This window comes from Bos mutus, chromosome 17, assembly GCF_027580195.1.
Source record: "Bos mutus isolate GX-2022 chromosome 17, NWIPB_WYAK_1.1, whole genome shotgun sequence".
NCBI lineage: Eukaryota > Metazoa > Chordata > Mammalia > Artiodactyla > Bovidae > Bos > Bos mutus.
The window spans coordinates 43255258-43386811 of record NC_091633.1 but is presented as its reverse complement, the minus strand read 5'-3'; the positions used below and the strand labels follow the sequence as shown (position 1 = coordinate 43386811).

Here is a 131554-nt window from a genome sequence, read left to right as displayed (position 1 = left end):
GCAAGAGAGCTGATGGGAATATACAATGAATCTGTGTGTGTCAGTTAAGTCTGCAATACCAAAAATACCAGAGAGTGAGTGGCTTAAACCACAAACATTTATTTCTCCCAGTTCTGAAGGCTGGGAAGTCCAAGAACAAGGTACCAGCAAATTCAGAGTCTGGTAAGGGTCTGCCTTCTCGCTTATAGATATTTGTCTTCTCATTGTATCTTCACACAGCTGAGAGAAAGAGGTCATCTCATGTCTCTTCTTCAGTTCAGTTGCTCAGTCGTGTCCGACTCTTTGTGACCCCATGAATTGCAACACAGCAGGCCTCCCTGTCCATCACCAACTCCCGGAGTTTACCCAAACTCATGTCCATCAAGTCGGTGATGCCTTCCAGCCATCTCATCCTCTGTTGGCCCCTTCTCGTCCTGCCCTCTCCCTCCCAGCATCAGAGTCTTTTCCAATGAGTCAACTTTTTGCATGAGGTGGCCAAAGTACTGGAGTTTCAGCTTTAGCATCATTCCTTCCAAAGAACACCCAGGACTGATCTCTTTTAGGACGGACTGGTTGGATCTCCTTGCAGTCCAAGGGACTGTCAAGAGTCTTCTCCAACACCACAGTTCAAAAGCATCAATTCTTTGGTGCTCAGCTTTCTTCACAGTCCAACTCTCACATCCATACATGACTACTGGAAAAACCATAGCCTTGACTAGACGGACCTTTGTTGGCAAAGTAATGTCTCTGCTTTTGAATATGCTATCTAGGTTGGTCATAGCTTTCCTTCCAAGGAGTAAGTGCCTTTTAATTTCATGGCTGCAATCACCATCTGCAGTGATTTTGGAGACCCAAAAAATAAAGTCTGACACTGTTTCCACTGTTTCCGCATCTATTTCCCATGAAGTGATGGGACCAGATGCCATGATCTTCGTTTTCTGAATGTTGAGCTTTAAGCCAACTTTTACACTTTCTTCTTTCACTTTCATCAAAAGGCTTTTTAGTTCCTCTTCACTTTCTGCCATAAGGGTGGTGTCAGCTGCATATCTGGGGTTATTGATATTTCTCCCGGCAATCTTGATTCCAGCTTGTGCTTCTTTCAACCCAGCGTTTCTCATTATGTACTCTGCATATAAGTTAAATAAGCAGGGTGACAATATACAGCCTTGACGTACTTCTTTTCCTATCTGGAACCAGTCTGTTGTTCCATGTCCAGTTCTAACTGTTGCTTCCTGATCTGCATACAGATTTCTCAAGAGGCAGGTCAGGTGGTCTGGTATTCCCATCTCTTTCAGAATTTTCCACAGTTTATTGTGATCCACACAGTCAAAGGCTTTGGCATAGTCGATAAAGCAGAAATAGATGTTTTTCTGGAACTCTCTTGCTTTTTCTATGATCCAGTGGATGTTGGCAATTTGATCTCTGGTTCCTCTGCCTTTTTTAAAACCAGGTTGAACATGTGGAAGTTCATGGTTCACGTATTGCTGAAGCCTGGCTTGGAGAATTTTGAGCATTACTTTACTAGTGTGTGAGATGAGTGTAATTGTGCGGTAGTTTGAGCATTCTTTGGCATTGCCTTTCTTTGGGATTGGAATGAAAACTGACCTTTTCCAGTCGTGTGGCCTCTGCTGAGTTTTCCAAATGTGCTGGCATATTGAGTGCAGCACTTTCACAGCATCATCTTTTAGGATTTGAAATAGCTCAACTGAAATTCCATTACCTCCACTAGCTTTGTTCGTAGTGATGCTTTCTAAGGCTCACTTGACTTCAGATTCCAGGATGTCTGGCTCTAGGTGAGTGATCACACCATCGTGTCTCTTCTTACAAAGGCACTAATACTATTCATGAAGCATCCACCCTCACAACCTAATCACTTTCTAAAACTATCACACTGGGCGTTAGGGCTTCAATGTATGAATTTTGGGGGAGGAGAAAAAATGTCTGGTTCACGGTAGCTTTAGAGCTTTCCCTTGAATGGGGCATAGTCAAGGTTGCCCACAATCCATTGGCCAGAGTACTCAAGTCCAAGCCTGACATCAAAAGTGCAGAAACTGTGTACTGTCCCTCAGGAGGCACTGCAAGTTGTGTAATCCTGTTAGAAGGAGTGTGAGATGCTGGGAATGATAACACAATCCACCACACCAGATTCCCTTTGGCAGTCCCCACCCAATTCTCCAGCTGCTTCCTTCAGCCCCCTCCCCTTGCTGCCAGCCCAAGGAGGGTACTGTGCTGAGTCCAGTGGAGAAAGACCACACAAGCAGTGAGGCTGCAGCAGCTGTTGTTTCTACTTTTGACTTTTTGTTCTCATCCGTCTCTGAGCACAGACCCCAGGATGGGTTGGGCATGAAACTGCAGATGAGGTAGGAGACAAATGAGAGAACAAGACCTTTCTCATTAACTGAACGGGCCACTCGGGTAGTGCCTGGGGCAAGAGACAGAGTGACCTTTGTGTGCATCTAGAGGGCTGCGGCTGAGAGAATATAATTAAGACCACTCCTCAAAGCCATCATCTTCAATTAATATTTACTGAGCACCCACTGAGACACTGGCCTTGGACTCAAAACTACAAACTCTCTCAGGCTGGGAAAGGCTCTGACTAATTTGCACATTAAAAAGCAAGCAGACAGAGGGAAACCCACCTTTTTCCCCTTCCTAGTCACCCTGGGAGAGAGAACCTCTTCTCTTCTCCATTCATGTGTGGAATCCCAATTAAGCATAGTAAACAAAGGAAACTTCTTACATTGTAGTTTCCCTCCTTCTCCCCTTGCTTTATTTGCTGTCTGGATTTATAGCTCAAGAATTGCCTCCTCTAAGCACCATCCCCTATTAACCAGAGAGATAAAAGCCATAAAGGGAAGGGAACTCCTTCAGTTCTCTGCCAGTTGTGAGGCAGAGCAGCGCCTTTGCAAGGGAGTTGACATCTGTTGCCTGAGACTGCCTGTCCTGCACCAGAGCTGTGCTCTCGCTCCGAATGTAAACTGCAGCCATCAGAGGCAGAGCCGGGTTTGATAACTGCTTGAGCTCAGAGCAAATCTGCTTGGGCACTAGAAAAGAAACTGTGTAGTTTTAAAGCAGATGTATGTTCTTAATGTGCTTGGCTTATAAAGCAATAGAACATGGGAGTTTTTCCCCCTTAGCTTATCACAACTGATAAACAGTGTAACTTAAGACAGGCTGATTCGATCACAATTCCATGTAATATTTTGTCCCTATACCAGAATGAAACTTAGATTTGCATCATATATATATAAGGCATTTCATTTTCTCGTGCATGGTACGATATTAGCAAACAACATATGTCTCCATGGTTATAAACAAAGGTGGCATGTTTGCAAAACAGATCCTACATGTAGAACTTGTATAAGTGGGATAAAATACAGGGTTTTTGCTGGTTGGAATGGCATTAACTATTTCAATTAGCATGATCTTTGTAAGAAACATTTTTTTCCTTCTCTGTGAATGCTACCAATCACTGTCTTTGTATCACCTTTCTCATAACCTGAGTTTTTGGCTCGTCTCTTCCACTGTGACCTTGAAAAAAATCAACTATTCTGAGTCTCTATTTCTTTCCTTGTTAAATAAAGTTGAATCAGGATTTCTCTATTCTGGGGAACATTTGCTTCTGAGGAAATTAATGGGGGTCATGTGTTTTAAAAAGAGGTTCTGTGATCGAAGAAGTTTAGAAATTGTGACGTTAAGCAATATTAAACACACTTCCTTACTCAGAACTTTAGCATGCTAATAATATTCATTGTGATTCTCCAAGAGAGAGAGAGAGTAGTGCCTTGTTTCCCCAATTTATTTAGCCAGAAATTTTTTCTTCCAGATTGTTTCTCAGAATCAGTCTAAACATCAGACTTTAAAGATCCTTCAAATGATAACATTCTATGATTCTGTTTTCTATTAATTCTGCCTGGCTTTCCAATTTCTCTCACCTATTTCAGAAAAAGAGCTACCTGGGCTTTCTAACTTTTTCATAAAGTAAAAGTCAGTCTGTTTGTCATTTCTTTGCCCCCCTGCAATTTATTTGAAAATTTTCAAACTCACACAAAAGTTGAAAGAACATTGCAATCAATACATACTCTTCACTTTAGATTCAGCAACTGTTAACGTTTTGTACCAATTTCTTTCTCTTTCTCTCTTCTCTCTCTCACACACATACACACACTATAGTGTGTGTGCACTATATGTATAATTTTACTACTGAATCATTTGAAAATAAATCGCAGACATCATGACACTTTACCCTTAAATATTTTATGATGTATCTTGTAAGACAAGCATTCTTCTATACAACGTCAGAACCATTATTACATATAAGAAGTTTAATATTAATACCATGAAATGTATATGCTGTATATGAATTTTCCAAATTGTTATTCATAATTTTTTCCAAAATGTTCTTCCTAATATTTTTTTAATCTCTAGGATCTATTCAGTTTATACTCATTAGAATCAGTTATGTCTCTTTGGCTTCTTTAATCTAGAACTGGCTCCCTAATTTGTTCATCTTTCAAGAGATTAACTTTTTTGGGAAAAGTTCAGGTTGCTTATTTTGTAGGTCTAACATTTTAAATTTGTATGATAGTTTTCTCATAATTAGCTTTGGTTGAAATACTTTTGGGGAAAAAAGGGGGGGTGATACCATTGCATACTTCAAACTGCATACCAAGAGAGGCATAACATCACTTTGTCCCATTATTGGTAATGTTTTGAGTAACAGCATGGTTAAATTGGTGTTTGCTCTATTTCTCTGTTACAAAGATATCCTTACCCCTTGGTAATTAATAAGTGATCTGATAGTTGATGTTTTGAGACTTGTGAATAACTTATTGCCTAATAACCCTTCACCCAGCAGCTTTAGCATTTGTTGATGATCCTTGCCTGGACCAGATATTACACTGGGATTGAAAAACAGTGATTTTTTTTTTTTCTAATCTAATCCCTTTCTATAGATAAGAATTTTCTCTTCTTCTTTCTCCTATTTCTACCTCTCATCGAGTATAGTGATGTACCATAGATTCTGTTTTTATTCAATGTTTTATAATCATTGTAATTCATCCTTTTAACATGTATTCAGAGACTACTCTGTACCAAGTACTAAAGTGAGATTAACCTAACATTAATCTTAGTCTCCTTTACCTCCCCCTCTAAGTACTTAAGAAAACTATCAGTGCAACATTAACAACTAATCCAGATTCTTAAACTGGCCACCACTTAAGCCAACAAAGTTTTGGCAAAGATAAAGGGAATCCTTTATAGATAGAGAGAGCTGAAAATGAAGATGGGAGTGCAGAATGATCTCCAAATTGTAATTTTTATTCCCCTTTTGTAAATCCTAGCCAGGCAACTATGGTTACAGCAATCATCAAATCATCAAACAGAAAAGAAAAGAAAAAAAATCAATTATCATCTCTGTGGTGCGATACTGAATCTGCCTCAGAGGGAGAGAATTTCAAGAACTTGGTCTCAGTACATGGGCTCAGGGTCCACAGGGGGAGAATCATAATTCCTATTCAGAGCACAAAATAGGCATTTAATGATCACTCATGTCATTAGGAAGATGGGGGAAATATGTCCATGTCTTTTACAGGTTCTTAAGCCAATATCAAGGTATCAAAGGCCTTGGTCAAGACAGGAGTCCTAGAGCACTTCCCTGCCACAGGTCCTACATGGGCAGCATTCTCACCTCCCCAAAAGGATCTGAATGATGAATTCCAAATAACTAATCACCTAATGAAACAGAAAACAGCTTTCAGTGGAAGGAAAAAGGACCCTATGTTCCAGGGAAAGAATAGACTGACCCGTTCTGGTCCAACTGTTTAGTGGAAGGAGCGTTCAGAGCTTAATGCAGGAGGCAGTGCAAGAGCCTAGAGCTGTAGCTCCCTGCCGACTCTCAGGGGCCAGAAGACAACACATCCAAAGGACAGACTATCCTTTAGACTTGACATTTTTTCTTTTGTGGGAACTGCTACTGCTAAGTCACTTCAGTCGTGTCCGACTCTGTGCAACCCCATAGATGGCAGCCCACCAGGCTCCCGTCCCTGGGATTCTCCAGGCAAGAACACTGGAGTGGGTTGCCATTGCCTTCTCCAATGCATAAAAGTGAAACGTGAAAGTGAAGTCGCTCAGTCGTGTCCGACTCTTCGTGACCCCATGGAACGCAGCCTACCAGGCTCCTCTGTCCATGGGATTTTCCAGGCAAGAATACTGGAGGGGGGTGCCATTGCCTTCTCCGAGGGGTGGGGTATCCTGCTCCCCATGGAGCCTAAGAGTGTCTCCTCCAGGCCTAGAAGAATGCACAGTCTGTGCTCCCACAGGGTAGGGGCAGGCAGAACAGTCAGAAACTGGTGTCCTGCCAGAGAACCAGGAGCCGGGGGCAATTGCGATCCTTGGAATCTTTGTTACCTTAAGGTTTACAAAACTCCAGGGTCTTTCTGAGGTCATGGGAGAAGATGTCCCTAGCCGTCAGAGCACCTCCAAGGGAGTAAGAGCCCAGTGGGAAAAGATTAGGTTCAGAAGTCCACAAAACTTGAGTCCAGATGCCATCCTGGAAATTCATGAAGTATAAAGCCTAGGCAACTTTTGTTACTATCCTTATCAGTAAAACAGAGATAGAAAATACCTTATAGATCTGTTGTGAAAATCATGTTAAGTAAGGTACAGCACACACATCACTTTATTGGTTAGGATTCCTTACATTCCAGGTAATAGAAATCAACCTGAGCTGGTTTAAGGGGAAAAGTGAGAGAGAATGAGACAGAAAAAATTAATTATAAGGTTATAGTGATATCCTATTGTTCTTAAAGTCAAGAATTCAGCTAAGCCTTATAATGATGTTGTGACCAAGAAATAAAAAGTCATCAGGATCCACTGTAGCTTCTTTTTGTGTATTTGATTTTTTTTCTCTTTGTGTGAGAACTCACTTTATCTCCCCTAGACCCACAGAGCTGACTGACCCATAGCCTTTGAGCTTATATATCCTTTTCCAAGACACTTACACAGAGGTAGCAGGAATCCATAACTCCAATTCTTAAGTCTCACAAGAACATTTGATTCTTTACCTTATGGCAAGAGTTCCCTCCACTCTCAGTGGAGAGTAGCTAGGGCTGTAGGGTATAGACTGAGCATAAACAGGACTAAAGGGTCTCACCCCGTGGTGAGCAGCGTGGCTGAGTGGATCCTTGTGGACTGTGTAGACATTCCAAAATGTGTTTTCCACAGGTACCTAGCCAGTATCTGCCACATAGTAGGGTGTTATTTTTCTTTTTCCTTCATCTGAGATATAGCCAGTCTAAGAAAAGAGATGGGGAAAATTACTCAGATATCCTGGGGCATGTAAGGCCATGTGATAACTAAAATGGAAATCATTAGGATTAACACAGGATTTGGCAATAACATCACTAGGATAAATAAGGCAGGCTGTGTACTTTTTAGACCTTCCTTATCTTCCTAAATTTGACTTTTTGTTGTGTTCTCTGAAATGTTTCTGCCTACCCTTTGAAAATCCCTTGAGTCTGGTGATATGAATGCAGGGACAATCCTTCTACGGAGAAAAGAATTCTCTACAGAAGTGGGTGAGTTAGGAGGTAACTGTTGTTTAGTCACTAAGTCGTGTCCGACTTTTTTCTGACCCCACGGACTGTAGCCCTCCAGGCTCCTCTGTCCATGGAATTCTCCAGGCAAGAATAAGGGAGTGGGTTGCCATTTCCTTCTCCAGGGGATCTTCCCAATCCAACGATTGAAAACGCATCTCCTGAATTGGCAAGTGGATTCTTTATCACTGAACCACCAGGGAAACCCCTAGGAGGAGATAATGGTTGGGGCTAATGGTCAAAGAGAACATTAAAAACAGAATTGCTACGGACTTAGCTGGCTTTTTCCTACTACTGCAGACCACATTGCCAAGTGTAGCAACTGTGCAAAAGTGAAAGTCGATCACTCGTGTCTGACTCTGCAACCCCATGAACTACACAGTCCATGGAATGATCCAGGCAAGAATACTGGAGTGGGTAGCCTTTCCCTTCTCCAGGGGCTTTTCCCAACCCAGGGATAGAACCCAGATCTCCCACATTGCAGGTGGATTCTTTACCAACTGAGCTATCAGGGAAGCCTCTAACTGTGCAAAGAACCAACATTTATTCCTTCTGTCTTTCTTCCTTCCCTGTCCTTCTTTATTATTTTTTTCTTTTTTTCCTCTCTTTCATGCATTAAGTGTGTACTGAGCATTTTACTATCAACAGAGATACAAAGAAAAGTACTCGCATGTTTTACATGCTCACCTCTTTCTCCTGAGAAAGCAGATGCTCAGCCAGGAATTTCTGGAACTATAGCCAGGCATGAGAGTAAAGAATACTGTCCCTGATTATAGGAAGCTGATTAAAGTGCCACTTCAGCCCAGAAATTGAAGGTCAAAGTATCCAGATCAAAGCCCTTTATACATAGACAGTGTGAATCTGGACCAGCGAGTGGACAAGAGTGAGCCCACGTGGCAGAGCCAGCAGGTGAGGCAGGCCTGGCATGACCCCCAGAGGCTGTAAGCCGCCCACGGCAGGAACTTCTTGTGCAGAAAACGGCCCTTGGCCCTAAAGGGAGCTCTAAAGTCACTCAGACCTTTTAGTCCTTGGGAGAACAAAAAAAGAGTTCTGAAGGGAGAAATGTTCTCCACACCAAGTATTTTCCTAATAGTTTAGATGAGAGTATAAAAACCTTCTTCAGTAATTCTATTTCCTGCCCACTCCCCAACATAACTTGCAAAATTGTAATGAAAGAAACATTTCTCTAAAGTCACTATTGAGACTAAAGTGCTCAAAGGAGTTAGGCCAAACATAGGCTCTTTCCTTAAGAACGAACAATCTTCACGTGGCCACTTAAATACAAATTTCTTGACATTACACACTGAAAACAAATTATGTCCAGGTGGTAAAATATATGAAAGTGAAAGTCACTCAGTTGTGTCCGATGCTTTGCAACCCCGTAGACTGTACAGTCCATGGAATTCTCCAGGCCAGAATACTGGAGTGGAGAATTTCCCTTCTCCAGGGGATCTTCCCAATGCAGGGATTGAACCCAGGTCTTCCACATTGCAGGTGATTCTTTACCAGCGGAGCCACAAGGGAAGAACATATCAGTTTGGATTAATAGCTTAGATTTGAGGCAGCTTTTTATCTTCATACACTGGTGTTTGTCCCTACTATGTTTTCACACAACTGAAAACCCCTCAATCACTGGGAAATGTTCAATAGGTAATGAGACTCACTTGAATGACAAGTTCTATTTGACTCAGTAGCCCAGCCATGTCTTTACTATTGATATAAATGCTTCCTTATTATATTTGCATCATTTATATCCATTGTAAAAAAATTTATTTCAACAGTGTAAAAATAATGTAGCAAGAAGGCAACCCTGGGGTGTTATAAATATCAAATAAGTCATAACTACAATGATAATATTGGGATTTATCTTTAGAAGATAGAGGCTGAACTTAACAAGATGCCACCAGTAAGCAATAAAGACCTTTTTATTGAGTGCAGATAAATTTCAGACTTTTGATAATCCTGTTAACCACTCTACAGTTTCTTATTCTTAATGCTATCCTTTAGTTTTAAAACTGCTCACTGCTTTTTACAGTTACTGCTTTTTGTTGCTTTTCCATGTCTGATGGTCTCCAATAAAACACAAGTCTGGTCTCCAACAGTCTCATTCATTCTCTGATTTTACTTCTTCCATCCAAAATTCTTTTCCCATCTCCCTTCTCCCCACTATCTTCTAACTTCTACACCTAATAGTAGGAAAAAGACACAAACAAGGAAAATAAAATCCAAATAAGAACAGGAAAGACAGAAGTGTAGCACCTGCTGCTGCTGCTGTTAAGTAACTTCAGTCGTGTTCGACTCTGTGCGACCCCAGAGACGGCAGCCCACCAGGCTCCCCCGTCCCTGGGATTCTCCAGGCAAGAACACTGGAGTGGGTTGCCATTTCCTTCTCCAATGCATGAAAGTGAAAAGTGAAAGTGAAGTCGCTCAGTTGTGTCCGACTCTTAGCGACACTATGGACTGCAGCCCACCAGGCTCCTCCATCCATGGGATTTTCCAGGCAAGAGTATTGGAGTGGTGTGCCATTGCCTTCTCCTACTTGCCCTCTTTTCTCAACCTAAGCAAATCTTACTCATCCTTAAAGGCCACTGTATTAGTCTACACAGGCTCCCATAAATAAAGAAAGTACCCCAGACTGTGTGGCTCACGCAGTAAACTGATAAACTTATTTCCTTGCAATTCTGGATGCTAAAAGTCCAAGATCAAGGGGTCAGCAGAGCTGGTTTCTTCTGGGACCTCTCCTCGGGGCTTGCAGATGACTGTCTTCTCCTTGTGTCTTCATGTGACCTCTCCTCTATGTGTCTCTGCATCCTCAATCTTCTTTGAGAAGGATACTAGTCACATTGGATTAGGGCCCATGCTAATGGACTCATATTTCTTTAAAGACCCTATACCAAATACAGTCCCATTCTGAGGTATAAGGATTAGAATTTAACATATGAATTAGGGGGCACATAATTTAGCCCACAGCCACCCTCATCTACCTTTACTAAATTCCACTTCTCTGCCACACCAGCCTACTGCTGTTAACCATACACAGCCTTGTAGATCTCTGGCATTATACTAGCGGTTGATTAAATTTAATTGGAGACTTATGGACACTGTCTTGAGTACAATAGTTTTCAGATGAAAGTCATTTCACCCTCAACAAGATCCATTAGCACAGTGACAGCTTTTAATTCCTCTCAATGCCTAGAACACAGTCAGCACATTAGCAGATAGGCTTACAATAAAACAGAAAAGCAAAACAAATCTCAAATGAATTGAAAGTGTCATTCTTTCAGTTGCTGAGTTTGTACATTTTATCCCTTTGAGAAGAGAAGCCCCTTAGAGGCAACACTGTGCCCCTCTGAAGAGAAAACAGAAGAATTAATTCAGTTTGGCCAGTGAAAATGAAAGTTGGACATTTTTCAAAATCCTTTGTCTTTTCAATATGATTTTTAAGTATACTGATGTGAAAGCTTTATTTAAAAAAGGTCAATTCCAATATTTTCACATATTTGGCTGAGATTTTGTTTATAGGAACTTAATTAACTTTGGATGATGATCACTAACCATCTTCTTTGTAGAATAAATTTATAGAACACTGTAGCACAGAGACTGAAAGCCAATCTTGAAAATAGTCACTAGCAGAGGTACCACTCATACTTTATTTTACACAGTTTTATCTTTCCATTTATAGAGCCACCTCATATGCCCTTCTTAACTTCACAAACATGGTGGGTAAGGGTTTTAGCTGTGACCATGACTTTGAGGATGTTACCTGGCCTTCATCCCCTTATAACTGCATTAGGCTCTTTTAGAGCTCACTTTGTTCACGCTTGACAATGTGCCCTCCAATAATCTACTCAGTTATATTCTTTTATCTGTTTGAAAAAAAATCAGTCTCAAACAAGAAATGAAATCTATATCATTTTTCTGACTCTCTAGGGATGTAAGCAAATATCCACCTATTAGGGGGGAAAAACCATAATTCCTTTGCATAAGAAATAAAAGCCAGATTGAGGAAATTCCATGGCTGGAATCATGGTTTATGTTATCTTCCAAGGCAGCTCCAAAGAGAAATTAACCCCCATTGTGTTAGTTGCTCAGTCGTGTATCACTCTTAGAGACCTCATGGACTGTAGCCCACAAAGCTCCTCTGTACATGGGATTCTCCACGCAAGAATATTGGAGTGGGTAGCCATTCCCTTCTCCAGGGGATCCTCCTGACCCATGGATGGAACCCAGGTCTCCTACACTGCAAGCAGATTCTTTACTGTCTGAGCCACCAGGTAAGCCCTAACACCCATTATCAGTTAGATATTGATAAAGACGCAAATGCCAGGAACTTCTGATTGAATGCTGTCTGGACTGTTCATTCTTCAACAACCAGGAAAATAATAATGATGAGGGTGGTAGTTCTCAAAAGGAATTGGACATTTGAATAGTGTTCAGCCTATTAGATGATACCTATTTTGAGTGAGACTAGGATGTTATTAGGCAGGTGAGAGGCTATGTCCAGGAATGCTCACTGCATCCCATTTACTACCATGGGCCAAGAACATTGCATACATTACCTAATTTAATCCTCACAGTGAGGCAGATATTATTCTAACCATTTCATGGATGAGAAAACTGGAGAGTCAAAGAGTTTTTGGACCTTTCCCAAAGTCATACAAAAGTAGGGGAGAGAGGAGTGTCAAAATGTACACTTCCGGACTGTCACAGCCAATCTACCCAAGACTGTATCAAGTTATAGGCATGAAATTTGGGTAGGAGAAATGTTTGCTAAAGTGACAGGCTGAGGGGTTTTTTTTTAATCCTCTTTAATGTGTTTCCCTGGTCTGACTCCTTCAAGAGCTGTCCCTATTCTCAGTTTCTGACTTCTAAGAGGAAATTGACCTGTCAGAACAATCCAGGGCTTCACCTAAGACTTTCCACATTGTTACTGATATTAAAAAAGAGCATCTCCAAACTGCCTGAAAGACAACTATTTATGTAAGAAATAATTATATTGCATTTTGGTAAGAGAACATTTCTCTTCTCAGAATGTATAGGAACAAGCACCACTTATAGCTGAAAATAGAAGGGGTGTCTTTTGCTTTCAAATGACTGCAAACACATCACAGCATCTCATTTCAGGTAATTATGTCCTTATTTAAAGTTCTGTTGGGGCTCTCCCTGAGCCTGAGTCTTCTGTGTAAAGTACCTCTGATCTGCCTTTTGCAGTAGTTGACAGCAAGGACTGTGCTACTCTCTGAGGTCCCAAGCAGCCCAACCACAGGCGCCAGGGCGAGAAAGAACAAGAGCAGTAGCTCCCTCGGTGAAAAATTACTTATGAGGCACAAGCTTTCACGCACATGGTTTCCAGAGAGATTTTAGCCAGACCCAGCAGTCCCCCTAGTCATCAGAGCCTCTTGTTGATTCCCACCTTCAGCAAAAATCCTTTCGGGCAGAAAGCGCAGCAGGAAACCTGTCATTAACAACCACCATAGTGTCACATCAGCGATTCTCAGGAGTGTCGGCTCCACTATTTAACTCAGCTATTTACCTCATCGCAAGAGCTTTGTTTGATTGTCAGAAAATAGAACACGTACATTTGTCAGTCATAAACACACACGAGTTCTCCAGAGCACAAATAAACAAAATGATCATGTACGCTGGTAAATGTGTTTGCATTATTTAACCAAGCCAGAGGAAGGATGTGAATAACCCTGCATATCAAGTACCATCGAGTAACTTGCTTGTAATCTGTCTTGTACAATACAGTCATTGCCACTCATTCCACTCACCCAATTCAGACCCTGGAAATGTACTATTTTTAGAACAGCTTTGTACACCACTATTTACAAAGCGCGCTGTTAAATCCTTTGAATAGCAGCCAAGAAGTTGGGTGAGAACCTAGAAACCTGCCACACAGATCAGCATCCTAATCAACCCTGGGACAGCCAGCGCTAAAGATTTGCCTTTGTTTCCTTTCCATTCTTTCCCTTTGTCTCCACAGGAATATCAGTGTCAAAAGGCAAGGAGACAAAGAGGTGGGCCTTATCTGTTCCTGTCCTTCAAATGAGTTGCTTTACTCACTCTCCTAGATAACAGTGCGTTTGTCAACATCTTTGGTGATTTAAGCTGTTCTCTGTCAAAACCACTTTTGGAAAAGATTTGACCACTGACTTACTTGAGAGCCAATGTGACGGCAGCAGGTGCGTCATGGAAATTCAGACGTGGGTGCTGCGCAGAGGCTGGGACTTGGTCACGTGACGGCCTGCTGTTCTGGGCCAATCCGCTGCTGGCAGACTGGCCAAGTGGCCACACAGGAAGCAGAGACAGAGAAGAAAACAGTAGGCAAAGTGTTGGCGTGAGGCAGTTGGTGGATGAAGCAACTGTGAAGGATTGCGACACCAGGGAGGAGATGAAGGGCCTCATACTATTTGGCAGCCAGCAGGAAACCTGAAGGAACTAAGAACTAAGTTTGGCTCTCTTTTGACAGCTTGAGAAAAGCCGAGAAGGGAAGCAATGACTGGGCTAATTCTGGACAAAATGTTTTTAAAAATGATATTTGAGAGGATCCCACGTCTTTGCCTTCCTTCTTAGCTTCTGTATATATTGCAACATTTTCCAAATTATTTATTTATTTTTCAGCAGGTGACTCAAATTGATTTGCATTATGTGTAAGTGGATGGGATCCTCTGAGACATCCCTGGTGGCCTAAGATGTGAAGACTTCACTCCTTGTTTCCTTTTGTCCACCTTCCTCCTGATGCCGTTCTGTCCCTTCACTTAGCCTGGATTGGCTGGTAAAAGTGGTGCAGCCAGGCAGTGATATCCCGTCTCACCCCTGCTCCTGGATGTGCTCACAAGAGTATTCCTTTCACTTTACAAAACTAATCGGAGGAGAAATTAGAAGGGGAGGATTTTGAGTACTCTGGATCAAAAGTGTTCTCTAAATTTAAGGCATTTTATTATCTTACTTATGATTTCAGGTTCAATGGGGTCTTTATATTCATTATAATATTAGAGGCATTTGACAGAAAAGCAGTGTGTCAAAATGCATAATAATAGTAAAAACAAAAGCAACTTACTTTTGAGCCCATATGTTTACATTTGAGCCCATATGTGTCAGGCACCCTTCTAGACACTTTATAGAACAGCTACCCAATGAATAGCTATCCTTACCAACAGCTCTGCAGCTAAACTTCATTTTCTCTCATTGTGGAGAAGTACTGAGGATCAGAAGGTCACTTGGCCAAAGTCACCAGCCAATCAACCACAGATCCGAAATTCAAATCTAGGTATGTGGGGCTCTTTCTACTACATCAGGTAACACCATTTGTAAATGTGAACCCATTCTGAGCACCAAAGGGCACTGACTTTAACTTGATGACTTTCAATTCCCTATTAGACTCAAGTTATTTTACCAGACTCAACATGTTCATTTACCTAGAACTTTTACAGAAGAGTAATAAGATTGGTGCATGCATGCATGCTAAGTCGCTTCAGTTCAGTTCAGTTGCTCAGTTGTGTCCGACTCTTTGTGACCCTGCAGCACGCCAGGCCTCCCTGTCCATCACCAACTCCCGGAGTTCACTCAGACTCATGTCCATTGAGTTGGTAATGCCATCCAGCCATCTCACCCTCTGGTGTCCCCTTCTCCTCCTGCCCCCAATCCCTCCCAGCATCAAAATCTTTTCCAGTGAGTCAACTCTTCGCATGAGGTGGCCAAAGTACTGGAGTTTCAGCTTTAGCATCATTCCTTCCAAAGAAATCCCAGGACTGATCTCCTTTAGAATGGACTGGTTGGATCTCCTTGCAGTCCAAGGGACTCTCAAGAGTCTTCTCCAACACCACAGTTCAAAAGCATCAATTCTTTGGTGCTCAGCTTTCTTCACAGTCCAACTCTCACATCCATACATGACCACTGGAAAAACCATAGCCTTGACTAGATGGATCTTTGTTGGCAAAGTAATGTCTCTGCTTTTGAATATGCTATCTAGGTTGGTCATAGCTTTTCTTCCAAGGAGCAAGTGTCTTTTAATTTCATGGCTGCAGTCACCATCTGCAGTGATTTTGGAGCACAGAAAAATAAAGTCTGACACTGTTTCCCCATGTATTTCCCATGAAGTGATGGGACCAGATGCCATGATCTTTGTTTTCTGAATGTTGAGCTTTAAGCCAACTTTTTCACTCTCCTCTTTCACTTTCATCAAGAGGCTTTTGAGTTCTTCTTCACTTTCTGCCATAAGGGTGGTGTCAGCTGCATATCTGGGGTTATTGATATTTCTCCCGGCAATCTTGATTCCAGCTTGTGCTTCTTCCAGCCCAGTGTTTCTCATGATGTACTCTGCATAGAAGTTAAATAAGCAGGGTGACAATATACAGCCTTGACGTACTCCTTTTCCTATCTGGAACCAGTCTGTTGTTCCATGTCCAATCCTAACTGTTGATTCCTGACCTGCATATAGGTTTCTCAAGAGGCAGGTCAGGTGGTCTGGTATTCCCACCTCTTTCAGAATTTTCCACAGTTTATTGTGATCCACACAGTCAAAGGCTTTGGCAGAGTCAATAAAGCAGAAACAGATGTTTTTCTGGAACTCTCTTGCTTTTTCGATGATCCAGTGGATGTTGGCAATTTGATCTCTGGTTCCTCTGCCTTTTTTAAAACCAGGTTGAACATGTGGAAGTTCATGGTTCACGTATTGCTGAAGCCTGGCTTGGAGAATTTTGAGCATTACTTTACTAGTGTGTGAGATGAGTGTAATTGTGCGGTAGTTTGAGCATTCTTTGGCATTGCCTTTTTTGGGATTAGAATGAAAACTGACCTTTTCCAGTCCTGTGGGCACTGCTGAGTTTTCCAAATTTGCTGGCATATTGAGTGTAGCACTTTCACAGCATCGTCTTTCAGGATTTGAAATAGCTCAACTGGAATTCCATCACCTCCACTAGCTTTGTTCATAGTGATGCTTTCTAAGGCCCACTTGACTTCACATTCCAGGATGTCTGGCTCTAGGTCAGTGATCACATCATCGTGATTGCTTTAGTCACGTCCAACTCCATGCGACCCCATAGACGACAGCCCACCAGGCTCCTCTGTGCCTGGGATTCTCCAGGCAAGAATACTGGAGTGGGTTGCCATTTCCTTTTCCAATGCATGCATGCATGCATGCTAAGTCACTTCAGTCATGTCCGACTCTGTGCGACCTTATAAACAGCAGCCCACCAGGCTCCTCTGTCCACAGGATTCTCTAGGCAAGAATACTGGAGTGCATTGCCATTTAGTTACTTGTGTTTTATCTCATAGAATTAGACTTGCTTGCTGCTACTTTTGGAGAAGGCAATGGCACCCCACTCCAGTACTCTTGCCTGGAAAATCCCATGGACGGAGGAGCCTGGTAGGCTGCAGTCCATGGGGTTGCTAAGAGTCAGACACGACTGAGCAACTTCACTTTCACTTTTCCCTTTCATGCATTGGAGAAGGAAATGGCAACCCACTCCAGTGTTCTTGCCTGGAGAATCCCAGGGACGGGGGAGCCTGGTGGGCTGCCATCTATGGGGTTGCACAGAGTCGGACATGACTGAAGCAACTTAGCAGCAGCAGCAGCTGCTACTTTAAATTCTTTCATATCTTTTAAGTATTCCATTTGACCTGATCTTTTCCCTGGATGTGTTATGGAGAGTGTAGTCTCTAGTACTAGTGCATACAAATATCATGGCTTCTTTTTAGATGCATTAAAAAATGAAAGAATTTACCCCTAACACTAAGCATGTAGACACCACCACTATATAGCAGGCTTGTATGCACACGTATACTGGACTTAAACCAATCATTGGACAAAGCTTGGGCAAGGGTTGTTGCTAAATAGGAAAGGGGACAAAGCTCATGAAGAGGGGCAAAGAAAACAGGAAGCATGGTGAACTTTGCGTGTACAATAGTATTGCCATTATAGAGAATATCTGCTCAATAGATTATTCCCATGTCCCTCTTATATAGCCGTGTATTTAGTTGATCACTATCACCCAAAAAGGATAATGTGAGGAAATAAGGGAACTGTAGGTCTTAACATAATTTAAATGAAAATGAAAACTGCTTTTTATAGCTCTGAATCCAAAGCTTATGGTCTTAATGTAGATCAAAGATATGTCTACACTCTTTACCTGGATTTTTTCATTTGCTTGTATTTGATTTGCTTGTATCACCATGTTCCATTTCTGTTTTTTCTGAAAATAAAATGAAATAGAATTACCTCCTACACTCATACTGCTATTGACATTAAATTTCATCTTCTTTCATTATGATCAGCAAAGTTACTCATAACACTGGAATTTGTTTTCTGCTTTTAAAGTTATAGCTACTGTTGTTGGAAAAATTAGTATTGCTTTGGCACTGTGTTTCACCTAAACTCATGGCATTTCTGTACTATTTACCTTTCAGAAAGCTATTTTACAAAAAGAAAAAAGAAAATGGAGTACAGACTTCCAACAACACACATCTTTTCTGCTTTCTCCTTGGCTCTGAAAGAGGATGCATGAAACAGAATTTCAGGCTGTAATTAACGCAGCTCTTCATAAGATAAGAGGTTCTTTTATCTGTTAAAAAAAATTGCTGTACTAATTTTCAAGAATCAGAATGTTCCAGTTAATGCTTTTCCTACAAGAAGAATTCACCTTTTCTACTCTATTTGCAGTCAAATTTTCATATTTTTTAAAGGAAATTGGACATGGGTAAACATGCAATGATAGCAATATTATTTCATAGGACTGAGTCTAGAAAACTTAAATATTAACAATATGCTCAGATAAATCCTGAATAGGTGTTGCACAGAGAATTTCAAAATAATATCTACTCTACAGAAATGTACTTGTAGGCACAGACCTTTTGAATACAATTTACATCCAGCCCTTTCAATGGAGGTGGTAAACAAATTGAGAAATGTACCCTCGTTTGACATAGTAAGGGAATTCTTATGCCTTATAGTACTGTCCAAAGAAAGAAGAAACCTCTGCTGTTTCCATCCTGATTTAAATATCTCCTTGTATAATGCACATTGCAATTCAGAAACAATACTTTCTTTATGTATGTTTTGTGTGTGGGCTTGGAATAATTGGTAATGCATTGGCACCATGCTCCACCGAAACGCATGCCATGTGTATACTATTCAACTTTTTAAAAAATCCATTTCCCAAGAAGAAAATAGGAGTATAGCAAATAACTAGAAATTACAGACCACAAAATTCTTCCCTAAAGATCTGGTCGAAGAAGACCCCACTGAAAGCCAATATGGCTCACGTCACACTGCTGATTCACTGACCCCTTTGGATGGTCCTCCATTTCTGCATCCACAGATAACCAGATACCCATTCTTTCTCTTTCATCATGACAACCCTGTGAGATGGGTGTGAAAGGGAGTAAACTGTCATTGGGCACAAAGGCTAAGATGTTTGGTAAAAGCAGGAAATTAGGAGGTTTGACTTAAAAATCTAAGTAGATTTTCAATCTAGATTACTACAAGTAAAAATGAGTGGGAAGTTTTAGCAACAAGGTGACTGATATTTATGGTATACTAACAATTTATATTTAAGTGAAAATATATCCGTTACACTTCAAAAGTAGAAAATGATAATAAAGAGAATGGCAGTATAGCTTCTGGGTCTGTCCAGTGTTCACTTTTTCTTTGCACGTCTGCCTGTGCCTCTGTGCACACACATACACACATGTAGGATCCCTGGCCAGAGAAGAGTTCTTTCTTGTGTGTTCACAAAGAGATGAGAATTTTAAGCTCAGAACCTCTTGAAAATGAGAAACTTTTCTTGGCAGACAATCAACCGATTCTGAGTGAACAGAGCTGACAGAGCCCTTCTCCTTCTTTCTTTTTGTTCATATTGTTCACCCTCACACAAGGAGGGCTGCTAGGGAAGGTAAGAGGACCCTCAAATAAGATGAAGGTGAATTTTTCTGGACTAGCTGCCAAGCAGTGCTAAGCTTCAGTTAACCTGTTACCTGTCTTCCTTGCCTCTGGCCCTCAGTTTTCCTTTTGTATCCTGAAAATAGCATTGACATTAAATTGGGTCAGTGGAAAAAAAAATCAGTGACCAACTCCAGCTTATAATTTTGCTCCCCAAGAAAACATTTTGTAAATAGCCCTTATCTAGAGTGTGCACTATATAAGGCTCCTAGGGTGGTAATTGAATATTTCACCTTAGGAAAAGATGCTGATTATTTTAGACTTGAATTTCCACAGTCAGAAAATTCACCTAATGCCATTCTAATGTGTTATGTTTCACAAAGAGAGTTTTAAATGAATGTAAGTAGATATATACCCAATAGAAGTCCTTGCAATATACACTATGGGACAAGCACAAGAATGTTCATAGAAGCACTATTCAAAATAAACTATCTGGAAATAGGCTAAGTGGAAATTTTCCTATTTCTGGATATAGGAAAATAAAGTGAGGCATATGGTCATATATGAAATATTACAGAGCAGTAAAAATGAATGGACTACAGCTACATATGACAATATGGATGAATCTTTATTTTTTGGCTGTGCTGGGTCTTAGTTGGGGCATGTGGTATAAGTTCCCTGACCAGGGATCGAACCTGGACTCCTTCCATTGGGAGTTTGGAGTCTTAGCCACTGGACCACCAGGGAAGCCCCCATATGGATGAATCTTAAACATAATACTGTGTGAAAAAGTAAGTTCCAAAACCTCAGATATGCAGATGATGCATATCTAATGGCAGAAAGCAAAGAGAAACTAAAGAGCCTCTTGATAAAGGTGTAAAAGGAGAGGAAAAAAGCTGGCTTAAAACTTAGGATTCAAAAAGTTAAGATCATGGCATTTGGTGTTATCATTTCATGGCAAATAGAAGGAGAAAAAAAGGAAATAATGACAGACCTTATTTTCTTGGGCTCCAAAATCACTATGGAGGGTGACTGCAGCCATGAAATTATAAGACGCTTGCTCCTTGGAAGAAAAGCTATGACAAACCTAGACAGCATATTAAAAAGCAGAGACATCACTTGCCAAAAAAGGTCCATATAGTCAAAGCTATGGTTTTTCCTGAAGTCAAATAGGATGTGAGAGTTAAGAAGACTGAGCACCAAAGAACTGATGCTTTCAGACTGTGATGCTGGAGAAGACTCTTGAGAGTCCCTTGAACAGCAAGGAGATCAAACCAATCCATCCTAAAGGAAATCAGTGCTGAATATTCATTGAAAGGACTGATGCTGAAGCTGAAGCTCCAATCTTTTGGCCACCTGATACAAAGAGCCAACTCATTGGAAAAGACCATGATGCTGGGAAAGATTGAGAGCAGGAGGAGAAGAGGACAACAGAGGACTAGATGGTTGCATGGCATCATGGACTCAATGGACATGAGTTTTAGCAAACTCTGGGAGATAGGAAAAGACAGGGAAGCCTGGCGTACCACAGCCCATGGGGTTGCAGAGTTGGACATGACTTAACGACTGAACAACAACAACAATATCCCCTTTAAAGTAAAAAAGTAACTATGAAATTCATTTAGCAGGTGTATATATATATACACATATAGTGGTAAAACTATAAAAAATGCAAAAAAATAGTGCTTATATTTGTAGTGAGTCAGAGATGGGATGGAAGAGCAGGACATAGGTAGATTTTTGTCAATGTTTCAAATATGAAATGTTAGTTCATGTTTGCTTATTAAATATTAATAATCAAAGAAATAAAGGGACATACTTAGGAAGAAAATCAACAAGAAATAAAGTATTGACAGAATATGTCATGGTGTTTACATAAAAATGCAGTAGGATACTGAGTTTTATGCAAAATAAAATAAGTAACAAAAGACTGAATGTATCATAAGGGCAACACACTACAGGATCTGGATCTGGCCACTTCTGATTGTCCTCATATGTGATCCTTCCCGAACTCCTTTGGGAGCCATCTCCCTTCTAGTTTGAATTCCTAACAGTGGAGATTCCTTATGACTTTATCATTCATCATTTCTCTTCTCTTGTCTGTTGGTAATCTCTCTTTGGAGAGTATATCCATTTGCATGTCTCTGCCTTTCAGATGACTCCTCAGACCTATCCATCCAATGATGAATTCCCACCAGCAGCACAATCCCAACTGCTCAGAGTATCTCTTCATGGATTCTAGTCATTTTCTCAAAGCTAATCACTGAGATGACCATGAACTAATTACATAAACTTTCTGATGTTAGCTTCCTCATCTTTGAAAATAAGTGTCTGTGAGTATAACTTTTAAAGCCCTTGAAGTGAAGCGAAGTGAAAGTCTCTCAGTCATGTTTGACTCTTTGAGACCCCATGGACTATACAGTCCATGGAATTCTCCAGGCCAGAATACTGGAGTGGGTAGCATTTCCCTTCTCCAGGGGATCATCCCGACTCAGGGATCTAAGGTCCTTTCAGTTCAGTCACTCAGTCATGTCCAGCTCTTTGTGACCCCATGGACTGCAGCATGCCAGACTTCTCTGTCCATCACCAACTCCCAGAGCCTACTCAAACCCATGTCCATTGCATTGATGCTGCCATCCAACCATCTCATCTTCTGTCATCCCCTTTTCGTCCCGCCTTCAATCTTTCCCAGCATCAGGATGTTTTCTAATGAGTCTGTTCTTCACATCAAGTAGCTAAAGTACTGGAGCTTCAGCTTCAGCATCAGTCCTTCCAATGAATATTCAGGTCTGACTTCCTTTAGGATGGACTGGTTGGATCTCCTTGCAGTCCAAGGGACTATCAAGGTCTTCTCCAACACCACAGTTCAAAAGCATCAATTCTTCGGTGCTCAGCTTTCTTTATAGTACAACTCTCACAACCATACATGACTACTGGAAAAACCATAGCTTTGACTAGACGAATCTTTGTTGGTAAAGTAATGCCTCTGCTTTTTAATATGCTGTCTAGGTTTCTCATAGCTTTTCTTCCAAGGAGCAAGTAATTTCATGGCTGCAGATACCATCTACAGTGATTTTGGAGACCCCCAAAATAATGTCTCTCACTGTTTCCATTGTTTCCCTATCTATTTGCCATGAAGTGATGGGACCAGATGCCATGATGTTAGTTTTCTGAATGTTGAATTTTAAGCCAACTTTTTCACTCTCCTCTTTCACTTTCATCAAGAGGCTCTTTAGTTCTTCATCACTTTCTGCCATAAGGGTGGTGTCATTTGTGTATAGGGGGTTATTGATCTAAGGTCCTTATGATCTCTAAATTTGAATTTATAAATTATTGACTCTTCTTCACATTAGTCATTTGTCCAGGATACTACCATGATTCTAGGCTTAACTTTGACATATTTCTAGTTTTGTTTATACCCAATCAAACCAAACTTTGTCATTTTTAAATGCCTCTCAAATTTATCCCATTTTTTCCATTTCCCTGGTTTTACCTTAGCCCTGGACCTTATGAGTTTATACCTGAATTAATTTAAATATATTTTTAACAGATTTTCCTGCTTACCATTCTCTTCTTCTTCCAAGCCCTCTCATACATTACTTCCAGATTATTCATAGAAATAGCTTAAAATATTATGCCAGGCCAGCCATGATTCTTTATTACCTCATAAGCAATCCCAACAAGTCCATCCTAAAGGAGATCAGTCCTGAGTGTTCATTGGGAGGACTGATGCTGAAGCTGAAACTCCAATACTTTGGCCACCTGATGCAAAGAACTGACTCATTTAAAAAGACCCTGATGCTAGGAAAGATTGAAGGTGGGAGGAGGAGGTGACAACAGAAGATGAGATGGTTGGATGGCATCACCGACTCAACAGACATGAGTCTGAGTAAACTCCAGGAGTTGGTGATGGACAGGGAGGCCTGGCATGCTGCAGTCCACAGGGTCACAAAGAGTCAGACATGACTGAGCGGCTGAACTGAGCTGAAGCAATCCCAATACCCTTAACAACAAGTTTAAGATCCTATATAACTTCATAAAACCATCTATCCAGCTTTTTCTCTTACCACTCCTCAATACTTAAATCTCAGTGAAACTACCATCATCACTGTCACACAAATACACGCAATAATTTCTACTTCTGAATAATTTATGTTAATTCCTCAAACCAAAATGTTCTCTTCCCTCTTTTTTCAACCAAAGATGCCCATTTTTTTCAAGAACCAACTATAATTTCACCTATGTACAGCTTTCTCCAACACCTCACATCTCTGTTGAACTTTCTTTTCACCCAGATACCACGGCAATTTAGCTTTCATTATGGACAATTAATAATTGCTCTTTCTCAAGTTACTGGGTTAAAAAAAAAATCTTTCAACTGAATTACAATATTCCTAAAGGAATATCCAGAGGAAACAGAGATTAAATTGCCAACATCCATTGGATCATCGAAAAAGCAAGAGAGTTCCAGAAAAATATCTATTTCTGCTTTATTGACTATGCCAAAGCCTTTGACTTTCACAATAAACTGTGGGAAATTCTGAAAGAGATGGGAATACCAGACCACCTGACCTGCCTCTTGAGAAATCTGTATGCAGGTCAGGAAGCAACAGTTAGAACTGGACATGGAACAACAGACTGGTTCCAAATAGGAAAAGGAGTACGTCAAGGCTGTATATTGTCACCGTGCTTATTTAACTTCTATGCAGAGTACATCATGAGAAACGCTGGACTGGAAGAAACACAAGCTGGAATCAAGATTGCCGGGAGAAATATCAATAACCTCAGATATGCAGATGACACCACCCTTATGGCAGACAGTGAAGAGGAACTCAAAAGCCTCTTGATGAAGGTGAAAGAGGAGAGTGAAAAAGTTGGCTTAAAGCTCAACATTCAGAAAATGAAGATCATGGCATCTGGTTCCATCACTTCACGGGAAATAGATGGGGAAACAGTGGAAACAGTGTCAGACTTTATTTTTCTGGGCTCCAAAATCACTGCAGATGGTGATTGCAGCCATGAAATTAAAAGACGCTTACTCCTTGGAAGAAAAGCTATGACCAACCTAGATAGCATATTAAAGAGCAGAGACATTACTTTGCCAACAAAGGTCCATCTAGTCAAGGCTATGGTTTTTCCAGTAGTCATGTATGGATGTGAGAGTTGGTCTGTGAAGAAAGCTGAATGCCGAAGAATTGATGCTTTTGAACTGTGGTGTTGGAGAAGACTCTTGAGAGTCCCTTGGACTGCAAGGAGCTCCAACCAGTCCATTCTGAAGGGGATCAGCCCTGGGATTTCTTTGGAAGGAATGATGCTGAAGCTGAAACTCCAGTACTTTGGCCACCTCACGCGAAGAGTTGACTCATTGGAAAAGACTCTGATGCTGGGAGGGATTGGGGACAGGAGGAGAAGGGGACGCCAGAGGATGAGATGGCTGGATGGCATCACTGACTCGATGGACATGAGTCTGAGTGAACTCTGGGAGTTGGTGATGGACAGGGAGGCCTGGCGTGCTGCGATTCATGGGGTTGCAAAGAGTTGGACATGACCGAGCGACTGAACTGAACTGAGATCTAAAACTGTGCACAACCTAAAAAAATCATTATCTATTAGAATATAGTCGATTTAATCTTTATTGAGTACTTGTATATGACACTGTGGTAAGCACAAGGGCCTTACAAAGTTAAATATATAATTCTCCTCAAGAAGCTCAGAATCTATTGAACTTGGAGTAATACAGTCTTTTACTTTCAAATGTTTAGACTTAAAATCTAACCTCTCTCTAGAGATACAGACCAGTTATATCCGACTCCCTTCAAGATCTGTAATTAGAGGTTTCACAGGTACTCATTTCAAATATAACTTCCTCCTACACCTATCTCTCCCAATACAATTCTGTCAAATTTTGTTATATAATTTAAAGCTATGTTATTAGCCCTATTTAAATTAAAAATTGTTATATTGTCCTGGGAATTGTCCTTTCATTATTTAATCCCTTATGATACTTCATTCCTTAAAAAATATTTTGTTTGATATTAATTTAGAGAATACAGCTGTCAAATTTGTTGATTTTATTTTTAACCCTTATACTTCAAAATATGCTCTTAAATTTTAGGTATGTTACTTATAAAGATGGTAAGATTATCATTTTTTTCTCAATCCAATTGAGAATCTCAATCTTTAAGCTGGAATATTTAGTCCACTTGTATGTATTATAATTTTGATATATCTAGTTATTTCTCTTGTCTTCATTTACATCTTGTCCTTGCCTTTCTTTTTAGTGTTGTTCCTGTTTTTCTTTTTTAAAAAATTCTAGCCTTCTCTTGGATCAATCATTATTCCTACTTCCTTTCACTAATGTTTTGGACAGTATATATACCTTATAACTACCCTCTTAGTGTTTAAGTTTTAAAAACATCTATATTCAAATTAAAATTAATCAATTGCTCTAATTTTAAACAGATGAACCTTAGATCCCTTTAACATCCGTTTGATCATCTCTCCTTCATTTTACATGTAATTGTTGTCCAAATTTTAGTTCTTTTTATTAACATAAAATCAGACATTATAATTTTGTGATTTATTCAATTATGTATTTATTCAGCTACATGTTTAACAACTTGTCCATTCTTTCTTACACTTAAACTTTCTGCATAAAAATTTTCTCTTCCTGAAGTACATCCTTTATAAATTCTTTTATTAAGAAGAGTTGGTTGTAGGGAATTCCCTGGTGGTCCAGTGGTTAAGGCTCTGTGCTTCCGCTGGACGGGGCACAGGCTCAGCACCTGATCAGAGAACTAAGATCTTGCAAGCTGTATGGTGCGGTCACAAAAATGAATAAAATACAAATCTACATATGAGTGCTTATATGTCCAGAAATGTTTCTTATGCCCCTCATGTTCTTTAGTGATTATCAGTGTATGACTTTGTAGTTCAGTTATTTTATCTTAGCATTGTGAAAATATTATTTTGTTGTCTTTTGGCTTCTATTGTTGCTATCAGTCAGTTGCTAATATTTAAAGACTGTTTTATCTATACTCAGCATTTTATAATAACTTATAATGGAAAAGAATCTTAAATATATACACATATACACATATGTGTGTGTATATATATGGGAGTTGGTGATGGACAGGGAGGCCTGGCATGCTGCAGTTCATGGGGTTGCAAAGAGTCGGACACGACTGAGTGAGTGAACTGAATTGATATATATATATATACATTTCTGTATACCTGAAACTAACACAACATTGTAAATCAACTATATTTCAACAAAAGTTTAAAAACATAAAGACAATGTCTTTTTTCTTTTGATTACATTAAATTTCTTTAAATTACTTTTAATATCTCTCCTTTGATTATTTTTTCTTGTAGTTCCCCAACAATGTGTCTGCTGCTGCTGCTAAGTCGCGTCAGTCGTGTCCGACTCTGTGCGACCCTGTAGATGGCAGCCCACCAGGTTCCTCGTCCCTGGGATTCTCCAGGCAAGAACACTGGAGTGGGTTGCCATTTCCTTCTCCAATGCATGAAAGTGAAAAGTGAAAGTAAAGTCGCTCAGTCGTGTCTGACTCTTAGTGACCCCATGGATTATAGTCTACCAGGCTCCTCGTCCATGGGATTCTCAAGGCAAGAGTACTGGAGTGGGGTGCCATTGCCTTCTCCAAACAATGTGTCTAAGTGTATATTTATTTTCATTTGGGTCCCCTTGTGCCTTCAGAATCTGATGATTCATATCTTTCATCCATTCTGGAAAATTCTTAGCTCTTATTTCTTTGAATATTGTGTCTCTATGATGATCTCTACTCTATCTGGTATTCCAGATAATTCTTCTCATTCCTCCATATCTCTTACTCTTTTAAATATTTTTTTTCTATTTCCCAATTTACTAATTTTCCTTCTATTGTAGCCAATTTTCTATTTAACTGAATTTTTAAATCAAATAACTATATTTTGTATTTCTAGAAGTTCTATCTTATTCATGTTTTCAAAATTGTATTACCCTCCAAGCATCTTATTCTTTTCTTATGGTTTAATCCTTTTATGTCTTTAGCCATTTTTAAATGTTTATTTTATAATCTTAAGTCAGTAGTTCCATTATCTCAAATATCTGGGAATTTAAGTTTGCTCTTATTGTCTCTGTGGATTCTTACAGTGGAGTCCCTCTCCTCCACATGTGCTTTATAGTTTTTGATTGGATTCTTCTTCAGCAAGGCTTTATCTGTAGGAATCTTTGCATAGATCACATTGAACTTATGGTTCTCCAAAGAAGGTCATTTGCTTCTATTGGGCAAATCTGTGTTATCTCTGGCTTTTAATGTGGATTTCTAGGCTGAAAATTTTTTTAGACAATTCAAGCAGTATAAATTAAAATCCAAACCTACATGAGAAATTTTTTTCCCCTCTATCCAAAGCCCAGGCCAAGATAGGAAAGCTTCCTTATCACTTCACAGTGTCCATAGTTGTTTTGTTTTTATTTTTGTTTTCTTTTATGGCAGGTATAGCCCTCAATGACCTTTGCTTTATGCACTGACCCCTTTTCTATCCCTTGCTTCACTGGCACTCAAGGCTTAACTTCCTGCATCCACCAGAAATCTCCTTTGAAGTTTGCTAGAATTCAGTTCATGCCTAGATTTTTTATTTTTCTTCAATCTTAACTTTTATTTATTGGGGATTTACTTTTCATGCTATAAGCTCAACTATGCATTTAATGCTATTTTTTTTTCAGAAGGATCCTCACATTATGTGATCTGCTTTATGCTACAATCTAAAATTCTAGCCCACTGTTTTAGATCTTGGTCTTGTTTCTCCACCAACTCCCATGGACCTGGTGTTTCAGACTATTCTTTTCTTTCTGAAGCAGCCTAACCCAGGACTCAAACATTTTGATTTGCTTTCTCTCCATTCCTATGCCTGTGCCAACTTTCAGGGATACTGGCCAGGCTCTGACCCTGATCTCTGCCTACCAAGAAGGGAATACTGGCCAAAAAATTGTCTGTGTGTGTGTGTGTGTGTGTGTGTGTGTGTGTGTGCAGTCCACCAGGCTCCTCTGTCCATGGGATTTTCCAGGCAAGGATATTGGAGTGGGTTGCCATTTCCTTCTCCAGATGACCTTTCCGATCCAGGGATCAAAGCTGCATCTCTTGTGTCTCCTGCATTGGCAGGTAGATTCGTTACCACTAGTGCTACCTGTGCTGTGCTGTGCGTAGTTGCTCAGTAGTGTCCGACTCTTTGCGACCCCATGGACTGTAGCCCTCCAGGCTCCTCTGTCCATGGGGATTTCTCCAGGCAAGGATATTAGAGTGGGTAGCCATGCCCTCCTCCAGGGGATCTTCCCAACCCAGAGATCAAACCCAGGTCTCCCACTGCAAGCAGATTCTTTACTGTTGAGTCACCAGGGAAGTGCTACCTAGGAAGCCCTATTTCATTGCCATATTCATTGTCCTTTGCCTTCTGGTCCATCTTTAAGATTACCTCTTGAACAACATTTTCTAAAATTCAGATCTGATTATGTAACCCCCTATATAAACTCTCCAGCACCAAAAAAAGGATAGTTCTATTTTTTAAAAAGGCTATAATATTTAAAACTATTAATGCTATAAAAGTCAAAGAAAGGCTATAGAGTGTTCTAGATTAAAAGAGTAAAAGGACATAATAACTAAATGTGATTCTTTATCTTAGACTGGATCTTGTCCTGGAAGGTGCAAAATGCTATTAAAACATGTTATTGTTTCAGTAGACAAAACTGGCATATGAATCCCAAGTTAGATTAAAAAGTATTATATCAGTGTTCAATTTACTAAAGCTGGTAACTGTTGTGTGGTTATGAAGAGGGCATCCCTATTTCTATGAAAAACACACAAAGGTATTTAGGAGAAGAGGATCATGATTCCACTTACTCTTGAGTGGTACAGGAAAACGTATGTGTATGTATATGTGTACACACACTTATGTATGTATGTATTATGAGAGAGAGATCAAATAAAAAAGCAAATGGGACAAAATATTAACAATAAGTGAATCTGAGTAAAGGAGATATATATGTGTTCCTTATATTAATACTCACAATTTTTCTGTAAATCTGAAGTTATTTATAAATAATTAAGGGTAAGAATGTTAAAACCTTTTGGAGCTTCCCTGGTGGCTCAGTGGTAAAGAATCCACCTGCCAATGCAGGAGACCAGATTAAATTCCTGATCCGGGAAGATCCCACATGCCACGGAGCAACGAACCTGTGTACCACAACTATTGATCCTCCTCTAGAGCCCAGGAACCGCAGCTACTGAAGCCCAAGCACCCTAGAGCCTGTGTTCTGTAACAAGAGAAGCCACCACAGTGAGAAGCCGGCACATCACGACTAGAAAGTAGCTCCCACTCTCCACAATGGGGAAAAGCCTGCACAGCTATGAAGACCCAGCACAGCCATTAAATTACCAAAAAAAAAAACCACCTCTGCTGTTTCTCTGCTACCCAAGGATGTACATTAGATGCTTAATAGCCTGGCTTCAATGTTTTTCCTAGCTGCATCTGTTCCCATTTCCCTTCTCACACCCCAGTAAGCAGCCCAGTGTTTCCCAATTCCCAAATTCAGATCACAGCTTCCTGCCTTGCACAAGCAAGTCCCTATACCTGGAGTATTTTTGTGCTCCTTCCTGCTCAGAAAATTTTCATTTCTTCAAGCTCCAGTTCAAAATTTTCTTTCCTCCAAGAAAGTTCCCTGAAAAAGTTTATGGAATGCTTTAAAACAAAAGTAAGATGCTCAGAAAGCTAGGAAGAAATAAATATATTTTATTTAAAAAAAGAAACATGTGGAAAACAAAAGATTTTGAGAGAGTGGGCTAATTTCATTTTACACTTTAAAAAAATTTTCTGTATGGTTCAGCATGAAAAGGTGAAGTGAAAGTGTTAGTCACTCAGTTGTGTCCGACTCTTTGCAACCCCATGAACTGTAGCCCATCAGGCTCCTCTGTCCATGGAATTCTCCAGGCAAGAATACTGGAGTGGGTAGACATTCACTTCTCCAAGGGATCCTCCAGACCCAGAGATTGAATCCAGGTCTCCTGCATTGCAGGCGGATCCTTACATAGCTTCAAAGTCTTCCACTCAACCTGGAACTTGTATTTGAAATTTTCTCCTATGTCACAATATGCTATGTTATATTACAACAATATTTTTTACATCCTATAAGATAACATGTGTATTACTAGTTCTTTGAGCATTGGTTTCACCAGTCACAATGTGGAGCAGCAACTATCTTATTCATTTTTACATCCTAACATATGGCAAGATACCTAGGATGTAGAGGATTCTAAATAAACAGAATAAATCATTGTATAAAACAACCACCTAAGCACCAAATTTAATTTTAACATGCATATGCACATATCCTCCAACCTTAACACTGCTATCATCCTAGTAAATAAATAGCAAACACTTGGCAAAAATGTTTTCACTGGACCTACTCCTTCCCATGGGCAATCTAGTGAATACAATCCACTTTTCGCCAGTTCTCACTAGGTAGTATGATGTGTAATGGGTAAGTGAATAAATGGCTATAGGCCTATACATATTGAGGCCTTTAAGGAGCAAATTTACATAAAGCCAAACCTAGTTATGGTCAGAAATCAAAAATCCCACCAGACGCAAAGCAATTTGTAACAAAATTCCATTTTAAGTCTATTTGTCTTTGGTTTCTTAGACTGTTAAAAATACTTCTGACTCTAGGTACATCAGTTTTTGAACAAACATCAGCATCTGTGTAGCTAGATTTGCCAGATAAATGTATGTATTCATTTGCCCCTGTTTTTAGAAAATCTGTAATTTTGTACTTTGAATTCATGAAGACAATTATATTAGTAGATATTTAAAAAAGCACCATTCATGTACTAGGTTTTCTAGAGAATAAAGAGAAGAGAGCCTTCTAGGATTTAAATTTAAATTAAAAATCAAGTAAACTTATATTTTTATAGTCCACAAACCACTTGGAAATGGTACAACTTTCCCAAATCTAATTTAAATCGTAGCTAAGAATATCCTAGCATATCAGTTGTTTCCTGGAATTTTAACTAATACTGGAAGAGATGTGAAGAGACATTTTCTTTTAAGGATGGAGTTAAATAACTGTTAAGAATTTTATTTTTTATAACAAAGCTATAATATTGAGTAAAATTTTATTGCATTTTAGTGCAATATAAAGTCTATAGATTCTGATGTTAATCTAGGTGTCTCAGACCACAGTCTTTATAAGCAAAAGGTCTCACCTCTTATTTCACTGAATCTCCCACTCATGTTACAATTCATGGCATTTGATTTCTTTTAGTATGGCTAGTCTTTTCACAAGCTAAAAATTAAAGATGTGCTGCAACTAGAGTTCTTGAATTACAAAGCTCAATGATTATATTTGATATAAGCTCTTCTAATCTACAATTAGGGACTAATGAGGACATGCTGTTGACTCAAAAAGGTTGAGAAGCTTACATTTGATGACCCAGGATAAATTCCAACTCCTTGAGTTCTAATAATAAGCCACAGCACATTATTTTCTTTCTTTCACTTGACCTTTGTCCCACATATGACATATAACTCAGAACTAGAGATGTGTTTCCTGGAAAAAGAAGAAAATTAGAGCAAACATAATTGCTGTCAGCAAATACTTTGCAGACCTTGGCTCCAGAGGGCAGAGCCCATGGGTAGAAATTCATAGGGATAACAATACCAACTCAATGTAAAGAGTTTCCAATATGAAAAGCTACCACATAATAGAATGGGCTGCTTTCCAACTTCCTGTCAGGCTAACTATTTAAGTAGCAGCAGGTGACCACCTACAAGGCTGTTGTCAAGGCGATTCCAACACTGGACCAGGCACTGCTACAGTCATCTAAAGTCTAAAACTCTGTAATTCTGTAATATTAGAGATTTAATGCTTATAGTATTATTGTCATTCGGTCTAGTTTCTGTTACTATCAAAGTCTTGCTGACATTTTTATCTGTATAGGTTAAAGTCACTGAAAATGGTCAGTGCCCCTGACGTAAATGTCAGTTTCCTAATCTAGAGAGTGAGAGGGTTGATGAAATGATCTCCAGAATTACACCTACTTCTAGCCATATTCTGAAATCCATAGGAGGAGGGTATTTACCTCACGAACACTTTTGGAGTAACACATAAGAAATTTAATAAATGCATGCTGTTTTTCAACAACACTTATAATCTTTGGGAATTTATTCTTTGTAACTGATTTTAGTAATTTTGATTGCTTTTGTCAGTGGGAAAGACAATGTCACATAATTAAAATAATAATCTTAATAATTTGTGTTTGTTAATCTGTGACAAAACCTCCAGCTTTATTTTGTCAGAAGTAAATTACAAATAGCACATAACTTGCAGCTCCTACAATTTTTCACAATTTAAAAATTGAAGGTGTGTTGCAACCAGAGTTCTTGAATTTCAGGCTCAATGATTATATTTGATATAAGATCCTCTGATCTACAATTAGAGACTTATGAGGATATGCTGTTGACTTAAAAAGGTTGAGAATCTTGTATGTAATGACCCAGAGTAAATTCTAATTCCATGAGTTCTAATAATGTCACAGCACTATACACACACACATATATACACATATGCTGCTGCTGCTGCTGCTAAGTCGCTTCAGTCGTGTCCGACTCTGCGCGACCCCGTAGACGGCAGCCCACCAGGCTCCCCCGTCCCTGGGATTCTCCAAGCAAGAACACTGGAGTGGGTTGCCATTTCCTTCTCCAGTGCATGAAAGTGAAAAGTGAAAGTGAAGTCGCTCAGTCGTGTCCGACTCAGCGACCCCATGCACTGCAGCCTACCAGGCTCCTCTGTCCATGGGATTTTCCAGGCAAGAGTACTGGAGTGGGTCTCCATTGCCTTCTCCAATATACATATACGCATGTATACAAATACTCACATATATATACACACATATGTCTCCAGGAGATGTACATCTTTACCTGACCAGCAAGTGATATATGCCACATTATAGGATTGCCAATACTCCATTCACTGAGACTGCATTAACACCAAGTCACTGAGCTTCCTAATACCTCATGTGGACTCCTTCACCCTAATCTGTGGTATTCTTGACACCTAACCTCTGAGATAACCAACACTCCAGCAGGTATTGAAGTTAAATCCTCTCAGACCAATGCTACACATTAAATGTGGACTGTGAGATTGAGAAACTGAATTTTATTTTTAAAATTAATTAATTTTAATTGGAGGCTAATGACTTTACAATATTACAGTGGTTTTTGCCATACATTGGCATGAAATAGCCATGGGTGTACATGTGTCCCCCATCCTGAACCCTCCCCCCACCTCCCTCCCCATCCCATCCCTCAGGGTTGTCCCAGTACACCAGCTTTGAGTGCCCTGGAGAAACCAAATTTTAAAAGTGATTTAATTTTAACTCCTCTAAATAATCACACAGTTTGTGGCACATATTTACTGGCGTAGCTTTAGGTCTTACTCAAGCCCAACTTCCTTAGGGCAGACTTATCTAAGTCCCCATCTGGGTTCAGAGTCCTCTCCCTCATGACCCTCATCCCTGCCTATAGTACCTATCTTACTTTGTACATTCATTGCATGATTATTTTTCATTGTGGCTGCATTTGCTCACCAGTATATCTCGCCATCTAGCATAGTTCCTGGCACACCAAAAGTATTTCTCAATATATGAATGAATGAATGAACACTGTGACAGAAGAAGAGAGGGCGCAGATTAAAACTGCTGCCAATAATCTTCGATGGATAATCCTTTCCAAAGAAAGATGACTATGCTACTAGAGTTACGGGTGGCATGAACAAGAAAACTGGACAACCCATGTCCCATGTCTACTGGCCAGCACTGCTGCCAATGGATACAAGGACAGATAACACTGACGCTTGAAAGCAAGCTCCTTGCTCTCAGACTATAGGTGTCATCTCGTTACCCACCACCATCTACCAGGTTACCAACTGCCAAATTTCAACTGTCAAAACAATATCCTTTTCCAGGAGAGCTAAGAGCCTGATAATTTATTCTGATATACTTATACTCAGGCTGCTACTGACTTTTCATAATTTTAAAAATACTGGGGTAATGTATTCAAAAGTAAAGAACATTATTTCAACACCTGATTTACTCAATTTAACATATGGCTTATATCTAAATGTGTTTGAAAAAGATTATACATTCTCAAATGAATAGAATTATAATTTCCCCTATTTAAGGGTTACATAATTAAATGTAGGCATGTAATTTTTGTGGAAACAGACATAATATCATCTAGAACATCCTAAAATATTCCTGTTGCATCTCCTACTGATATTCTCCTCAGGAAAAAAATAGGAAAAATTAACCTCACGGAGAATCCTCCACGTCTAACACCCTAATTCTTCCTGTGAGAAGTTTGAAAATTCCTTTCTAAAGTCAAAAATTCTTGAGGACTCTCCATTTTATTGTAATTATATTTTCAGCGTTCAGTTGGATGAGAAAACATGTAACAAAAAAGGCTTCTGTAAACCCACTAATGTTCTGAAATGAATAATCACTACAGGGTTTATACTTCCTTCTTGGCTCAGACAGGTAAAGAATCCACCTGCCAATGCAAGAGTTGCGGGTTTGATCCCTGGGTTGAGAAGATCCCTGAAGAAGGAAATTGCAATCCACTCCAGTATTCCTGCCTGGGAAATCCCATGAGCAGAGGAGCCTGGTGGGTGACAGTCCACGAGGTCACAAATAATCAAATATGACTAAAACACACAAATATATGCATCGTATTACTTATTTACAATAAAAATAATGTTTGCAGTGAAAACACATGCTTGCTCATCTAACTCCATTATTTTCACCACAGCTCACAGCCCTTAGGTGGGGGGAACGTTAGGAAAGAGTTTTAAGCATATTTACTGTTATATATTCAGTGGTTCAATATCTCGAAAAATGGAAGGAAGAGGAAAATGGAGTAACTGAGCAGAGACAATCTTAGGCAAAACACACATGCAAAAAAATTTTTTCCCTCTTATATGTACTTTTCACAAGGGAATTATAGACTTGGAGACATTCCAAGAGTTTATCTGAGCTGTTTCCTACAATGCAATGGAACTGTATCTAAATCATTCATAATAGAAATAGCCAGATGATTTAGGGGCATTCAGCAATGAAACAATGCTACTATTTTACACTGGTTTTTAACATATTAAAAAAATAACAGTATTACCTCTCTAGTTATGACTATAGCCATTGAAACTTTTCTACTTCTACTACTTATAAGTGTGTTAAAGAGTACAAAAGTCTAGTCAATCAGAGTCTGTTCACAATAGACCAGCCTACCAGTCAGATCATTTCCTATATAGTAGCCTTTTGCTGATTCAAATTGTACTTCAGCCACAGGGCATTCACTCATGACATTTCTTCCACTCCTTTTATGATAATGGTTTATATCAATCTGGTTTTTGCATGTAAATGTCTTCATTCTTAGAAGAACTCCATCCCACCCTACCTAGTTATGACAAGCATAAGTACCCATTTTAAGAGCTCTTTAGGTTTTGCAAAATGTGGTACGTTGCATTTGTATTTCAATAGAAACATACCCAGATGAGGATGAAAAAGCAAACTTTCTTTGTACAGTACTCATAGGGCTAAGCTATTAAATATTGCTCCATTTGTAGTTAATTTTCCTACATCTTCAAGCTGTAGTTTCCTATATCTTCAAGTTCAAGTTATAGAGCTTCTGGTTTTGTAAGGCATCTTAAATGATTCATAGAGAAACAGCTGCTCCTCTCAGACCAGGTCTATTTGTATAGATTGTGCTGATTCCAGACTTCTGAATCATAAACTCACCTCCTTCTTGATCATGTAATCTGATGATGCTTAAGGTGAGTCTCTATCATGTGATCCTTCCTGACTCAAGTCCTTTACAAAAAAATCCCATTTTGCCTATATCTTTGAAGACTTACGTTTTACTGGTAGAATTTTGCGCTTATTCAACCTCTAAGGTTCAGCTCAGTTCAGTTCAGTCGCACAGTCGTGTCTGACTCTTTACGACTCCATGAAAAACAGCACGCCAGACCTCCCTGTCCATCACCAACTCCCAGAGTTCACTCAGACTCACGTCCATCGAGTCAGTGATGCCATCCAGCCATCTCATCCTCTGTTGTCCCCTTCTCCTCCTGCCCCCAATCCCTCCCAGCATCAGAGTCTTTTCCAATGAGTCAACTCTTCACATGAGGTGGCCACAGTACTGAAGTTTCAGCTTTTGCATCATTCCCTCCAAAGAAATCCCAGGGCTGATCTCCTTCAGAATGGACTGGTTGGATCTCCTTGCAGTCCAAGGGACTCTCAAGAGTCTTTTCCAACACCACAGTTCAAAAGCATCAATTCTTTGGCGCTCAGCCTTCTTCACAGTCCAACTCTCACATCCATACATGACCACAGGAAAAACCATAGCCTTGACTAGACGAACCTTTGTTGGCAAAGTAATGTCTCTGCTTTTGAATATGCTATCTAGGTTGGTCATAACTTTCCTTCCAAGGAGTAAGCATCTTTTAATTTCATGGCTGCAGTCATCATCTGCAGTGATTTTGGAGCCCCCAAAAATAAAGTCTGACACTGTTTCCACTGTTTCCCCATCTATTTCCCCTAAGTGATGGGACCAGATGCCATGATCTTCATTTTCTGAATGTTGAGCTTTAAGCCAACTTTTTCACTCTCCACTTTCACTTTCATCAAGAGGCTTTTGAGTTCCTCTTCACTTTCTGCCATAAGGGTGGTGTCATCTGCATATCTGAGGTTATTGATATTTCTCCCGGCAATTTTGATTCCAGCTTGTGCTTCTTCCAGTCCAGCATTTCTCATGATGTACTTTGCATATAAGTTAAATAAGTAGGGTGACAATATACAGCCTTGACATACTCCTTTTCCTATCTGGAACCAGTCTGTTGTTCCATGTCCAGTTCTAACTGTTGCTTCCTGACCTGCATACAAATTTCTCAAGAGGCAGGTCAGGTGGTCTGGTATTCCCATCTCTTTCAGAATTTTTCACAGTTTATTGTGATCCACACATTCAAAGGCTTTGGCATAGTCAATAAAGCAGAAATAGATATTTTTCTGGAACTCTCTTCCTTTTTCGATAATCCAGTTGATATTGGCAATTTGATCTCTAGTTCCTCTGCCTTTTCTAAAACCAGCTTGAACATCAAGAAGTTCACAGTTCACATATTGCTGAAGCCTGGCTTGGAGAATTTTGAGCATTACTTTACTAGCATGTGAGATGAGTGCAATTGTGCGGTAGTTTGAGCATTCTTTGGCACACAGCGGCAATTTGAGCAGTAGCAACTGTCCAGATAGCAAAATGCATGCCCAATTTCTATACAGCCAGGTTACACAGCATGCTGCAGGGAGAGCTCTGAACTACTCCTGACTCCTTTATGTTGATTGGCAATTCAGGTTCCTCTGTTAATTCCACAATTACTACTAACTGTTGCATATCACAACTCATAAAAGACTATTCCAGGGAGTTTCCTCATTGCCTAGTAGTTAGGACTTGGTGCTTTCACTGCTGTGGCCTAGGTTCCATCCTTGGTTGAGGAACTGAGATCCCACCAACTGCACAGTTCAGAAAAAAAAAAAAGGAACTATGTCCAAGACTCTTACAGAATTATGGGTACTCATTTGTCGAATAAATTAATGAATTAATTTACAGTCTTAGATGAGAAAACCAAAGGACTTGACCTCTTTTCTGTAACCACAGCATTTACAGGCTGCCTTCCACACAGTGTCACCTCGTTTCCTAGAATTTCAGCGTGAAGTCAACATGTCCCAGGAATGGGACACGTGTGTGCAAAACAATACTGTACTGTGAAATATAAGTTGTCAAGCTATTTGTGTGAAACGCTGTAAAATTTTCTTTAATATATAAACTAAAATCAAAGGCAACCTCTGAGTGTCATCCCATGAAGCCATCTGTGGCCACTATGCCCAGGGATGGCTTCCGCCACAGCCACCATCGTGCCACCCTTCACTCTCTCCCTCTGCCTCGTCTAACCAAAATCTGAGGTGACTCTGCACTTACCTAGCCCTTATTATTTTTTTGTATCTTGGTTTCAATAAAAACACGTGGAATACCTCAAGTAATTCCTTTCTCACTCTATGAATACCAATCCAAAGAATGATTTCTAAAGAATTATTAAAGCACATACAAGAATTTACATTATATCCAGTAGGTAGGAATCGATTGAAATTATCATCAGTGCTTTATAGTGTGGGGGGAAATTCTAGCTTTTTAACATTAAGACTATAAATAAAATCGTGGGCAGTGATGGATGCCCTTTTTATATAGCTGGTCAACATTTTTTCATTTCATTTTAATACACAAATTTATGATTTTAAGTTAAATTCTGCATTCAGTTGGCATAAAATATCAGCATAGCTGGAAAGCATTTTTGCATTTTACATGATAATATCTTTACCCTCACATAGTTTGTGGCTTTGAAAATAATTTTAATAATTTGGTATCTTGTGGTTAATACATCAGACTGAAAATATAGGTAACATATACATGTTTATATACATTTAATTATAATCCACCTGAAGCTATACTGAGAAAAAAACCTCTATATAACAAATATATGTACTAGCCCCAGTGATCCACTTCTAGGGAATCTTATATAAACCAAATTCTGGTTTGGCCACTGGACTTAGGCCCTCGGAGTTTTCTGCTACCTCAGGTGCAACTGAATGTAAAATTTTCTATCTGGAATTTCTGTGGCAATTAAAACCCTTAATTCTTTTTTCCCTTTGTACCTTTAGAGGCAATTAATGACTTGGCTTTTGACCAATTTAAAAACAAACACTTCTTTCTATTGTGATGACAGATGTCATTTTTTAGCTCTCAGGTGCCAATGGGAATTGACCCTGATAGTCATAAGCAATAAAGTTTTATATAGATACAATCTGATTTAGTGGAGGAGAATTTTCCATTCAGAAATTCCTTCTAATAAGAAATGACTAGAAAGAACTGATTTTTCATTTTACCAGTGAAACTGCCCTCATTCCAGGCCCTACCACAGTGACATCTCTATTGTACTACCAACTCACCGAAGTGGTGACAGGAGCCATGGGATTGAGCTGTGGTGGCGACTAAGTGAGCCCCATATGTCTGCAATTTTCCAAAGCCACCCCACAGTTGTATGGCAGCTTTACTCAGCCTCATGCGGCGGTCTGTCTGACCTCATCACCACAGAGCAAGACAGGATTTTGTAGAACATTCTTTTTCAGTCTCTTCAAAGAGTACAAGCAAGGACACACAAAAACTAGAAACTGGTTTCTAGGAAATTCAACCTCTCAAAATACAGGTGTTATCTAATGATATAGTCATTCACCAGCTGCTGCTGTATAAATCCAGTAAAAGATGAAGAAAACTAGGGACAAATTAGCACAGTACTTGGGACTAAGGATAAGATTATTAAAGTTACACATCAGCCTACACAAAGCAACAATTTTCTTAAAAAAAAAAAAAAAAAAAAAGAGTTGCTAAGTGTCATCGTCCAGTGAGGCTGCTGGCCACAACTCTTACAGAAACCAACATATACTTCTTCTGTGCCTCTGACAACCCACCCCAGTGATGAGTGCATAGGAGTCGTTGAATTGCATCTCACACTGTTTGCACTGAGATGGCACCAAGCTTTAGAACTAACCATGGCTCTGCGGAGAGGAGGTCAGACCTACTCTCCCTGGGTGGCTTGGTCTGCCCCTGCTGTCAGGACCTGCCCAGGGTTTCATCAGCATCACCTCTGACTCACACTCAGCGTTCAATAGCAAGATGGAGTCGCCAACAATGAAGACCTGGCAGAGGGCCAACCTATTGGTACTAAAGTAAAGCCTGCCACAGTGCAGCAAGCTGGGCCAGACATTTATGGGAAATGGCTGACAGCTGGATAAACAAGCAGCTCCATTTTTGGTGAGCTGCAGCGGAAGCAGAGATGACAGAATAAAGTCTTTAGGTATATGCTTCAGATGATTCTGTGTTATGAGTGGAGGATGAAAAAGCTGGCTTATAACTCAACATTAAAAAAAACTAAGATCATGGCATCTGGTCCCCATTACTTTATGGCAAATAGGTGGGGGAAAAGTGGAAAGAGTGGCAGATTTTATTTTCTTTATCTCCAAAATCACTGTGGATGGTGACTGCAGCCATGAAATTTTTTGGAAAAAAAGCTTTCTTCTTCTTGAAAGAAAAGCTATGACAAACCTAGACAGCATATTAAAAAGCAGAGACATCACTTTGCAACAAAGGTCCATAAAGTCAAAGCTATGTTTTTATTCAGCAGCTATGTATGGATGTGAGAGTTGGACCATAAAAAGGCTGAATGTCAAAGAATTGGTGCTTTTGAACTGTGGTGTTGGAGATGACTCTTGAGAGTCTCTTGGACAGCAAGGAGATCAAAATAAACAATCCTAAAGGAAAACAACTCTGAATATTCACCGAAAGGACTGATGCTGAAGCTCCAATGCTTTGGCTACCAGATGCTAAGAGCTGACTCATTGGAAAAGACCCTGATGCTGCGAAAGATGGAAGGCAAAAGGAGAAGAGGGTGGCAGAGGATGAGATGGTTGGATGGCATCACCAACTCAATGGACATGAGTTTGAACAAACTCCAGGAGATGGTGAAGGACAGGGAAGCCTGGAGCACTGCGGTCCATGGTGTCAAAAAGAGTCTGATACGGCTTATCAGCTGAACAACAAAAACAACAGGCTTCTAGAAAACAGCATCAGATGGGGACATCAACAGATGTCCAAGAAGGCACCAGGCACCAGAAGGGAGAAAGAGGTTGAATGGCAAATCGCATCAGCCCACAAAGCCAGTCATGGAAAAGAGTGAGAAAAGGCTGGTTAGGTGCAGTCCCATTCAGAAATAGTAGGAATTGCTGTGTGTGAGGAGCCACTCTCACCACCCAAGCCACTTAGCGCTGAATTCTGAACCCCACTGAGCAAGGAGAGATCCTTGTTCAGTGAGGAACCTAGAGACTCAAGATAGAGAGGAGCTGTGGGTTTAACTCTGTGGTAGAGTGAAGTAGACAAGACTTGTAAAATTAGGCAATCAGAATATGTGTGTTTTTCTCCCCAACTCCCCCTCTCCCCACCTTACTCTCTGCCTGCATGCCTAAGTGAGTCACTTATGGAACTTGGTTTAGGTTTTAAGGCAATTTGGGTTTTTGAGACATATTTAGCACAGATAAATTCAACGTAGCATCAGGAAGAATTCCCAATTTTTTCCTTTGTGTGGCTTTTCGGAACAACAGAATGAGCCAGGTATGGGCAAATAGCAGTCAGCTGAGATAAGCGGCTGTTCTGGGCACAGATGCCCTCATGCCAGGAAAACAAGAACAAGCATGAGCCAGAAGCAGGAAAACCAAACCCACAAACACAACTCTTGACTTACAGCTGGGAGACAATACTTCCTTTTCTTAGACACCAGGCTCTGCAAACTCCGACTCACAGGAGGGTGGGTGTGCAGTGACCTGGAGAAGGTGGTTGGTGACAGGAGTAAAATTACAGCCTACTCTGCTGGCCCCTTGGTGCCCCTGGGTCACTGCCAGGCCCATCCTGATCCCAAACCATGTGGAAAGTCAGCACATTTAGACTGAATAGCAGGAGACGAGACCTGAGGAGGTTACCAGTGAAACACTTTCTGAAAAAAGAAAAATAACTATTTTTTAAGCATGAGTGAAAAAGAAAAAGTTTCTTTGTTGCTAATTGGAAAGCTCTGCTAGTATTGGCTTACTGAGGAAAATGAGGACAGTCTGGTACACAGCTCTGACGACATGGTAGTGACTGTCGCTTTCCACGAAGGCCCATCACCATACATTGGCGGCCCAAGAGTAAGCTGTTAACCAAAGATCTTATGTATTGGGTTTTGTCCGAGTTGGACCCACATGGGATAGGGAAGGGCGAAAAATGTTGGTACAACCCCAACTGTCAGATTATGGTTCAAAATCATTTTCTTAGAGATAGTGTGTCTACAGGAAAACTTTGAGTAAAGGCAAACCTAGACAGCAAATTAAAAACCAGAGACATCACTTTGCAAAGTCAAAGCTATGGCTTTTTCCAGTAGTCATGTATGGATGGGAGAGTTGGATCATGAAGAAGGCTGAGCTCTGAAGAATTGATGCCTTCGAACTGTGGTGCTGGAGAAGACTCTTGCGAGTCCCTTGGACAGCAAGGAGATCAAAACAATCAATCCTAAAGGAAAACAACTCTGAATATTCTCCAGAAGGACTAATACTGAAGTTCCAATGCTTTGGCCACCTGATGCCAAGAGCCAACTCATTGGAAAAGACCTTGATGATGGGAAAGATTGAAGGCAAAAGGAGAAGAGGGTGGCAGAGGATGAGATGGTTGGATAGCATTACCGACTCAATGGGCTTGAGTTTGAACAAACTCCAGGAGATGGTGAAGGACAGGGAAGCCTGGGGTAAGCTGCAGTTCACGGAGTCCACAGAGTTGGACACAACTTAGCGACTGAACAACAACAAAAGCAAATGAAAGGCTTGAGTCTAAAAACAGGCTTCCAAGAGTAGAAATAGGATACAGGAAGTGGAGAGGTGAAAAAAAAGTATATCAGCCAGGATGGAAAGAGTAGAGAGAGAAGTAGAAAGACTCCAGGGCAGAGACTCTCTAAGGAAAAGCTTTGAGAGAACAGGATTGTGGCTTCCCAGCTTCATCTCAGTTATTGCCTCACACAGCTCACTTAGTGTATCGTGAGACAGGGCTCCCATGTGTTTTTTTCCACTCCCCCAAGCATGGAGAGGTGAGTGAACTATACACAGACTTCTTGCAGCTGTAACCTTAATAGCAGAAATATGTAAGATGGAGACAGAGGTGTTCGTATCTTTTTGTCGTGTTCTGATGTTTCACTTTACTTCTAGCCCAGACTTTCCAACTGTATACCAATCAGGTCCACATCCATGGTCAGCTCTCACTTCCTAGCACAGTGCACTGCATAGGTACGGGTACAAAAAATATTAGCTGAATGATGAATAAAATAGCCCAGTCCACCACAGAAAGCCCTATCTTATCTTTCCTCCCTGATTCTGGTTCCTGGCCCATCATTATCTTCTAAGGAGGACACAATTTACAAGGGGCTGTGTAATTACTGGGAACTCCAGTTGATGGAACAGACTGGCTGTGAGGGACTATGCAGTTGAATTGAATAATCTTCACTGACTGTGACAGACCCTGAACTAGGCAATGAGGGTGTTCAGATGAATAAGACATGGTTCCTGTGGTTGAGGAGCTCACCATCAAAGGAGGAGACAGACGAATAAGTTGAAAATAACAATTCAATTTATTGAATTGAATTGAATACATCATAAAAATATGATGTATTGGGATACAGGTAAGAACCAGGGCTGCAGGCCAAGGAAAAGGGGTACCTCACCCGAATGAGAAGGTGTTGGCCTCAGTCCCACAGAATAGAACTGCTCACAAGATAACTGTGCAGCTTGGGACTTGGGCTGATTTCAATGGCATCACCACCTCCAGCTGTCTCAGGTCTTATCTCCCTCTTTTCTCAGTGGCTCCTACTTTTGGTCTTTCCAACATGACACATGTTTTTCAACTCTATGTCCTCAAGCTGCTGGCTGAGCTTTTTTATCCTTTTACTGTCAAAGCACAGCCTATACTTTCCTGCATTTGTTTCCTACCCTGCCATTCTCCCCGACTCCAGTACTCTTGCCTGGAGAATCCCATGGACAGAGGAGCCTGGTAGGCTACAGTCCATGGGGTCACGAAGAGTCCGACACGACTGAGCGACTTCACTTTCACTCATTGGAAAAGGAAACGGCAACCCACTCCAGTGTTCTTGCCTGGAGAATCCCAGGGATGGAGGAGCCTGGTGGGCTGCCGTTTATGGGGTCGCACAGAGTCGGACACGACTGAGCGACTTAGCAGCAGCTGCTGCCATTCTCTACCTACCTTTGATGTGGCCTCCTTATCACCAAATTCAATAACCCTCACTCACTTTACACACAGTTGACTCTGTTAACTACCACCCTACAAGTTGAAACTTTCATCTCTTTCAATTCAGTTCAGTTGTTCAGTCATGTCAGACTCTTTGCAACCCCATGGACTGCAGCATGCCAGGCCTCCCTGTCTATCACCGACTCCTGGAGTTTACTCAAACTCATGTCCATTGAGTCAGTGGTGCCATCCAACCATCTCATCCTCTGTCATCACCATCTCCTCCCACCTTCAATCTTTCCCAGCATCAGGGTCTTTTCAAATAAGTCAGTTCTTCACATCAGGTGGCCAAAGTATTAGAGTTTCAGCTTCAGCATCAGTCCTTCCAATGAATATTCAGGACTGATTTCCTTTAGGATGGACTTGCTGGATCTCCTTGCAGTCCAAGGGACTCTCAAGAGTCTTCTCCAACACTACTGTTCAAAAGCATCAATTCTTCGGCGCTCAGCTTTCTTTATAGTCCAACTCTCCCATCCACACATGACTACTGGAAAAAACCATAGCTTTGACTAGACTGACATTTGTTGGCAAAGTATTGTCTCTGCTTTTTAATATGCTGTCTAGGTTGGTCATAACTTTTCTTCCAAGGAGCAAGTGTCTTTTAATATCATGGCTGCAATCACCATCTACAGTGATTTTGGAGCCCAAGACAATAAAGTCTCTCACTATTTCCTCATCTATTTGCCATGAAGTGATGGAATCAGATGCCATGAGTGTTAGTTTTCTGAATGTTGAGTTTTAAGCCAACTTTTTCACTCTCCTCTTTCACTTTCATCAAGAGGCTTTTTAGTTCTTCTTCACTTTCTACCATAAGGGTCGTGTCATCTGCATATCTGAGGTTACTAATATTTCTCTCAGTAATCTTGATTCCAGCTTGTGCTTCATCCAGCCAGTGTTTCTCATGATGTATTCTGCATATAAGTTAAATAAGCACAGTGACAATATATAGCCTTGACGTACTCCTTTCCTGATTTGGAACCAGTCTGTTGTTCCATGTCCAGTTCTAACTGTTGCTTTCTGACCTGCATACAGATTTCTCAAGAGGCAGGTCAAGTGGTCTGGTATTCCCATCTCTTTAAGAATTTTCTTCTCCTTCAGTCTCTTCCCTTTGCTTCAATTGGTACCAATTCCCTTTCCTATCCCCCTACTGGGAGTGTTCCCCAGTGAACAGCCACAGGGACCTCACCTATGTCTAGAGTTCAAACTCCTCTCCATGCTGATGACACACATATCTTTTTCTCTAGTTCCAATCCTTCACTTTACTTCTAGCCCAGAATTTCCAAGTGTATATCAATCAGGTCACATGCATGGTCATCTCTGTCTCAGAGCATCTCTAGCACAAAGCATTGCATAGGTATGAGCACAATAAATAGTATTAGCTGAACAATGAATGAATGAATGATAAAAGAAATAAAGAGCCATACCCCACTGAAGGCCCTACCTTGACTTCCTTCCTGACTTCCTAGCTTATGGTTGTCTTCCAGGAAGTAGGCAATTTGTAGTTACAGAGGAGTCTCATGTACAAAGCCTGGTCATGGATCTTTGTAATCACAGAGAAAGTGGTATAGTTGTCTTATGCCCCCACCAATGTCTTTTCAAGAACTCATTTTCTTTTTTGGTGAAATGGAACAAAAATTATCGGCCCTGTGGTAAGTATTATTACTCACAGTAACGCTGTTCTGTCTTGTAGTTGATTGGCACCAGGACTAACACTCAGCCTCAACATGTCCTTTCCCATGATTTTTAACCTCAAAACAACAGCAAACACAACAATAATAGCACTTGCTATGTGCCAGGCACAGTGCTGTGGTAAGTATTATGTATGCATTATCTTTCTAAATCTTCTCAAAAATCCTATAAGGCAGAAAACATTTTATAGCAGAGGAAACAGAGGCTTAGGGAGGTTGAAGCGACTCGCTGAAAGGTAACTGGCTCAGGGACATGGAAGTGAAAACATCTACTCTTAATCACTTCAGTACACAGCCCCTCAGGTCTACTGGATCCAATTCTAGAGGGCTTGAGTGGTTCACACCTACAAATCATTGAGTGCCTGTACATGCTAAGCATTGTGGGACTCAAAGGTTTAAAAAGATCAAGTCCATGATCTCAAGGAGTTTGTAGTCTAGAGGAAAAGCATCAAGATGAGACTGATGCCTGGAAAGTGAAATGAAACTCTCAGAAGAAAGGGTAGCATTCACACAAAGCACACAGTTCAGTATTACAGGTCCCTGCCCTTGAAGATCCCAGCTGCTGGAGTTCTGCCTATGCAATGTTTCATATTTAGCTTCCCCTCCTCTTTGATCAGGCTCCTCTGTCTTTCTAAAGCTCATACTATACATATAATTTCCATTCAAATTCAAAATCTTTCCGATTATTGTAGTGAATGCAATGTTATTCAAGGATTTTTTTTCTAAAAGAGCACCTATCTGACATGCATTTTTAATTTTATGTGCAATATGCAAATGTCATCACTGTAGTTGTTAACCGCAGTGCAGGATTGCAATTAACTATGGAGCTGTGCATTTTAGTTATATGCTAATGCTAATGAGATTTTCATAAAGCAAGTCCAATTACCAGCCCTATTTTTTAGCTGCAAGAGCTAGTGCAAAGCAAAGGTGTTGACTTCCTTTGGAATAAATTACCCTTTGTCCTTGGCTCCTTCATCATATTCAATCATCCTAAAAAGTAACTCCTGCTACTTTGAATATTTTATCCTGCCTTGCTCTACAGTGCCATATTAATGGAGACTGTGGGCAAGATTGTTTAGAAACCAATTTACACTGCACAGGCAATAGGAAAACTTCCTCCCAATGTAAACTGCACTAGCAGAGGAGCAGAGCTTTGAATAAAGTAAACAGGACCTGAAGGAGACTAAAGACTCAGACAGTGAGTTAGCAAAAATAAACCACAAGAGAGCACATACATGATGTTATCGTGGAGTGAGGAAGTTGCACACTATTAACGGGAATTTAAACTCAGATTTATGATCAGATGTGTTACTGGTTGATAGTCTTAAAAGGATAGTTAGTCTTTCTTTCATTCATTCATTCCATTCATTCAAAACACAATTTTTGGGTTTCTGTGTGCCAGACACTGAACTAGGTAGGCACTGAAGGTTCACATATGAATAAGATGGTGGTCGGGAGACTGAGGGAGTTAGAAGTGAAAGGAAACATTCATGTTCTGTATGGTTGATTCTTTTACAAAAAGAAAATGTTTATGAATTACTTGGTCAATGAAAGAATGATTAAGCCTTTGGCGAGCTTATAGTCAAATAGAAGGACACTAACACATCAAGTAATTTTGCAGTCAAGTATGGTACATGTTATTAGACTTATTCAGAGAGGACAAACTGAAGGAAAACGTCAGTTGGAAGAAGGGAAACAAGAAGAAGTTGGAAGGCGGACAAGAAGCTTCACAAATGACAAGAAGTTTCTTGAACTGAGCCCTGAAGGTGAATGTGTATTTCTTATTAATAGAAGGATGGGGTTGCAAGTCAGTCCAGAAAAGAACAACAAAAAGAAAGAGCAGATTTGAAATAGCACAGGTTACTGCAAGCAGTTCAGGGTAACTGGAGGCACAGGGTGTGAGATGGACAGAGGTGAAAGATGGCATCAGGATCAGCCACTGTGGGTTTTAAGTAGCAGAGTGAACAATCAGGTTTGCCTCTCAAAATTACTACTTGGGCAGCAAAGCAGGAGGAGGTCAGGTGGGGGAGGTAAACCAGCTACCCCCATTTCCTTTTTGGCCAACTTTTGAAGAATATTTTTTGAGAATCTTTTCTCGGTTCAACTCAGACTCAGACAAACAATCAGGTTATATTTTCCATCAAGAAGGTGTTTTCTGTGCCCCTGTGGAAAGAAATCACACAAAAGCCCTCTTTTTAATATTTTCAAAATATCAGGACGCAAAAAGAACGAAAGCTTGATGCTGCTGATGTGTAGTTTGAGTATCGTTTCTGCTCTGGATCAACTTCTAAACAAGGTAAAAGGAGCACAGAAACTAAAGCACAAGAGAAGAGAAAAGAGAGGATGATACAATTTTGCTAAAAACCGACCAGAATTACATATAGGTAATAGAGCAACGTTTTCTTCTTTTCACACTCAACACTCCCCTGCTCTCCCTCAACACCTATTAATATCATCTCTGTGAGGAAGAGGAAAGCCAGGAATTGGGAAAGGACATGGCTTTTCCAGAGGTAAGCTGATGGAAGCAGACTAATATATAATCAAGGTTGGGAAGAAGACAGAAGTTCTTTCAGTACCATGGGCTTCCCTGGTAGCTCAGAGGGTAAAGAATCTGCCTGCATGTGGGAGACCTGGGTTCAATCCCTGGGTCAGGAAAATCCCCTGGAGAAGGGAAAGGCTACCGTCTCCAGTGTTCTTGCCTGCAGAATTCCATGGACAGAGGAGCCTGGCGGGCTACAGTCCATGGGGTTGCAAAGAGTTGGACACTACTGAGCTGAGTGATTAACACTTTTCAGCCTAAAAATAAAGTTATTTTAGCATAAAAAAATTTTAAACACGTCCTAAGAGTGTGGTTTGAGAATCTGAGAGAAGCATTATACCTGTGTGGATGAGAAATTTGAATGATTTAAAGAAGGTAAAAATGACTTACAGAAGTTCTAGCTACTCAGCCATTACATAAGCATCATTCTTAAAATATAACTGCAGGAGTTCCAGTGATCACATTCATATTTCCAGGAATCTGGATGGAGAAACAGACTAGAGGAACAGGGCAAAGGATATGTGCCCACTGTCTTTTAAAAAGCTTCCTAAATGCCTCCATACTACAATTCTACTTATATCTCATTGACCAGAAATTAGTTGTATTTCCACAGGATAAGCAGATGGATAGGCCTCTAGCAGAAAAGTTTTATTCCACTGTAACAAGACCAGAAGATTAAACATCTCAGTACAGAGACAATAAATGTAGTGATGGGAAATTGAGTCATTTCCATCAGATTTCTTCTATTTTAATTAAAGATGAAGTAAAGTTATCTCCTGAGAATGACATGGTAAGAATTAATGACAAGGAAGAAGTTTGAGCAAGCAGATAGAGAGTTCATCCAAGACTGGGGTTTTGCAAGGTAACTTCAATGGAAGGACCAAGAGTCAAGGGAATTTAGAATATGGACAATATATTCTGGATAGAAGGAAACTCAAGAAAGGAATGGCTGATGGATAGGCAGAAAGGACAGAGGAGAATTGAAATGAGTAAGCAGGAAGGATGTGAGAAGGTGGTCAGACAGGAAGTTGTCTGTCGTTGCTATTTCAGAAAAGGAGAAGTTTCAGGTGATATTCAGGTCCAGGGTGAAGCTATGGCACCGAAAGACAGGGATAGAGCAGGGAATGGTCACTGAAAGATGAGGAGGTCAAATAATTGAATTGTCAATGGTTAGATAGTCCACACAGAAGGATCAGCAAAAAACCAAAAGAGAACAACATCAACATCATATTAATAGATATGAACTGTAAAGACACAGGAATCCTAATGTAGATTATTGATGATCTAACCAATAGCCTTCCCTCATCCTTCATCGTTTCCTTTTTTTTGGGGGGGGGGGTGACAGAGCCTCTGTTCCCCACAGAGGCTATATACATGGGTTTATGATACATATCCAGCCAACAGGATTAGCAGGCACCATACTGGTGGTAGGGGTGTTACATACTGAATGTTCGTGTTCTCTCAAAATTTGTATGTATAATTCTAACATCCCCTCCACCACCATCACCATGTATTAGGAAGTGAAGCCTCTTGGAGGTAATTAAGTCAAGAAGGCAGACACTTTCAAATGAGGTTAGTGCTCTTATAAGAAAAAAAAAAATGTGATTGAGAGAAATTTTCTCTCAGCCACATAAGGAAATAACAAGATTCAACTGTCTGCAAATCAGGAAGTGATTTCACCAGATACTGGGTCTGCCAGTGCTTTGATCCTGGACTTCCCAGCCTCCAGAATTGTGAGAAATAAATGCTTGTTGTTTACGCCACCCAGGCTATAGTATTCTGACAGTCGGAACCGGCTAAGACGGTGCGCTTCTGAGAAAAGAATTTCTCCCTGTTAAGAAACTGTAGATGAGGAGACACTGCCCTTTGTATCTTTGGATATTGTAGGTAAGCCAAATAACAATATTTAGAAATATCAGGTGCTAATCCCTGGAATTTATACATGTGAGTTTTTATGGGCAAAGAATCTTTGCAGATATAATGAAGGCTAGGACATGAGATGGGGAGATGATCCTGAATTATCCAGGTGGGCCCTAAATGCAATCACACGTGTCCCAATTTTAAGAAAGAGGCAGAAAGGAATTTGATACAGAAGAGAAAGAAAGACACACACAGAAGAAAAGGCGATGTGAAGATGAAGGCAGGGACTGGAGTAATGCAGCCACAAGCCATGGAATAGTGACAGCCACCAGAAGCTGGAAGAGGCAAGGAACAGATTCACACCTAGAGCATTTGGAGGGAAGATGGCCCTGCCAACACCTTGATTTCAGCTCAGTGATACTGACTTCAGATTTCTGGCCTCCAACAAGTGACAGAATAAATTATCATAGCTTAAGCCACCAAGTCGGTGACAATTTGTTACAGCCATAGGAAATTCATACTGAAATAGCTGTGAGGGATGTCATATTTGGAGTTACGGCAGCCATCTTGTGACCATGAAGAAACAAGTTAAAGGATAAACATGTGGAAGACGACAAAGTAGAAATACGGAAAGAGTTGCTGAATTAGCCAGAATGAGATTTCTTATAATGTGAGATTATGAACTTCCTTTGTAACTCTATACATTAATTAGTATGAGTCTATCCAAAAGGATGGGGGCAGTCATGGTTGGGAAGCTGCAGTTGAGTAACAAGGAAGGGACTTGCCCCGCTTTTCAACTCTGAGAATACACATAAAATTCCACATAAAAACGTGGAAAATGAACAGCTCCCATTTGAATGGGAAGCAGAACTGATAACTCAGGGGAGAGCCAGAAAATGTCTAGGGAAGAGGGAGGCATAGGGGCATTTGTTACACAGCAGACTTTTTAGAGGACAGTTAAGTGTTTAGGAAAAAGGGGAGGAGTGGAAAATGTTCTTAGAAAAGGATTATGTGAATCAGTACAGAGCACTATTGTAATAAGATTATATATAGGGTATAGATAGAGTGGAGAATAGGGAGAGACTCACACTTTGGACAGTGACCAAAGAAAATAGGTATAAAGCTTATCCAGCCCCAGGGCTGCCAAGAAAATGTTTCTATCAATACTGAGGCCAAAGTGCTCTTTAAACTTAAGCGTTCAGAAAGTTTTTCTGTGGAGTTTGTCAAACATTCCCAGGCCCCAGATCCTTACAGAGCAGATCTTGGCAGGGCCCAGAAATCTGCATTAGTAGTGAACATCCCACAGGATTCAACTGCAGTTGATCTAGGACCACACCCTGTCCTGAGCAGTGGCTTTCAAATGTCTCTCACTATAATCTACATTAGAAATAAATGTAGCATAAGGCACGTACACACACACAAGGTGAAACAATCTGGCTTAAGATCATAGAATTTCTTTTTACATAAAGCTGATGGCTGGTGTCCCTGGTCAAGTAAGTGACTCTTGTGGGTGGCATTCCTTCCAATGATGACTCAGGGACCTAGGCTGCTTCACACTGTGGCTCTGACATCTTGTGGCTTCGAGGTGGCCCTGGTGTCATCCACCAGATATATGGAAGGAAGAAACTGGGAAGCCTACGTGGGCGAGTTCCACGTGCCACAGATCACCCTGGATGTGCTACCACAGCCAGACCTCAGTCACCTGGCTGGTTGTAAGGGAGACTGGGAAGCGGGCGGAGCTCCCAGTAAGCACTGTCAGACTCTCCACTTTTAACTAAAAGCAAAAGCTCACAAAATAATACTTACTCCTACCACATGCAATGTCCTCTGATATTTTTCTGTTTTGTTCTATTTCATTCCATTTTCTTTATTTTTAAAAATGCCAGCCTCCCCAGCTAACATGTTCTATTAAACAATCTACCATTTAAGAAGCATTGTCCCGGAGCCTGTCTGCATCTGTCCAAAAGTGGGTGGGTGGCCCCATGATTTGAGGAGCTCTGTTTCCTCTGAGTACATTCAGGACCCCTCCCCCCACCAGTCAGGCACACAGCATGTGTTCAGTCAGGGGTCACTGTTATTGCTCCCATGACTTAGTGGTGAAAAGGAGGGAATACAGAAAAAATACAACAGCTCCTCTTCCCTGAAGTTGTACAACTTTACAATTAAGCATAAAACGGTCTCTTGGGTATTTTGGGTTAAGACTTTAGAACTGAAACTTGTCACTGGTGTAAGATGCAGGAGGAAAAAGGGAGGGAAATTGTCTATAAATTAAGGGAGGACAGAGAGATGTTCAGCTTGCTTACTATGTGGTTGGCTTTCTCCCCACGGTCACATAAGCCACAATTCACAAGTTCACAATGTTAACTTCACCGGGTTTGAAGTGTCAGAAACCCCAAACTGTAGAGGTTTTCCTAGAGGTTTCTTACTCTTTCCAATCTAGATTGACTTGGATGATTAGTTTTTGGATAAATGACCCTCACCTGTATTTCAGAAGCTTCAAGTTAGGAGATGGGGCAGGAAAGTGAGCCTAACTCCAACTCCTCCACCAGCACCTGCAGTTTCCTGCCCTTCCTGCTGTCTCAGACCTTGGTTTGATCTGGGAGGAGAAAAGGAAGAGAAAAGAGGACTCGGAAAATGTGGGGAGAATGGGAAATGGAAGGGAGAGAGAGGGTAGAAGAGAGGAGAAGGGGCATTGGGGAAGCCTACTTCAGAGCAATTTTTACTGGCTGAAGAGAACGCAGTGTAAACTACTCTTCACTTTTTTTCCCCACCTTAAGCATGGATTTAGGAACAACCAACCAGAGGATGCAGGAAATTTCAGAATTCACTCAGTTTTTTGAGAAATGAAAAGTACCTGAGGAAAATGCTAAATGTCATTCAAGCATCATAGAATAAAGACAGCTCATTCTAGACATGTTAATATGAGGACTGAAAATTAGAAAGAGGCAGCTGTTGGGAAAGTCAGTGAGGGGTGCTAAGCCAGACAAGAGACCTGGAGCAGCTCATAGACCATCCTTTCTCTGGGGTAACTTTAGCCCTCAGAGGGCCTGTAGAGGTGAGACTAGAGTCCATCTTTCTATTTTTAATTCATAGTGTAGAGATAAGAGTTAAATATAAAGCAGATTAAGACTTCCCTTAAATCTCCTCTCCAAAAGAAAAACTGGAATTAATCTACAGGGGACTACTCTGTGGATGGCTCAGTACCATCATTTTCTAAGAATAAAATTGGAAGCAGAAAACTGTGTCCTTATCCTTTGACATCCAAGAATTATTGCCATCAAAGTACTACAGCCCATGAAATTACTTTCCAGGTTATACTCATTATATTGAGCATTTTCATTCTGTAGACCTGTGGTTTTAATGGAAAAGAAAAGAAGAAAAAAAAAGAAACCCTCACTTCATAAGACAACTGTTCCCATATACTGGCCCATTAATAGGTTGCTAATGCATGTGGAAATCATTATAAAATCACAAATGCTGAACTGAGAAGCAGATTTCAAACACTGATCGGCCTGGGCTTGTTGTGAAGTTTGGACCGTGAGAGCGTTGGATTCAGATAAGTGAACTGTAGCCTATATTCCCTACACCCTGCAGCTAATGAGGCACTCAATTACAGGCTGTGATTTTTTTTTTAACTTTTAATCACATTATATATTACCTTTATGGATTAGACATTACACAGGATGCTAACCTGGCTGCTAGAGTCTTCCTCAGTGGATGTGTTAAGCAGATAACACAGATGCAGCAGAACAATGAGATTAAGTGTGAGGGCTCTGGAGCAGGGGGCCTGGGTTTGAATCTGAGCCCCACCAATGACTCACTGTGTGACCTTGGGCAAGTTGCTTAATCTCTCTGTGCCGGAGTTGCCACTTGTGTAGAGGGAAGATAATAACAGTCCATGCCTCAAGTAAGGATTAATTGAGAAAATGTATGCAAAGAACTAAATCAGTTCCTGGCATTGTGGAGAGCACTCACCAGCAGCTGGGGTTTATCAGTTTCATGGTGCTGGAGATGCAAGAGAAATGAATGTGGAATGGCTGTGCACTCTGGTGGTGTAGTCCAAACTGCTGAGGCATATAGAGTCCTTATGACATCTCAGGCCTTGTCCTGTAAAAGAAGAAAAACCAGTCGACTTTCACTGATGGTCTTCTGTGTATCCAAAGTCACTGTAATGCACTGGGCCTTGCGTGGCATGTAATGCCTCAGTGTGTGCATTTAGATCCGTCCAAGTCAGGGGGCTTCCCAGGTGGCACTAGTGGTAAAAATCCCACCAGCCAATGCAGGAGACGTAAGAGACTCAGGTTTAATCCCTGGGTCAGAAGATCCCCTAGAGGAGGAAATGGCAACCCACTCCACCATTCTTGCCTGGAGAATCCCATGGACAGAGAAGCCTGGCAGGCTACAATCCACGGGGTCACAGAGTCAGACACGACTGAAGTGACTCAGCATGCACACACAGGAAGTCATGATGCTTTTCTGAACAATTCTCTCTGTGTGGTGCTTTCAGAGACACAGAAGAATTATAAAGAAGGTAAAACTCTGTCCATGATAAATGAAGACTGTGCTTAGTCGCTCAGTTGTGTCTGACTCTTTGTGACCCCATGGACTGCAACCCTCCAGGCTCTTCTGTTTCCAGGCAAGAATACTGGAATGGGTTGCCATGCCCTCCTCCAGGGGATCTTCCCAACGCAGGGATTGAACCAGGGTCTCCTGCACTGCAGGCGTCTGAGCCACAAGGAAAGCCCATTATATAAAGACTGGTTAGAGAGATTCTGTTTAACTAGGAAATACAGCAAACTCTTTATGGGGCCTAATATGAGAAGCAACTTTATGTATGAAGAGCAACTTGGATGCAAAGGTGGGTAAGAACCGATCTTTGCTTTCAACTTTGCAATCAGCAGAAGGATAGAGTTAAGACATAAGGCTGAGAGAGTTATGTCTATCAAAGCAGAACAAACTGATTGTTACAGAGTCTCTGAAGAGGAAACGACAAAGACGACACACACTAATGAAATTCTCAAATGTGTTCTATTGCTAATCGAAGAGCAGCACACGCTAATTCATTTCACAAATACTTATCTATCATTTTCCAGGAACAATTCTTAGTGTTGGGGTTGTGTCACTGACTTTCTAATGGACAAAAAGACAATTAACAAAACAAAGTCCCAAAGTACATCTGTACATACATACACACACACACACACACACAGAGAATATGTTAAAGTGTGAGTATTGTACAGAAAATAAAGCAGGATAAAGTGTTGAGGAGTGATGAGGAAAGAGATGCTTTATGACAAGTGGCTAACTGTGAGGTAAAGATAAAACATGCAAAAGAAATTAGAGAAGGTAAGATGTGGATATTTGGAGAAGGCAATGGCAACCCACTCCAGTGCTCTTGCCTGGAAACTCCCATGGATGGAGGAGCCTGGTAGGCTGCAGTCCATGGGGTCGTGAAGAGTCAGACACGACTGAGTGACTTCACTTTCACTTTTCACTTTCATGCATTGGAGAAGGAAATGGCAACCCACTCCAGCGTTCTTGCCTAGAGAATCCCAGGGATGGAGGAGCCTGGTGGGCTGCCGTCTGTGGGGTCACACAGAGTCGGACACGACTGAAGTGACTTAGCAGCAAGATGTGGATATGGGCTGAAAGCACTGTGGGAAGATTTTGCGGCCTGGGAAGGACACCGTAGAAGGAGTGGCGAGCTGGTCCTTCCAGGCCTGGGACAGGGAGAGCAGAGTGCTGCCAGAGGAGAGGCAGGGGCAGCCTGGAGGCATGGGCACCAGCAGGCAGGATGGGTGGGGGCAGATTACCATGGGCCTGGTAGGGGGCCACGGGGACTGTACGGTGTAAGTGTCAAGAGCTCCTGCAAACTGCCTGGGAAACACCAGCAGTTTTAGTTTCACATCAGCTGGTGAACGGGGACCAGAGCCTCAGGACCACGTTGAGGCCTGGAGATATCAGAGCACCTTCTCTTTCTCTCATCACTGTATTATTAAGAAGCTCAAAAACGCCTCTCTCCATGTGATAGAGAAAAGGCCATCTGCAGCCTCACGTCCGCATCCTCTGTGCTAGTCATGTGCAGGAGCTGCGTGCTCCCAGCGCCAGCTTATGCTTTGTTTCAAGGAAGCCTGAGCATCACTTCAGCACTTCGGCCAGTGGTGGGGGGCATTATACGCGGAGTGATAAACACATAGAGAAGAGGATGTCTCCAAAGGAGAGGAAGCTGGGGTGGGGAAACGTCCATCAACAGGGCTGCACTTCCATGCCTGAGCCTTAGTTTTCCTGCCTCTTCCTTCAAGGACACAGAGACTGGCTTCAGTAGCCTTCCCTGTCCCCCTGAGGTTGCAGCCTCAAATTTCTATGGGTCATGCAATCAAACAAAGATATCTTTTAAAAATACATATAAGCATGAAAACAACTTTGAATGAGAGTTTAAGGAGGACCATTCATTCATACCTTGAGCTATCTGGGGATATTCAGAGGCCTTTTGTAATAATTATGTCTCTGTTTCTGTGGGTTGAGTTGGCTGAAATCCTAAAGGGGACAAAATAGTCTGTATGAAGTAAATATAATTCCTTAATGTAAAATCAAAAGGTCAGGTGTATCAGGTGAGTTTGCCTTACTTGGAGACTTGAAGGAGGCAGTTTAATTCAGGGTATGTGTAAAATATGTTATTCTTTTTTTTGGTAATCAAATCAGCCTAAAAGTCAGTATTTCTGACATACAGACTCTCTCCCATGACTAGCTCCCTAGAAAGCCCATAACTTTCCTCGAACTGACCTATTTTGTTTCAATAACCAGCACATTCTATGCCCCATTGATGTAAAACTGCTATTTAGAAGTTTGTTAATTCACTTACTGTATTTAACAAATATACTGAGCACCCAATATGCGCTAAGTACAATGCCAGGTGCTAGGGATTCAGAGGAGGACAAGACAGGTAAGCCATTGCCTTCCTATATGGAAGGTGTAAGCCACAGTTCTTCAGCCTTCTTAGATGGGCTTCTCTAAACTCCAGCTGAGAAATTCTGCCTCTAAGAGCTGTGTTGTCATTAGTTCTCTTTTAGACACTGCATCTTATTTCAGCAATCAAGTCATTAATCACAGAGCAGGGAAATATTCCGTGATTCATATTTTCAGAATATTATAAAACATTTATAAAATCAGAATATAAGATGAATATTGTGAATAAGCAAAAACAGCTTTGAAATTCCCTGTAAGACGGTACCAAACTGGAAACCAACACATGCTCAGTTCAGTCACTCAGTCATATCTAACTCTTTGCCACCCCATAGACTGCAACACTGGAGAAGGCAATGGCACCCCACTCCAGAACTGTTGCCTGGGAAATCCCATGGATGGAGGAGCCTGGTAGGCTACAGTCCATGGGGTCGCTAAGAGTCGGACATGACTGAGCGACTTCACTTTCACTTTTCACTTTCATGCATTGGAGAAGGAAATGGCAACCCACTCCAGTGTTCTTGCCTGGAGCATCCCAGGGACAGAGGAGCCAGGTGGGCTTCCATCTATGGGGTCGCACAGAGTTAGACATGACTGATGCAACTTAGCAGCATCAGCAGCAGCAGACTGCAACACGCCAGGCTTCCCAGTCCATCACCAACTCCTGGAGCTTGCTTAAACCCACATCCATCTAGTCGGTGATGCCATTCAACCATCTCGTCCTCTGTTGTCCCCCAACACATGCTATATCTGAGTAAATCTAACTTAGTGTTTTCTCTGACTTTGGTTAGGCACTAAAGTAAAGGGTTGACTTTCATTTAGGGGCAATATTGTTGATAAAAACAACATATCTTTAAAACACAAGAACTGCATTCAGCATCTGGTAACTGGGGACTGATTTAGAGAACAGTAGATCAGTGTGTAGGCTGATTTGAAATAGTCATGAATGAGTTCTGTTTGCTTCTAATAATTCTAATGGCAATACAGCTCTCAATCATCAAGTCAAAGGCATCCATGGCATCAGAAGTCTGAAAGCAGCCTCACCCCCTGCCCCTCAGTCCATGTACTCCACTATTCAGGGGAGAAAAACTGAGGGTTCCTTCATCCACGAGGAGGATGAAGACATGCTGAGAGGGCCATTGGACCCAAAGAGGCCTGGGTTAGATCAAGGGCAATGTGCAGAATATGAACATGGAGCCTGGACTGCTAACCATCAGCAGTAAGATGCTGTTACAAAGTCCACAAACTAAAGAAGAGAAGTCACGTCTCAGTCGAGGTCAGCAAAGACCAGAGAACACTTGGACAAGACCTGTAACTTGGGTCTTCCCTGAGTAGAAGGATGGTGAAGGGAAGAATACTACTGGTGTCCAAGTATGTGACCAAAGAGACTAAGTATAAAACTAGAAGTGACGGAGTTAATTTTAAATAACAAAGTTTACATTGCCTACCAAAAATGAGGGCTTGAGGCCTAAGTTGTGTTCAGTTATGAAAAAAACAAAGTCACATTTCTATGTATATAAATGGTCTACACATTGTAAGTCAGCTACACCTGTCTCGCAGGTCCGTCTCTCTAACACAACCTCAGTAAGTAGACTGTCAGAAAGAATCACCAGTACAATTTAAATGGTTGCTCTTGTGTATTGAGAGAAATATATACTGAGTTTTCATAAATTAAATGCATGAAGACTCCATCTACCCATGCTCTTTGTTCCCCATTCCAACAGCTCTCATAACAGTAGGCTCAAAGAACACAACAGTCTGCTTGGATAAACATCGCAGTGTATATCCACCAATACTCACATCCAAACTCTCCAAGCACAGGAGAAATGAGAAATTTCATTTATTTATGCTTAATATCCTTCTGGGTTTAAATGAGACGAAATTCTTTTATCACCTGGAATCTAGGCATTTCTTACTTTAAAAGCTACTCTAGGACTTCCCTGGCGGTCCAGTGGCTGGGACTCCACACTCCCAATGCAAGGGGCCCAGGGTTCGATCCCTAGTCAGGGAACTAGATACTGCACAGTGCAACTAAGAGTTCGCATACTACAACTAAAGATCCTACCTGCTGCAACTAAGACCCGGCACAGCCCAATGACCGAGTGATTAAATGAATAAATAAGTAAATGAATATTTTTTTAAATTAAAAAATAAAAGCTACTCTAGAATTATACCCCATTCTGTCTTATTATCCATTATTAAATAGGGCCCAGATATACTGTAAATGGGCTTCCCGGTGGTACAGTGGTAAAGAAGCCACCTGCCAACACAGGAGACACAAGAGACCCAGGCTTCAATCCCTGGGTTGGGAAGATTCCCTGGAGGAGGAAATAGCACCCAACTCCAATATCCTTGCCTGGAAAATCCCATGAACAGAGGAGACTGGCAGGCTCTAGTTCATGGGGTCACAAAGAGTAGGACACAACTTAGCAACTAAACAACAACAATACTTCTAAGCTAGACTGGTCAACAGGAACTCGGGCAGGTTATATATTCATATAAATTAAGAATTGTCATATATTCTTAATATGAATTGATAGACATATGGAAATTTAGTCAGATAATATGATATTGAAACATACCCAATGCTGAAATCCTAGGATTTCTAGGCTAAACACCCTGCATAACTACAGTTAACATCTTTAGGGATAAAAGAACATTGATTCTGTTATGGGAAATAGCATCATCTTTTGCCATCCTTGGTTCAGTTCTCCAAAATGTTACTTTTAAGAAGCCCCCGCTATAAAGGTGGGGTGGACCTGGTGTTGGGATGATGGAAACAGATTTTTCTTCTACCTTGTTGAAAAGAACTATTCAGTTAGGTAGGGTAGGAGACTAAAACCATTAGTGCTGCCCAGGGCAGAGCGGAGTAAGACGATTAAAAGGTAGAAACTGAGAACAAATCTATTACAGACAGGCAATTAGCTTTGGAGATCAGTGTCTCAGAGTCATCTTTACCGCATAAAGGCAGCTTCTCCTGGTGACCGGGACATAGTTGCACAGCTGTGCAGGCCTTGAAGGCCTAAGGAGAGACAGTGAGCAGAGGCAAGAATGTCTATGGAGATCCCAGTGCCCAGCAAGCACATCTCTGTTCACATGTGCTGGCAGGCTGCCCAGAAGGCATCAGCCCAGCTGTTGGATCTGGTGGCAGTCTGTTTAACTCCACCATATGGGGAGCAAAATCTTAGCTCTCCAGTCAGTGAGGCATTTTCCAGGCAAAAGCTCTAATAAGCATTTGGTTCAGTGGTCAATGCAAATCAGGAAGGGCTGAAGGAATGGCAGGCAGATACATCTACCTTCTCAAGGAGGAAAGCTAGTTTGGATGTTTTATGGCTAGTGACACTATGATAGCTGAAACTGGCGTCATAGCTATTAGCTAAGAATCTCTAAATCATATATATTACAAAATTCTAGAGCTGAAGGAGACTTTAGAGATTGTCCAGTTTTTGGAAAAAATTAGAAGCTAAGGGTTTAATGGTTTATCAAAATTACACAGGTATTTCACAGTAAAGCCATGACAAAACCCCAAACAGCCTGACTACAAATTCAGGGATCTTTTCATTATACTGAACAACTTTTTGAAATAAATAAGACATCTCTCACTTGTTACTGTCCAGTCATCATCACTTCCTTCCCCTAAGTATCTAAAAAGGGTCTTTCTAAGTGTAAATATCTGGAAAACTTTTGCAGGTTTTGTTTAGAAAGCTTTTGCTTGCTACCAACATCCTTTTAACATTCTGTGACATTTTCCTAAATGTATTTATTTTTCTAGCTGCAGAGATAAAAATGATAATGATTCAAAAGTTATAGAAATGAAAAAAAATTTTTTAGTAATTCCTAGCCTTTAGAGTCAGCCACAAATAAGTTAATGTAATCCTTCCAGATATTTACATATATAATATATAGATATATACACAATTTATATTTTACAATTATATAAATATATATTACAAATATATACACAAATACATATAAAATGTGATATGGTATATAATATGTGAGTTGTCAACAATTAAATGCAGCAGGACAGGCAGAATGAACCATATTATAAAGCTTTTGTTATCTGAGGAAAAGCACACTATTCCTACTTGGTGTAGAGGAGATGAATTACTGAACATCTGAAGAGTGATATTTCTTACTCGGAGAAAATATAGCCAGGCCTTTGACCATAAAGTCTAGACCTGCTTCACCAAAACTCTCTTGTGCCCTCACTCCTCACTATCCTACTGGTAACATATTTTATGTTTCTCAAGCCCAAGGAAGAGAATCTAAGCTCAGATCAAGGCTGCCTATTTGGAGAGCAAGAAGGCAGAAGAACCCAACCTTTAGGAGAGGGAGGAGGGAGCACTGGCTTCCAGAAGACAATAGGCTGAACCTTTCTAAACTGCTAAGTTCCAAGAGCTGATAGCAACTACAGCAGTGAAGGAAGTGTGTGCCTAGGCAGGCCAGGAACTTGGCATCCTGAGGGAGGCTCAGTAAAGATATCAGTGCACAAGCACCAGCATGGAGAACGAGATGTTGCCAGAGGAGTTGCCCGCCCACAAATACATTCCGTGGGCAGGAAGACCAAGCTCTCAAAGAGAAACTCCACTGACTGATAACCAGGGACTTCATCCCCATTTATCTTTGACCAATAGGGCCTAAAAGAGTTCTTTTATGATCCCAAATGAGTGAAAGGGGCTCCCTTCAAAATGACTGAGAACAGACTCCCCAACAATCATGATGGAAGGGACTGAGTCTTATTGAAATAGAATTGGAACAAGAGTGGTATGTTAACACTCTTTTACCTTTGAGCTGTGGAGCAAATCAAACATGTAACACATATATGATATGATTTCATGTGATATTATTTACATATCAGGATACCCAAGGATGAAAAAAATTATTTCATTATATTTGCACACCTACGTTATATTAAATATGAAGATTTAGTCAAGAGAGATTAAATACTTAAAAATTTTTAAACCAAAATCTCAAAAGAAATTTTATGAAACTATATATATATATATATATGAGCTAGGGATCTGGGAGACCTTCCTACAGTTTATATCAAAAAAATATAGAAGTGATACAAGGAAAGATGGGTATGTTTGATACATAAAAATATTTAAAATTTTGTTTTAAAAAAGGCATACAATTGATAAAGTTTAAAAGTAAATGCTAGGTTAGGGAAAAATTGACATGGATATGTCTGATAAGGAGCTAATCTCAGTAAAATGCAAAAACTCCCACAAATTAGTAAGAAAAAGATAAAGCAATTGTAACAGACATAAAAGCAAATAATATGAATAGAAAACTCACAGATGAGCAAATGCAAATGATGATGAAATCCATAAAAAAGATGCTTTATTTCACTAGTTGCCAGGGAAATATAAATTTAAAAAACAATGATATATTCCTCCTCACTCATAAAATAGGCATTTTTTTAGAAAGGGATACTCTAACACATTGGTAAAATTTAAATACACACAAATATTCTCTAACCCAGAAATCCCACTTCAAGTAAATCAACACCAGAAAATCTGAACTATCTCTTTGATGGCACAGGAAGAAAGATTCCTTAAACAACACACAGGAAAAAACATGAAACATAAAGGAAAACATTGATAAATTGGCTATATTAATGTTTACTTCTACATGCCAAAGGATGTCTTAAACACATTTAAAATAAAAGTCTTAAACTGGCAGAAGACAGCTGACATTCATATAATGATCAAAAGATTAATGTCAAGAAATACTTGTTTTATGTGGAAAGTGAAAGTGTTAGTCACTCAGCTGTGTCCCATTCTTTGTGATCACACAGACAATACCCCACTAGGCTCCTCAGCCCATGGAATTCTCCAGGCAAGAATACTGGAATGGGTAGCCATTCCTTTCTCCAGGGGATCCTCCTGACCTAGGGATAGAACCCGGGTCTCACACACTGCAGGCAGATTCTTTACAGTGTGAACCACCAGGGAAGCTTTGTTTTATAATATGTAACTGCCAATATTCAATAATTTTGACTTACAAAAATGGCAATTTCATGTGATTCAACCTAATACAAAGAACTCTTCCAAATCAATTTTAAAAAGACCATCAACCTAAGAGAAAAAAAACTGGACAAAGGATATGAATTCACAAATAAGGAAAACTAAATGGCCAATAAATGTTTGAAAATATGCTTAAATCACTAGAAACATGGGAAATAAAAACTATGATGAAGGGCTTCCCTGATGCCTCAGTGGTAAAGAATCCACCTGCTAATGCAGGAGATGGGGGTTCAATTTCTGATCCACGAAGATCCCACATGCTGTGGAGCAACTAAGGCAGCATGCCACAACTACTGAGCCTGTGCTCTAGAGCCCAGGAGCCACAACTACTAAACCCACACACCCTAGAGCCCGTGCTCCACAACAAGAGAAGCCACCGCAACGAGAAACATGTTCACCACAACTGGAGAGTAGCCCCTGTTTTCCGCAACTGGAGAAAGCCTACATGCAGCAACCAACACCCAGCACAGCCGAAAATAAATAAAGTTATAAAAAAGAAAAACTATGATGAGATACCTTTCACATGATAAGGTTGACAAAGATTAACAAGCACTGGTAAAAATGTGGGGAAATAAGAATTCTTACACATTATAGGAGTGTAAATTATTATAAATTTGGCAATATCATTATGAAGTTGACAAGTACAGTCAGTATCTGTCCCACCAACTTCACAGCCAGATTTACACATAACTATACATACACCTAGATAGCTTATTGAAAAGCAGAGACATTACTTTGCCAACAAAGGTTCGTCTAGTCAAGGCTATGGTCTTTCCTGTGGTCATGTATGGATGTGAGAGTTGGACTGTGAAGAAGGCTGAGCACCAAAGAATTGATGCTTTTGAACTGTGGTGTTGGAGAAGACTCTTGAGAGTCCCTTGGACTGCAAGGAGATCCAACCAGTCCATTCTGAAGGAGATCAGCCCTGGGATTTCTTTGGAAGGAATGATGCTAAAGCTGAAACTCCAGTACTTTGGCCACCTCATGCAAAGAGTTGACTCACTGGAAAAGACTCTGATGCTGGGAGGGATTGGGGGCAAGAGGAGAAGGGGATGACAGAGGATGAGATGGCTGGATGGCATCACTGACTCGATGGACATGAGTCTGAGTGAACTCTAGGGGTGATGGACAGGGAGGCCTGTTGTGCTGAGATTCATGGGGTTGCAAAGAGTCAGGCACGACTGAGCGACTGAACTGAACTGAAACATACACACACACCTCCTTATAACTACACCTCAAGGAGATATGGATAAGGAAGATTAATAGACCATGGTTTAAAACAGTAAATAATTGGAACTAATATAAGTAACAATGCATCTTATAAGTGATTATCAGATAAGTAAACTGGTAGATTCAATCCATCAAAATTTAAAAATGTGCTCTAGGACTTCCCTGGTGGTGAAGTGGATAAGAATCTGCCTGCCAATGCAGGAGACATAGATTGAATCCTTGGTCCAGGAAGATCCCACATGCCACAGAGCAACTAAGCCAGTGCACCACAATGTGAGCCTGTGCTCTAGAGCTCATGAGCCGCAACTACCAAGCCTGTGTGTTGCAAATACTGAGGCTGTGTGCTGCAGTTACTGAAGCCCACATGCCTAGAGCCTGTACTCCAAACAAGAGAAGCCCATGCACCTCAATTAACAGTATTCCCTGCTCACTGCAACTAAAGATAGCCTGTGTAAAGCACAAAGACCCTCCAAAAATTAAATAAATAAAATAAAATAATTTTCTCTACATGGGTTAATGTGGATAGGTCTTAAAAGATACAATGTTGAATAAAAAACAAATTGCAGAAGGATACCTGGAGTATCCCCTTCATGGATCACTACTTTGTCACGGCAAAGGGGCTTGTGTAACTCAGTGAAGCTGTGAGCCAAGCCATGCAGGGCCACCCAAGACGGTCAGGTCACAGTGGAGAGTTCTGGCAAAATGTGGTCCACTAGAGGAGGAAATGGCAAACCACTCCAGTATGCCTGGGGTGAGAACCCCATGAACAGTATAAAAAGGCAAAAAGATATGAGACCAGAAAATGAGCCCCCCCAGATCAGAAGGTGTCCAATATGCTACTGGGAAGAGCAGAGGGCAATTACTAATATCTCCAGAAAGAGTGAAGAGGCTAAGTCAAAGCAGAAATAACACCCAGTTGTGGATGTGTCTGATGGTGAAAGTAAAGTCTGATGCTGTAAAGAACAATACTGCATAGGAACCTGGAATGTTAGACCCACAAATCAAGGTGAATTGGATGTGGTCAATCAGAAAATGACAAGAATGAACATCGACATCTTAGGAATCAGTGAACTAAAATGGATGGGAAAGGGCAAATTTAATTCAGATGACCATTATATCTACTACTTTGGGCAAGAATCCCATAGAAGAAATGGAGTACCCCTCATAGTCAACAAGAGTCCAAAATGCAGTACTTAGGTGCAATCTCAAAAATGACAGGATGATCTCAGTTCGTTTGCAAGGCAAAACATTCAACATCACAGTAATTCAAGTCTATGCCTCAACCACTGATGCTGAAGAAGCTGAAGTTGATGAGTTCTATGAAGATCTACAAGACCTTCTAGAACACTAAAAAAAAAGAGATGTCCTTTTCATCATAGGGGATTGAGATGCACAAGTAGGAAGTCAAGAGACACCCAGAATAACAGGCAACTTTGGCCTTGGAGTACAAAATGAAGCAGGGCAAAGGCTAGCAGTTTTGCAAAGAGAACACATTGGTCATAGCAAACACCCTTTTCCAACAACACAAGAGGTGACTCTACACATGGACACCACCAAATGGTCAATACCAAAATCAGATTGATTACATTCTTTGCAGCTGAAAATGAAGAAGCTCGATACAGTCAGCAAAAACAAGACCTAGAGCTTACTGTGACTCAGAACATCCATTCCTTATAACATAATTCAGGCTTAAACTAAAGAAAGTGGGGAAAAACACTAGACCATTCAGGTATGACCTAAATCAAATCCCTGATGATTATACAGTAGAAGCGACAAATAGATTCAAGGGATTAGATCTGATAGACAGACCACTTGAAGAACTATGGACAGAGGTTCATAACATTTTATAGGAGGCAGTGACCAAAACCATCCCAAAGAAAAAGAAATACAAGAAGGTAAAGTGGTTTGTCTGAGGAGACTTTACAAATAGCTGAGTAGAGAAGAGAAGCAAAAGCAAGAGAGAGCAGGAAAGATATATCCAAATGAATACAGAGTTCTAAAGAACAGTAAGGAGAGATTAGAAGGCCTTCTTCAATGAACAATGCAAAGAAATAGAGGAAAACAATAGAATGGGAAAGACTATCTCTTCAAGAAAATTGGAGATATCAAGGGAACATTTCATGCAAGAATGGGCAAGATAAAGGACAGAAACAGAAAAACCTCAACAGAGGCAGAAGAGATTAAGAAGAGGTGGCAAAAATACACAGAAGACCTGTACAAAAAGGTCTTGATGACCCAGATAAACACAATGGTGTGGTCACTCACCTATAGCTAGACATCCTAGAGTGTGAAGTCAAATGGACCTTAGGAAGCATTATCATCAATAAAGCTACTGGAAGAGATGGAATTTCAGCTTAGCTATTTAAAATACTAAAAGATGATGCTGTGAAAGTGCTGCACTCAATATGTCAGCAAATTTGGAAAACCCAGCAGTGGCCACAGAACTGGAAAAAGTCAGTTTTCATCCCAATTCCAAAGGACGGCAGTGCTAAAGAATGGTCAAACTACCTGACAATTGGGCTCACTTCCCATGCTAGTAAAGCATGAAAGTCACTAAGTCATGTCCTACTGCAGGCGGATTCTTTACCATCTGAGCCACCAGGGAAGTACCTCCCCTCCCCTGCCCCACCCCATGCTAGTAAGGTTATGCTCAAAATCCTTTTAAGCTAGGCTTCAGCAGTACTTGAATCAACAACTTCCAGATGTACAAGCTGGGTTTAGAAAAGCCAAAAGAACGAGAGATCAAATTGCTAACACTCGTTGGATCACAGAGAAAGCAAGGGGATTCCTGAAAAACATATACTTCTGTTTCATTGACTACATGAAAGCCTTTGACTGTGTGGATCACAACAAATGCGGGCAATTCTTCAAGATATGGGAATACCAGACGATCTTACCTGTCTTCTGAGAAGTCTGTATGTGGTTCAAGAAACAAAACAGTTAGAACCTTACATGGAACAACTGACTGGCTCAAAATTGGGAAAGGAGCATGACAGTGCTGTATATTGCCACCCTGTTTATTTAACTTACATGCAAAGTACATCATGTGAAATGCATGCCAGGCTGGATGAGTTACAAGCAGGAATCAAGGTTGCTGGGAGGAATATCAACAAACTCAGATATGCAGATGACACCATTCTAATGGCAGAAAGCAAAGAGGAACTAAGAGCCTCTTGAGTAGGGTGAAGGAGAAGAATGAAAAAGCTGGCTTAAAACTCAACATTAAAAAAACTAAGATCATGGCACCCAGTCCCATCACTCCATTCCAAATAAAGGGGAAAAAGTGGAAGCAGTGACAGATCTTCTCTTCCTGGGCTCCAAAATCACTGTGGATGGTGACTGCAGCCATGAAATTAGAAGACGCTTGCTTCTTGGAAGGAAGACTATGACAAATCTAGACAGGATATTAAAAAGCAGAGACATCACTTTGCCTACAAAGGTCCATATAGTCAAAGCTATGGTTTTACCAGTAGTCATGTACAGATGTGAGAGCTGGACAATAAGGAAGGTTTAATGCCAAAAAAAATGATGCTTTTGAATTGCAGTGCTGGAGAAGACTCTTGAGAGTCTCTTGGACAGCAAGGAGATCAAATCAGTCAATCCTAAGGGAAATCAACCCTGAATACTCACTGGAAGAACTGATGCTGAAGATCCAAATCTTTGGCTACCTGATGTAAAGAGCCAACTCACTGGAAAAGACCCTGACGCAGGGAAAGATTGAAGGCAAAAGAAGAGGGCAGCAGAGGATTAGATGGTTGGATGGCATCACCAACTCGACTGACATGAACTTGGGCGAACTCCAGGAGATGGTTATGGACAGGGAGGCCTGACATGCTGCAGTCTATGGGGTCACAAAGAATTGAACACAACTCAGTGACTCAACAACAACAACACCTGGAGTATGAGCCTAGTTATATAAATTTTTAAATTAGAGAGAACTGTGTATACATAGTAAAACATGGAGGTGAACAATACATAGCTGTTTTAAAGTAGTTATAAGGGAAGGGAAAGAAATAGAATGGAAGAGGAATATAATGAGATCCTTTAGAGAACAAACTTGTGGTTACTGGAGGAAGGATGGGGGTATGGATAGTTAAGGAGTTTGGGATGGACACGTACACACTGCTGTATTTAAAACGGATAACTGACAAGGACCTACTGTATGAAAGTAAAAGTTGCTCAGTTGTGTCCCACTCTTGCAACCCCATAGACTATACAGTCCATGGAATTCTCTAGGCCAGAATACTGGAGTGGGTAGCCATTCCTTTCTCCAGGGGATCTTCCCAACCCAGGGATCGAACCCAGGTCTCCCACACTGCAGGCGGATTCTTTACCAGCTGAGCCACCAGGAAGACCTAATGTATATAGCCAGTAGGAATGGGACTGTGCTCAATGTTATGTGCCAGCCTGGATGGGCGGGGAGTTTGGGGGAAAGTGGATACATGTATACATATGGCTGAGTTCTTTCAATGTTCATCTGAAACTATCACAGCTCTGTTGACTGGCTATAACCCAATACATAAAAAAAGTTAAAAAAAGAGGTCTTTATAATTCTAATATTTTTTAAAGCCTGAAGTAAATATTCAAAATGTTAATAAACATTTTAAAAATAATGTTTAAAATGTTTAAAAATAATGTTGAGTGCTCCAGTGTTTTTGTATTATCACCCATTTCTTTCTGTAAATTAGAAATATTTATAACATTAAAAAGTGAATAAACATTTGCTTTATAAGCTTCCATGAACAATGAAGCTTGTTGCAGCATTGTTTATAGAACTGGGCCAATACTGATGCCCACTGACAGAGCAGAATCTGAGGAAATCATAGTACATAGTACATCCATATCATGTACTTCCCTCATCTGTGGATTACAACACTTTTAACTATTTTAACTATTAAAAATAATGTGACATTAATTTAGTATCTCTCATTGTTGAAGTAATGAAAAATGGGGTCCCATGATAAATAGTATCCCAAAACTGGCTATGTAATATTTCATCATATACAAGCAGGTGACATCATAGGTGAAGGCTTGCCCACTTGCCTCATCCTGTTTATTAATTGTACATTTTCTTCCCTCTGCCCTTTCTACGTCTTTGGAGTTTTCAGTTGGAGAGTCATTTACCAACTTCCAATTTTTCTGTGGTTACAGCTGGAACCTCCAGGTCACATCATTTTGCAGGAGAATAAATTATGACACAAGGGTCTTTGGTTTGATTTCTAATTAAACAGAAAGGCCCTTAATAACTAACTCATTAATTTATGTGGGTGGCAAATGTCAGAAAGCACTTTGGGATTTCAGAGTTCTTCTTCCCTATCACCAAGGGAAGAGTCACCCCACCAACTTGTTACCTCTATGCCCGTGGCCCCTTTCTCCAAGAGTTCAGTTACCCTCTGGTCACCATTCTCCTGTACTGCTGGGTGATGCCAGGCAGGAGATGAAGACACAGACATTCTTAGAGCATTTCTGCTGAGAATCCAGGGCACTGCAGAAATAGTAGATAGTGTGTGTAGAAAAAGACTAATAATAGATAATGGCTAACAAGGGGTCCTGCATCCCTAGGGACCTCTGTGCTGTCTCCATGAAGTCAGTTCTCTATAAATACAGCCCATGGAGACTGTTGCTTTATCACAGAGGGTTATACCATCATTTGAAGGATTCAGTAACATTCACATAGCTCCTTAAAGACATACTTCTCTCTCTCAACTGTTCGTTTGGTTGATATTTTAAGAGCTACTTCTATACTCTGGATATGTAGTCCACTGATGTTCCACAGCTGTGAAAGGATCACTCATACACCATGCCAAGGCCTTCCAAAGCCCTCATCATCCAGAAATAAAATTCCATTTCTTAGGAGGAAAATGAAAGTTGGGGTGGGTTTTTTTTTTTTTTTTTTTTTTTAAATAATGTTGAGAGTTTCTTCTCACTATAGCAGATTGGATCAAAATCTCACAAAGGAGCATAGAGACAAAGGGAAGTGATCTGAGGCTTCCTGGTGAAAGGAGGTCACGTTATTGTCCTTTTCGCCTCTTCCCTGTCAACACCTCTGCAGGAAGTGAGCCTTCAGAAAGGCGACTGCACACACGGGCTTCTCCAGACTGGGAAACAGGACTCAGATTGATAACTACCACCAGCACACTGGCCATTTGCAAACTGTTCCCATGTGAATGTTTAAAAGCCCTTTTTGGACCAATTGAGGACAAAGGAAATGTTGGACGAAAACAAGTTAGTGATTTTAACTGCTTCCCCTTCAGTGGCTAGCTGATTTCCAAGATCTTCTTTACCGGAATGGTTTGAATGCCAGGGCATTCTTCCTGTGATGCTGATGTAGCCAGACAGTAGAGTACTAGAGTCACGCTAGGGGTAGCTGGCAGGCATGGGCTTTCCACAGAGACTTTGTAAAACCCACAATCCAGTTCCCAGAGACAGAAAAACATTAGATGTCAAATGTGGCATATTAAAGAAGAAAGTGTTTTTGTTTTAGATTATATCTAATACATAGTACTAATGCCCACCCAAACATTAAAATCAACCCCCAGATGGAATGTATTTGCTGTTTTTTAAGATGCACTTTTAAACCTCCACCCTGTAATAACTCTGGCCTTTTATACAGCTCATAAGCCCAAGGCTATATGTTCTTCTCATCAGGGTTCACTTGAGATGGCCTGTAACCTTTCTGGTGAGGAAGCATGACTTCTTTTTCTCAGGCTTTTAGATAACTCTCCTAAAATATCACAGTGATGGGTCTGGTCTGGGACTCGGGAGTGTTGTCCACAAAGGATGGAGAAAGTGGATGTTCAGGCACTTGCACATTCCAAGTTAAAATGCCCCTGTGACAGGAGCTGAGACTTCTGTGAATTAGGTTTTCACCCAATTCAGGATCACCTTATAGCCTAGAATCCAAGGGCCTTCATATTTTTATTAGTTTGCTTCTCCTTGAAATTTTCTTAGGAGCTTAAAACACATCAGTGTTTTCTGATAGACCTGTTTTACACCCTACTTGATTGTACTTGGAGAGTTACGGAAAGCCAGGGGTTAGGAGGCTGAAGATGGGGAGGAAGGGTCAAGATTCCCTGGAGGTCATTCTCATGGCTGTTGTAGGGACTTTATCTGCACGTCACCCTTCTTGGGGCTGCCTCTGTTTCTTACAGTCCTTGTGCTTTCCCACTACTCATAACAATGGCACTATTTAGGCATTGGCCACTTTTGCTAGCCTTGATGTAACTAACTCATAACTCAACTGCCCAGACTGATATAAATTTGTGATTTTCTTTATTCAGCATTTTTTTTGGGGGGGTGGGGTGGAGGAAAAAGGATCCTCTCTAGAAAGTAAACAGTCTATTACCATCAATGTCCCTGGCAGACCCTGGCATTACTTGTTTACAGACAAGTACAAACTGAATTTCCAATAATAAAAAGCATTTAAGCAGCTTATTCTGAACTTGAATAACAAAAGTTAATTGCATACTCTTGAACTTCTTCTTCCCAATTCCTCTAATTTATCTAAACTTTGTAGAGAAATTTCGATACTATGACATGTTCTGCTAGAAAGCTTTAGTGCTCCAGACCTTCAGGATTACTTTTAAGAATTAAATTAAGTCAGCATACTCCATTCCATTATTCTTAGACTCCTCAACTAGGAGCGTGGTGGTGGGGAGCCTGGTATGGAGTCCTCAAGACTGAAAAACGTAAGAAACCAATGGAAACTGTCCTGTTGGTTAAAACTGGCAGAGATTCCTGAGACTTCTTTTAAACACTGCATTGAAATCATGATATCAGCTTCACATGACTGTAAATAGTTTTAAATATTTACCTTTTTCTTCCCTGGTGGCTCAGAAGGTAAAGCATCTGCCTGCAATGCAGGAGACCTGGGTTCAATCCCTGGATCAGGAAGATCCCCTGGAGAAGGAAATGGCAACCCACTCCAGTACTCTTGCCTGGAAAATCCCATGGATAGATAAGCCTGGTAGACTACAGTCCATGGGATCCCAAAGAGTTGGACATGACTGAGCAACTTCATTTTTACCTTTTTTAATAAAAATAAAACTAGCAGTAAAAATCTACTATGTGGTTTTCCTCTAATTATACTCCCACTCCTCTATTGTCTTTATTATTATTATTTCTTTGGCTGTTCCACATCGTAGTTATGGCAGTTTTTGTCTAGCCATCAAAGAAACATGTGGTCTTATATTATTCTTAAGACGATTATGTGTTTTCTGTTGACTAATTCTGATGCTTTTTGTTGACTGCTGCTTTCAGGTGGTCTAATTGGGAACAGTACGTGTTGGAATTAATCATTTGGTTTTCCCGAAGGAGCTCATTATAGACAACTCCCTTCCAATCCCACCATATATACAACATCACCTTCTTTGGATGAAGACCAGCCTTTGGTGTGGCTGGTATGGTTCACTTCGCTGGCCCCACAATCTCTTCCATTCCACATTATTATAAAGTATCCACTTTACAATTTGGTTTAAAACAGAACATCTTACCATCAAGAAGGTACACCTCCATCCCACCCCCACCACCAAACTTACATGGAATCTAAACATCAAAGCAATTAACATAACTAAGCTGTTGCAAATGATTTTCAATGCTTGGATATTTTGAGTATGTCAGCTATCTCCCGTGTCATATGATGTTGATTGTTCTCAATGTCTCAATTTGATCACTATTAACTTTATCGGTCTGCCAGACCATGGAGCATCATCCAGCAAGAAATCTCCAGCACAAAACTTCGCAAACTACTTTTGACTTGTCTGATCAGTCATGGCACCTTCTTCATACACTGCACAAACCTTTGTGTTTCAGCTGTGTTTTGAACTTCCTTGAAATAATAAAGCGTAATATGCTGAAAATGTTTTCTTCCACTTTCAACATTAAAATGGCTACACACAAATTCATCAATTTTGATAAGTTTTTTAAAAAATGCACACTGATATGACAGTTGTCACAATATAATCTAACAAAATTTTTTGAATGAAGTTAAAGACAACTAAGTGCTATTAGAGCCATCTTACAAAAAAAAAAAACAAACGAAACTTTTGGCCAACCCAAGATATATAACATACAAGGTTGTTGTGAAGATTAAAAGAGATTTCAAAGAAAGTGTTTCTCAAAGAGCTACAGGCATTACAATCAAAGGATAAGCATGGGCTGCCCATGTAACTAACATTGGGCAGGTATTTGGAGTCAAGCATCCTAGAGCGTACCAAGAATCAAACATTAAACTTTAAATACTCTTTGAAATTAGCACTATTATTATTGTTAAATATTTAACTTTTACTGTTCTCTAGGGGACCAAACTCTGTGGAGCACATTGATTTGGATATTCACTGACTACTTGAATCCAAAACTAAAGTGCATATATAATAAAAACATCTCATATAAACTATTATGTACATTATGGGTAGTAGTGGTTACACAAGTATACATGTATTTAAAAAGTAAATTTCACTATGTGATAAATAAAAATAAATATTAAATAAATGATTTATTCAGCTGTGTGGGGTCTTAGCTGCAGTATACAGGCTCTTCGATCTTCGTTCTGGCATGCAGGATCTTTAGTTGAGGTATGTAAACTCCCAGCTGTGACATGTGGGATCTACTTCTCCAACTAGGGATTAGATCCAGGCCCCCAGTATTGGGAGCCCAAAGTCTTAGCCACAGGACCACCAGTGCAGTCCCAAGTGTGATAATTTTTAATAAAAAAAAAAAAAAAATTTTAAACCAATAGTAAAAAAAAAAAAAACAACTCATAAACATAATAGAACAGTCACTCTATGAAAGGTACTTAAGAGACTACACTTTCTCAATAACATGGATACCAGGTTCAAACTGGCCAAGTGGAGAGGCTCTCAGCCAGCCTCACTCCTCTGGGAATGATGCAGACTTATTACACTGAGGGTTTTGTGTGTGGAGTATGCTTTCTGACCTGAATTTTTCTGCTACAAAGGGTCTATGGTTGATAAAACAAACACAACCAAAACATTAGAATCCATGGAAATTTATCAAAATTTCCTAACTACTGCTCCCAACAATTCTTTGTGCTAAATCACTTCAGTTGTATCCAATTCTTTGCAACCCTATGGACTGTAGCCCGCCAGGCTCCTCTGTCCATGGGATTCTTCAGCAAGAACACTGAAGAGAGTGGCCAAGCCCTCCTACTGGGGATCTTCCCAACCCAGGAATCAAACCTGCACCTCTTACGTCTCTTACATTGGCAGATGGGTTCTTTACCACTGGTGCCACCTGGGAAGTCCCAAATTCTTTAACTCTTTTAAACAATATCTTATAATCTTTGTGTTTACTTCTTAGAACCCTTTGTCTTGGATCTAATTTTGAGCTTTACATTGTCCCTACTTAATGCATAGAGAATATTTTGGAATTTTAATAGAGTCATAAGAAGTCAAACTCACAAGATTAGTTCTCCTGAATCAAGAAGCAATAGATAATTTGAACAGACCAATCACTAGAAGTGAAGTAGAATCCGTAATTTTAAAAACTCCCTGCAAACAAAAGTCCAGGACCAGATGACTTCACTGGGGAATTTTACCAAACACAAAGCAGAATTTATACCAACTCTTCTCCAACTCTTTCAAAAGACTGAAGAGGAGGGAACACTCCAGAAGTCATTCTATGAAGCCTCCATCATCCTGATACCTAAACCAGACTAATGAAAAAGAAAATTACAGGCCAATTTCTTTGATGAATATAGATGCAAAACTTCTCAACAGGCAAACTGAATCCAATAACACATTAAAAAGTTCATATACTATGATCAAGTTGGATTCATCCCAGGGTCATAAAGGATGGTTCAACATATGCAAATTATTCAATGTGATATACCACATCAACGAAAGAAAAGACAAAAATCACATGATCATCAATAGATGCAGGAAAGGATTTGATAAAATTCAATATTCATTCATGATAAAAATTCTCACTAAAGTGGGTACAGAGGGACCATATCTCAACATGGTAAAATCTATTTATGAAAAAACCACAGCCAACATATTACTCAATGGTGAAAAGCTGAAAGCCTTCTCACTGAGATCTGGAACAAGACAAGGATGCCTACTCTCACCACTGGTATTCAACATAGTATTAGAAGTCCTAGTCACAGCGATGAGACAAGGAAAAAGTAAAAGGCATCTAGATCAGAAGGAAAGAGGTAAAACTGTCATCATATGCAGATGACACGATGACTAGATGACTCTACCTAGAAAACCCTAAAAAATCCACATAGGGCTTCCCTCGTGGTCCAGTGGTTAAGAATTTGCCTTGCAGTGCAGAGGACACCAGTTTGATTCCTGGTCTAGGAAGCTCCCACATGCTGCAGGGCACCTAAGCCTGTGTGCCACAACTACTGAGCCCTCATGCCCCAGAGTCTGTGTTGTCTGCAAGAGAAGCCACCACAATGATAACCCCATGAACTGCAACTAGAGAAAGTTGCTCACTTGCTGAAAATAGAGAAAGTTTGTGCATAGCAACAAAGACCCAGCACAGACAATGAATAAAACATAAATACTTTTTATAAAACTCCACACAAAAATTACTAGAACTGATAAATGAAATCAGCAAGGTAGTGGGATACAAAATTAACACACAGAAATTGATTGCATTAAATATCTCTTAAAATTGCACCAAATAATTAAATACTTAAGAATAAACCTGACCAGGGAGATAAAAGATCTATATACCAAGAACTACAAAACACTAGTAAGGGAAATAGCAGATGATTCAAAGAAGTAGAACAATATACCATGTTCTTGAATTGGAATAATTTAAAGCGGCCATACTACCCAAAGCAATATACAGATTTAACACAATCCCTCTCAAATTACCCATGGCATTTTCCACAGAACTAGAACAAATAATACTAAAATTTATATAGAACCATAAAAGACTCAGAGTTGCCAAAGCAATACTTAGGAAAAAGAACAAAACTGGAGGTGTAACACTCTCAGACTTCAGACAATACTACAAAGCTATAATAATCAAAACATCATGGTATTGGCCAAGGCAGACATATGGATCAGTGGAAAAGAATAAAGAATCCAGAAATAAACCTACAATCAATTAACCTACAACAAAGGAAGCAAGAATATACAATGGAGAAAAAAACAATTTCTTCAGAAGTGGTATTGGGAAAGCAGGACATACAAATCAATTAAGTTAGATCACTCCATCAACCCTACACAAAAATAAAATTAAAATGACTTAAAGACTTAAATATAAGACCATAAAACTCCTACAAGAGAACATAGGAAAAACATTCTCTGACATAAATCATAGCAATGTTCTCTTAGCTCAGTCTCCCAAGGTAACAGAAATAAAAGCAAAAATAAACAATTGGAACCTAATCAAAATTATAGACTTTTGGCACAGCAAAGGAAATTATAAACAAAATGAAAAGACAACCTATGCATTGGGAGAGAATATCTGCAAATGATGTGACTGACAAGGGCTAAATTTCCAATATATACAAACAGCTCATACAACTTAATAACAAAAACAAAAAACCAGAACAACCTATTCAAGAATCAACCTATGGCTGATGCTTGTTGATGTTTGACAGAAAACAAAAAAATTCTGCAAAGTAATTATCCTTCAATTAAAAAATAAAGTGACAAAAAAATTTTTTTAAATGTGCAGAACACCTAAATAAACATTTCTCCAAAGAAGATATACAGATAACCAATAGTCACATAAATAGATGTTCAACTTTGCTAATTATTGTGTATGTGCTTAGTCACTCAGTCGTGTCAACTCTTTGTGACTCTAAGGACTATAGCCCACCAGGCTATAATCCATGGACATTCTCCAGGCAAAAATACTTGAGTGGGTTGCCATTTCCTTCTCCAGGGGATCTTCCCAACCCAGGGATCAAACCCAGGTCTCCTGCATTGCAGGCAGATTCTTTACCATCTGAGCCACCAGGGAAGCTAATTACTGAAGAAATGCAAATCAAAAGTACAATGAGATACCACCTCACAGTGGTCAGAATGGCCATAATTAAACAGTCTACAAATAAGTCTGGAGACAATGTGGAGAAAAGGGAACCTCCCTACATTGTTGATGGGAATATAAATTGGTACAGGCACTATGGAGAACAGTATGGAGGTTCCTTTAGAAACTAGAGTTGCCATATAATCCAGCAATCCCACTCCTGTGCATATATCTGGAGAAAACTCTAATTTGAAAAGATATATGCATTCCAATGTTCACAGCAGCATTATTTACAACAGCCAAGACATATAAGCAACCTAAGTATCCATCAACAGATGAATAAAGAAGATGTGGTATATACATATAATGGAATAGTACTCAGTCATAAAAAGAATGAGATAATACTTGCAGCAACATGAATGGATTTAGAGATTATCATACTAAGTAAAGTAAGTCAGAAAGATAAAGATAAATATTTTATCACTTATATGTAGAATCTAAAATATGATACAAATGAAATATTTACAAAACAGAAGTAAACTCACGGACATATAAAACAAACTTATGGTCACCAAAGGGAAAAGAGGGTGGAGGAGGGATAAATTAGGAGTCTGAAATTAGTGGATAGTTGCTCAGTCACATCCAACTCTTTGTGACCCCATGGACTATAGCCCACTAGGCTCCTCTATTCATGGGGATTCTCCAGGCAAGAATATTGGAGTGGGTTGCCATACCCTCCTCCAAGGGATCTCCCCAACCCAGGGATCAAACCCAGGTCTCCCACATTGCAGGCAGACCCTTTACCTACTAAGCCACCAGGGAAGCCCAGATACAAACTGCTGCTGCTAAGTCACTTCAGTCGTGTCCGACTCTGTGCGACCCCATAGACGGCAGCCCACCAGGCTCCCCCGTCCCTGGGATTCTCCAGGCAAGAACACTGGAGTGGGTTGCCATTTCCTTCTCCAATGCATGAAAGTAAAAAGTGAAAGTCAAGTCGCTCAGTTGTGTCCGATTCTTTTTCCAGGCAAGAGTACTGGAGTGGGGTGCCATTGCCTTCTCTACAGATACAAACTTCTATATATAAAACAAACAAGGTCCTACTGTGTAGCATAGGAAACTATATTCAATATTCTGCAATAAACCATAAAGGAAAAGAATATGAAAAAGATTATATAAAATATATAATCAACAAGGACTCACTGTATAGCATAGGGAACTCTACTTAATATTCTATAATAACTTATATGGGGAAAGAATCTGAAAAAGAATGGATATATGTATAACTGAATCACTTTGCTGTACACTGAAAGTAACAACACTGTAAATCAACTATACTCCAATAGAAAATAAAAGTTACATTAAAAAAGATGAAAAAATATGTGTATATATATGTATGTGTGTGCATATACATATATATACATATATATAACTGAATCAGTTTGCTGTACACTAGAATCTAACACAACATTGAAAACCAATTACAACTCAAAAAACAAAAACAAAACCCAGAGTTTTTGTTTTTGTTCCTTTGTTAGGGTGGAAGAATGGCTATTTCTTCTTTTGTACTTATTCTGTCCCCAGCAAGTTTTTCTTTGCTGACATCTCACACAGAGTAAACGTACTTTAGTGATTTGGTTGTATGGTAAACACAGCAGAAAACCTAAGAGAGTCACCAACAGGGAGGCAGAAAAAAGCATTACAAGGAAGCACTAAAAATGATTCAAATACTGTGGTGTCTGAATTTTGGGGGGAGCGGGGCACTGGCAATAATGCTAGGAATACTAATTTGGGAAAACTAGCTGAGTATATAGTTAATAAGAAAAGAATTATCTTCTTTAAAAGTTTTGACCATTTTAAGAGGAAGCTATAAAACACAAGTTCTTAAAATCACGCCAGCAAAAAGTATATCCTTTTATTTATATGGGGCATTAATCTGAACTGGGCCTTTTGAGCCTGGCCCCAGACTGTAGTCACCTAGATTAAGCTGTTGCTGATTCCTCTGGGAGAAAACATGGATTTTTAGTAGGGATTAGGAGCAAGGAGAATCGCTGGGGCAGCACATTATCACAGTGATTCCTAAATGGGAATCAGCCAATAAAAGCCTTGCAAAGTATGAGATCCGTTGTCTCTCAGGCCAACAAATGATACCTATAAGTAGGACCACTGAGGCGACCTGGATCCACAAACAGCTGGCTCACTTATGTTAGTCATGATGGTCCAAAGGGAGAAACCACAGTCAGATCTGCCCAAAAAACTCCAGAGTACATAGGTTCATTGCATTCTCTTTCATCCCTAACCCAGCTGTTTCAATTTGATCTGCTACTACCTCAACTAAACTCATTTCTTTCCTCTCTTGTGTTAATAAGAATGAAAAACTTGATCATCTCTTGCTGTTCATTGTTAAGTATTTTTCCAAGTGTCTTGCTGACCAATTTATATTTGCTTGCTTCTATTGATTTTATGAAGTCTATTTATACCAACAAAATCTAACTATGAATGACTACACAATTATACCCTTTTACATATGGAGTATGTAAAAGATAATTTTCCATTCACATTAATTTGTTAATTAGAATTTATTTCTATTTTAACAAGTTTTCCTAATCTCAAATATAATCCAATATATATGTATGCTGCTGCTGCTGCTGCTAAGTCACTTCAGTCGTGTCCGACTCTATGTGACCCCATAGAAGGCGGCCCACCAGGCTCCCCCATCCCTGGGATTCTCCAGGCAAGAACACTGGAGTGGGTTGCCATTTCCTTCTCCAATGCATGAAAGGGAAAAGTGAAAGTGAAGTCACTCAGTTGTGTCCGACTCTTCGAGAGCCCATGGTCTGAAGCCTACCAGGCTCTTCCGTCCATGGGATTTTCCAGGCAAGAGTACTGGAGTGGGGTGCCATTGCCTTCTCCAATATATATGTATATAACATGTCTAAATATATATCAGTCATATAAACATGATAGTTTTAATATAAACTGGAAACTAATAATGCCCAATAGTGCTATTTATTTACCTTCTCGATACTATTGAATTTCTGTGTAAGAGTTTCTACATAAGTTCACTGTTAATATGTATATAATTTAATTTCCCAAATACATTTGAATTTCATAGTTTATCATTTCATACCAGAAAAATACTCAGCCAATGATTTTTGCCTACTCTTCCTATGAAGATTTAATTTATCTTAGAAATGATTAGTATGGAATGACTACAAATAGTATATTTAGTTTATAAATTTCCTCAAAATTATATGGACTTTGACCTGTTAGACTTTAAAATGCTGTAAAAGCCCTGTAAAAATACACTCAGGTTGGAATTTTTTTAATCAAAATTTTACTCCATTATCAGGAAGAATATTCAGAAGCCTGTAGATTACTCATGTCTTAAGAAGCTAGATCATTTGGACCTGCGTCTTAGCCAACTGTCCAAGGTCAGCAAAATGCTATGGCATGTTCTGTTTGATGGCCCCAGGCAGGAAGCCATGGCATTCTCACTATTAATATCTCTTGACCTTTCGACTTACAAATAGAAGCATCCCTGTGGCCATTTTTTTTTTCCTGTATATCCCTGAAAAACCAAGGATCTAGAGCTTAAGAAATATTTAATCAGTTTTTGCATAATCTTGGGCTTTTCTGTAATGAATGGACTCTGTATTCATTTCATGAAATTTTCTTAAGCACCAATTATGCACAAGTAGCCATGCTAAGTGTCAGGAAAACAAAGGTACATGAATCAGGACGTGCCCTCAAGGTGCCTATGCTCTAACTGGAGAGAATGAATATAACAAAATCTTACAGATTAGTTAAAAAGTAGTAAATACCACAAAGAAATACAGACAAGATGGTTTGGGGGCTCAGAAAAGAGAGATTATTGGATTTTATGGGTTGACAGTGGAAGGGAGGGAATTTATGATTAATCTGAGAAGAAGGTGGCATTTGAACTTGCCCTTGATGGACAGAATTTAAGCATGTGGAAAGGAGACATAATTGTGGACATTATAGATTGAGAGAACAGCATGATTAAGAGCATGGAGATCAGAAAATATGGGATAATAGAACAGTTTCAAGTAGTTCAGTTTGGCCAGAGAACAGTGTGTATAAATGAAAAATCGTGGAAAATCAAGTTGGAAAATTAGTTTGAGAGCAAATCTATAGGGCTTTTAATGGCAGATGATGGAATGTGGGCTCTATTTTACAAACAATGGGGCCCACAAAAGGAGAATGCCACATTTAACATATGCTTACGAGGTGTGTTGGACAGTCATGGGAAGGGGAGTGCCCGGAAGTGAGAATACTGATTCTTGGATCTCTTTTACAACAATCCAATAAGAAATAGCCTAGATTCTCTGGGGAAAAAAAATAGCCTGAAGCAAGGATTTAGAGGGCTGATGCATTATTTGGGAAGTATACACCCAGGCTAGCAAGGCTAAGGAAAAAGGAATGAAGGGAAGAATTTGAAGCAATGCAAAGTGGTGCCTGACAGACTGGCTTCTGCTTTGTGAAAAACCATAAAGAGGCACAGCGAGTCACGCGGCAGTTCTGACCTTCACCATGTGAGACCTCTTTAAATGAGGTACAAGGAGAAAACATGCCTCTAATACTCTCTGGGAAGGACAAAAGAGAGGGAGTTTATCTTCCCAGCTACTTCCCATTGCCTGGTTCTCCTTGGTCAAAATTTGCCCCACTGGGAATTTACTCCCACATTTCCAAGTTACATCAAGTGACCTCCCCAACTATTAGGGGTGCTAGACCCCACAACCTGGTGTGTGGTGTTTCATCCAAGTGTGGAAATAACAGGAAGAGCCAAAAACTCTAGGTGAGTGCTGGTTGGGGTGGGTGTATGTCTGCAGTTGAGAGGTGAGGAGTTAAGAGGGCTTCCAAGGCCTCTGGTCAGTCTCAGCCAGAGAGTGTGTCGGAAGGGGGAGCAAATGGGAGATGGTTGTTGAGTAGCTGAAGATCCTAGAAATGGGCAGTTATTTAAGATGATGCATGGCCTTGGTGTTGGAAATAACAATTCAAGAGAAAAGAAGAAGCATTTACACCACAGTTAAGAAATAATTCTTACAGTGGCAATCATGCTCCTTGGGCTAAATGCTTCCCTTTGAACATTAGGAAATCACCTCACTTTCAAGTATGAAGCCTTAAGAACCAAAAACCATTAGCTTAAAAGATATCTCTGTCTATTATCTAAGTTAGTAGGATTTGAGTATCACATTTCTTTCATTCCAATTCTATGACCTGTCATCATAAAATTTTGGCACGTACAGCTCGTCTTTGGAAAAGGGAATTAGAACTACGTAATACTTGATAAAGTAACATTTATCATCTGAGGATGGGACTATAAACACCAATCTGGACATAATGGAGCACATTTAGCCCTCTTGTTTGGAATCGTAAGGAAAATAAGGTCGCAAAGAATCCTCTGCCCTTAAGAAAAAATTCTCAGCTACAAATCACTTTTGAGTACCAGTGCTGAAATGCAATAGTTTACCCTCAAGACTGAAAAGGGAAAGGAGAACTTTTTCCTACTTTTTTTTTTTCTTACCCTACCAAAAGCTGGTGCTAGCCAAATTTATCTTTATTGTTTTCTTTTTTTTTTTCCCTTTTTTCCCCTAATCAAAAACAGGCGTGGTACACTCAAAAAGGAATTAGAATTGCGGTCACACATTCCGGCCTCAAGTGGCTTCTGCCTCTGTGTAAAAAAACCAGTAACAACCCACTTTGAAACAGTCTCCTCGACTTCAGAACGCTGATAATGATACTTACCTGCCAACCTCAGGGACTGTTCTAAGAACTAAATGAGACAGAGCTCTGAAATGGTGCTTTTTTTCCTTACGATTCCAAACAAGAGGGCTAATGTCATAAGGTGCTTTTCGAATGAAGTTATTTTCCTTTCTAAATAGTTAAAGGCAGTTCTCTCTAACTGGGCAAAGTCAAAGCATGGACAGAACCTGACAAACAAGACAGGCTCAAGGGCTGGAAAAAGAAGAAAATGCCTTAAATCTCTGCCTCACTCAAAGTATGAAAAATGCCCAAACCACACTGTATCAGGTAGTGTTAAGCTGATCCTAAGGTTTCAGTAATTTTAATGCCTTTCTAAGAGACCTTGCCAATCCTTCATCTACCAAAAGTCATGCTGCTACTATCTGTAAGTTTCCTCAGGCTTTGAAGATTTCTCCAGCAGCATTTGACTTGCTTTGTCTTTGATTCCAAATTTCAGCTTAAGCACTTATTAGATATATGACCTGGACCCTTTTGAACTCATCTGAGCCTCGGTTTCCTTATCTATAAATTGTGACTAAGAAGACCTAATTTTTAGATGTCATAAAGTTTAGAAAAAAACCATTTCTAATACTTCTAGCCTGCCTGATACATAGTAGATAGTTGATAAACGTCAGCTATAACTATTTATTATTATGGTTATTTTTAGCATGATATAGTAGAAAGAACAACTGCTTTGAAATCAGACACTTCTGCTTTAAAATCAGCTCTGTCACTCACAGAGAGTATCATGCTGAGCAATTTAAAACTTGAGTTTTAAAAAAAAGTTGAGTTTTGAGATAATGATACATGTTTTCAGAATATAATGCCCAGCATCTCAGAGGTATTGTAGTGGATTAATGATCCCTCCCCTCAAATTATATATTCAAGCCCTAATCCCCAGAACCTGTGAGTGTGACCTTATTTTTAAAAAGGGTCTATGCAGATGTATTTAAATAAAGAATCTTAGATCTTCCTGGACCACCTATGATAAGGACCCATAAAGATAATCCAATGATGAGTATCCTTATAAGAGACAGGAGAGAAGACACAGAGATGGGAAAAAGAAATGTGACTAGAGAAGCAGAGATTAGAGTGATGTGGCCAGAAGCTGAGATCAGAAGAAGTAAGGATTCACCACTACAGCTTTTAAAGCTTCCATTTGATGGAGGATGGCCCTACAGACACCTTGATTTCAGACTTCTAGGCTCCAGAACTGTGAAAGAAAGATTTTGTTTTAAATCACCAAGTTTGTGGTCATCAGACCTTTGTACCCTAGGACATTAATAAATACAGCGTCTAATGCAGAATGTCTGGTATGATGCTGGCATTTGGCAGGTGCTCAGCAAGTGGTCCTTACGTACTAGGTCCCTCAGCTGTCCTCACCAATGCCTTAAGAAAATACCTGTATAAATCCATAGGTGGCCTTCTGAGAGTGTTGCCAGGGAGCAGAGTGCATAGTTAGCCTCAACCCAAGGAAGACAGTAGGCTGACCTGCGTTTTATAAATACCAGACTCTACCACCGGCAATTGACACCAGGGTTCTCCCACTTCATAATAATACAGAGCCAGTGTCATTACCCATTGAAGTTTGTTCTCCTAAAACTCTCACTGCCCCGAAGGTTTAGAATTTAAAAATAACAGCAAATCTCTGTTCAAAGGAATGAACAATACACTTTAAGGTTCTTCTTGTAACAATAGCCTCCCTTGTCCTGAAGTGCTATAAAAATTCAGAGAGCAACTTCACCCAGTTGTGGAAGATAAAAGAACAACAACTAAAACAGGCAGTCAGACCAAGGCAGGGGAGCAGCCTGTTGCCCCTGGGCTGAAAATGGCCCTGAATGCTGAAAGACAGAAATGGCTCTAAAGAGGGGCGGATGACAGCCTCCTGCAGCCTGTGTTTCTATGCTTAGTCTGCAGAATGAAGCAGGACTATTGACAAACGACCCCCAGGGGCTGCTATTGTAGGTGTGACTCTATTAGAGCCAAGTATCTGTCTCTGGTGGGCTCCAAAATTTACACACCACAGATGAGACGGAGCAGACATGGAACTTTATTTTTAAAGTTTCTCTAACGGATTTCAACTTCCTCATGAATCATCATCCTGGAGGACAATGATAATAGCAAACCCTTACTGTTGGTTGCTTTGTGTGCCAGGCACTCTTCCAAGGACATGAGATATATTAACCATTTAATCCTCACATATCCTAGGGGGTGGTGCTATTAGGATCCCCATTTAACAGATGAGCAACCAAGGTCAGAGATTTAAGGTATTTGCCCAAGGGCACACGGCTTGCAAACAGAGCTGGTCATTTGGCTCTAGAGCTCATGCTCTTAGTCACTGTGCTAAACTGTGAGAAATAAAATTAAATTTGCCATTGAAATTATCTTCTCTCTTCACCTCAGGTTTAAGCAGCCTCTTCCAGATAGTCTCTCTCTTTGGGGTAACTGCCCAGTCATGTCCTCATGTCTATAGGGAAGGGACCCCTGTGGCCTGCTAGTTCCTGGCCACCTGGTAGACATCACTGCTGAGAGTGCAGCTGGGAAGTCCTGCAGTCTTATGCGTTAGTCTCTTTACCCAGCAGGCCTCTGTTACTGGCAGCGCCTAGTGGCTGGCTCACTCAGGCCGTAAGAGAGTGGTCATGAGTGGCCAGTAGGGCACCTCTTCTGCAGCCCTTTGCCATGGAGGACAATATGGAGGTGTGTCTGCTCCCCACCTCAACCCTCCACTCCCTCAGCTTTGGCTGGTCTCTTCAACCAGCTGAGCAGGCTCTTAGTCTTCTCTTGGCCCACCCGAAACTTAGCATGCCTTGTACTGTCAACATCAGCTCCAACAAAAAGGAAAGGACTACCACTGTCCCTTCCTGACTCTCACCCAGCCATTTCCAAAACACCACCAGATGCCGCTCCAAGGGAGCGTACAGCTTTCCCAGTTTGCACTCAGGGAGGTTGAGATGTAAACATTACAACTCAAAAGTGTAAAATATGTAACTCATTTTCTATTATGAATCTCAATTTGCTATAGGGCCCCATTCCCACTCAGTAGCTAGAGAGAGAATTTTTTAAAAAATTTAAACTTCAGTCTCTTCTGCTTTTAGAAAAATCTCTATTGTACTCACTCTCTTTGAGGTAAATATTCAATCAATTCAAAGTTAAATCTCCTCTCAGTGATGATTCTTACAAATCCTTTAAGAGGGCTCTTCTCTCCCTCTTACTTCCCAAGATGGCCTCCAGGGAGGGACGGAAGTTGAAAGGAGGAACTCTGGTCTTCCAGCTAGCTGGTATTTTTGGTCTTGTTTAGTCTTTGAGTGCCCTCTGCTGGTGTCCATCAAGGTGTGGCTAGTCAAGGGGGTTAAGCTGGAACCCACTGCTGGATCCTGAGGTTCCTGCCTCAGGTTGGAGGTCTCCACCCTTTGTGACCTCCTTGTCTTGTTTCTAGGTCTCTTCAGATTCACTGTTTTATCAAAATCTCTATGTCCTCTTGGAACTCTTGGTTCACAAGCAACCACTGATTTGGAGGTGAAAGTAATTTGAGGCAGTGGCTAAACCCTCAGTCAGACAGGTTCCTCCAATAAACACAGTGGAAGAAATCTTTGGCTTTTCCTGGTGTGACACTGACGCATAGGAAAATATATACATATATTAGGTCATTCAGATGACCAAATGTATACATATATATGTGTGTGTGTATGTATTTCTTATATATTTGGTCTTCATCCACAGTTCCTGGCTCACAGATTCCCAAACCCTTGTGATGTCCTGACCTATAAGAGCAACGGGATATTTAGTCCCTCTTCCCCAGTTCCTAAAAAAGCTTCAGAGAAGGTGAGTTTTGGATCCCACCCCAAGGTGGAGGCTGGTTGTCAGGAGGACCAACCATATGATTAAAAGGTTGGAACTTTCAGTCCTATCCATTGATTTCCAGGCAAAGGAGGTCGAATCTGGCACCTCTGGCCAAGGATTTAGTCAATCATGATTATGCAATGAAGTCTCCATAAAAACTCAAAAGGATAGTTTTTGACCCTTCTTGGAGAATCAGTGACTCTGCCATGCTGTGGCACCATACCAGAGGACAGAAGCCTCTTTGGGATCTCCTCTATGTATCTCTTTGGCTGGCTATTGATTCATATCTTTTAATATCTTTTTATAATAAATTGGTACTTTACTGAGTAACCGGGTTTCCCTGAGTTCTATGGGCTGTTCTGGCAGATTAATCAAACCCAAAGAGGGGGTCATGCAAACCTTTGATTTACAATCATTAGGTCAGAAACACAGGTAATAATCTAGACACGTGACTAGCATCTGAAGTGAAGGGTGGTCTTATGGGACTGAGCCCTTTGCCTGTGGAGTTTGATTCTTTCTCCAAGTAGATCATGTCAGAATCATGCTGGAATTGGGATTGGGAACCCTTTTCACTTGGGGGTAGCTTTGGAAGCATTTCTGCCACCCAGACTTCAACATCACAGGTGCCTCTAAGAATAATGCCATGGTATAGCTGGGCAATTCTTCTGGATGTGCTGTACTTGGCTGATTTGTTTTTGTGATGTAGCTTCTAAGCCTGGTTCTGTTCAGAAATTGCTGTGAACTAATACTCTTAAATTTATCATTTTCTGCTTAGACTAACTCTAATGGAGTCTGTTGTCTGCAACTCAGAATCCTGAGCAATGCAGTAACCCTCTTTCTATTACACGTCTCCCCCTCCTTTCACAACATAAACAAAAGTAAAATCATGTTCATAGAATTCACATAAATTACTATAAGTAATACTATAAAACTAGAGGGCTCTCTGTCTAGTCAAAGCTGTCTTGGTTTTAAAGAAGAGACATTAACTTGTGTAATTTTTCTAAAAGGAAAATTCATTAGAAGAACTCTGAGAGCTGTTAGTGCCCTGGAAACTGGAAAACCCTCAGGAGACAAGAAAAAGTGTCTCTTTTTTCCTGTCTCTTTTATGCTTCTCCATGTACAGTGCCTGACTTTATAGACTTAAGATTCAGCCACAAGTACAGACTTTATATTTTTTTGGAGCCAATTCCAAATTCGTGAAAGAAAGCTCAAGCCTAGAAGGGGTCAAGTTGTCCACCCTAATCCAATCAATTAAGGCCAGAGGACTGCATAGCATAAATATATGGCTGTAGAGTGACAAGGAGTATTAAAACATGAGGATAATAGACCCTTCAAACCATCATTCTCAGAGACCTATGTTTAGAAAACTTCAGTTCAGTTCAGTCGCTCAGTCATGTCCGACTCTGCGACCCCATGAATCGCAGCACGCCAGGCCTCCCTGTCCATCACAAACTCCCGGAGTTCACTCACACTCAAGTCCATCGAGTCAGTGATGCCATCCAGCCATCTCATCCTCTGGCGTCCCCTTCTCCTCCTGCCCCCAATCCCTCCCAGCATCAGTCTTTTTCCAATGAGTCAGCTCTTCGCATGAGGTGGCCAAAGTACTGGAGTTTCAGCTTCAGCATCATTCCCTCCAAAGCCAGAGTGCAAAATTCTAGGGTTCAATAACATTTGAGTGATAGTCAGGGGTCTACAATATAGCTCAATGTATTTTGAAGTTGTCAAAGCCTCTCGAAGCCTTCCATGATACCTTTGGGAAACCTCTTGATGTGGAATTTTGCTAAAGCTATTAGAAACCAGTAGCTTTGCTCTTAATGGCTGTGGTAGCCATTAACCTGATTTCTCATGAGCTTTTCGCATTCACACCCCCTTCTCCAATGTTGTTACTATAAAGTCCCTGTCATATGCAGCTTATTTCAATGAAGTCCAAGCTCAAGGTGAAAACATCATAGGATAGATTACTGATTTTCATTTTCTAGAAATATATGTTGAAGATCCCAAATATGCCATGGTGGCTACTCTAAATCTTTACACTTTGTAGAAGAGCACCAGAAACCTCAAGTCAAACATATAACCAGTTTGCCAACCAAAGTTCTCACCAGACAACTCAATTAATGGTAGAGCCCAGGTCCTCAGAAAGCTGGGATTAACTAGTTTAAGTAGTATTTACATTTTCAAATGAGACTAAGAATTACGGTCTAAAAACACCAGGGCTCAACCATGCACTACGTACCACAGAACAAGATGGAACATTTCCTATTGTCTCAGAATTCTGGCTAAAGCCCCAAAGCTGGAGACAGTAACTACTAAGTATTCACATAAGATCCAAAAAAAAAAAGACTTACTAAAACACAAAAAAGTCAGTCCAGCTATTACCACACTGTCCAGACTAATAAAACTAGAAATTTAAAAATAGATTCTTAGAGGGATCACATAGGAACAGACGCAATCGTAGAATAGGCAAGTCTGCAATGAAGGGAGATGGTCATGTTTCTCTCTATCTGGATATTTGCAAAACTTCCCAAACTCAAAGGTCTAATTTCTGCTTCCCTGGTATAGTAGACTCAGTATGGTAGGAGACCCTACAATAACTATATCTGGCATGAAACAAAATTTTAAGTACACTGCTAGACTCAAATCAAATGAGGGAAAGCACCTAGGGTGGAAAAACAAAGTCAAACTAAAACAACAAACCTATTGATTTGAAACCAAAGTAGCAAGTGAGAACACATATATGAAAGAGAATTTTCTCTGAAGGCAGGTGCTGACAGTGGTCCAGGAGCCGATTGTAGGTTGGAGTGTAGGTTAGATTTCAAGACTAAGCAGGCTGCAAGGAGAGGCCAGCTGTGAGTATACTGTTAAGGGTCACAGTAAGTCAGCCAGAGGGTAAAGGGTTCTGGAAGAAAATCAAGGGTACAGAGACAAGATCATAACACTGACAGATAAGAGACATTTCCACCTGGTCCCTAATCCCTCTTCCCTGGCTATGTGCAAAGAAGGAAGAGAGAACCATAGGCAACAACTGACGAGAAATGAAAAAGAGAAAAATGAAAGAAAAGACCACACTTGTCCTCTCTCCAGGGAAAACCTAAGCTTCCTAGAAGCTGCAGGTTAGGGTTATTAGGAGGGAAGGGAGAAGATATGAGTGGACCTTAATATACTGCACCTGAAAATGGCTGGAAAACCATGCATGGGGAAGGGAGATCCAAGAGTATGTTTTCAGACAACAACAGAAGAATAAACTCCACTGAGTTCCAGCTATTCAATAAACAAATTACTCTCACCCAGACAGCAGGCAGCCTGACCCTGCTTCATAGCAGTCTCAAATGACTGAGCATAATCCTGGATTAGATTCCATAAAGAAGCCCTGAAAATTAGCCTGGGACAAGGAACTGAGGCAATCTGGCTGCCAAACAAATTAAAATCAAATATCATGGTTCACGTTTACATGGACTTATAGATACCATAGCAAACATTCTTTAAATGACGCTAGGCAAAATGATAGGATACTGAAAGAGAAACTCCCCAGGTCAGTAGGTGCCCAATATGCTACTGGAGATCAGTGGGGAAATAACTCCAGAAAGAATGAAAGGATGGAGCCAAAGCAAAAACAATACCCAGCTGTGGATGTGACTGGTGATAGAAGCAAGGTGCGATGCTGTAAAGAGCAATATTGCATAGGAACCTGGAATGTCAGGTCCATGAATCAAGGCAAATTGGAAGTGGTCAAACAAGAGATGGCAAGAGTGAATGTCGACATTCTAGGAATCAGCGAACTGAAATGGACTGGAATGGGTGAATTTAACTCTGATGACCATTATATCTACTACTGCGGGCAGGAATCCCTCAGAAGAAATGGAGTAGTCATCATGGTCAACAAGAGAGTCCGAAATGCAGTACTTGGATGCAATCTCAAAAACGACAGAATGATCTCTGTTCATTTCCAAGGCAAACCATTCAATATCACAGTAATCCAAGTCTATGCCCCAACCAGTAACGCTGAAGAAGCTGAAGTTTTACAGTTCTCTGAAGACCTACAAGACCTTTTAGAACTAACACCCCAAAAAGATGTCCTTTTCATTATAGGGGACTGGAATGCAAAAGTAGGAAGTCAAGAAACACTTGGAGTAACAGGCAAATTTGGCCTTGGAATATGGAATGAAGCAGGGCAAAGGCTAATAGAGTTTTGCCAAGAAAATGCACTGGTCATAGCAAACACCCTCTTCCAACAACACAAGAGAAGACTCTACACATGGATATCACCAGATGGTCAACACCGAAATCAGATTGATTATATTCTTTGCAGCCAAAGATGGAGAAGCTCTATACAGTCGACAAGAACAAGACCAGGAGCTGACTGTGGCTCAGACCATGAACTCCTTATTACCAAATTCAGACTGAAATTGAAGAAAGTAGGGAAAACCACTAGACCATTCAGGTATGACCTAAATCAAATCCCTTATGATTAAACAGTAGAAGTGAGAAATAGATTTAAGGGCCGAGATCTGATAGAGTGCCTTATCAACTATGGAATGAGGTTCATGACATTGTACAGGAGACAGGGATCAAGACCATTTCCATGGAAAAGAAATGCAGAAAAGCAAAATGGCTGTCTGGGGAGGCCTTACAAATAGCTGTGAAAAGAAGAGAAGTGAAAAGCAAAGGAGAAAAAGAAAGATATAAGCATCTGAATGCAGAGTTCCAAAGAATAGCAAGAAGAGATAAGAAAGCCTTCCTCAGCGATCAATGCAAAGAAATAGAGGAAAACAACAGAATGGGAAAGACTAGAGATCTCTTCAAGAAAATTAGAGATACCAAAGGAGCATTTCATGCAAATATAGGCTCAATAAAGGACAGAAATGGTATGGACCTAACAGAAGCAGAAGATATTAAGAAGATGTGTCAAGAATACACAGAAGAACTATACAAAAAAGATCTTCATGACCCAGATAATCACGATGGTGTAATCACTCATCTAGAGCCAGACATCCTGGAATGTGAAGTCAAGTGGGCCTTAGAAAGCATCACTATGAACAAAGCTAGTGGAGGTGATGGAATTCCAGTTGAGCTATTTCAAATCCTCAAAGATGATGTTGTGAAAGTGCTGTGCTCAATATGCCAGCAAATAGGGAAATCTCAGCAGTGGCCACAGGACTGGAAAAGGTCAGTTTTCATTCCAATCCCAAAGAAAGGCAATGCCAAAGAATGCTCAAACTACCACACAATCGCACTCATCTCACATGCTAGTAAAGCAATGCTCAAAATTCTCCAAGCCAGGCTTCAGCAATACGTGAACCATGAACTTCCTGATATTCAGGTTGGTTTTAGAAAAGGCAGAGGAACCAGAGATCAAATTGCCAACATCTGCTGGATCATGGAAAAAGCAAGAGAGTTCCAGAAAAACATCTATTTATGTTTTATTGACTATGCCAAAGCCTTTGACTGTGTGGATCACAATAAACTGTGGAAAATTCTGAAAGAGATGGGAATACCAGACCACCTGACCTGCCTCTTGAGAAATCTATATGCAGGTCAGGAAGCAACAGTTAGAACTGGACATGGAACAACAGACTGGTTCCAAATAGGAAAAGGAGTACGTCAAGGCTGTATATTGTCACCCTGCTTATTTAACTTCTATGCAGAGTACATCATGAGAAACGCTGGACTGGAAGAAACACAAGCTGGAATCAAGATTGCTGGGAGAAATATTAATAACCTCAGATATGCAGATGACACCACCCTTATGGCAGAAAGTGAAGAGGAACTCAAAAGCCTCTTGATGAAAGTGAAAGTGGAGAGTGAAAAAGTTGGCTTAAAGCTCAACCTTCAGAAAACGAAGATCATGGCGTCCGGTCCCATCACTTCATGGGAAATAGATGGGGAAATAGTGGAAACAGTATCAGACTTTATTTTTTTGGGCTCCAAAATCACTGCAGATGGTGATTGCAGCCATGAAATTAAGACACTTACTCCTTGGAAGGAAAGTTATGACCAACCTAGATAGCGTATTCAAGAGCAGAGACATTACTTTGCCAACAAAGGTCCATCTAGTCAAGGCTATGGTTTTTCCTGTGGTCATGTATGGATGTGAGAGTTGCACTGTGAAGAAGGCTGAGCACCAAAGAACTGATGCTTTGAACTGTGGTGTTGGAGAAGACTCTTGAGAGTCCCTTGGACTGCAAGGAGATCTAACCAGTTCATTCTGAAGGAGATCAGCCCCGGGATTTCCTTGGAAGGAATGATGCTAAAGCTGAAACTCCAGTACTTTGGCCACGTCATGCGAAGAGTTGACTCATTGGAAAAGACTCTGATGCTGGGAGGGATTGGGGGCAGGAGGAGAAGGGGCCGACAGAGGATGAGATAGCTGGATGGCATCACTGACTCGATGGACGTGAGTCTGAGTGAACTCCGGGAGTTGGTGATGGACAGGGAGGCCTGGCGTGCTGCGATTCATGGGGTCGCAAAGAGTCAGACACGACTGAGCGACTGAACTGAACTGAGAGGTAACCTGCTGCTGCTGCTAAGTCGCTAAAGTTGTGTCCAACTCTGTGCGACCCCACAGACAGAAGCCCACCAGGCTCCCCCGTTCCTGGGATTCTCCAGGCAAGAACACTGGATTGGGTTGCCATTTCCTTCTCCAATGCATGAAAGTGAAAAGTGAAAGTGAAGTCACTCAGTCGTGTCCGACTCTTTGCGACCCCATGGACTGCAGCCCACCAGGCTCCTCTGCCCATGGGATTCTCCAGGCAAGAGTACTGGAGTGGGGTGCCATTGCCTTCTCCAGAGGTAACCTACCCAGTGCAAACGGTGCTTTTCCAGGATCTCTACCATAAAGAAGGGGGCACTGCTATACTGCCTCTATTCCTGGAGGGTTTCTGACATTATTGAGAAAATGACACATATGTAAACCTCAGTCATCTGGATGTACTGGGAGAAAGGGCAAAAGGTAAGTGAGGGATTCAATAGAACAATGGAACGTGAAAGCTAATCACAGAATTAGGAGAGTGGATCATTTTGTTACTTTTGTATAATCACAATATCAAACAATTGCAGCCCAAATTTAAAGAAAGGATAAAAATTAAGATGAATGTGAATGAAAACCATCACAAATCAACAAGCCTAAGAATGTTCCACAGTCAGGTGTCATAAACATTGTATTTTCTTTTCTTTGTCAAATTAGATGCTGAACCTGGAAGATAAAGACATTTTAATGAAATAATTTTCTAAACTGCTGATTTTAGACAAAACTGTTCTCATAAGTATTTGTTGTTTTCAAAATAAATGCTTATTTTGAAGTTGTGATTCTGTAACAATTATGTGTTCACACCTAGATTTCACAAGCTTTAAATTCTGAAAACTTTAAATAAATAACAATGAATTGTATTTTCTCAGTCATTTCAGAAGAGATAGCTGAAGGCTGGCTAAAAGAAAGGGGTCCTCTTTACCCTCAAGTATTTATTAGAGGTAGACAAACTTTTAGTGGATTCTGTACTTTCAATAAAGGATTGAGCACAACAACAATTTCATCAACCTTCCATGGACACCTTACATGTATAGAACTCCTAGCAGTATTCAAGGGGCTTCACCAAAGCTGCAGCAGTTACTAACTTAAAATCAACCACGGAAGTCTGGGTCCTAGTCCATTACCCACTGGTTTGTGGCTTCCAGAAGCCAGTCAATCTCTGAGTTTTGATCTCTTCATTTATTTAAAGAAAAAAAAAGTGGGGGGGGGTGCATTTCATAACCTATCTCAATGTCTCTTCCTGTCTTCTTCAGGGATCTTGACCTCTTAGCAACCAACTGACATAGTGCAGTCACTTGGGTGAATATGCAGAGAAGGTGGTGAAGTTACGCAAGCTAAAGAAAATGCTTATGGATTCAGAGCATGGTTAAAACTTACGTGTGAGTAGTTCAGACAAAGCAAAAAGGAAAGCACTTTTTGGAATACTTTTTGAGATATGTATGCAATTTATTTCCTTAAAAAAAGACAGAGCATTTTCATGGTTGGTGCGAGTCCAAAGCTGACAGAGATGCCTGCACTGCATCTGGCTATTTTAAAGTGTTAAGCAGTTTAGTGACAAGTGCTCTTCCATCTCTTTTTTAAAATTATTAGACTTTGGGGGTGAGGAGAAAATGTGGCGGGAAGACTGAGTAATCCTTTCAAGGGCTTCTTCTTACTTTGGCACATGAATAGTTCTCAAGAGGAAAGAAGACATTTTTTCAACCATGTAGTCTTCCAGGAACAGGAAATTCATAGCAAAACATTTCCCTTTGTTTTGAGGTAGTCACAGCACCACAAAACCCAAGGGCCCGTGCTGAGAAAGTCATCTATAGATCTTTGTATGTGAGCCAACATTCCTTGCCATATTTCTTATTTAAAACATACACGTATACCTGAATTCACAGACAAGTAGGAAATTTAAATGCAAATATCTTTTACATACCTATCACATGCACACTAAAGGCAAGCTTATATAATAAGATTAGCCAAAAACATGCACTATGAAGATTCTGATCTTGTTCAAATACCCTAATAATGTACTAAAGTTATTGTCAAAGAGGGTCCTATGGCACTTTGGTATGTCAGAGAAAGCTTCATAAGTGTACTAATATATTTTAAATGATGTGAAAATTTTATTTTGGCTACATCCAAGTATGAAGGCTATTATTATGATGTCCATTAGATGGACAGAAGCAACATGATGTAGAACAAATGGATAACTTGCTCAGTTGTCTCCAACTCTTTGCGACCCCATGGATTGCAACACACCAGGCCTCCCTGTCCATCACCAACTCCCAGAGTTTACTCAAACTCATGTCCATTGAGTCGGTGATGCCATCCTGCCATCTCAACCCTCTGTCATCCCTTTCTCCTCCCGCCTTCAATCTTTCGCAGCATCAGGGTCTTTTCAAATGAGTCAGCTCTTTGCATCAGGTGGCCAAAGTATTGGAGTTTCAGCTTCAGCATCAGTCCTTCAAATGAACACCCAGGACTGATTTCCTTTAGGATGGAGGATAACTTGCTAGGATTGGACATAAGGCAGTGGTAACATCAAACCAAAACAAACAAACAAAAAAAGATTCACTGGAACAAGGAAGAACTTTGCCCTTAGAAGCTTGAAGAGAATAAGTCAAATCAACACATTGTTCAAGAGAAGTGATAAAACACAACCAATGTGTGTGTTAGTAGCTCAGTCGTGTCCAACTCTTAGTGGCCAATAAGAGCTGTTATATCATGGAAGTTCTATAAAGATTGTTGACTTGCTAATTTTCCATTTCTTTCAAGTGTACTGACAAAAATTCTAATACTGGCAATTATGCTGTAAACATAAAAAGGGTCATAATCATTATTATAAGAAAGCATTTGGGATTTGGTCCTGACTTTCCTACACTGCCCAGACATAAATACACCTCACCCTCCTGTAGGTCTCATAAGGCTTCTGGGCCAAGCCAGGTTCATTCTGATCTTTTAGAGGCCATAGAATTAAGGATGGACTTTGACAGTATCTGTCATCCAAGAGAAAAAGGTCTATGACTGGAAAGAGAGAGACTGAGATAGGTGGGAAGGGAACAGTCTTCTCTCTTGGGGACCTGGCCAGAGGTCACCACCAGGCGGTAGATAGAAGTTTTTCTCCCAATGAGGCAGAAACAAGGCAGAGAGATGAATCTTGCAAACCAGATCATTTGTTTTTATGTAACTCTTAGTATTTATTTCTCTTTTGTTACCCCAAGTTTTTGGTACCTAAAAATTTGTTTAAAAGTTACAGTTTGGTCACAGCCACACTGTGCTTTGGAAAATTAAGGAGAGGAGAATTAAGCCCACTCTTGGTCCTGAGAATTAGTGGAGGAGGAATGTCTGATGGGGATGAACGTGGTGACAATACCATACTAAGAAATCCCTAAGTGGAAGGGGAGTCTTGGGAACAAATGTTTGCCATAAAACCTGGCTGTCCCTCCCCAAGGCACAGATTCTTCCTTCACTGCTAAGCTTTGGTGGATCATGCTTCGACTGACCAAGGGGTCTTGCAGGTTCCTTTACATACACAGGAAGGAAGATGGGCAAAGGATGGCTGATAAGTCCAGAACTACAGGAAAGTCAGTTTCAAACCTAAAATGCTATCACAACAATGACAAATCCTCAGCGTGAGATACTGACAGGTTAAACTGCTGAAGGAACATCAACCCATTCATACTGTACTTGTGTGTGTTATACTTAGGCAGCTATTTTTATATTCTGAATTTAGTATGTGCATTTGGAGGTGACATTTATCAATTTTTTAGCTTTTAAATTAAGAAGCGTGTTGAATAGGGACAAATCCCAGGATGTCCTAATTCAAGAGTACTAAATTTCTCAGCTTAAATTCTTTCATTAAGTGTCTGCAGTGTTGCTTATGAAAAAAGCTGGCTGTGATTCCTAAAACCAAGCTGGAGTTCAAGCCTGGTAGGAGTTTTGTTTATGGGGACAGAGAGGAAGCCAAAGTGAAACAGAGATATGGGATGAGAATTTAGATTAAAAAGTTACTTTCCTAAAAAAACAAGGGTGACCCCAAAACCACCACAACCCTTGTCTATCGACACCATGACACTGAAGCTCTTAGACATACAGCTTGGGCCAGAACTCAAACTTTTCAGAAAGCCATAGACTCACACACAAATCTATAAATTTGTCTGTCCTTAACAAGCATAAAACAACAACCTTCCCAAGAGCAGATAAGAGTAACTATCATGGTATTTTGGTCCTAGTAATCCTTGTTGATGACTATGTTATATGATTAATGATAGTTTCCATGGAGGGAATAGGTTGATAAAAAAAAAAAAGTCTACAAAACGAACTTCTGTATTTTGGCTGTAAAGTTATGAATGATAGTTATTCTAAAATAAAAGGTAGAACCTTACCGTCCTCTCCCCCATCTCAAAACACACCCAACATATTAAAAAAAAAAAAAATCACCAGTTGAAAGAGCAAAAACTTTTTTAAAATCAAAAAGATGTATAACTTAGAACTGCAATACTCAAAATAAGTCATCAAAAACAATGTTAATCCCATTGACACAATGCCCCTCTATGTCAAGTATATGACATTATTGCTTGTACGTTGAGATTATTTTTCCTGTTCATAATGAATTTGCACTGACACATCTACATACTTTCTAGGGGCCCTTTGCACATTGGCATGAACCACAATGCACATTTTTCAAGTGGTTTCTAGGGTAGCACCACGAGATAAGATGACCTTAGCCAGGTGGAGCAGGAACTGTATCAGTGGCCAGGGCTCTATTAACATGAAGCTCCATCAGCTGAGCTCATCGAGAGTGCTCACCTGTGCTGATGATGCAGTGAGCAAGGGTGGAGCAAGCCAGCCATCTCCTGTGCCTGTCAAGTCCCTCTTTCAGGCTGCATCAGAGCACTTGGCATCATTCTTACCTTAATTCATGTTTAAACATTATTTGTTAGCAGGTGATGTTATTTTTCTTTTTTTCCTTGAAGCATAAATGGAATAGCCATTGATATTCCACTTGGGGTGGCTGAATAGGCTGGTAAACAGAAATTTAGGACTAAAATCATTTGTTGTTACAGCTGGAAGGAATTGAGGCCAATATCAACACTCTGCAGATGAGAAAACTGCAGCGTGGAGAGGTTAAGTCCCTTGCCCAAGGTCACGGAGTTATTAAGTGTTGGAGCTGGGGCTAGAATTACATCTTCCATCCTTGAACTGGTCTCCACAGTGAAGGCTTCAGGACTTCACACTGGTATGTGGAGGAAAGAGTTGCAAGGGTAGGAAGAAAGACCTTTGATGTCCCAAATGACTCAAAAGTTCTTTTACAAAGTGAATTTTGTTGGCATGACTGGGAGCACTGCCCTGGCAAGTCTCTTTCTGTCTGACCTCCTCCACACAGACCCAAACTGGGTCCAAAGGAGTTCAATGCTCTGGCTGCCTTGAGGGTCTAGGCAGGTGCAGGGAAGCCTCTCTGAAGCTCAGGCCAAGACAACTACACATACACCCAGGGTGGTGAGGCTCTAGTGCCCAATCACACTTGGTGCCTGGCTGTGAATCTCAGGCAGTGGTTGACCAACTGATAGCGATATCAACATTTAAAAATACTTAACAACCAAACAACTGTATCAGCACACACAGCAGTCCTGGAGTCAGTCCTGCATATGTCCATTTCAGATGAAATACTCTGAGAAACACTCTGCTTATAAGTTTCCCAAGAGGTAAATGCAACACAATATGCTGTTGCATGGAACATCGCCCGAAGTATGGGATGTGCGCAAAGGACTTGAGGCCCAGGGTAGATCATGATATGCTGGCCCCAAATTCACCCCAACCTCTCACATACAGAACCCCTGCCACCACTCCACAGTCCCTTATACACACACACAGAAAGCAAACATCAGAAGCAGTTTTGAAAGGATGTCACAGAAGGACATGAGCCCAGGGTGTATGTGTATATGAGTGACTGGCATGTGAGTTTCCTTGTCCTCTCTTCCCCTCAACTACCTCCCTCATCCACTAAATAGATTTGGGCCCTGGGAATGGCTGTATCTATCAGATCATCTTTTCATCTAGTCAAGAACAAGCAATGAAGTCAAAAGACACTGTCTATAAAATGTGCTTTGGCCTGGATTTGCAAGAAGAGCGCTTTGGACTTTCCCAGCACTCACTCAATTACTGAACCTTTTTTCACTGAGCTTTTGTGTTTTCTGGACAGAACCCAAGAGAAAGATATTATCATAGTGGGGTTAAACAAGGCCACTGTGGTCTGAGTGACCGACAGTAACACCCTAGCTTCAGAAAGGTACCTGTTTTTCAGGATGGCGTGATCATCATTAGGCAAGAATCTTGCAAGCCATCTTTTACCAGGAGGCTATCAAGATCACAGAAGGCAATACCGGTTTGCTCAGTGACAAGCTGTTTCCTAATCAAGTTTTCTTACACTCAGAACGACGGAAACATTTTCAAAGGTATTATTCTCGGCAGGTTTCCAGTAATTCAACATTTCCAGACTTATCCAAATGGCTTCTGAAATATTTTCTGTTTGTGGAGAGCAGCTTTCAGGATGAGGTAATTAAAAGAAACCTATCAATTTGAGATTTTTTTTTCCATGAGTAAATAATGTTGACATACTGTTCAAATAAACCCACAATTTACTGCAATCTGTTTTTAGACAAACCCTCCACTTTAACCTCCAAGTGGGAAAAACGGAGAGACTTTCCTCTTCTCGTTTAATCAAGAACATATGTTCAAAGATAATACCGGAGGCTTATTCTGGGAAGCGTTCTGCTCTTCCTCTGACAGCGACGCAGTGAGCTCACGAGGCAGCCTCCACACATAATGAAAGCTAACGCCACCATAAATCTCCCGGCCCGCGGAGGTCACTTCAGAAAGATCGCCCACTGCTCAAATAAGCACCGGCTACGCGGAGGCGCACTCGGGGTGAAAAACACCAACTGTGATAAACACCAGCAGGTATGCACCGGACCGAGGCAACCCAGGCAGCCAGGAAAGAAAGGAGCCAGGGACAGAGCAGGTGTGTGTGCTGCGTGTTTACACACGACCTCACCAGCCCCGTGTGTTCTTTCTGAGCAGGAATGAGCAAGTTCACCAGAGAGGAGCTGCTTCCCCCCTTAGGAGGAGAGCTCGGGAGACACCAATTTTCATTAAACCTTAAAGTATACACAGTGGCAGGAGGCCAAGACAGCCTTCAAAAGTGAAGCTTTTAAAAACATCTGTTAGGGGTTTTGAGATCCTACGGAGAGAGAGCAAGGGAGCTAGAGAGAATTCAGAGGCCAGTGCTTTTCATTTCCAGACTGTGAGTCATAAAAAAAGAGTGCGTAAATCTGGCTGGCCAGAATACGCTGACCCAAGTCTGGGTTTACTAACACCTGAAGTACATTTCATGGGAATTAGGTTTAAATATCAACCTGATCATGAAGCTTGAAAGGCTTTTCTCCCATCTCAGGATGCCAGGAGCCCTCTGGAACCTGGAATGGCATTTTCTGACAGCAAAGGTTTACTGTAGCATAAAAGAAATTATGGAGATTTCCCCACTAGGCATAAGGATGTGATCACCATAGGCACCTGTGGCACAAGCAGGCTACCCACCAATATCTTTTAAACACCAAATTATGAACTATTAGGCCACTGCTTCACGGCTTCCGCGAATGTAAAACCTTGACAAATTCCCAAATAAAAGCCATAAAACCAATCATTTTTAAACCTGCATGAGTGACACCAGAAAAATTAGAGCAGTGTGGCAGGTCACTGTGAAATAAAGCTGCCATAAAGAAGCTTATGATGCTGTCATGGAAAAGGCAATTAGAAGGTTACTTCCTCTCGGGTCTAAGATTGGTTCTTCCTCCAGCCCCCTGCCTGCCACCTCCCTGCTACAAAATGGATCAGTCTATAATAAGTAGTGGTTATATATCATAAGGAAGCAATTCCTTTTAGTTGTTCCACTATAAAAAAGCATCCAGATTTAGAACTTGACAGGAACCAGTATCACCTGCCCCTGAGAGCCGATAGAAAGTCTGTGTGTCATTCAGCCAGCATGGAGTCCGGGTGTTTTAAAAGCTTTAATTTGAAGGGGATAAAAACCTGGGTGTTAAGCAATTTGGCTGTGGATATTTAATGTATCGACCACACTACAGAATTGGGGCTCCCTATTTAAAATGAGAAACTGAAAATTTACAGGCTCTGTAGGCAAGGTGTAAGTAAATATTGGATGGTGAGCAGAAATCAGCCGAGAACCTGCAGAAACACCATTAGAAAGACTAATGACATGTTCAGCAGTGGCCTTAAATAAATACAACGTTATCATTTGCAGGTGTGTAAAAACAAGTCTGGCTTTTAATTAGCCAAAGCCATGTCTCCCAGCATTTAGGTAAAGAAAGCAATGGCCCAGGAAGCCATGGACCAGGGAGGCTGAGGTACTCAAGTCACTCAATCGTGTCTGACTCTTTGCAACCCCATGGACTGCAGCAGGCCAGGCCTCCCTGTCCATCACCAACTCTTGGAGTTTACTCAAACTTATGTCCATTGAGTCGGTGATGCCATCCAACCATCTCATCCTCCGTCTTCCCCTTACTCCTCCTCAGCCTCCTTTGCCCCAAGGTACATGACTTGCAATGACAGCATCAAGATTGGAACCCATCTCCTGCTCTCTCACTTCCACTCTAACACATCTGTGGGAGGCAGAATACTATACCCGAGATGTCTACCTCCTAATCTGCAGAATCTGTAAATATGGAACCCTACGTGGTAAAAGAGACTTTGCAGATATGATTAAGTTTTGAGTGGAGAGATAATCCAGTGTTATCCAGGTGGCCCAAAATAATCACAAGGGTCCTTAAGTGAATGAGGGAGCAAGAGAGTGAGGGCTAGAGTCTGTCAGAGAAGTCATGCTGCTGGCTTTGATGGAAAGAGAGATCACAGGCTAAGGAATACAGGCGGTCTCTAAAAGCTGGAAAAGGCAAGGAAATAGCTTCTTTCCTAGGCTCCTCCAGCAGGAAAATCTCCGGAGTTCTAAACCACACATTATTACAGCAGCAAAAGGAAACCAATACTACACTCTAGATGGGTGTTGCATTTCCCATTCTATTTTGATCTACTTGAAGTAACACCATTATTTCAGTGGTGGTCAAAGCCTTTATAAAAACCAAAAGGAATCCCTCCCCAACTCCCTTTAGTCTTTAGCACCTCTGCTCTCCTTTCAGATCCTCTCTCTGGCTCCCTTTTCTGTATTTTCTTTACCATGTAAAATACTGCTAAAAGGAAAGCTTTTTTCTAGTTGTTGACTGACCCATCTTGAGAAATTAGTCCAGTTCAGTCACTCAATCGTCTCTTTGCGACCCCATGGACTGCAGCAGGCCAGGCCTCCCTGTCCATCACCAACTCCCAGAGTTTACTCAAACTTATGTCCATCAAGTCGGTGATGTCATCCAACCATCTCATCCTCTGTCTTCCCCTTACTCCTCCTGCCTTTAATCTTTCCCAGCATCAGGGTCTTTTCAAATGACTCAGCTCTTCGCATCAGGTGGCCAAAGTATTGGAGTTTCAGCTTCAGCATCAGTCCTTCCAATGAACAGTCAGGACTGATTTCCTTTAGGATGGACTGGTTGGATCTCCTTGCAAATTAGAAAATATTTGGCAGGAATTTAATATGTTACAGTTCATCAACTATTTCCAATCTATTAGAATACTCTATTTGAGTATGTTTTCTCGTCCTATCACGGCTGCCCCCTGTAAAACCTACAAGACTCAAAATGAAGTTAATCTCTAAGGGTGGAACTTTGGGTTCCTGGTTTGGATTAACCTTTACCAGAGTGTCTCAAGTCAGAGTGGAGACACGGGCTGTGGGGTCAGAGAGACCTTGATTTGATTCTCTGATTCACCACTTATTAGTGATGTGACCTTTGGGAAAGTATCAAGCCTTGCTTTATCTCTAAAATGGAGAACTTGATAATCACCTTGCTCCATACTGAGAAACTGAGATTCTGTGCTTTTTAAAGTGTTCAGCACAGTGCACTCCATGAGTAGTGGTGGCAGTAGGAGTAATAAAGATACTTGGCACAGTGATACCTGTTATCTCCCCAATTCCAAGGTAGTACAAAGCTCATTCAAATCCTGTGGAACAAGAAGTTTCCGTTTCTGGTATTGTGAAGAGACACCTACCCACTGTGGAACAGCAGCAAGTATTTACACATAACCAGCTGTGTATTAATATTTTCTTCTCAGATACTGGGAATTCTCTGGGCAAACAAGTCACCAAAAAAAGTTTACTTCCCTGTCCAAAAGAAGTTCATAGGTTAGTAGGGAGCAGATATAAAACATAATTACTGGACTTCGCTGGCGGCTCAGTGGATGAGAACCCGCCTGCCAGTGTAGGGGACATGGGTTCAATCCCTGGCCCAGGAAGATTTCACTTGCCATCCAGCAACTAGGCCCGTGCACCAGAACTACTGAGCCTGTGCTCTAGAGCCCACAGGCCACAACTACTGAAGCCCGCGTGCCTAGCGCCTGTGCTCTACAACGAGACCCCACCTCCACGGAAAGCCCACACACCGCAACTAGAAAAAGCCGTGCAAAGCAATGAGGACCCAGCACAGTCAAAAAAAAAAAAAACCCACAATTACTGGTATTATCCCTCTGCATTGAAGACTTATGTACAATGAAGGGTGGTAGGAGGATCCAAGAGAACAAAATCTTCCCAAGGGAACCAAGAACAGGGTCCTGGAGATGACTTTTGAGTGGGGTCCTGAAGGATGACTAGAAGTTTGCCATACAGAAAATAGAGAAGGAATTTATTGAGCAAAGAAAAATGTGCATAAAAATAATGAAGTAAAAGAATATCAATAGGAAACATCTTCTAAGCATAACTACAATACTGAAACAACTGGAACAAATTAAATCCAGTTCAACAAGTTAAATCTGCAGCCACTTGCTCTGAATCATCAACAAACTTTCTCTGGATCTGCTACAAAGTGATTTCAGGGTCACACTAAACACTTCATTCTTCCTTGACGAAAAAACGGTGCCTTGGGAATTCACTGATGGGCACAATACTATCAATATTCATCAGGTCATATGCACTGGCCCCGAGATAACAATCTAGAATCCCAGTGTATGAATTCATACTTAATCAATACTGCCTTATATGAATAGAAGATTTTTTTTTCACATTCCAAATCATTTTAGTAGGATGCTAAGAAAAATCAATAACTTATTAAATGCCAGTTGCCTCATTACAACAAACTATTAATCACTTTTTGTTGCTATCATACTGGGGTCACAGATCTGACTTTATTATGTACTGGGGTACCTGTTCATGTTTATTCCAATCACTGGAAGAAATGATGCACAGAACAACTGCACACTGCAGCCAAGATGGGGCTACAATAGGACTCCCAATGCATTGTTGAAGAAAAAAAAAATCTCAGTTCCCAATGCATTATTGAAGAAAAAAAAAATCTCAGTTAAGGAAAAAATGCTATTAACTTCAGCTGAAACTGCTGAAAATTAATTGCCAGGAGTAAGAGAGACTTAATAACAATTTCTTGAAATATCTCCAACACCTGAAATCCTCTATCATCCTTGCAACACCAAGAAATAGTTATATTAATCTCGTTTTAAGATGACCCCTTTTTAGCCACTTGAAAGTACACAATATACATATGTGTTTTGTGAAATGGAAAAGTGAGATCCTCTCAACCGTAGTGTTAAGTATTATACATTTCTCAGCAAATGCGAACATCTTATCGTATTTCACTGAATTGTTAGGGGGCTTATTTCCCTAGGGATGGTTAACTTTTTAATCTTATTGAACACAAATGTTAAGTTGCCTCCTCCATTGCCATTCTGCCATCATTTTCTCAGGAATATACAGAAAAATTTGAACTATATGCTTATGAATTTATGAATACAATACTCCTATTACTAATGGAAATGTCCATTTACTTAAATAAAGTCATCTTTATGTGAATTAAACTTGAGAAACACTGGGTTAAAATAATCTTACAAAATTATATAAGATACAGGTACTTTGCAGTAATCTTTTGAGTAACATTTAAGAAATTGTGGCATTTCTTAAGAAACTATGATCATGAAACCCAAATAACAGAAAACAGTCATTTTATTTGGAAGTGATTAGTTTTTGCACAAATATTTTATCCAAGAGCATCCACATCTGTCTTCCCTACATGCTGCATGGTATGGTAGAAAGACAGACACTCCATATATGAGTTCTGAATTTGAATCTTGTCTACCCACTCTCAAATTTAGACTTGGTCACTTGACGTCTCTAAGTCAGTATTCTCAGAGATGAAATGGGATAAGTAATGTTTTACCCACCCACCTCACTGAATTATTGTTATGATCAAATGAAATCACATGAGTAAAAGAATCTTAGAATATCTGTGACCCCAATTGGTAAGCCTTAGTGTGGCATTGCAATAAAAGAAACCCAGCAACTTAAAGTTATTCTGATATTTTCTTGTACCTCTTCAAGGGCATTAAAAGAGGTCTATTTTATTATTCACAGCACTATTTTGTAAAGTCCCTTTACACATCTCTCCAGTTCTCTCATACTCCATGGTTGTTTTGAGCCTCTTGCTCTATAAACTTCTCACTCTCAACTCTTCCCCCAACAACTTTCCAATAGGTAGGAATCAAGGCTTGTCTATGCCCCAAACCCCTGTGAACCACCCCTCCTCAAGCTGTTCATCAGATTCATCATTTCAGCCTCTTTGCCCTCCTGCCACCCAGCCATTCCCCAGATTCTTCACAGGAAAGCCTAGGGGAGAACCCAGCAGGCAGGAACCTCCCACACAATACTCCTGTCCCCGGTGACAGGCATGGGGTGAAGAGAGGGGATGGTGAATATTTAAAATGACTTTTATCTGTTTCAGCATACTAATGTTTTTACCCTAGTGTTTTTGACACATATTAGTTTATTGCTTTTTACATTTTAGCTAAGGCAATTATTTTCAAACTAAGGAAAGCAAATCACAAGGAAGTGACCCCACAGTTGATCTGGGTTCCAGAACTGGTCAAGACTAGGAAGAAAGTGGGCTTCGTTTCTTTCTATCTACAGAGCCATGGTTCTCAAAGTGTGTTTCAAGACATTCCTAAAGAGGCTTCTGAAAAATAAACCCAAGGCCAAATTTCAACAGGGAAATGTTGCATTCTGTCTCCCTTCAGGGAGGCCCACAACTGAGAGAAGTCCTGAGGGAAAGAAATCCATTCACTAAAAACACATTAAATGTGAAAAGCAAAAATTTAGAATATTACGGACAGCATCTTTACAACCTTTGGGTAGAGAAATACTTCTTAAATTAGACCCTGGAAGCACAACTGTAGCAGAAGATTAATAAATCCATCTGTATTAAAATGTAAAACTTCTCTTCATGAAAGATACCTTTAAGAAAGTAAAAACACAGATAGGGAGAAGAAATTTACAAACATATAATTAAGAATTCCAATGAAGAATGCAGAACGAATTCCTACAAATTCATAAGGAAAAAACAATTTAATTAGAAACCAAGCAAGAACATAGACAGCATTTATAGAAGATGAAACTGAAATGACCAATAAACATGAAAAGATGATTAAACTCACAAGAGAAATGAGAACGGTAATCAAAATGAAATAGGCAGAAAAAAAAAAGTTAAGTCTGACATTACCAAGTGTTGATGAGGATACACAGCAATGAACTTAAAAGTCTGGAGTGAATAAAAATTGTAACCATCACTTTGGTTGGTTTATCCTACAAAGTTGAAGTGCCAACTCTCATATCCAGTACATTCTATTCTTAGATATGTACCCTAGAGAAATTCTTGTGCACGTGCCCCAGGAACCATGTTCAAGAAAGTTTGTAACTCCACTGTTTGTAACAGTAAACCACTGTAGCCAACATGATATCTATAAAAAAGAGAGCGGTAAAATTGTGGGATATTCATAGAACAGATAATAACAATGAAAATGAGTACAGTTGTGCATATCAATGCCTGTAAAAGCCAGGAACATAGTTGAAAGAAGAGCATATCTCAGAAAAATGTCTACAGTATGCTATTGATATAAAGATAATTCAAAAGCATATAAATTTTTAACTACATATACATATAGTTGAACCAGATGAAAAGCAAAACTCAAACACAAAATTCAGAAAACTGGTTACATTGGGAGAGAGGAGGACACAATCAGATACAGGCACCCAGGTGGATTGATGGGATTGGTAATATTGCATTTATTAAGATGGCTTTTTATTGCTACTCACAGGAGGGCATGACAACCCACTCCAGTACTCTTGCCTGGAGAATCCCATGGACAGAGGAGCCTGGTGGGCTACAGTTCACAGGGTCTCATAGAGCTGGACACGACTAAAGCAACTTAGCATACACGCACACATATGTTTTTATATAGATTTCTGTTATGCATGAAAGTTATTAACACATACATACATTTAAAATTTTAATTTTAACTTGTTTAATTCAGTCTCTCACAAGCATTATCCATGTAATCCTTTTATCTCCTCACATATACTAACACCCTGTTGAGATCAGTTTGGGAAACACTGCTCTAGGTCTTAGAAACCTCTCTTTTTTGGCAAAGAAATTTCCTTCAGCTAAATTTCATGGCCATTTACTCCAGCAGGGCCTGGATGCAGCCACAGATGCAGAGTTCCCCCAAGTTGAAGAGTCCCAGGATATTTTTACTCATGCCCTTGTAAGCACATGTGAACTGTGTGTATCCCTCTTACCTTGGATTTAAAAAGCATTTGTCATGGAAGTAGCAGGTTGTCTGTTGATCTGTACAAAAGTAACTAACGTTCAACTCTTCCGTGTCCTTAGAGTCCACTTGCTCTCTCCAAGCTGTCCAGACACCCCCAGCAGGAGAAATGACACTCCAAGCTGAGTGAGATGCAGACTCTCATAAGAATGAAAGTTACTCTGGAGAGCTCCACATTCTGGGGTTTGCCACACAAGTAACCAGTCAGAGGCACCATTTTCAGAGGCAGTTCCTCTCTGCAGCTGATGCCTAAATAATCTTCAAATATAAGTAGATCCTGCTGGGCTATTGAAGTTCACACGTTGGTGAACTCATTGAGACATTCTTTACAGCTGGCTGCGTTGCTGAGAGCCTGATGTTTTCCTCCCCCACGCTTGTGCTGATAAAGGCCTTTTGAATTGGGGTGATTGTAGCAACATTAAACTCTGAGCCTTGACCATTGGATGCTAGTCCCTCATTAGTATCAGGTGTAATGAGGTCGGGCTAAGAAGGGATTGTGTGGTATTAAACTGAGTTGGTATTGATTTGTTACTAATGGTGGAGCAGCCTACTATACTTTAAACCTCTGGTTTCAAAGGATATTTCATTTTTGCTGACTTTGTCTTCTGTTGTGAAGATTGATTTCAGCATAATGATCCATCACCTGAGGAAATTCACTCTGCTGCTCCTAAACTCCTATCTTGCAACTATACCTTTCATATTCCACAAGTACCCTAGTTCTCAGCAGCCCTGCTCACGGCGCCCACACAGCTCCCTGCTATTTGCTACAGCTCTTGCTTTTCCATCTCTCACACCTCCTGCTTTCAGACTCTGCCTTACTCTCTCCTTACAAGGGATGCCATGAAGATGCTGGGCTCTCACTGCTTTTTTTTTTCCTTTGCTTCTTCTAGAAACCTTCTCACTTATGCAGTTTCTAGCTGAACGCATTCATCTATCATCATATAAGGTGAAAACATAGGGCAGCATGTGCTGAAGCAGAACCAACATGGTAATGGCAAATTTGTTTTCCCAAAGTGTTAAATCCTCACCACACTGACTTTACATATGGGATGGCATTCTAAGGGTATGTGTGTGTGCTCAGTCGCTCAGTCATATCCAACTCTTTTGTGACTCACATGAACTGTAAACTGCCATGTTCCTCTTGCCATGGGATTTCCCAGGCAAGAACACTGGAGTAGATTGCCATTTCCTTCTCCAGGGAATCTTCCCAACCCAGGGATCGAACCCACGTCTCTTGCTTTGGTAGGCATTTTCTTTACCATTGCACCATTGGGAAGCCCCAGTTTGAAGGGCAGACAGCTGATATTTTCCTGAACTCAAGGGCAGGAGGTCAGCTGGGCAGCGAGAAAATATTGGAATCAGAACCTGGAAAGTTATCCAGACTCTCTCCCTGTGTCTCATGTCACCATTTTTCTTTGCACACTGACTCAGTCACCTCTGTGTTTGTTCACGAGCCATTTCTGATCCCTAGAGTGGAACTTAAGACTGCTCAAGTCTCCTGAGGATACACAGTACAATCCAACTGTATTACTCTGAGTCCTAATTCCAAACTGCAAGGGTTGCAGTTTTGGTTTACCCAGCTTGAGTCAGCTATCCAATCTACTGGAGATTGGATATGTGGCTGGAGATCAAGGTTATATTCAGCCAAATGGTCCTGGGGCCATTTTCTCCAAATCTGGAAACCCAGTTAAAAGGGTTATTATGAGCTAAGCAGACACTCCAAAACAAAATGTGTCCCCTATATGCACCAGGTTAAGGACTTAATAATAAAAACATCTCTAAGATGCATTCTTTCATATCTTTATCAGATATTTAATGCACTCCTAATTTGTCAGAAACTGAGAATTAATACAGATGAGCTCTAGCCCTCCAACAGAAGAGATAAAGACCAACCAATCTGCAAATAAAATAATAATAGTTTGGAATGACTGCTGAACAACAACAAAAAAATGTAAAGAGTGATGTGATAGACTATTTGAGAAACGTATATGAAGGTGTGCTTACCTGAGGCTTCTTTAAAGAGATGATATCAAATATCTAAGGAAAGCGGTGATCCCAGCTGAGGGAACCCAGGTTCTACGTTGGTCCTGAGATGGGAAAGGACACACAGGATCCCAGAGGGCTTCAGAGAAGGGGACAAAATCCAGCTCACCCAGGGCCTTGTATGCCCTTTTAAGGGATTGGGATTTTATTCTAAATGCAGTAGGAATATGTCAAGGAAGATTAGGAGGAGAGATGAAGACATCATCTGATTTATGTTTTTAAAAGCTGACTTTATGGTAGAATTTTAGGAAAGCTGGAGTGAAAGCAGGGCAGCCAGCTGGAGAGTTGTTATGTCAGCTCAGGAGAGCGAGAGTAGATGAATCTTTGGACCAAGGAAGGTGGTGGTTATTAGGATGGACAGGACAGGAGAGTCCAGATTCTAAATATATGTTAAAGTAGGACAATCAGAACTTGCTGATGAGTAGGATTTGAGGAGGGGGAAAAAGGAGAGGAAGTATAGATGGCTCCAAGCTAAGGTTTGAGTGGCTGGAAGAAGGGTGAGCTATTTTCTGAAATGGGTCAGATTGGACTGGCAAATCAGGTCTTCATCACAAAAGATGCCAAAGCAAGATCTCTGATCCCAGACACAGAGGTCCCTGGATCTTGATCTGGTGATATATGCTCATAGGTTCTCTCTGTAGTCCAGGTCCTATCCCTTTAGAACACCACTATAATCCCACCTCAGCTATGTTGGCCTTCCCATCCCAGTTACCCCAGCCTCCTCCCTGTTAAAACTCACCTAAATTCCAAAGTCTCTCCTCCTCCTTGAGGAGCTTAGATGAAGAAAGGTTTAGGGTTAAAGCAGTTTTAGGAGGTAGTGAATTAATCCAAATATCAATTCTCCCCTTTTCAGCTTTACACATTATTAGGAAACATTGCTCTGAGTGTCTCAGCCTCTCTATCCATAATAAAGGTAAGGAGAAGATACTCCATTTTTAAGATCGAAACCTAAGTGCCATGTCTGTAAAGCACTTAGTACAGTGCCTAAACTATGTCAGGTGTTTAATATATATTAGATATCATTGTTCTTAACATTTCTTCCTTTTACCTATTTTCGAAGTAAATGTATTACCAAATACCAATTTATTACTTATATAAAGAGCCTAGAAGTAAGTCTTGTTTGTCTCTAGCTATACTAAGAATGTTTTGTAGCAATATGATTATTCAGGCAAAAAATTCCACCACTAGGAAGATATATTGACTACATTTCCTCAAACTGAAATTAAGATGGATTAAGACAGAGTATCTTGTTCTAATTTGTGAAGTTATTTGTATGAAAAGTCTTACCAAGGTATAAAATTCATTGAGCTTAACCCACTCCAGTGTTCTTGCCTGGAGAATCCCAGGGACGGGGGAGCCTGGTGGGCTGCCATCTATGGGGTCACACAGAGTCAGACATGACTGAAGCGACTTAGCAGCAGCAGTTATATATTTAATTCTTTACTGAAGAGAATAAAATTATATGCAATAACTTTTCCATAAACTCAGGACATATGATCACTGTCCAATGGAAATCAATTTAATGGCAGTTCACTTGGATTTCCTGGCAAAGAATAGTTTCCTTAGAATATAGACATAACTTAGAGGTTGAAGAGAGTAGAAGAATGTCTCACTGAGGAACATTCTGGTACCTCTTCACCTATAAATAACCCAAGTGTGGGGAAGACAGATGTGTTCACTAAAATAAATCTTGATAATAAATCTTCTGCGAGTTTAGAACTTACGCTATCTAATATGATTTCCTCTATTTCCATAACCACACCTTCCAAGTGCATTCTCATTTGGGTGTCATTTCATCAAATAGGAAGATCATAAACTCTCAGGGTTAGGAGGTACCTTAAAAGTCAGTGACCTTTATTAATAGCAATGGCTGTTATTCTCATCATCCCATGTTCAGTTGCCCTTGCAGGAAAATGTAACAATCCTGCTCCATTGATGGGCATAGCTTCACTATGTGTACAGAACCAAAGCAATCAGAGTCCCATGACCGGCCTTCTCTTAGTCTTAGTGGGTTTTCCACTTGTAGGAAGTCCCCTTGACTCACAGATATCTAATAAAGCTTGGTGTCATAGGCAAAATAATGACCCCTAAAGATGTCCATATCCTACTCCCTGATACTTGTGAATATATTATGTGACATGATAAGGGAGAAACAAGGTTATCAATGAGTTCACTTTGAGATGAGTTCACTTTGAGAGTTCCCTTTCATCCTATCCAGTGTAATCACTTATAAGTCCTTACAAGTAGAAGTAGGAAATGAGAGAGTGAAGGTCGGAGTCAGTGAGAGATTGGAAGAAGCTACCCTGCTGGTTTTGAAGATCCAAGAAGAGGCCACAAGCTAAGGAATGTGGGAGACCTCTAAAAGCTGAAAAAAGATAAGGAAACAGAGCCTCCAGAAAGGAATACAGCCCTGCTGGCATATTGATGTTACCCCAGTAAGGCCATTTCAAACTTCTGACTCCTAGAACAGCAAAAGGATAAATTTGTGTTGTTTAAGCCACTAGAAATGGCTTCCATGGTGGTTCAGTGATAAATAATCCACCTGCCACTGCAGGAGACATGGGTTCGATCTCTGGGTCAGCAAGATTCCCTGAAGAAGGAAATGGCAACTCACTCCAGTATTCTTGCCTGGGAAATCCCATGGACAGAGGAGCTTGGCGGGCTACAGTCCATGAGGTTGATAAAGAATCAGACACAACTTAGCAACTAAATAACAACAAAACCACTGGAAAACGAACACACAGGTGGTTAAATGCTAGAAGGTGACAAGAGACAAACATCATTTCCTTCCAAGGCTGCTGGGAAATCTCACAGGAAGCAAACATCCCAAGTGCAGAACTGCCTGTCTTTTTTGACCTCCAAAGGTCAGCCTGCTACTCCTCAACTACTGAAGGCCTTTTTACCATGGTAGAATGATGTGAAAATTCCAGGCTAATTAGACATCTATATGAAAAATAGTTTGGAGAAGAGAGTGAAAGCAGGGAGAAATTAGAGGGCATCATACAATAGGCCACATATGAGATGATGGAGCACAGGAACCTAGTAGCAGAGATTAAAAAAAGTCATGACTATCAGGATTACCCCACTGCCACCAAGCCCCAGCTACACTAGCCTTCTGTGCCTGGACCTCCCGGAGCTCATCCAGAGCTTGAGCCCTTCTGCCTGGTAAGCTCCTTCCCCTATGGCTAGTGCATGGACTTTCAGACGCACCCTAAATGGCACCTCCTGGATAGCTCCTCTATAGCAACCACCCAGGCAGGATTACATCACTTACTTTAATTCTCTTCTGCTGTTGCTAAGCTGCTAAGTCGCTTCAGTCGTGTCCGACTCTGTGCAACCCATTGATGGCAGCCCACCAGGCTCCCCCGTCCCTGGGATTCTCCAGGCAAGAACACTGGAGTGGGTTGCCATTTCCTTCTCCAATGCATGAAAGTGAAAAGTCAAAGTGAAGTCCCTCAGTCGTGTCCGACTCTTAGTGACACCACAGACTGCAGTCCACCAGGCTCCTCTTTCCATGGGATTTTCCAGGCAAGAGTACTGGAGTGGGGGTGCCATTGCCTTCTCCGAAGTCTCTTCTGAGCACTTACCAATAATTTTCTGATTTATATGCTTACACACTTGTTTATTATCTATCTTCCGAAGACAGAGTATAAGCTCCATGAAAGCAAGGACCTTGTCTGTTCCTTCACACATATCCTCAGGGCTTACCTCAGTACCTGGCACTTAGAAAGAAAGAAAGATAGCGCTAAGTCGTGTCCGACTCTTGCGATCACATGAACTGTAGCCTGCCATGTTCCTCTGTCCATGGGATTTTCCAGGCAAGAATACTGGAATGGGTTGCCATTTCCTCCTCCAGGGGAACCTTCCCGACCCAGGTCTCCCACATTGAAGGCAGATACTTTACTGACTGAGCTATGCGGGAAGCCCCTGGCACTTACCAGGTGCTCAATAAATATATGTATAGCATGAACAAATGACAAAGGAAAGCTCTTAGTGACATATTGGATACAGGTGAAAACGAAAGGACGAGTCACATATGGCTCAAAAGTTTGTAGTGTTAAGTGGCTGGGAGATGGTGGTGCCACCAACATAGGCAAACAGAGGAAAAGGAAGTTTGGGCATAGAGCCAGGGATGAGTTGGGCGTGAAGTAAGAGCAGAAAGTCCTCTAGGCATCTGAATTCAGCAAGCTCAAAGATCCACTGCTGTCTCATTATCTTCCTGAACTGGCTCTCATCCGCTCCATCTACCTCATCTGGTGACACCACATTCAGGCAAACGTCCACACTGGAAAGTTCAGAATTTGTTCTGGACTCCTTCCTCTCACCCATTCCAACATCCAATGAGGACAATTTTCAAACTGCCAAACTTAAATAAGAGGCATATTTTTTCTTTTACAGAAAGATAAATAGCCTACGTTTGCTGCATTATCTTTGATGGTATCAGTATACTATCTCCCAGTTGTTTCTGAAAACAAAAACAAAAGCAAATAAACAAAAACCACATAGTGCCTTCAAAATAAAGGTAACAGTTTGACAATGAATGAGAACAGGAGAAAAAAAAACAACTGCTTTTCAAAAGAAACCCCTACGGAAGAGAGATTTGGAAAGAATGTTTGGAAATGTTTCCATCATTTTGTGGTATTACTGCCAAAATGATATAAAGGCATCATGTATACGAACATTTGTACAGAACACTTTAAAGATCTGGGATAGACACAGAATTTATTAACCTATTTTTATAATTTTTAAACAGAGGTTTAAAAATTGAAGCTGTTAACACTATGAAAAATACATACCCATGCCAATTAGCTTACAAGAACAATTGATTGATACCAGGGATAAAGGAAATTTACTGACTTGAATTTCAACAAAACGATTATGTAATTTCTAGATAGAACTAGAACTGAGTCTCATGACTTGGGAAGTGTACTTCTTCTGGGGTCAACATCACTTTATGAGGCCTTTTCCACTACATCAGCCATTAAAACCAAAACTGAGATAAACTTAGTGCAAGACCTACAAATCATAGTATCACAAGTATAAACCAAGATTAAAAAATAATAGACACATTCCATCATGGGTTTTTTAATAAGTAAATAAAATAAAAATTATTCTAATTATTCTAAATGTTTTAATCTCATTTTCTTATTCTTTTACAGTTTTCATTTTGGAGGATGTTTTTAAATGGGCACAATATTAGCACAGCAATAAACATATGTAATTTACGTAAAAAATAACTACTTTGGGAGTGTGTGGCTGAGATTTCCTTGCCCACAGGATGTCCAATCACTGCTCTGTGAAGCCAGAGGAATTGCCATAAAACGAATGTGAGCCCACAGCGTGGGAAACCTTCCACAGCTTTGAATTCTCAGTGTCCACGGTTCTCTCATGACCAACAAAATGGGTAATATACATACATGGAGGTGCACTGTCCTCTGGATGTACCCATGTTTGATGAAGCTCCAAAACCTTGATAAGAAGGTAAAATGCAGAGGCGATTCATTAATGCCATGAGCTAGCTTGCTGCTTGGATGAGGTGAGCAGAGAGTTATTCTCAAGTCCTGGCTCCTAGCCCTAGCTTGATCCCTTTCTTTCTCTCTTTCTCAAAAAAGCATATGGAATGCCAGTGGGAGAGAGTCACTATATTATGGGGATAACCTTGAATTTGCTCTAATTTAAGTTTTTAAAGGAGTAAAGCCATCACAAAACTAACACTTTATTATTAGTAACACATTATTTAGTTATACCTGGTGAGTCAAAAAGCCTCTAACTTACAGAATCAAATCTCAACTCCTTGGCAGTGTTCCTGACCCCACCTTCCTCTTAGGTCTCACTTCCTACCAACTTTATTCTCACACTTTACACTATGTTGCCTGCACATACTATCTTTCTCACTTATCATACAGTCCTCTGTCCAAAATTTCCTCTATTCTGTATCCTCATCCACCTAATTTCTATTCTTCCATTAAGACCAGGCTCAAACCCCCTATTCCAGGAAGTCATCCTTGACCCATCTCAGGCTATCTTAGATGGTAGTCCCGTCATAATCTTTATGTTCCTGTTATACTTTTGCATAGCTCTATTACTGCATCAAAATTATCTATTTACGGGTTGGTCATCCCCACCAGACTGTGAGCTTTATTTTAGGCTGAGGATGGAGTCTTACTGGTAAACACAATGCCTGGCTTGTAGCAGACATTCCACAGATGTTTGCTGAATGAGTGAGACAGTGAGTGAGTGAGTGAATCAGTAAGCTGTTGGATATCGAGGACTGACAGAATCAAAGGTTAATCTAATGACAAAATATCTACATTTTAAATTTTTGATCCGTCATTGCCTAAGAATATAACTTTAGTGGAAATTACTAAAGAATGACAAATTACAAGGGAAGCAGCATTGGAAGAGGGAGGTCAGTGAAAGCCTAAAGAGAATGAGAGGACCACGGATGGGGTCCCTCAGCCTGCCCTCCCAAACAAGGCTACTTCTTCACAGGTATTACCACAGAGCAAAGACCTCTTGAGGTAGCTTAGGGCTGAAGCAAGTTGGCAGTTCCAGGACTGCCCAACATCAACTCCTTAGTTGCTGTACTGTCCAGAGGTCTAGAGGAGCCAGGAAGTGTGGAAGTGGAGAGGGGCTCTCAGGGAATCCTACAACAGGTATGAAAGTATTTCAATTTTTTTTTAAACAACTGGTACAGCCACGTCAGTGAATATCAGCTTAGTATCACCTTGCCTGTAGGTAATATTATCTATACTCCCATATTTCCATGGAGAATAATGGCCCCTTTAAAAGCTGAGGATTTATTTAATTGGTTAAGAACTACTTCCCTCTTGACATTTGAGAACATTTTCTTTCTCAGGACTTGGTGGATAGAGCAAGCTCTAAACAAGCACGGAGTGATGGGTTTTTCCCACTCCTTTTGTTCCCCTTAAAAACTTGCCTGTAATTGTGTCTGGTAGCTCTGTTTTTCCCCTTAGTGATGAAATGAAAACTGATTCAGACCTTACCATGTGGGGGACTTTTTAGTCACAACAAGCACTAGCTTTATAGTTATTTGCATTCTAAGCTTCCTCCCTCATGTAATTGGAAGAGATTTTGATTGAGTCCTTAACCTAGTTTTTACAGAGCCTCCACCAAATGCCTCAGACACAGACATACTTTATCACTCTTGGCTAAATAAATGAAATGGGCTTTCATCAGAAATGATCAGTTCTCCTCCCAGAGAGAGTTTCTATGATTCCAGCAGTTGATGGGGTTTTTCTCTTCCCACCTAATGGATTTATTTCTCACTTGATTGTCCTTTCCACATCAAGTATAAGCTGCAGCTCTTTCCCACATGAAGCTCACTCGGTGTTTTCATTTTCCAGGATTGACTCACTCTCAGAAGATGAAAGGTGGCCGGGGGTGGGGGGGTGGCGGTGGGGGAGTGGTCTGAAATGATCTAAAATAACTGCAGTGTACAAAGCAGCTGATTAAATTATTTTGAAGGGCTGATGAATGCTTTCAAAATCGCTGCACTGAATGTAATTACCAATGTAGAGGGAATAAAAATTTTTCCTCTACTCTTCTGGGTTCTTTGGTTGGTCTAATAATCAAATTAATATAGGACAGATTAACAGGAGAAAAACCAATTTAACTACTTATGTACAAGGGCCCCATAAGAATATGAGGCCCACAGGCACTTAGGCACTTGAGGCATATGTGCCATTCTGAGCCAAGGAGAAAAGGGTAGGGATCTGGCATTTCAAGGGGAAAAAAAACAATTATTTGCAAGATGGGAAGTCCGAATGTTTGGTAACAAATACTCCAATGCAAACACAATGAGACAGGGAGGAACTGGATCTCCAGCTCAGCCGTGCTCACCCCCTGCTTACCACACCCAGCCCATATTCTGTGTAATTATCTGTGGTAACAGATCTCTTCCTAGCCAGGCCCTCTACCTAATTTCTTTTAGACAATGAAGGGGAAGGTAAAATATAAAATCTGCTGGGTGTGGATTGCCTTTAGCTCAGAACAGTCTATATGTCAAAGTGGCACATCTGGGACAGCCTTGTTCTAAACCCCTTCACCAATGTTTCTCAGAGTGCACTTTGAGGTCACCTGCCTCCCAAACACTTATGTGCTTCTTAAGCATGCAAAGTCCCTGGCCCCATCAAAGGAACATACTTTTCATCATAAGGGCCTGAAAATCTGTACTCGATAAAGGTTTTTAATAAAAAGTTTATTATACATACAGATGAGTACACTCACCATAAATGGGCACCTTGCTGAAGTTTCACAACTAAACCTGTCTCAAAGACCAGCTCTCAGATCAAGAACAGAATATCACCAATATGGTCCCCTTCTGCTCCCTTTCCCTCACAACCTATTTCCCCACCTAGGGTTAACCATTATCTTAACTTCTAAGGCCATAGATTAGTTTCATCTGAGGTTTTGAATTTTTTGAAGTCTATAAATGGAATCATACAGTAATGCATTCTTTTCTGTCTGGCTTCCTTTATCAATTATATTTATGATATTCATCCATATTGTTGCATGTAGCTGTAGACTGTTCATTCTCTTTGGCTGAATGGTATTCCACTGTGTGATTATACCAAAAACTGTTTACTCATTAAACTTAAATGATAATGAAATACCTGTATATAACCACCAGAATGGTTAAAATTAAAACAGAAAATACCAAGTGTTGGTGAGGATGTGGAACAACAGAAATTCTTACACACCAAAAGAGGGACTATAAATCGGTATAATCACTTTGGAACACCCTTTGTCAGTATTCTCAGTTCAGTTCAGTTGCTCAGTTGTGTCCAGCTCTTTGCAACCCCACTGACTGCAGCATGCCAGGCCTCCCTGTCCATCGCCAACTCCTGGGGTTTACTAAAACTCATGTCCGTTGAGTCGGTGATGTCATCCAACCATCTCATCCTCTGTCATCCCTTTCTCTTCCCACCTTCAATCTTCCCCAGCATCAGGGTCTTTTCAAATGAGTCAATATTCTACTAACACTGAATATGTGGCTAACTGATAATGCCAAAATTTCACTCCCAGCTATATGCCCCACAGAAACACATACATATGTTCACTACAATGACCCAAACTAAAACATTCACAGCTGTTCATAATAGTCAAAATCATTGTGCTACCTAAAAGTCATCAGCAATTGAGCCAAATCTGCATTTTTAATAAGTTCACCAGAGGATTCTTATCTACACAAACTTCTGAGAATCTTTGCATTCAATATTCTGCAGATTTACTTTGAGACTAAACCTAGGAATTTCAGCAACTATCAAAATCCATAAGGTCAATATGTTTGAATTTGTCAAATAAAAAAGATGTTTTCTCATCATTAAACTTACAACAGGGCTTCAAGTAGGAGTTTATATTAATACTTAAGCACCATGTACAGTTCCTCATTACTTTGAAAGCTGAGCACTACAGAAAAGTGTTTCACAAAACACGTTAAAATTTTAATTGTATTCTCACAACTGTGGACTTAGGGCAGCTGCTGAGATTCCTCAATCACACCATTACTGTGATGAATAAATATTTTACATAATGCTGTTTTCCCATGAAGTTCCTGTGATTAAATAATAACTTCAATTTGTAAGATCAAGAAATGATGGGGAAAGCTCAGATCTCAGAAACTTTGACAAGAAGCAATTGAGCAGACCCCTACTCTGAAGTAAAGTGTGAGAATGTATTGTATTTTGGTGGCAGCTGACAGATTTTGAGTAATCGCCTACAAAAAGGGCTACCCTTAAATAATGGCCTTAAATAACAGAGCAATAACTCAATTATCACTCCTAAGGAGGTGGGAAAACACCCACAAGCAAACCATCTTAAAGATGAACAAAGAAACAGCCATTCTTACACCACAGGATTTCCATAGACTAAAAATGATCCACCCAAACCCCAAATGCAAACTATTTGGAATCAAAATGTTTAGAACCAAAAAAGACCCTAAAGAGCATCTACGAAGAGGAAAGGAGACTCTTACGTGAATATAATCAAGTAACTAAAATTATACAAAGCTATGATTTTAAAATAATGCTCCATAGCCAAATTCTTAGGCACTCAATAAACTGAATTTAGACTCTGTATGAGACATCTCAGCAGTTATTTAAAAAGCACAACAAAGGCAAATTTAGTGTCTCCAGCTGCAAGCTATGAACCTGTCCTTCTAAAACTAATATAATCACATATACTGTTCCTTTTGTTATATTTATAATGGACTATTCAGAGGTAACCTAAAAAATTACAAGGTGAAAGAGCTTACTAGTAGGCACCAATATCTCATACCTAAGGGTCAGAAGGGCATAGGACTAAGGACAAGTCTACCTATAAGAGGAAGTGTATGTCAGCCTTAGCAGGGGAAAGAAAAAGAGTATTGTCCCTGGGCCTTGAAAAACAAACGCCTTCTATGTGCAAGTGACTCTGATGTGACAAATATGGAAGAACTCTCACAGCAGGAAGTTCAATGGCTGAGGAGGGAGGGTGGGGAAACCCTCCTTTCATCATTAATCTGCTCAGTCTCAAGAGAGATGGCAAATACTTAAAATATCAAGAGGCTTGATCACTTACAAGAAGCAGCCCATCTGGGAATACACATCTAATCCGCCCTAAATTCCAGAACATCACTTCGCTGGGCCCTTAAGATCACATTTAACTTGCCAAGCAGTGAGGTTACAAGGACAGGGAGGGAGCAGGGTGGGGGAGGTGATAAGAGCTGGCCTGTGCACAAGAAAAGGGAGTGCTGGCAAATCTGGGCTTTGGAATGTCCTGTCTTTGTGACCTCTGAGGACTCCACCACCCTGTCATTCATGGTAGACAGAATGGCAGCCTCAAAGGATATTGTCAAGTGAAGGACTCTCTTTGTTTTGGTAGTTTTTTGTAGAGAAAACAACTTGACTCTTTAGGACAATGAAATGATTCTAAATATGGTGTTTTTTCTTTCTTTTTTTTTTTTTTTATAAGTTAGATGCTAGCCTGGCAGTTAGCTGTTCTTTGAGACAAAAGCTCTAGCCTCACAATGTAGTTTACTTGGACTGCACAGGAGTTTTCTAATTAAAAATGGTCTCTAACAGTGTTACTAGTGAACTCACTATAATTTCAGGTTTAGAAAACAGCTAAGCCCACAGACAGCAAAGACAAATCAAGGACAACAGCTCTGGCCAAATGGAAACCCTTTGAGTGGGAAGTAGATGCTGCACCCATGGATTGTTCTGTGCTCCCAAGCTCTAATTAAGTTCACCTATACTTCTAGTTCACCTAGACTTCCCTGGTGGCTTAGACGGTAAAGCGTCTGTCTGCAATGTGGGAGACGAGGGTTTGATCCCTGGGTTGGGAAGATCCCCTGGAGAAGGAAATGGCAATCCACTCCAGTACTATTGCCTGGAAAATCCCATGGACAGAGGAGCCTGGTAGGCTACAGTCCATGGGGTCGCAAAGAGCTGGACACGACTGAGCGACTTCACTTTCTTTCTTTCTTTATACTTCTTAAGGTCTTCCCTGGTGGCTCGGATGGTAAAGAATCTGCCTGCAATGCAGTAGGCGCAGGTTTGATTCTTGGGTCAGGAAGATCCCCTGGAGAAGGGAATGGCAACCTACTCCAGTATTCTTGCCTGGAGAATTCCATAGACAGAGGAGCCTGGCAGGCTACAGTCCATGGGACTGCAGAGTTGGACATGACTGAATGACTAACACACACACACACATACTTCTTAAACAGCACTGATAAAGCCGCCAGCACGAGCCCATGTGTTTGTGCCAAGCAGACCTGTTGTTCTGCTGCTTGCACCCCACTACGGCCATCCTGGTACTACACTGGCCCAGGCTGTCTCACTTGCTCCTTTATGGGTCAAGCAAGCAATCCAGTTGGGAATCCCTCACATTTCTGATAAACAAGGGAAACTTATGCACTGTATGGATGTGAGAGTTGGACCATAAAGAAGGCTGAGTGTCTAAGAATTGATGCTTTTGAACTGTAGTGTTGGAGAAGACCCCTGAGAGGCCCTTGGACAGCAAGGAGATCAAACCAGTCAATCCTAAAGGAAATCAACCCTGAACACCCATTGGAAAGACTGAAGCTCCAGTCCTTTGGCCAAGAGGACTGGATGCTAAGTCCTCTGATGCTAAGAGCCAACTCATTGGAAAAGACCCTAATGCTAGGAAGGATAGAAGGCAGGAGAAGGGGGCGACAGAGGATGAGATGGTTGGATGGCAACATCGACTCAGTGGACATGAGTTTGAGCAAACTCTAGGACATAGTGAAGGACAGGGAAGCCTGGCGTGCTGCAGTCCATGGAGTCACAAAGAGTCAGACACAACTTAGCCACTGAAAAACAAAGTGCACTGTTTAGACTAATTCCCATTGACACGACCCCGGTACAAAGCTGATTCCCTCACATTTGTGTGGTGTGGGGGCATGGACAAAGGTAAACATAGCCAAATACATAGGACTTAAGCTGCATGAAAGCAGGTGTTTATGTGTGCTCTATTCATGTCTACCTCCCCAGGGCCTAGAAGAGTGCCTGGCATATGGTAGAAGTGAGATGAATGTTTGGTGGATGTAATGCTGGTGAGAGAAGATAAGAGCATGAGTTAGAAGGAACTGGGGCTTAGCAACTTGGGCCTGCTTCTTAAGAGCTACAACTAAGAGAAAGGCATCTGTACTTGGGAGAATTCAACACCCACTGCAAGCTTTAAAAAGAAAACTGAGATCATCAAGATAAATCCTCCCTCATTAGTGGTTTGTTTGTGTGTGTGTGTGTGTTTTTTTTTATGTATATATTTCTTTGGCTGCGCCAGGTCTTCATTGCAGCATGTGGGATCATTTAATTGCAGACTTTGGGATCTAGTTCCCTGACCAGGGATCAAACCCAGCCCTCCTGCACTGGATCTGGAAGTCTTAGCCACTGAACCACCAGAGAAGTCCCCATTAGTGTTTTTTCATTAACTTGGCAAATATTTATTGCTTACTCACATTGTACTAAGCACCTTCTAGGTGCCAGGCATACCAAAATGAACAGACAAAATCAAGTTCTCATGAAGTTTTGCTGTTGTTGTCCTTCAGTCGTTCAGTCATATCTGATTCTTTTCAACTCCATGGACTGCAGCACGCCAGGTTCCCCTGTCCATCACCAACTCCTGGAGCTTGCTCAATCCCATGTCCATTGAGTCGGTGATACCATCCAACCATCTCATCCTCTGCTGTCCCCTTCTCCTCCTGCCTTCTATCTTTCCCAGCATCAGGGTCTTTTCCAAAGGGTCAACTCTTGGCACCAGGTGGCCAAAGGATCGGAGCTTCAGCTTCAGCATCAGTCCTTCCAATGAATATTCATGGTTGATTTCCTTTAGGATTGACTGATTTGATCCCCTTGCTGTACAAGGGACTCTCAAGAGTCTTCTCCAACAACACAGTTTAAAAGCATCAATTCTTGGGCACTCAGCCTTCTATATGGTCCAACTTTCACATCCACACATAACTACTGGAAAAACTGTAGCTTTGGCTATATGGACCTTTGTTGGCCAAGGGACATCTCTGGTTTTAATATGCTGTCTAGGTTTGTCATAGCTTTTCTTCCAAGGAGCAAGTGTCTTTTAATTTCATGGCTGCAGTCACCATCTACAGTGATTTTGGAGCCCAAGAAAATAGTTTGTCACTGTTTCCACTGTTTCCCCATCTATATGCAATGAAATGATGGAACCAGATGCCATGATCTTTGTTTTTTTAATGTTGAGTTGTAAGCCAGCTTTTTCACTCTCCTATTTCACCTTCATTGAGGCTCTTTAATTCCTCTTAGCTTTCTGCCATAAGGGTGGTGTCATCTGCATATCTGAGGTTACTGATATTTCTCCTGGCAATCTTGATTCCAGCTTGAACTTCATCCAGACCGGTATTTCACATGATCTACTCTGCACGTAAGTTACATTAGCAGGGTGACAATATTCAGCCTTGACAGACTCCTTTCCCAATTTGGAACCAGTTCACTGTTCCTTGTCTAGCTCTAACTGTTGCTTCGTGACCTGCATACAGGTTTCTAAGGAGGCAGGTAAGATAGTCTGGTATTCCCACCTCTTTAAGAATTTTTCACAGTTTGTTGTGATCCACACAGTCAAAGGCTTTAGCACAGCCAATGAAGCAGAAGTAGATGTTTCTCTGGAACTCTCTTACTTTGTCTATGATCCAGCTAATGTTAGCAATTTGATCGATGGTTCCTCTGCCTTTTCTAAATCCAGCTTGTACATCTGGAAGTTCTCAGTTCACGTACTGTTGAAGCCTGACTTGGAGAATTTTGAGCATGACCTTGCTAGCATGTGAAATGAGTGCAATTGTGTGGTGGTTTGAACATTCTTTGGCATTGCCCTTCTTTATGATTGGAATGAAAACTGATCTTTTCCAGTCATGTGGCCACTGCTGAATTTTCCAAATTTGCTGGCATATTGAGTGCAGCATTTTAATAGCATCGTCTTTTAGGACTTGAAATAGTTCAGCTGGAATTCCATCACCTCCACTAGCTTGAAGACATGCTAGTAACAGCCAGACAATAAACACAAAAGTATTTTGAAGAGTTTTAAGTGCTAAGAAGAAAACAAAATAGTTATTAAAGCAGGACAGAATGATGGGGGAAGAAAAGTACTAATGCTTCTGCTAGGACTGTCCAAAAAGGACTCTCTAAGAACTGCCTGGAAAATCCCATGGACGCAGGAGCCTGGTAGGCTGCAGTCCATGGGGTCGCTAAGAGTCGGACACGACTGAGCGACTTCACTTTCACTCTTCACTTTCATGCATTGGAGAAGGAAATGGCACCCACTCCAGTGTTCTTGCCTGGAGAATCCCAAGGACGGGGGAGCCTGGTGGGCTGCCGTCTATGGGGTCGCACAGAGTCGGACACGACTGAAGCGACTTAGAAGCAGCAGCGGTAAGGACTGCATATTAGACCTGTGTGTTGAAAAGAAAGCAATCAGGTAAACTTCTGGGAAAGGAACATTTCAGCTGGGAAGAGCAAAGGCCCAGAGACATGAGTGCCTTGGGCAGATCGAGGGACAGAAAGGTAAAGATAGAGGTTGAGACAGGGAATGGGAGGAGGAAGACTGAGGTGTGGGTCCTTGCAGGCATTGGTGAGGAGCTTACATTCTATTTCAAAGTGAAAAGAAACCATAAAATAAATGTAAGTGTGAGAGTAGATTGATCTTTACTCGATCTCTCCAACTGCTGTAGAAAGAATGTCTATGGAAGGAAACAGAGAGACTATTAGGAGACTGTAACAATGGCATGGTTGAGCTGTAGTAGTGGAGGCATTGAGAAGTGGTCAGCTTTGGATACAGTGTGAAGCTCCAGGACATAATGATGGATAATAGGTAAGGTATAAAATAAAGTGGAGGATGATGGGTGACTCCTAGGAATTTGACAAAGTGATTGAGTAAACAGTAGTACTATTTACTGGTAATGGGGAGTTTGAGAGAGGAACAAGTAAATGGAGTGTATGTAGAATCAAGAGTATCTTTAGCCATGTTGAGTTTGAAGTTGACTGTTAGACATCCAAGAGTCTCCTGAGTTAAACAATAGTTGGATATAGAAATCTAAAGGTATGAGCAAAATCAGAGCTGGAGATATGACTCAGGCCATCAGCATATTCATTGTGTATAAAGTTCTGGGCCTGGATGAGATTACCTCAGCAGAGTAGCTGCCTACAGAACTGGGGTAAATGGAGAGCTCCCAAGCATGTGGCTAACTTATTTATTGTTATTCAGTCACTCAGTTGTGTCTGACTCTTTGCAGAGTCAAACACATGGAATGTAGCATACCAGGCTTCCCTGTCCTTCATCATCTCCCAGAGTTTGCTCAAATGTCCATTGAGTCAGTGATGCTATCTAACCATCTCATCATCTGCTGCCATCTTCTTCTTTTGCCTTCAATCTTTCCCAGCATCAGGGTCTTTTCCAATGAGTCACTCTTCCCATGAAGTGGCCAAAGGACTGGAGCTTCAGCTTCAGCGTCAGTCCTTCCAATAAGTATTCAGGGTTGAGTTCCTTTAGGATTGACTGGTTTGATCTCCTTGCAGTCTAAGGGACTCTCAAGAGTCTTCTCCAGCATCACAGTTTGAAAGCATCAATTCTTCAGCGCTCAGCCTTCTTTATGGTCCAGCTCTCACTATCATACATGACTACTGGAAAAACCATTGTGTTGACTACATGAACCTTTGTCGGCAAAGTGAGGCAAGATTTATTTCAGACCCTTTTGTATTTCCTCCGCTAATGTAATGTCAAAAAAATGAGGGGAAATTACCAGGACAAAATATCTGACCAACATGAAACTTCAAGGATGATGAAAGTTCCTTTTTAAACTAGATAATCTAGAGGGGAAAGCAGCAAAATATAAAAGCAAAACACAAATAATCATTCCTTTCTAAGTCAGTTTCAAAGCCTGTTTTCCTAGTTAAGCTAATGCCATGTGAAATACTGGGGTGGAGGTAGGAAAGAGCTCCAAACATTCCTTTTAGATGACATCATTGATTCTAACCAAAGAATCAAGGGCTCTTGGACAGCAGGACTTAGGAGATAAGGAAAAGGGCAAACCATTAACATTTAGCGAATATAAATACAGAACCTTTTTGGTTTTTATGATTTTAAAAAATTCCACTCTGAAAGCTATGATATTTAATTCCAAATACATTTGATTTTCATTTTAAATTGTAAGGTCTCAAATTTACTGCAATAAGCTTCAAAGGCACATCTGTAATTACAAAAAAACTAAAGCTTAAAGTTCTATAACAAATAAATCTAGTTTTCTATTTTGCTACTGGGAACCTAGGAAGACTGCATATTATGTTTTATACCTGAATCCTCCTTATACAAAACCTAAGCCATATACACACATCTCTACTTTGAAATAGTGTAATCTGGGGGTACAGCTGACCTTCACAAAACAAATCAAGGAATTTTCCATGATGCCAAGAACTTTAGTCAGAGTCTGTAGTATATGAAGTACCACTTTCCCCTTTCACCCAGTTCAAATATATTTTTAAAAAAGAAAGGAGGGAAAAATCAGAGAGAAGGAAGGAAAGAAGACCCATATATCTTAGATAGCTAGAAGACAGATGGACAGATGTTGTTCAGTAGCTAAGTTGTGTCTGACTCTTCGCAATCCCATGGACTCTAGCACACCAGGCTCCTCTGTCTTCCATTAGTTCCTGGAATTGCTCAAATTCACGTCCATAGAGTCCGTGATACTATCTAATCATCTCACCCTCTGTTACCTCCTTGTCTTTGGCCTTCAATCTTTCCCAGAAGCAGGGTCTTTTCCAATGAGTCGGCTCTTTGCATCAGGTGGCCAAAGTATTGGAGTCTCAGCTTCAACAATAGTCCTTCCAATGAGTATGCAAGATTGATTTTCTTTAGGACTGGCTGGTTTGATCTCCTTGGAGTCCAAGAGACAGATAGATAGCTCTTTCATGCTTTTACACTTTTGCACACATTCTGTCCTCTCATCACACTTATTTGTTTCACAAGCCTATGTCTCCCATTTATATCTTTTACATTCATACCCCGGTCTATCTTAACACCTAAAGGAAGAGATCACAAGTAGAATATTTTAAAAATTCCTCCCAATTTAGGTCCTTTGATATTGATTGTATTCATGTATTCATTTTTGTCATGTACCTTGGCAGTGCCCTCATGCTTTGAGTTGAATTTTCTGCCTTACCCCTGACACTGGGATTAGACAGGGGACTTGCTCTAGCCAAAGGGGTGTTAGCAAACATAATTCAGGCAGAGGCAATAAAAAATATGCTTGCACATTTCTACTTGTACTCATGTGTGTCTGCCATTTCCGTGAGAACATGTTCAGACTAACTTGCTGGCTAGTCATGTAGCAGAGCCAAGTTATCCTGGTTGCCACATAGCCAAGGCTATCCTAGAGTAGTCTACCAATCCTTAGACAAGTAAATGAACCCCACCTAAATTAGCAGAGTTGCTGAGCCAACTCACAAATGACCACAGATTCATGAACAAATGCAGCCCGGAGAAACCAAGCCCAATACAAAGAAGAGTCATGAGCTAAACCAAGTGTCAGCCAACTATGGTCCATGGGCCAAATCGCCCACCACCTGTTTTTGTATGGCCCATGGAAAAAAAAATAATCACAGGCCATTCAATTTCATGGTTTAAAAAAATAAAATAACATTTCATAACACATTAAATAATATTTTATAGTCTGAAAATTATATGAAATTCAAATTTCAGTTCCATAAATAAAGTTTTATTGGAACATAGACACATGCATTTGTTTATATATTGTTTATGGCTGCTTTTGCACTACAAGGGCAGAATTGGGTATCTGTGACAGAGACTGCACAGCCTATGAAGCCTAAAATATTTACTGTCTGGCCCCTTAAGGAAAAAGACTGCTAACTTCTGAGCTAAATGAATGTTCATTGCTGTATGCCCCTGGGGCTCAATGGTATTTTGTTACGACGCATCACTGGAACAAAAGTTCACTGACGTATCTCATCTGAAAGCTAATTCCCTTCCCTACTCCCCCAGCAGAGAGTGCTAGTAAAGCAGCAAGGGCTCAGGGTCAGAACAAAAGCAGCCGCTCTTCACCACCACAGGAATGGACTTCATGACCAGGGCTCCAAGGATGAATGCCAGTACATCAAAGAATGCCACATTCTTCAGTGATTCCCCATCCAGGGAGCAGATCACATCAACCTTTCTGCCAGTGACCAGTGACAACTGGAAAGCCTCCTTATTCTGCTGACAGTGTCACAACACCTATGAGCCACAGATTCCATCCATTGCCAGCTTTATACCAGAGATCAACTTGCCAAGGAGCAGAAGTGGGGAGAAGAAATATGGAAGTTGAAAGGAAGCTGAGTGTTTACCCTGATCGTAATATTGGACTAAGTTTACCAAACTGAACTAAAATTTCATTCCCACCTTGGAATCCAGTGGTGGAAACTTGGGAGGAACATTATTTTAATTAATACACAAAAAATTAAGAAGCTACATGTTCTTTTCCTCTTTCAATATAATATGGATGAACTCTGCAAACCTGATAGGAATTTTTGTGGAATAAATAGATCAATGAACAAATGAATGATAAACTCCCTACCATATTACTGTGTGTTCTTACCACCATCTCCTGGCATTTCTATCCAGTCAAGGTATCAGTCCAGAAATAACCCATTCTTCCTCTTGCAGTACTTTCCAACTTTCAGAAGCAAGCACCAGCTTCTCCATTCAGGTCCCCTCATTCAGAAACACCTCCCTCTCCCTCTGATCCTTCAGTTAGTGAATCTAATAGGTAGTCTCAGACTCTTAGACAAATTTACATGAAACAGACAATTATCCTCCAGGTTAGAGGAATTTGGATCTTTCAGTAGACTTTGGCCTTAAACCCGTACTAAATATCTTCTGAGACTGTAAGGAGGCAGTGTTTTCCCCAAGAGGAAAAAAAGTCAGATTTCCACATCTGGAGTTTGACCTTTGTGCATGTTGTCATTTCACCCACCACAGGAAACCTTTCTGGGCTGGGTTGAAATGTGTAACTTCTCAACAGCGAGGCTGGTAGCAATCCCACCCAGCTGTGTGGAACGGGAAGTGACAGGGCAATTAATATTCTGTTAAAACTTCAGGGGGCTACACTGAAGCTGGCCACATTCTGGGGCTGACTCATCATGTTAAAACCAAACATAGTATATTGTCTGTTCACTTCTGCTGACTCACCTGTCAGCCCTAAGAAATACGTACCAGGCAGAACTGCAAGGTCTCAGACCTGCCTTGCTAGGATGTTACCCTTCAGCACCAGCCATGCCAGTTCCCTCTGTGAATAAGCTTCTTTATTGAACCATGGATGATTTCAAATGTGTGAAAGATTGTTTTGTGAAGGGAGATGACCAACCTCTTTTTCTGCACTGTTTTATACGGGAAAACAAAAAAACAGCATGGATCACAATACAACTGACATTTGAAAAGAGCCATAGCATTTCCAAGCTGGACGGAGGCTTAGAGATCAAGTTGAAAGTACTTTCCTAGGAGAATGGGAGGGTATCGAGCATAGTGGATAAGAGCTTTGAGTCAGGCATCCTGAATTCATGTCCCATCTCTGCCACTCATAGTGGAATTATAAGTAGGAGGCTAATGTAGGTATTAAGTAACTTTAAGCAAACTGCTCAGGCTCCCTGAGCTTCGATTTCCTTATCTGTAAAATGAGGAATAATTATAGCACCCATCTCATTGGGCTATTGTGAGGATTAAAGGGGATGAAGTATAAAAAGAGTACAGTGCTTTGCACAAAGTGCTCAATAAATAGCATCTATTATTAAGGCTGCTGGGGCAAGCCATGGAAACCTCTTTCCTGGAAACAGGATAGATCCCCCATGTGTTCGGTATTAGATGGGTAAAGTGTAGAAGAATGTCACTACAAGCTGGGTATTGGTGGGGGTGGGGCAGGCAAAGAAGGGAAAGTTGCCCAGAGGAAGGATGGGTCCTCAGTGGCTTCAAGGACTGTGCCTTGGGTCCCCATCTTTCTGGGGAAAGGGGCTCATCTTAGGGAAGGTTCCATCACTCTGTCACAGTTTTAGATCTGCTGAAGATAGTCATTCATTTTTTTAAAAAAAGACCTCTCTGATCATAAGTCTCTGAAGGCTCTGCTCAGATTTCCCTTTAGGGGCCTTAAAGGCACACACAAGTAAAGCACAGACCAGTTTTAAAAAAAAAAAGTCTGGCTAGTAAAGGCCTACAGAAACTGATACTTACATGATACTGTTAAGTGCACTCTTTTTAAACCACTAATTCTTATTCCACGGAAAGTGGTCTTTATGTCAAAGTCCTTAAGAGGTCCAACAGCTTGTATAACCGGCAAACCTCATGGCTGGTT

General features: G+C 40.7%; 1 long non-coding RNA gene across 1 annotated transcript; it reads right to left on the bottom strand.

The window, feature by feature from the left end:
* Positions 1 to 13723: 13723 nt before the first annotated feature.
* Positions 13724 to 108838, bottom strand: LOC138991447 (uncharacterized). Its single transcript, XR_011467389.1, has 4 exons — positions 108602 to 108838; positions 54541 to 54672; positions 17708 to 17770; positions 13724 to 13853 (listed from the first exon to the last, which is right to left on the bottom strand). It is a non-coding gene; the product is annotated as an uncharacterized lncRNA (long non-coding RNA).
* Positions 108839 to 131554: the final 22716 nt, after the last annotated feature.